The 121961-nt window shown below is 40.1% G+C and overlaps 8 protein-coding genes across 10 annotated transcripts; 5 read left to right on the top strand and 3 right to left on the bottom strand.

Moving 5' to 3' along the window:
• The first annotated feature begins 2796 nt into the window (after positions 1-2796).
• On the top strand, positions 2797-63361 carry vldlr (very low density lipoprotein receptor). 2 transcript variants are annotated; one of them, XM_056403654.1, is made up of 20 exons: positions 2797-3320; positions 15575-15694; positions 18981-19103; positions 29097-29219; positions 31394-31602; positions 33963-34125; positions 34927-35049; positions 35958-36080; positions 38085-38204; positions 40361-40486; positions 42191-42362; positions 43180-43404; positions 43516-43634; positions 45036-45175; positions 46940-47081; positions 47997-48146; positions 55991-56050; positions 60412-60489; positions 61156-61325; positions 62072-63361. In XM_056403654.1, the coding sequence occupies exons 1-20, from the start codon at positions 3248-3250 to the stop codon at positions 62105-62107; spliced, it is 2595 nt and encodes an 864-aa protein (XP_056259629.1). In that variant the 5' UTR covers positions 2797-3247; the 3' UTR covers positions 62108-63361. The 2 variants fall into 2 exon arrangements, with proteins under 2 accessions (XP_056259629.1, XP_056259630.1); XM_056403655.1 differs by lacking the exon at positions 55991-56050.
• Positions 63362-65419: 2058 nt separating this feature from the next.
• kcnv2a (potassium channel, subfamily V, member 2a) lies at positions 65420-71994 on the top strand. The gene is made up of 9 exons (XM_056403951.1): positions 65420-65642; positions 66175-66321; positions 66879-67057; positions 67225-67396; positions 69123-69314; positions 69598-69852; positions 69994-70110; positions 70282-70407; positions 71092-71994. The coding sequence occupies exons 1-9, from the start codon at positions 65508-65510 to the stop codon at positions 71368-71370; spliced, it is 1602 nt and encodes a 533-aa protein (XP_056259926.1). The 5' UTR covers positions 65420-65507; the 3' UTR covers positions 71371-71994.
• A 1430-nt stretch (positions 71995-73424) lies between these two features.
• pum3 (pumilio RNA-binding family member 3) lies at positions 73425-85035 on the bottom strand. The gene is made up of 18 exons (XM_056403668.1): positions 84929-85035; positions 83954-84027; positions 83663-83866; positions 82592-82778; positions 81418-81493; positions 81186-81279; positions 80714-80780; positions 80309-80483; positions 80024-80127; positions 79378-79456; positions 78951-79049; positions 78026-78079; positions 77587-77667; positions 77325-77467; positions 76137-76359; positions 75553-75640; positions 75228-75318; positions 73425-74088 (listed from the first exon to the last, which is right to left on the bottom strand). Coding segments are annotated over exons 1-18 (1971 nt in total). The 5' UTR covers positions 84931-85035; the 3' UTR covers positions 73425-73958.
• A 123-nt stretch (positions 85036-85158) lies between these two features.
• LOC130186497 (cilia- and flagella-associated protein 44) lies at positions 85159-105356 on the top strand. 2 transcript variants are annotated; one of them, XM_056403667.1, is made up of 35 exons: positions 85159-85285; positions 85712-85797; positions 86351-86504; positions 87071-87233; positions 87889-87991; positions 88084-88300; positions 89043-89157; positions 89355-89519; positions 89777-89932; positions 90023-90070; positions 90244-90343; positions 90429-90523; positions 90598-90807; positions 91187-91297; positions 91423-91575; positions 91821-92033; positions 92818-92960; positions 93101-93380; positions 93694-93749; positions 94063-94225; positions 94961-95091; positions 95462-95667; positions 95743-95887; positions 96107-96284; positions 96507-96748; positions 97089-97350; positions 97513-97716; positions 99618-99813; positions 99898-100017; positions 101161-101291; positions 101392-101508; positions 101821-102022; positions 102261-102421; positions 102533-102667; positions 103840-105356. In XM_056403667.1, the coding sequence occupies exons 2-35, from the start codon at positions 85743-85745 to the stop codon at positions 104125-104127; spliced, it is 5418 nt and encodes a 1805-aa protein (XP_056259642.1). In that variant the 5' UTR covers positions 85159-85285; positions 85712-85742; the 3' UTR covers positions 104128-105356. The 2 variants fall into 2 exon arrangements, with proteins under 2 accessions (XP_056259642.1, XP_056259641.1); XM_056403666.1 differs by lacking the exon at positions 85159-85285 and adding an exon at positions 85415-85494.
• Positions 105357-105752: 396 nt separating this feature from the next.
• On the top strand, positions 105753-108635 carry LOC130186499 (tripartite motif-containing protein 16-like). The gene has a single exon (XM_056403670.1). The coding sequence runs from the start codon at positions 106495-106497 to the stop codon at positions 108178-108180; it is 1686 nt and encodes a 561-aa protein (XP_056259645.1). The 5' UTR covers positions 105753-106494; the 3' UTR covers positions 108181-108635.
• Positions 108636-109882: 1247 nt separating this feature from the next.
• Positions 109883-112474, top strand: LOC130186543 (tripartite motif-containing protein 16-like). Its single transcript, XM_056403734.1, has one exon. It carries the CDS (start codon positions 110149-110151, stop codon positions 111817-111819), a length of 1671 nt encoding a protein of 556 aa, XP_056259709.1. The 5' UTR covers positions 109883-110148; the 3' UTR covers positions 111820-112474.
• Positions 112475-114830: 2356 nt separating this feature from the next.
• Positions 114831-117894, bottom strand: brcc3 (BRCA1/BRCA2-containing complex, subunit 3). The gene has a single exon (XM_056403735.1). It carries the CDS (start codon positions 117789-117791, stop codon positions 117009-117011), a length of 783 nt encoding a protein of 260 aa, XP_056259710.1. The 5' UTR covers positions 117792-117894; the 3' UTR covers positions 114831-117008.
• Positions 117895-118124: 230 nt separating this feature from the next.
• On the bottom strand, positions 118125-120921 carry LOC130186542 (E3 ubiquitin/ISG15 ligase TRIM25-like). The gene has a single exon (XM_056403733.1). The coding sequence runs from the start codon at positions 120724-120726 to the stop codon at positions 119050-119052; it is 1677 nt and encodes a 558-aa protein (XP_056259708.1). The 5' UTR covers positions 120727-120921; the 3' UTR covers positions 118125-119049.
• Between the last annotated feature and the right edge of the window lie 1040 nt (positions 120922-121961).

Below are 121961 nucleotides of genomic sequence, written 5' to 3'. Positions count from 1 at the left end.
GACTGTGAGATTTGTTTTCCATCACCTTCCTCTCAAGGGTCAGTTCTTCATTTGCAAAAGGCCTTATACAGACGAATGACGAATGAAAGAAAAAAACAACATGTAGTGTCTTAGTCAGGTGTTGTTCCACCACGTGCCACCAGAACAGCTACAGGAGGGATGAACACTATTGATCCAAAAGATATTCCCTCATGTGGTGTTTTAATGATGATGATGGAGAGCGCCGTCTAACATGTCGGTCCAGACTTTCCCATAGGTGCTCATTTGGGTTGAGATCTGCTGACTGCAAAGGCCACAGCATATGATAGACATTGTTTTCATACGCAGAGCCACCTGAACCTGTGCAGCCTGATATCATTCCTCCGTAGCAAAGAGCTCCATTGTTTAACAAGTTGTTTACCATGAACATGCACACTGCTGTTTATTTTTACACTCTTAAACATACACCATCCTGCTGCCATTAATACTCACTAAAGCGCCAAAAGTGGATTAACCAGCAGCTTGGTCCCAATTCGGTGCACACTTTTCCTCTTGTTTGAGTAACATTTGTGAAATAACTATGGTGGTACAGCCATTTAAAAAAACAATACTGAGCTTTTCTTAAAATAAAACTATATATTTGTAAGCTGTTTTTTTTGTTGTTTTTTTTTAAGATTCATGTCTTCAGTAGAAACCAGTTGGTTTGGGGCTGGATGTCGCAAACAAGGTAGAGAAGTCAGACAGTACTGAGAGATGGATATGAGTCTGACTCTTCCATGCATCATATCCGAGAGCCTGTAGAACACATGACCAAGACAACATCATTAAGGATATACCAAACTTGTATTACTCCCGTTTAACTTTACCTTCAGTATCTGGGTGATGAGGAACTGGCATTACTGGTGAGTGGAGGATCGCTGCTGGTTGGTCTTATCGTCAATTTTAAAATTGTATAAAAAGAATAGAAATAGAGGAATCAGCCTAAAAGATATGGAAAAGAAACGCCTGTTACTTTGTGATAGGAACAGGTTATTTCACTGTTAACCCGTTGATCATCACAGTGGAGAGTAAATGGTTGAATGAACTGACCAGAGTTGTAAAATCCTGTGTGGTGCTTTGGTGTCTGATGAGCCTTCAAACTCCTGGATCTGTTACTCAAACTGGACTGAATGGACTGGATTTCATTATCTCACGGTTACCCTTAGCAACGTATCCAGACCAGCGGAGTGCTGTCTTTGTTCTGAACACTCAACTGATGATAAAAGATTAGCTAGTTTCATTATATCCTGGTATAATATTTTACTGTGTGGGACTGATCAACAACCGCATGGAAAACTGCAAATATATTCTGACCATTCTCTGCCATGGAAAAAGAAAACACTCTGCTTATCGTTCTTTCAAAGCTATAATTTTTTCCACCAATTATAGAGATGGTTGTAAAGTGAAATAAGAAGAGCTGATGGATTTAGTTTTTAGGTTTTTCGGAGTCATCTTTGCTATTGAGGATCCTTCTGGTGAGCCTGCAAATAATGATTTTCCACAGTTGTATTTCATAAGAGACTGGATTTCCAGCCTTTAAATCTCCAATCAGTATGTGTGTGTTAGTGTGTGACGGCAAGAAAGTGATACTGACAGTCAGAGAGAGACAGACAGACTTCCCCATACAGAATTGTACAGTGGTTTGTGTGTATGTTTTTTTCATGGCATGTAAAAATCTGGGACAGAATGGGCCTTGGGGTGTATCAGCAGCCATCAGCCATCACTGAAGATGAGGTTCAATCCTCTGATAAGAACTCTGGGAGCCTGTGAAACCTGGCAGCACGCAGCCCTCTGGAAAATCCAAAGGCCTGGTGATCAAAATGGGGAGAAATAGCATCAGACAGACAGAGCGAAGAAAATGTTGGAGTTGAGGTTGGCTCCAAGATTTGGTATTCACTCTTTGAAAAATGAGACATCTGCTCTTACAAAATGATCAGCAGTAAAACCAAAACTAAACATATGTTGCATCTGAAGTGAAGTGAAGGTACTTTAAGTCTTTAGTTGCCAAAATTATAACACATTTAATTTTCTATTACAATGAATGATGAGCCTCAGGTAACTGTGGCTTTTCTTATTTAGACGCAATGCATAATAAATCTAAACATATTGTTGCTTAGGTAAAAACTGGTGTGCCGTTTGAAAACAATCAAGGCTGTGCTCATATGTCCTGTTTAACTTGCTGTCAGTCATACAGTCAGGCACTCCTTGGAAATGTACAGAAATTAAATGAGCCATTATCCTGTAATTACCACATGTGGCCACAGTGGCCGCTGATCAGCTCAAGTTAAATGTGGATAATTCAATTTAGAAATAAACTCAAGGCATTAAAGAACAGATGTGAAGAGATGCGATGATGATTGTGATAGAAAGCTTAGTCTATCAGCTGATGGAGTTTAATATTAGTACGGTTTATTACAGATGTTTGGTTAAAGTTCACGGTTTTTTTTTATTTAGCAATGCCTGTTTGTGGTGCACTGCAACTGATCTTGAGTAACTGATAAATTAACAGATCTATCCATTTATTTTATACTCAACAAAAAACACTTTATTTCAATCTGTTCCCTGCATAATTGATTTTTTTTAATCGATCTATTGACTGATATTTAACCAGGATATATAGATAGAATTGCTTGACAGTGTCATTAGTCATAATTATTGTAATGTCTTTGTAATTTTTCCTGTAAGTATGTTTAAATAAAATCGAATTTTTATTTCATGCGGATAGTGAAGGGTTAACAACATGCCAAAGACAGACTGAAGGAGGAAAAAAAAATTCCCCTCAGCTGTGACGGGCTCTGTGTAAGTAGAACTGACAAACCGGTCACTGGAGCCGCTCGTTACCTTCAATTTTTAGGAAATGGATTTCAGCTCAAGAGGAGGGAACGGGAGCCCGGACGGCCCGCACGGCGCGTGGTTATAGAGCGAGATCAAAAGGAGCGTGGTCTGTGCGGCGGCCGCCTACGTTTTATTCTCACTGCTGCTCTCTGGACACAGTCCTCTGAAGCGCTGGCGTCGGCAGGAGCGGCCGTTCCCCGTCTTCTGTGACTGTTTGTCCGTGTGTGTGTGTGCGCGTGTGTGTGTGTATGTATGTATGTATGTGTGGTTTGCGCGTGAACCGGCAGCATCAGAGACCAGGCAGGCCAGCGCGAGCCAGCAAGAAAGACAGGCAGGGCAGAGAGAGGCAAACCCGCGAGCGCTCAGCTAGCAACCGTACGTTACACTGCGAGAGATGGTCACGTCCACCCCTGGGATCCTTCTGCTGCCGATGCTAATATGTCTCCAGCACTGCATTAATGTCCACGGTAAGTCTGTAGTCCTCTCTCTCTCTCTCTCTCTCCCTCTCTCTCTCTGTGTTTGTTCGCTTATGTGCTTTTGAGTGTGTTGAGGATTTCGGCTGTGGGAAACGCGCACTGTGTGTAGTGACGTTAGCTAACATTACCGAGCTGTACACCTGTCTTGGCTGATCCTTGAAGGAGTGACCGTGCTTGGCTACACCTTGGGCTAGTCAACCTTGCGCTGCTTCCTCGCAAGGAAAACCGTGAAATAACGTCTTTTGCGGGGTTAGAAGGGTTATTTTCTGCTTTTGTGTTTGCTTTAAATTTATTCATAAGGAGTGTTTTTCTCTTTTACATTAAGCGCTGCTTTAGCTTGGTGTTTTCGCTCAGTATTTGTGTTTCTGGAAATGAATTGAAGAGGGAAAAAATGGGAGGATGGAGAGGCCCGTTTGGTTTGTGTTGCTTTCTGTACAGCAAGTGCTTGTCGCCGCTCATTCGTGGCCAATTAGCCCTGCGGTCAATTAATTTCACCCTGAAAACGCGCAGCTCTTACGAATAAACCCCTGCTTCTTGAACTGTGTTGGCGTCTATGTGTGTCCTGATTTCCCATTCGCTTCCACTGTGGGATTCTCCTCTGCCATCACCACCCCCAGCGAGGTTGGTAATTTATTTATTTATTCCTGAAGTGGAAGCCGACAGAGAGATGGCAGGGAGAAAAAAGGGATTACAGTGGATTGATATGGAGCGGTAAAATTGACAACAGGGATAGTGAACAGCACCGCAGTCTCTGGAGGGTAGCAGCAGCTGAGGGCATGAACTGAGAGGAGTGACCGCGGCCAATTACCGACCGCAGGTGATCCCAATGAAGGCCTAATTATGAGCAGAGTGGCCGAGGTTAAGTTACTATCACCAAATGCTGGTACTTTTCCAATTAACAATGTTACAAAACAGAGAAGGGAATAAACATGTGCTGAAATGATTAGTGTAAAAACTGATTAGTGCTAATTTGATAAGATTGATCTTACTAAATAAATACTAGATATAACTTCTCAAATGTGGTGATTTGGTGCTTTTCCGTTTATTTCACACTTTTTTTCCCTCACTCTGGACTAAATGATTAATTGTAGTTGCAGGCCTATGGCATATCCTCCCATTGGAGAAACTTGAAGCAGTAAATGTTTGGGACTTTGGCTGTGGACTAATTTTTTCAGCATTAATTCATATGTTTATAATTTTTAATACTATACAGACTGCAAAATACAAAATTGTATTTACCTTATATTGCCAATCAGACACCAGCCATTCATGTTGTCAACTCGACCTTATTCAGGACTGTCATATTTAGAACTAAGCAAAAAAGACATGGTTTGTATTGATTGTAAATTGAAAATGCCTTTCTTGGTAAGGTAGGTTAAATTGTCTTTGTACTTGACTAACATAGTTACTCATCTTTTTAGCAACCTCTATGGCAAGATGAGTTACAGTGCATTGAGTTTGTTATTTCCATAACTAATTTCATGAGCTGCTCAGTGACTGCAATGTCGGAGGTCTTGCAGGACCGTGATACGTAGTATGACAGTTTTGGGTCAGGACTAGCTTCTGACATTGTGGAGGTTTCTTTCTGGCCTCAGGTACATGAAATATGTACATAACTTTGGCATAATTTTAGTAATGCAGTTACTAATCATTTAAACAGTAGTTTGCAGGGAGGTTAAATTATAAAACAGCTCAGAGAGGCAGAGAGAGCTGTGCTTGGCTGGTTTTGTCTTGCACTGATTTCAGTCTCTTGAATTCCCACCTACCGTGGAAAATGGCCTTTGGGGGAAACAGTGAATCAAAACTAGTGCTTGAAATGTGCACACACACCCGATAGCATACACCCACTACTGCCACCACCTCGCTCTTATTCTCAGCTCCAAACCAAACGCACATGTACACACACACAGATTGAGATTGTATGAGCCTATTTGAACAAGACGTCACGCAAATTAGATGGCAGCGAGAGCAACAGCATCAGTGCTGGCCTGATTAAAATGGATGTATTTTTCTTCCATGGTTACTGTGATACCATGCTAGACCCAGATCCTCGGCTATATGAGGAGGGGCTGCGTGGGGGTGCGCTTGGTTCTTGAAGTGGGCGGGGTGGTGGACAGGAGGAGGAGGAGGAGTACACTGCAACCATTTCTGTTACTGGGGAAAATTGCATTACCATGACCTCCAGTGTGACAGCATTTATATAACGCACAATGATCTACTATTTTGGGGGGGAGACGGTTAATTTGTAGCTCCACGTCTGTTGGATCTATGGTTTTAAACCCACGGTTACTATGAGTAGGTTGAATGATTGCCATTTAAAATGTGTAATTTCAAACTCATGGCTCAGTTAAGAGCTGTATCAAGATAATTGGCTTTTTAAGTTCATATAGACTTTGAACAACACATGTACGTGCATAACAGGGGCTTAAATTCTACACAGCATACTAGGACCACTGTTGGGTGGAGCAGATCTTTAGATTCCTGGAATTTCATCAAAATATCTTAAGATAAAATCCTAGTTTTATTTGATTATGTATTTCATATAGTCATGAGGAAAAAAATATTTAAAATGTATTATTTTGAGAATTACTCTGTCTTTTCAATAAAAATTAACTTACAGAACTGCACTAGTAGTAGTTATTCTCTCACAAAGGTAGAAATAGTGACATTTGTCTTAACCTTGTGAACCTAATGCAGACAAAGTGGTGAAAGCTTCCTCTGTGGCGGCAGTGAACAATGTGGAAAGTTTAGACTTTAAATGTCAGCTAAAAATTGAGTCTGACACTGCAGGGAAAAGGAGAATACTCCTGCACAGGTAATCCTAACCCTTTAGGTTGCTACAGAAGTCTGTTATTGTGCTGATTGGATCAAAGTGCAGGGTGTGCATTTTTCCAGACAGAAAGTCAATGGGTTTCTGTAGAGACACTGGAGTAGTAACCCAAGAGATTACACCCTTAAAGAAACAAAACACTGGAATATATCATTCCGTGCAACTTGGGTTCTCGGTTCCAGTGGTTTTGCATGTTGCAGCCCATTAACGACATCTCTGGTTAACCTTACACTACAGTAAACCACTTTGCAAACCATGCAGATTTCTAGATGTTTGTCCTACTGTTCTAGGCATCTGTTGGTTTCTGTTCAATTGAGAGGATTTCCTAGCTGGAATTTGCAGCCTAAGTGCCTAAGGAATTTTAAATCATGAAAATGAGAAATGAATAAACTGATTATCAAAATGTCCAGCGGATTTTCTCTAAACAACTTTGGCACTGAATGAAATGTATAACAAACTGTAATGGAATGGTCAGATTTTATTATTTACTTATTCTTTGATCAGAATAAAATCAAAATTTCAAACTTTTAATATTTTGTCGATTTCGGAGTCTATTTTTATTAAGGCAAAGTTTTAGAACGGCTGCTTGTTTTAACAGAGCTTTGCTTTTTTTAGTTAAATTAAAAATGGTTTTTAAAACACATATCTTAAGTTATCAAAGCATATAGGTACCAAAGCAGTGTATTGTATCAAAACTGCCTCAGGCTCTCTCCCTCTCCCTCCCCCAGTTAAACGTACGTCAGCAGTGAGCAGTAGGTCAGGCTGATGTGATGAGTCAGGGCTTCTACTGTTGATGTGAACCGTTTTCCCTCATTCAGCTCATGATGATGACTGGTGTGAGCACTTCTGGCTTACTATTGAATGATCATGTTTGATGCAGGTTGTTGCATTACTGTGGAGGTAATATTGTTGGAATTAAACTTGCAAGGCATAGAAAATCTGATTCTCCACTGGATATAAGGGGTCACACAGGGCCACAATAGAAATTCAGCTTTGCTGGTTTGTTTTCAAGATGTTTAACTTTTTTTTATTGAAGTTTTCTGTTTTTTTAGTTGGTGGGTTGACATGGGCAGCACAATGCAGTAACCAAAGAAGACCCTCCTCCCATGGCACATGTAATGGATTACATCTTAGTCATACACATTCATAGCTGTACAGTGCAATCCAAAATTATACCATGAATTCTACATTTATGAAGCTTATAATGTTCTGTTTTTGTGAGGTATGTTAATTCATCTATGTCATTGTAGTTTCTGTTGATGGGGTGATTGAGTTCCATTCTGCTCCCCTGTTAGTGGCTGAACAGTAACATCCCCCTTATGTATGTAAATTAGATGGAAAAACATTAGCAATTCTTTTCAGTCATCACGAACCAGCTTCCTTACTGGCTGCCAAAAAGACTTTAAAGAAATATTTGTGTATGTGGGATTCTTCCCAGCTTTAATGTGACAAAGGAGCAATCAACCTCTATTCCAAATAGTATTTTCATTATCTCTTTAGTGGTCTCCGTCCACTATGATGAAATTAAAGGACAAGACCACACTGCCTTCTCACCACAGCATGTTGTCCCTGAGAACCCTTTTGTATAAATTTCAATTTTTTTTCAACTTTTTTTTTTTTTTTTTTTTTTTTTTTTCCAAGGCCAGTGATATTAAGTCATTACTGACGGTAAAGCAAATGCATCACATCGCATGGTCTGAGTCTGTTCTGTTAGTTCAAACGTTTTTTCTTGACATACATACCTGGAAAAATTTGAGTCATAACATTTCATTCACATTTTTTGTATGCATGTGTTTTTCTGAATCCATGTCTTTACCCTTTTTAGCCACAGTACAGTACTTAGAATTCCTATCTATGATATTGTACACTGCAAATTTTGTGCACATACACAGTCCAGCCATATACTAGGTTTATACATATTCTTGTTACATATAAAACACAATTTGGACCATACATGTTTTGCCATTTCTGTAAAGGTTGGGTGCGAAATTCAGTTGTTGTTGTTATTGTTATTAATATTTTGCTTAGTTTTTTTACATTTTCATCTTTTTTATTTGACAGTTGGCAGTGAACAGGCAGATGGTAAATGGGGGAGGGAGAGGGGAGCATGATAACAAGAGGGGGCTAATATAATAAAGGTCTCTTGCTGGCAATGAACTGTAGACATTGCAGTAATGTGGCATGTGCTGTAACCATTTGCCTACCAGGCTGCTCCTCTTGGTTCATTCCTTATGCAAGTTAAAAGTGATTGTATCATGTGATCGGGCTGTATGATGCTTTAAATAGATTCTCCACAGTAACTGTTACATTGTAATATAGCATGACTGTACGCGACTGTGTACTTGTCTAGCTTGAGTTACATTCAGGGCACTTCTTTCGCCTTGTTTCGTTACTAAGTAGAAGGCCTTTTTCATGCAATAATTATAGCTTATTTATTCAGTTTAATAGAGTGGCATTTACAGTGGATATGGCTTTGTTAGATGAGTGTCACTGACTTTTTCTTCAGCTTCCTTGTCTTCACTCTACAACTGCTACTTGCATTAACACAGTAATCAAAGCTGACTAGTTATGTGGTCCCATGTGGTACAATTTGCTGGTTTTCTGTTTTATACCGTTGTAAATTGAATGTTTTATTGTAGCCTAGTAGCCCTTGCGTGTAGTTGCAGAGATGCATTACAGCTACGTCACAACCCATTAACACATAATTATGAATACAGCTTTAGTCTGTTAAATAAATTTAAAAAAAAATGAATTCTGTAATGATTAGTAGATTAGTCAATTGACAAAATATTAATCGTCAACTATTTTGGTGATTAATCAATGAGTCATTTATCCAGCAAAAATTCCCAAAATTTGCTGTTTTTTGTCTTCTGTCATTGTAAATTGCTTTGAGTTTTAGACTGTATCAGAGAAGTCACAGATGTCATCTTGAGTTCTGAAAAATTTTTTCATTGTTTTGTGATGTTTTATTAGCCTAAATTACCATTTGATTAATCAAAAATCATCAGACCAATCACTAGTAATCATAGAAGGAAATGTCATTCATCTCTTGGCAACTTGCTGTTTTTATCAACCTGATTTTACCAAAAACTAGATGTTTAAAAAAACAGTTGCACTTGTCATTACTCATTTTACATGTGCTTAAACCCCCTTGAGATTTCTCTATTGTTACTGTGTAAGTGATGGCAGAAAAAGTGTCATACAAACCACCTTGAAAATGTTCCTTTGCCCTTTTGGTTTGTTCTTGGCTTAAATGTATCTTTTATGAATATGTAGCGTTGATTTCTGGAGACTTGCACAACCATTGACGCACAAGAACGCAGGATCCGTGGGGTAGCCATCATGCGCAGACCAAGACAGAGTTAAGGCAGGTATATCTGAGACTTTAACAATCAGCCACATGTACTGCTTGATAAGCAGATTGGATGTTTATAAAAGACTCCAGATAAAAGTTGGCCACCCGCCCAGATAGCTGCCACAGCAGACGCACCTGAAAGCAACAGCCAGACTTTGTCAGGATTGGACTGATAAGTTTATAATGTCTTTTTATAACTATGACCTGGCTGAAGCAAATGAACTGAATGCCTTCTATAAACAGTTTGACAGCTGGGATTTCTCTGGTGAATGTGACCTTGTCCATGACAATATTGCTTTGGATGATGTCGATAGGATTGTGATAGAGTCTAGATCTGTCTTTAAGCAAATCAGTGTCAACAAGGACACAGGCCCCTGGAGTATATCTGCTTCTCTATTTAGAACGTGCAGAGGAATTGACACCGGCCTTGTGTCCCATATTTTAGAGGTCCTTAGATCCCACAGTGTACCAACACTGTGGAAAAGGGCCATCATCACACCTGTTGCTCAGAAACCACGTCCACAGGAGAACAATGATTCAGACCAAACTCTCTAACTTGAGTTGTAATGTGCATGGAGAAGTTGATAGTGAACCAGCAGGAAGTGGATGTAGGCCCTCAACTAGATCCTTATCAGTTTGCCTCCACGTGTTAGAGGCACTGATGACGCAATCAACAGCATGGTCCAACACATGACTGAACAGCTTGACAGTCCAAGGGCCTTTGCTAGAATGTTTGTAGATTCCAGTTCAGCTTTTGACACTTTGCAACCTCATATTCTCCTGAAGACACTGAAGATGAATCTCAGCTCATTTATTAACAAGGGATACCATTCATTTCTGACCCATTGCACCCAACAGGACAGGGTGAACATGACTTTGTCCAACAGTCTTACCATCAGAGGGATGCATCAGCTCACTAGTCCTGTTCACCCTATACAACAATGAATGCACACCGCATGCAGCACTACCCACACACATGAATACATTTTCTGATGACATGACTATCCTGGGTCTCATCTCAGTCAGAACCATATACAAATACAAGATCCAGAAATTTGTACAGTGGTGTGACAAGCACTTCCTTAATGTTAAGAAAATGGAGGACATGGTATTTGACAGCAAATGTGATGGTGACCGCTCACCAGTGGTTATTCATAACTACATAGGCCAGGTTGATTCTTACCTGGGTGTACACATTGACAACAAACTGACGTTCCCAGGTAGACACTGCTCAAGGGTTCAACAGAGATTCTACTTTGTCCGCAGATTGAGTACTTTTGGTGTTAACCAGAAAGCTTTGCTTATTTTCTACCATGGCATAGTTCAGAGCATCATTCTCTATTGAACTGCTTTGGCATACTTGGTGGTGTTTTCTCACCCTTAAAACTATGAAAATCTGGCAGCATCCCACCTCGCAGGATATCTTCAATGAAATAATCACTAGACAGGCCTAGAAGATCATTTCAGTCCCTCCACCCAGTGTACCAGCTTCTCTCCTCAGACAGATGTTTTAATGTGCCTAAGTGCAGACTGAGCGGTTTTAAGAACTCCTCTGTCCCCATGTCCATCAAAGCAGTTTTCAAAGTGTGAGGTTGCAAGAGAACTTCAGGGGAGGCAAAGCATGAGAAAAAATTAACTAGAGAAAAACATTTTTTAGTAACTACAGTTTGAGAATAAACAGTCTGGGGCGAGTAGAAAGCGGAGGTAGTACAGCGCAGCAAAGACGCAGGGCTCTGTCTTACACCTGGTGCAAGCAGAGCAAAATGCAATGCAAGTGTCTTTGCTAGTTTCAGACTGACTCAGTTGTCATTTTCCCATCCAGCACCCATGTTGTTTAAATTGCTAATACACTTGTGCTGTGGTCTGAAGTCAGTGGCGCAGTATTTTTCTGTTATTTTAAGGAGCATTGTCAAGAGAGTAATATGCGCTCACGTAGGCGGGGGCACAACACGTGGACGCTCTGGTTGTTACGCACTTGCAGAGTGAGATGAGAATGAGTTTCATATGTTTGGATAAGTCAGGTGAACATCAGAATACAGCCTCAGAAGGTTGGAGCTTCCTTAAGAGACGCACAGGGCTCTGCAGAGAAGTGTTCTTCCAACTTACAATATATGATCTGGAATTTTGTTCAAAAAGTTTGTTCAAATGTCTAAAAAATAAAGATGATGAAAACGTTGAGAAAAAGATGTTTTTAAAAAATTTAGACATACAGTGGAGTGGGAGTTGGGGCGCACTTTCCCACACTTTGAAAACCCATGCTCTAATTGATAAAGTAGCCAAAGATTAATTTTATTCATTACTTATTTATCTCACAGTTTCTCTTGTCCTTTTGTCAAAGTCTTACACAACAAGCTAGCCAAAAAATTCATTGCTTATCTTAACCTCACACTGTACTTATGTATTCTGGATGAAGATTAATTAGGATACATTGTATGGAGGGACTGTGCAATGGTTTGTGATTGGTGGTTGGTTAATGGTTTTAAAAAAAAAAAAAAAAAAAAAAAGCAGATTATTTTGTCTGATTTATAGGATGAATTGTGGCACATAATTGAAATGTTGATTACTTGTGCAGATCATGGGGCTGGTTAGCTATTGTTTCTGGCACCATGGCATTCGGTTTTTATTCTTCAAAATTACAAGATCTACCAACATACCAAATTTTTAAATTGGCCCATTGTGTCTCAAAAGTCTGTATCATCATAGAATCATAACAAGGTGCTGGAAAAGGCCCAACTTACATCAACAGTGGGATTCATGGATCAAAAGCTTGCAAAACTGTACTTCAATTAATGTCTTGTTTTTGGCAATGATTTTTAAACATCTCAGTTAATTCCCAAAGCTCCTCTGAGCTCAACCCACTGCATGCATGGCAGTGAGTCTCTTGAAGCACTTTATTTAATGAGTTTCTTTTTTGTTTTGATTAAAACAGGAAGGAAGTTTGATGCCATTCCTTGACTCATTTGAGTGTTTCCTCTTTTTCCAGGAAATGTGTTGGTCATGGTCAGATGTTAAACCAGTTTACAAAATGTTGCATTACACTTTGAGAAACAGAAGAAGAAATAAGAATTTTCATACCTCCATGGACTCTATATTTAAACTAGTGTGACCTGATTTTTGATTTCCCTGGCAACCCTCTTTGCTCAGGTCTATGGTAATCGCTGACTCCTCTGTTTAATTTTTTTTGTGGAAACAGTGCTCCCATATTATGATTATTTCCATTTGCAGTGGAGCCCAAAATAATGTTGCCCTTTTGAGATATTTATTTTGCAAGAAATGTTTTGTTTTTATATAGATTGGTTTCATGTGTAGAGATCATGCTGCATCAGGTAATGATGCATTTAGTTCACTTTGTTTACATTCATGAGACATGATGTTTCTAGTCGGTTCCAATTCCTATTGCCTTTCAGATTTATCACTGGACTGATGTATGAGCAACAAGTCATCTAAATGTTGAAACTTTTATTTGATAACAGTGTTGAAAAGGTTGGGTTATTCAATCAGTTGATCAATAGAAAATTGAAATCAAAGTTCCATCTTATTGAGGATTAGCTGCTTTTTTTTCTCTTCACTCACATTGAAAACCAAGAAAAATCAAGCAGTTGGAAGATGGCACTTTGGGCTCTAGGATGTTATAAGCAACTGTCCTCATTTTATTTTCTGACATTTTATTCTGAACAGTCTTTTAACTAATATAAAAAATAATCCAAACAAACAAACAAACATAAAAACCCAATAATTCAAACTGCAGTGTGAATTCCACAGTCCAACAAACAGGTTAGGTTGACTAGCTATTCTACATCACCTGTAGTAGTGACTGAGTGATTGTCCGTTCATACACTTCTGGTCAAAAGTTTTAGAACAACAAAATATTTCCAGTTTTTATTGGAATTAAACAGCCATCATTAGCTGCAGCACTGTTGGCTATTGATGCAGACCAACAGTTGACCTGACCTTACCGGTCAGAGGGTAACATGGTGAGCAGTATGAACTTTCCCTCTTAGAAAGGTTGTGCAGGGCTGTGGATGTACTTGAGCTGTGTTTTCAGTATCCCTCTCCCAATTTCAGTCTGCACATCAGTGGTTATTTGTTGGATGGTTTAATGCGCAGTGCTCCACTTGTTCTGATTTAAAATGCAAGTAGGTAAGCTGTTATCCATTCTGCCTTGATTGTGGTGATTGGAATGGTAATGTGGATAAAAGGTCAGTGTTATCTTTTGTAACATGACTGTGGATTAAGTACAGCTGGTGTAGTCTTGGTTGAATGGAAGTCTGCAGGCTGTTGGCATGGTTAGCTGAGTATCACCACCTCCTGTGCTGTGAAGTTGTATCAGGCATAGAACGCTTTCAAGGACCTTTCCTGTGTGTCTGCGCATTCTTCACTTCTGTTCAGCATCTCTGTTGATTGTTTGTAGAGTCCCCATTGGGCAAACGGACCCAGTTTGAATCCAACATAAAGGCATGATGAACAATATATAGAAAACTGGAATTCATGTTACCATTTACCTTTTGTGAATTACCCTTTTCTTTGATTATTCAGTCTATGAAATGTCAAAACTAATGATGAATCCCATCACAATTTCTCTGAATTAAAGGTGATGTCTTTAAAGCACCTTTGTTTATCAACACAAAACTAAGCAGTCGCTGGGAACCTAATTATTGTGTAAATTGACTGCAAAATACAAAACATTTATTTATATACTGAATATCGGATATCATCCGCTCACATTGTAGCTGTGGCCGGTTAGGAACCTCCAGCATATTAACATGTCTGTGGATTCATTTTAAAATTTCAGTGCAATTTCATTCATGCAGGTCTGAAGTCATATGTTGCTGCCACAGTAGCAGAAGCTCCTCAGGTTCATATCAAATCAGTGGGGGGCGTTTCTCTCCTCAAGGAGCAGCTGACCCACTTAAAATAGTTTCCTTTTATAATGGCATTCAGTGACTAAATGCAGTTTATAGAGGCTTTTTCCATCATGGAAAGAATATAATTTTACAAGACTATGCAATCTGTTTAGCCTGAAACTGTTGTTTTGAATTGATGTTTCCCATTTTGGCACACACCATAAGTTATGAAAAATAGTGACCTTTTCATGGAAAGTAGTTGACCTCTCAGTGGCTCAGCGATTCAGCTGGAACTGCAACCTTTACTGGGCTTCTATCATTTCTCTGTACTCCATTTACCCACCTGGACATGCAGTCCAGACTAAAGTGAGCATCAAGGTCAGACGGTGTTATTTTAAGACCTGGAGTCGTCACTACCTTTACTACAACTGCACACTGTCCTAGAAAGTAGTGCTTGCTGCACAGTCTGGAAATCCAGTTTTTCTTTTGTTGAAGGGGAAATAAATCTTGGGACAGTTTCACTTCCTTCAGCAACAAATCCCATTGTCGTTTTATTTTTTTCACTGTAGTTTCACTTCCTTCAGCAACAAATCCCATTTTCATTGTCATTTTCTACATGTTTGCTGTAAGACAGTTGAGGAGTAAGGATTCAGCATTACATTGCAATTAGCAAATCAATTGGTTGGTGAATAAAACAGCAGAAAATACTCAAAACTGCCCAATGCAAGTTCTCAGAGCCCAGTATGCCGTTTTCAAATGTCTTATTTTGTCCAAACAATAGTTCAGAACCTTAGGCTGTTTACTTCACTTGTTTAATAAATTAAAGCAGGAAATGTGAGTCCAGACATCAGCTGTGGGTGTCTGTGCAAACACGGTATCATTCAAGGAAGGTTTTTCTTTCCTGTTCATTATGTTCATAGAGCTGTATAGGAAATGTGAAATAAGTTGGTGGAGAGAGGAGAAGAAATTAAACTTTCTGCTGGAATCCAACATGTGGAGCTGGCGTGTCTCCACAGTGGCTCAGTGGTGGCTGCTCTCAGTGCCAACTAGCTCTGTTTAAAACAATTTGTTTTGAAATTACAGCTCTGAGGGGAACCCTGCTAGGACGAAACAAAAAACTAATTGCATCGAAACAGTAAATGATGATTATGAAATGATATGGGACTATATTCACTTCAGTCTTCCTCATAGCACATCTGTCTTTCTTCCTCTGTAGGTACAAAGACAGAATGTGAGGCCAGCCAGTTTCAGTGTGGAAACGGTCGCTGCATCCCGTCCGTCTGGCAGTGTGACGGAGACGAGGACTGCACCGATGGCAGCGACGAGAACTCCTGTGGTGAGAAAATAAACACACACTGATGTCACACAGCACACACACACTCTGAACACAAAGAGCTTGAATGTCAGGATTGAGTACTGTCTGTGTTGAGTAAAGCAACATAGTCTGTGAATAATTAGAGGTAGATGGTTTCCAAATGTAGCTTACAGTAACACAGTAATTACAGTCTGAACTTTAGACTGCATGTCTACTGTAAAACACTCAGGTCATCATCTTTCACGTCCACTGAAATGAGGAAATTTCTTTTTCCCTTACAAGATAGTTACAGATAACTTTTGTTATATTTCTGTCACTCTATGGATAAAGGTAGTTATAATTTATCTTTTTCTTAATGTCAATGAGTCTCTTGAAAACATCAAAACAAGCACTAAATGGATCTCCCTAACAAGTATTATGAGTATCTAAAGCCTGACATATCTTATTCCTCTGGGCCATTGAGCTCCATTGACACATCACTGACCCACATTGTCATCAAAATGCCTTTTTCTCAATTGTTAACCTCCTAAAAGTCCTGACAGTCCGTGTTAGTTAGGATGATACTGTCTTTGCTTTTCTCTCTGTAAGTATCAGTTGCCATTTTCATTGCTCCTGTGCAGTATGTGGGCTGTAAATGTACTGTACTTGCACAGTTAATGTAGCCTTTGATGGAGAGTGGGCAGAGGGATGACAATCCATCTTGGTTACAATTAAGTTGTTCTTACTGTTTTAGTGCCAAAGTGAACAATATGTAAATAAAGTTGGAAAAACGGTCTGAGTTGTATCTTGAAAGGTCACACACAGGGTGCCAGATTATCTTTTTACAATGGTAGGACTGGTGCCAGTGGAGTTTTTCCCTCCAGTTACTGACTCTGGTACTAAATTTGGAATTTGCTGTTTGTCATTAAGCTCCCCATCCTTACCACCAGCTTGGCTAAAATTGATGCAAATATCTGTTAAGAATGAAAAAGCTGCAGCAAAAAATTGTGATTCATCCGACTTCAGATCAGTATTGATACACAGGACTCCTACATTTAAGTAAATACTGCTGTAGTTGGCTATGACTTGTTGCAGGACTCCAAATGATGTTATTTGACTGGCAGCTAATCTATTGATTTATTTTTCCTGATTCATTTTGTCTGTACTGCAAGAAGATAAGTTAAACCCATTACAAGTCACAATTGCAAGATGGGGTGTTTTGTTTTTGGTCTGAACAACAGTCCAAAACTCAGATATTCATTTCATGATGACTTGTCTTTGGGTGGATGTCTGCACATTTAATTTCATGTAAAGCACATTCAGTTTACTAACAAATGCATTTTAATTGAAGTATTCACTCTCTTCTTTTCAAAAACGGACTGATTTAGTGAATAAACCACACACTCTGGATGAACTCATACATCTGTGTGCTGTAGGCATGACAATTATCATACTGTACAGTCGTTATACAGACTAGCATATACAGTCAAACACAACATATTGTATGGTTTTCATTTGGTTTCTGTTTCCACAGACACACTACTTCCAATTCACTCACATAGATGTTACATGACAGATGTCACGTTAACTTGGCCCCACCATAAACCTTCCCAGTATCCTTTGGGATAGAATGACCTGGTGATGGGAAGATAGAAGTTACAGCAGAGGCGTGTGCGTGCGTGCGTGCGTGCGTGTGCGTGTGCGTGCGTGTGCGTGTGTGTGTGTGTGTGTGTGTGTGTGTGTGTGTGCGTGTGTGTGTGTGTGTGTGTGAGAAATTACACATCTTCTTTCTCCATTTTCTTTTGTCGCTCATCTATCTGGGTCATATGGTACTGGGAGGGAGAAAAGAACTGAGAGAGAATGAAAGAGGGAAATGGAGAATAAGGTTGAGCGATTGGATATATAAATCGGGTATCAGTGATTGGCTGAGTCCATTGCTGGTTGGGTATTTTCTGATCGATTGGTGGTGAAAAGCAGTACATCATATTTGAGAATAAGACCTAAAACTCGATGTGCAGTTGTGAACCCTGATCGTTTAATAGCATTTGTTTGTTCATTTGTAAGGTGCACTAGAGGTAGCTCCTTCATTTGACACCGTCTGACTTTTTCAGCTGTCCAGCCTGTATTCACAGCTTATTGATTATTAAAGATCTCAAGGTGATTTATTTTATTTAATTGAAGAAGAGTAGCCTACAGGCTATAATCTTTCAGTATTAGATTTTCACATTAAAGACCATGGATGATAGACGATGAGGTGAAGGCAGATTTATTCAGAATACACACGTCTAAGTGAATATATCGGTAATTGCATGTTGTTGGACTGATGGTGGCCGGCCACCGCCCAACCCCAGTAGAATAAAAGAACAGAAGGCGATTGTAAAGTATAAATATAATGGTTCACGTCCACTGAAATGGTTGAGTGACGTGATAAGGATGAGAATCCAAAATTAATTCATAAAAAGGAAGGTTACGGACTTAATGCTGTCGTGGCTTAAACTGGAGTTCCTTGTTTCTCAAGTACATATTTGTATTCTGGTCAGAGGGACTGAGGACAGGCCTCAAGGGTACACTCAAATCCTGAATGGACATGGAGGTAGAGGGCTGTAATTGTGTTATAGATTGTTTAGAAATCTGTTAAAAATCTTGAAACACTCCAGCTTCTATTTTCTTGACAACCCATCAGGACAACTTTCTCAAGTTTGAATTAAACTGTTGCTTCATCCCTCCACGTCTCGTTCTCTTGATTTGAACAAGACCAACAAACCTTTGTAGCGTTTACAAAGTATTGATATTAATAATTCCAAAATTATAACTTACATAATTAACGGTATCTTAATAAGCTGTAGGAGGTGAAAGGTTTAGTTGGAGTTGGATCATTTACTTTGCAGCTTTACTCTGGCACAGGCATACAACGGTGTATTCACTTGTGATTTCACTTCATCCTGAAATGAAATCCCAGAATGTGAAGAAATGTTTTTGTTCTTGCCATCTCCCCCCTTTGATGAAAAATAAATGCAGCAGACAAATCTCCAGAGGATAATTTTAAAAGCAATTTCAATGCAAATGTTGAGTTTGTGCTTTTCTTAATCAGGAGGCAGGAAATTGTAAACTCATGACCATTCCATCTGTGAAAGAAAGAATCTTGGGTTGGGTGTACTGCGATTCATATTCATTAGGTGTCTGAATGTGGCTTTGGTCTTTCTCTTCTTCCCCTCCTATTATTCATGCGTGTTTCTTTAATGTGAGATGTTTCATTAAAGAACATGGAGCCTGTGTGTGTGGCTCTCTCTCCTCTATAATAAATCTTCTCTTTTCTCTCCCACTCCAGTTAAAAAGACTTGTGCAGAGGTGGACTTTGTGTGTCAGAACGGCCAGTGTGTCCCGAAGAGGTGGCACTGTGATGGGGAGCCGGACTGTGAGGACGGGTCAGACGAGAGCTTAGAAATCTGCCGTGAGTAGATGGGTTTCCTCTCTGACGAACTTCCTACTGACGCCAAGTCAGATTTTGTTCCAGGAATGTGTTGATGGAAGTAATGTTAATTTTGTCCACTCTGTATTTATTTATTTATTTTTCTCAATTTAGTCATAGTCTTGGTCCTGTGTCCAATATCCTTGATAGTTTTTATATTATAATTGTATATTATATTATTATTTATATTTAGTCAACTGCAAACCTGGACAATTTAGTCTTATTTTAGTCAAAGAAAACCACAACCATTTTAGTTTATTTTTAATCAATGAAAACATTTTGTCTTCTTTAAGCATCAGATTACAATGAATATTTTTTTTTTCATTTTAGTCAGTTATTTTGCATAGGATTTTAGCTTTTGATTATCTGATGAAAAACACGGATTTAATGAGTAACTACTGCTATGTTACTCAGAGTCCTCACTGTACTCCTCGCTGTGCTCATCGTGAGCTGCTGGCTGGTACAGTCCTAATGTGGTGCGCAACACAGGAAGCAATTATCAATGCATTGGGAAAAAATCTAAGAAATCTAGAGACTAGGAACTTGCCATTCAGCTTTCAAAGGAGAACCTTTTGTAAAGCATGGAACTATCAAAGTATTATTATAGCCTTAATTTCCTTAAGAGATTATTTCCAACTATTTAAGTTTTGAGTGCCAGTGTTTCCCATACTTTGATTTATTTCTGGCAGTCCACCACAATATCAACATTGATAGCCATATATTGATTGATAAATTTATTAATTTTTTTACCATTTCAAATGAGTAAAATCTTATTTCATTGTAGAGATGTGTGCAGCATATTGATTCACTCAGTGGAGTGACCTGTGGCCTTTGAAAAAACTTTTAGCGTCCATGTCTCTCTCTTTACTGGCCCTGTTTGCGTGCCCCTCATTCAGGGTTTGCAAGAGAACATGTCATCCAGTGCTCCAGTGTGGCTCATTGACATGTTTTTAATAGATTAACAATGGACCTCTGACACACACACACACACACACACACACACACACACACACACACATATATATATATATATATTAAGCAATAAACAGCAAGTACAAACTGACCTAAAAACAGTTTATCCAACCTATTTAGGCTCACATCGTTGTGTCACTGATATGTAGTGAATATAATGGTGAGTAAAATGTAGGCTAATTGTTCTGAGTGTGTACTGGTTTTGTATTGGTGACTGCTGCTGTGGGACGATGACAGACTTTAACTTGTACTGCAGCAGTTTTGTAACATTTAACATTTTAAGACACATGGTTAATTACTGTAAGTCTGCTTAACAAACAGCTTTGCAGTTTTGCAAATGTCATTTTGAACTATCAGAGTGCGTTGTAGAAACTGTGCTGTTTTTAACAGTATCTCAAACTGCTGCACAAATTCATTGAGGCACTTAGAAGCAGGGAGGGGGGCTCCCCTGTGAGTGGCCCTGTCAAATAAATAAGTTGTTTAAGTGGAACTAAAGAGAGCTGCTGAGCTTTAAATGGTATAACTGTGATGTGAGGTCTCACTGAGGTGCTTGTTGGAATCAAAGAGATTAAGGATGATAGAAAGTGTTTATACTGAAGTCGCTTTTTAATGAGAATCTCATCTGCGCTGCCTTCACTGTGCCGGCATAAAGACAAATGGACTTTGGCGTCTCCTCAGCTACAGAGATAAACATCAGAGGAAAGACGAAGACGCTTCATCAAACACATGTTGGTTTGATGTTTGCTGTGCTTCCTGAAATCATCCTGAATGTCAATAAAGTCAATGATGAATCCTCAGGTCTATTCCCAGCATCAAGACAGCAAGGTACCATGAAGTGCAGAAACAGGCTTGCTGGAGGGTTGACGAGACATTTAGCACCTCTTTCTTTCCATGTCTTAGCAGTGAACAAACTCCCAGCAGCTGTTTATCAAATCCGATTTTAGTCATAAAGTACTTTTTTCCTTCGGTTCTTAAGCTTTACTGTGAGACTTTGCAACAAGATAGAAATCTTAATCAGCTGGATGAGCTCACAGCAATTTGAAATAAAACAAAGCAACATACTATAATGTCTTCTATTTAAATCATCTTATTTACAGTGACACAAGTAACGGTTTAAATGACTTAAAAAGATAAAAGCTGCGAGGTGAAAGAAGATTGGTCAATTAAAACAAGTATATACAAGTACAACTATTTAGAGATACAGGATACAAATACGAAAGAAAAATTTGTTAAAAGGGGTACAAGCAGAAGCCATATGTTTTGTAATCATGAATTTAAATTGACCAAGGGTTATGAAAGAATACATTTTTAGGATGCTTTGGAAGGCATTTCAGGCAGATTGTCCAAGCTCAGTACAGACTTGAGGGACTTGCAGTAAAGGCCACTCATTACACTGAGTTTGATATGGCCCAGAGCACCAGTCTATTACAGAGCTGATATAAGATGGCAGCTTCCCATTAAGATCCTTGTAGATAAACGAATACATGTTATCATGTCTTTCACACAGAGAAGACCACCTAACTTTTTCATACAGGATGCAATGATGAGGACTATAAACATCACCAGTAATAAACCCAAGGGGCAGTGTGATAAGAAGCATCCAAGGGTTTAAGAGTGGAGACAGAGACATGCCTATAAATTATATCACTGTAATCCTTCACAGAGAGAAATATGACTTTAACAATCCTTTTCCTCCAAAGCAAAGGAAAGTAAATTCTTGACAAGATTGTCTTCAGGATATTTAAATGTGAATTTGTCATCTATCCAAATACTAAGGTATTTATATTCTGTAACTCTTTCAGTACTGAATCCTTGTCCTGTAGAAACATGAAAGATTTTTTTTTTTTTTTACCATAATCTCTAGCTTTAGAGAACAACATAACTTGGTTTCATGTGCATTCAATACACTTGTATTGGATGGAGACCGTGAAAGGAATGTTGCAGGCTTTCCAAGGATACAGTGCATTCAATGTGATATTTCAGTTTTTCATTTTAATTTATAAAGTTTAAAATTCTTTTCAGTTTGTCATTATGTGATATTGAATATAGATTGATGTGGGTGAAAATTTCTTTTTTTTTTTTTTAATTTTAGTAGAAGGCTGCAACATTACAAAAAGTGAAGGGGTCTGCATATTTTCAGTGCACTGTAGCTGAACAGAGTCGACAACACAATATTGTATCATCTGCGCATGGCAGCAGAAATGTTATTGATATAAATTGTAAAAAGAACTGGACCTAGAACTGAACCTTGTGGAGCATGCTTATTTATTGATATAAACTCTGAGCGAATAGTTCCCAAGTTCACTGTCTGCTGCTGATCAGACGGGTTATTCAATGAGTGCATGACCACTCAAACTAAAATCAACATTACCTCAAATATGTAGATGCAAAGAATGATGAACTGTGTGATATGCCTTAGAGAGGACCACAAAGATGGCAGCACAATGTCTTTTTCTCATCCAAGGCATTGGCAATGTCATTCACAACTAAAGTGAAGGCTGGAACATAGGCCTGAACCCAAATTGACGTCAGCTCAGAATAGAGTTTGTGGTATTAAATTCCTTGAGTTGATGATTTAAAGTGACACTAGAGTTTTAGCTAAACAGAACAATATGAATATTGTTTCTATAGTTATTTGGATTACTCCCTTTTGCAAGGGGACAACGTAAGCGGTTTTCCAAGCTCTGGGAGCAAAACCAGTAGAAATAGAAAGGTTAAAAATGCGAGTTATTTGCTCAGCAGTTATAGAGCAGAAAGATGTTGTTTGTTGACAAGAATATGGGTGATAGTTCAGGATTAAACTGTGGGCTCAATCTATTTTTCACTCTGATCCTTTTAAGAGGTGCATGGTCATTCATGACAGAAAGGAATGATTTTGTAAAAACAAATCTAAAGCTTATTCAACATCAAGAATTCTGGATGTAAGATGAATTCACTGTTGGAGGTAAATAATCCCTTATAATTTGTGATGAAGATCTTCAGCTGCGTGTTCCACAATAGGATAATGATCACTAAGTTGAAAACATCACTTGCAATGATTTTGTCACACCTGCTATAAAAATTTGTCAATTAGAGAAGATCTTCAAAGGTTCTTTAGATTAGGCCTGGTGGACTCATTGATCAGTTGAGATAAATTAAGGCTAGAGGAAGCCTCCTTTAAATAATCAGAAGCATTAGTTAATTAATCAGTGTTGAATAACCAGAAGCATTAGTCGCCCAATCAATGTTACAATCTCCCAAGACTATCATTTCCCAGTTAGTATACCTAGAGAGTGACTGCCAAATATTAGTAGACCTAGTTTCAGCTGAAGGAAGTTTATAAATCCCAGTGAATACAATGGAATTATTAGACCCACAAACAGCATGTAGAGGGCAGGGGTGTAAGGAGGGTGGGAGGTGAGGCAAACTGTTTGTAAATGGGGCACTGGAGAAGAAATAGGTGTGACCATTCAGGGAGAGAGAAGACTCGCTGAAAACCTGTTCCTTCTGCCACTGGTCACAACGGGAATGGAATTTGTAACTTACCTGAGTATAGACAATATCTATGGAAAATTATTAATATCCTTAAAGACATTATATAGGTTGATATACTGTACAGTATTAAAAAGTGAAAATTGCTCTTAAAGTACACACAAAGAAAGTTCAAGACTTTTCGTAATCCTGAACAATATTTTGTACATAAGCTCATGACAACAAACTCCTCTAAACACTGACAAAGGATAAGTAGAGGGTCTGGCTCTGAGTAAATCAATGAAGCATTACACAATACTACACAATATATCTATTTAACTATGTTATTCTCGGTCTTCATTTAAACCCTTTGGAATATGGTTTATCCTTTTTATTTATTGCCACTCGTGACAGTTTTTGACTTGACAACTGGACCCACATTTTGTAAATGATACATACTACTAGAGATAACTTTCTTTCTGGAAAATATTGGTGAAGAATATTTACTAATATGAAGGTCTTGGGATTCTGGGAAGGTTCAGTAAGAACTTTGTTTTGTGAAATCTAACATGACTTTCCAGAAAGAGGAGGATAGAATGGAAAAGAATATGAACAAATACAGAAATATTACAACAAACTCTTGAGCCAGACACTGAATATGAAGTAGAGCCTTGGAGTTATCCACACTTCATCTCAGTGTTTGTGAAGTGATATTTGCCAGGGCAGCACAGGTGTGTGTAACGGGGTTAGACTCCAGCTCTGCTTTTTCACAGTGCAGTCCTCTTTGGTTTTTGCTGCAGTGTGTCAACACAGCAGGTTGAAACCTGAAAATAATACAAAAATAAATTCTTTACCTCTGGCAGAAAAGAAAACAACACTACATCTTAGAGTCGGGGCAAATCCCTGCTGCACTCTTGGATGGGGATCTGTGCTGCTCTCTGCCAAAATGAGAGCGATGCTGTTTGGGGAGTTGATGAAACACCAGAGTTATTCAAAGCTGTTAGCTGTGTGGTGTTGCCAAGGCCCTACTGTGTTGTTGCAGTGTAAGAAAGACAAAAGAAAGTGGGTAAGGTGCAAATAAATCTGCTGCCGGATGAGCCTAAACAGTGGGATATTAAAGTAGCATTAGTAGTGAATTACTATTCTGCAACTGTAGTTTCCACTCCAGACAATGAATGGAGCTTTGGTTCAACTTGAAACTTGTGGAAGAATTTCTTCGTATGATCCACAATATGTCACACAGGACTCCCCTGATCCAAGGGGGCAAGGATAGCAAAGGTTGGGTGCATGTTATTATGGATCAGTTCTTTATTTTGTTAAACTGTTACTCTGAATATATCTCTACTAATATTACACCACATAATATGGCCTCACAAATTGGATGAATGCTAAATGGAACTTTTTCCAATATTACAGAGATCATGGTTTAGAGAAGATGATTTAGTTGATTCACTACAGTCCTCAGTAAGACTGAGTTAGAATTTGGCACAAACACAGATGTATGTCTGTTTTTTTTCTTTATAACAGCTTTTGCCAAGAAATATGTCCAGGAGATCCTGCAGGACATGTTGCACATTGAAAAAATAGTCTTCCAAATGCTGTCAAAAAGGTTATTGACCTTGAAGACTTTGTTTTTAAACAAATGTAGTCCAGTTTTAATAGACAGCTAGATGTTTTCACCTGCAAACTGCCAAAACCACAGCTGTGCTGTTATCAGCTGCTTCCAAACTAAAGTTATTTTCGCTTTATTTCACTGCCATCAAATTATTTCATTTTGTTCAATCTAGTATAAAACTGCTGTGTACATCTGATTCCAAGAAATTATGGATTGATGACAGGATGGTTTATGGCTGGTTAGGATTTAATTAGTTCTTAGAAGTTTTACACCCAGACTGTGGAGGACGGACAAAAGTGATTGTTTCCCAAAACCCTCATCTGACCCTTCATCTCATCAACCCGAACGTCTGCACTTTCAGTAATTTTGCTATGGAGCACAAAAAGACAGGAGCCAGTAGATTTGTCTATATTTCAACATGGTGACACCGGAAAGCTGCACATCATCCATTTTACACAACACCAATTTGAAAGGGTCAGAACAGTATATTGTCCATGTGCAATATTGTATTCTAACAATAATCATTTTGATTCTAATGATGGAATAGATTTTTGGTTATAGCTTAAACTGCTAGCATTAACTGATTACAGCCATTATCTAAGAGTTGAACATCTCTGACTCACCACCCCCAGTGGTACAGTAGTATTAAAGAAGACAACATGTGGCTTTTTAGTTAATTATGGCCTCAGCTGAGAAAATGGTAAACTTTTTTCTTAGTTTACCATTTTTACTTTTAACATGTATGTCTTGTTAATGTTATCCTTGGTTTTAATCCACATTTGTCAAATTCTACATGAGTGAAGTTGCCTGCTGAGAACTTGAAGGACTGAAAGTCCTGCTGTGCCATTCGATCTTTCCCTCTTTAGAATTGCCAACTTTGCCACTCCGGGCTGTTCTAATGCAGATTAAATGGTCCAACCTGTGTACATGTTTCCACTTGCACTTGGAAAAGTGTGTCGGGCAACTGAAGGTCTTTAAGGATTCCAGTTTTGTTTGTGTGTGTGTGTGTGTGTGTGTGTGTGTGTGTGTGTGTGTGTGTGTGAGAGAGGGTGTGGGGGGTATGTGTGTGGGGGTTTGTGTGTGTGGTTGTGTTAAGTTCCAGTCATAGCTGTAGTGGTGTACGTGCAGGTCAAGCCAGCTGCTAAAGCTGTTATATCACTGTACTGTTTGACCAGCTGTTACACATGACTTGGCAGAGTGGAATGGAATCTAAAGTGTGTGTGTGTGTGTGTGTGTGCGCACACACTTCTCCTGACAGTTTGTGTGTGAAGGAGATGTGCTGCAGTTGTGTTTACGTCAGTTTTCTTGCGTCAGAGTGTTGGATTAAGGAAGTGAGCTTCAGTTTTTGATCATAGACATTCATAAAAACACCACCAGGATGTCTGAGCCCTCTCTTCATACTCAAGTTAGGACCTGGGTTTTAGCTGACCATCTGTGTTGTGTTTACATAGGCTCACTCTGTTGTTGGAAGAACATCTTTGTCTTCACTGTAACTTTAAAGGGATTTGGTAGCTAAATCCAGTCTGACATATTGGGTCTTAATTTAGACCTAATTTGATGATTTTGTTGTTAGTTAGTCAGAAGGAGCATCCTTATCAATTTCTGTGCCATCTTCAATCAGTGGAATAAACTAGTTATTGAACCTCAATACGTTGAATACAAACTGATGTGTGTTTTGTAAGGAGTGCTGAAAAGCGATGTGTTGAAACTTAACATACATTTTTTTGACAGATTCTTTAGCTGTTTTACTTATTCTTTAATCTGGTATTTCCTGTTCCATATCAGTTAAGTTTTCTAACTTAAGACCATATTTTATATTAGCAATATCATTTAACACTGATGGGTTGGGCAGTTTTTGGGCAATGCATAATTTGTTAAAAGAATTGTTAATTGATAATATCTTATCGATAACAGTGCCATTATCGGTTCTGCTTATCAGCCCGATTCTTTGATTCCCTTGATGATTTCTGATTAAATTTCTGTGAGGAAAATGCAGCAGCCTGCCCCTCCTTTTTTTTTTTTAAATGGTAAAAAGCCAAAACTTTATCAATACACCTGTTCAACCTGCAAAAATGTGAACTTGCTGCCCACTCACTGCTCTGTCTGCGCCCAAGGCCTCTACGCTGGTGAGATCTTTTCGTCTAGTGAGAGGAGTGGAAGGAGGGGGAGAGTCAACTGGCTGAATGCCTGCTGCCAACTAGCAATTGAAGGCTTAAATACAACACAAAACCACTGTCACAAAACCACTGTCACCAAGTAAACTATTGATAAAATAGCGATAAAGTGCTTCAAAGAATTGATACAGTATCACGTCATGAAATATCGCAATATTTTAGTGTATCGATATTTTCTTACACCCCTAGTTCTCAACTGGAACCAGTCCTCAATTCCCATCCCCACTCAAACTAGGACATTAAAGATTTTTTTTGTATTGTTACAGAATCTGTTATTGTATTGGCACCAAGCCAGACGGGTGTACGGAGAAAAGATCATTACAAGATCAATAAAGTTAGAGACAGGATAAGTCTTATACACAGACCCGATTTTGTCATACTTTTAAGTATGAGTTATAGTGATTGTAGCGCTGCTGTTGAAAATTAATTCAGAATCACAGTAGAATATTGTCACCTGACTTATCAACAGGAGTACATCCACGTAGCCAATAATTCATGGGTCTATAGGAGCCACTTCTGAATTCACCTTCAACTACTGCTCCACTGAGCAGCTCTTATCACAGTACAGTCTGGTTTTATGTTCCTCTGCTTGTTATCTTCCTCTGCAGTGGAAGAACACAAGGGGCAAACCAGGTCTTGAAGCTTTCATTTCATGGAAACTACTATAGGGTGAATATGTATGCTGAGTTATAAAGTGGTTCCTAATGATGCAAGAAGAATGTGAGTCACATGTTATGCACCTGGAGTTTAACCCTAAGGTGACTAATATTTATGAACTGTTGGTATGCTCCTTATTTGGACAGAATATCAGATGTTTACCCTTTTATTTTGATTTATTTATTTATTTTTTTAATTGGCAAAGTTATATAATAATAATAATAATAATAATAATAATAATAATTATGATACTAAAACTAATCTTTTTACAATAATAAATGTTAGTAAAATCAAACTCACAACATGAACAAGAAATGTATCTAAACTTATCTACTAATCTTTTAATGTAAATCACTAGATTTACATTAAAATGGGGGGGGGGGCTATTTACACTGTAAACATAAAGGAAACCACAACAGTGTTGTATAAATACAATTTTCCAGAGCTCAGCTGTTGATGTCCCAGCAAACTGGATTAAGTAACCAATTAGAGTTTTCTGGTTGTCAGGATATTGAGTTAACAGAAGTGAGGACTTAATGTTCACGATCATACCTCAGTGAAATCTCTTTCTTGAGATGGGTATCTTCCAGCTCAGCATTAGTGTTACTCTGCCACAAGCTCTTCGCCGTTTCCAGCGCTGAAACAGTCGGTTATCCCGTGTCCTTGTTCTGTCCTCTTGTTATTTTTGGCTCTGCTGTCATGGGGTAAAGGCACTCAAAAGGCAACAAGTAGAGCCACTGCAGCTGTGGGATGACACCATAAATCATTACACTGGTTCATGTTGGTTCAGTTTTTTCTTTTTTTATACTTCCGCATAAGCATCACACATCAACCCACATTAGTAAGGTATGTTTCTCCAGCACATGTAGTTGACATTTACAAGCTTGTATCTGATATTAATCAATAGAAATGAGAAAAAGAAAACCCACAGCTTCACTTTGGCATTAAATCAGAAGTGGTAATAAAAGTTTGATTGTAGTCCTGAAGTCCCAAACATGCAGATGAACTTCAAAAATACAAAAATACAGTAAAACCAACATTGTGAGATAGAACAATAATTTAATCAACACAATACTGATGGTGTGTTTTGTGTTTGTGTCCATGCAGACATGAGGACGTGTCGTGTGAACGAGTTTAGCTGCGGAGCAGGATCCACTCAGTGTATCCCCATCTTCTGGAAATGTGATGGAGAGAAGGACTGTGACAATGGAGAGGACGAGGTCAACTGTGGTAGGTGGACATACACACACCTACTGTACATGGGAGAGATATTTGTCGACATGTGTGCCTCAACAATTACAGTGACAATTTGAACTCTTCAAGGTAAAATTTTGGGCTCATAGAAGGGTCAAAAAGATTTTGAGCTTGTAAAGTGATGTTCACAAATAATTAAGTTTGTAGAAATAAACCTTTTGTAAACCTGTTAAATAAATCTAGATGAGAAATTCAAATTTGTGTATGTGTAGAAAAGATTTATATTTGTAAGCACAAATGCTGTTAAATGACTGACAACACAGTAAATGTAGTATCCATGTCAATAGTAAGGGATCTGTCACTCGTAGTTTATATCCATCTAACGTTGATATGATTAAAGTTAACAAGGTTGCTATCAAGAACAACCAGTGGAGTTTGTCTGGCTCTCATTATTTGCATCCTGCTGTGGCTTTTCACTTGTTCACATCATGTTATGTGTTTTACCAGTGATTAGTGAGCACTTAAAGACACTTGGTGACCGCCGATGTGATGATGAGATACTTTCTGACCTTGAGTTGACAAGGGTTGCCTGAAAGCATGTCGTGCCTATTAGCATTTTTGTTCATTGGATACTGGCAGCTACAAAAAATCTGTTGTGGGCACCTTTATTGGAAATTTGCAGGCTGGCTTCTTAATTCGACTGTAGAAATAGAATTGTTGCAATGACCCAACTTACGTGTAGGCTAGCACCAGATTCACTGAATGAATATCAGATTATATCATTCTGAACTCACACTGCTGCCTCCTTTCAACAGCAGCTGTGCTGTAATGTCTCTCTGCCAGATTCCTATTGTGCAAGGACAGACAATTATTTGCACAAACACACAGGACTGCTGTGGCTTTTAAAGATGCACTTTTACTTTTTTTTTTTGTTTCTTCCAGAAGTGCTGTCCTTATTCAAGCACTGACACATTCATAGATATCTGTATCAATTACTACTAAACTTCCAGCTGTTTATCCTACACACTGCACAACATAAACACATGAACTGTCTTTTCTGTAGAGCATGAAGCTCTGCCTGGACAAACTAAGATAATTGCATCTGACAGAAAACCGTGGAGCAGCCTGTATCATGCTGGTAAATTTTAATGAGGGAAATTTTAACACACAAGAACACACTCCATTTTTAACCATAATAAATCAGGTAATATTTGGCATGATTACTGATTAGCATTGAATTTCCAGAGTTAACATCGATTGGTGGTGACATTAATTCACTTACAACAATCACTTAACTATCAATGAATATGTCAGTTGTTTGATCTAAAACATGCCAATGTTGAATGAGTATTATGAGCTGCATCAGCTCTGTAGATTGTATCTGTGCATCACTATATAGATTTTAAGCAGCACTGCAGCAGCAGAGCACTGTCCCCTCTGGCTAAAGATGCTAATCAGTGACAGCAGCTGCTGAGGGGGAGGAGGAAACATTTGTTAATTGTTTTCTTGTTTGTTCACATAAAATCTGTGCCCCTTCTGTCCTTGAACTGTGTACCAGGATGTTTTACTGCGGTGTAGTGTGATGCATGTTTTCAGGCTGTGACCTAAACACCCCACACAGCTCTTGGTGTGAGCTGCCACAGGCCCATGTAAAACAAAATCTTACAATCTGTCACTTTCCATCGTATACTGTCTGATCCTTCAGTCATGTACGTATCCCACTCCCTCCTCCCAACACTCATGTTGTGTTTTATCAAGTAAAGCAGGGGAGTCCAAACAAGTTACAATCATGGTCTCAATAAATCTAGTATCATAATTACTTGTATAGTGTAACAGGTAATGTTCACGCTTTAAAAAGTATGTGGACTGATGGGCATTGATCTGCTGCTGTAACAGTCTCCATTCTTCTGTCCCCTGATCTTTGCAAAAGCTTCATGGACAAATTGGCCATTATTATACTTGGCCGTTGGTTTACGGTGGGACTGTGTATGTGTTGTATTCAAGGATACAAAGGGACATCTGAGAAGTCAGATGAGCAGTGGGAAATGAAAGTCTGTTGTAAATGTCTCAGGTGACCTGTTTCCCATTTGGAGAGTAACTAACTCTTGAAATTAGATGTGAGAAAACAGTTGATTTTGCAGATTTTGTGACCTTGTGCTTGATGTAATTAAATGCTTTTCTTTTCATCCACTCCTCTTAACTGCCTCCAGGTAACATTACCTGTGCTCCAAATGAGTTCACGTGCGCCAGCGGCCGCTGCATCTCGCGGAACTTTGTGTGTAACAGCGAGGATGACTGTGGTGACGGCTCGGATGAGGTTGAGTGCGCTCCATCCTCCTGCGGCCCCAGTGAATTCCAGTGTGGGAACTCATCGTGCATCCCTGCCAGCTGGGTGTGTGACGACGACGTTGACTGCCAGGTGAAAAACAAATGCCATGAAATGACACATACATGTAGCATCAGACAACAGTGACAGAACCAGGAATTTGTCAAGTCATTTTTAGTTGACCTCGATCTGGTCCTTATGAATCGTAGCCATTTCCTCTTATTTCAGTCATGCAGTGATTAATGGCAGCAGTAGTATGAGAAGCCTGACTGGATGGCTTACAATAACTCCTAATTAAACTAGAGTGAAATGGCAAGAAGATCTGGGAGTGGAAGTCACTGACGAGCAGGGGGAAGGGGCACTTCTCCAGTATACTCTATATTAGACATGAATGGCACCTCTTCAAATTAAAACCTCCCATGATATCCTCAGTAAACTGGCCCATGATTGACAACATCCTCATTAGCTTACATTTTGAAATGGCCTCAACATAGGGGATGAAAGATTATATAGAAGTAATTACCGGTCGGCTAAAATGCAAATTCAGTAAAACAACTCAAGTAAAATCAGGATGAGCTTCTAGGGTCCCCTCCTCTAGTTTCATGAACGGACTCGGCCTGAGGATACACCTTTTTATGTAGAAAGTTTTGCCAAATTTTTTCAAAGTTGTGATCGTGGCTAAGGAGGAACAAATATGATGCATTGCTAAAAGGTATGCTCTAAATATTCTCACTTTGCAGTTTGACTCTAATCTCTGGTGACCTCTGTTTTACCACAAAAACTATATTCAGTGTGGTGCATCATTCAGACTTTTTCATGTGCGTATGTATTTGTGCGTGTGAGAGACAGCAACTTGTCCTGGCTACTCTTCTCCTCTTTCCACTACTTTCTGTGAAATATAAAACCTTCCTTCTGAGTAGAAGAGTTATTTTCAGTAGTTTACAATAAACATGTTGTGAGAGTTGAAGCCAAATTACCATTTGCTCCCTCCTGACCTCAACATCTTTACTTTCCACTACAGTGGTTCAGCATCCACCTGTTAATCTCTGGTTGTCTCTTTCTCGTAATGAGTCCTAGTTATTCAATATTTTAAATCTAGTTACAAAAAATAACAACAAAGGAAAGCAATGTGCAGAATGACTGAGCTTATAAATTACTTACTACAGTTTAATACAGGACTTGTCAAAGATAAATATTATGACATAAAACAAAATTATAAAACTGATCACAAAGTACGTTTTACATGCAGCATACACAAACACACTCTCCCTCGCTTTAGTAGATCTGGCCTCAATATAATGAACTGCCCAGAGTAATATCACTGGACACACACACACACACACACACATTTTCACACATGGCAGAAGAAGTTTCACTGAGTCAGCGTTTCCCTGCATACCTGTTAATTGGAAGTGCGGTTATCACTGTGATGGCCCAGCAGGAAAATGAAACACTGATGCAAACGCTCACACCCACAAGTATTTAAAATGCTGTCTCCAATGAGGAGGTCATTGTTATTCTCTCCCTTGCTCTCACACCCAGCCAGTCCTGCGTCATTGTTAAACAGTAATGGAACTGCAGACACACACACACAACACTTTCACACAGTCCATTAATCTGCTCCCACATGAGCCAGTGACTCTCTGAGATGATGAAAGTGTGAGAAACTCTTCCCACTGCTCCTCTTGATCCCATTCTGTCTGCGTGCCCAGTTTTAATTTTAAATAAAGTGGTAATCATCTGTGAAATCTGAGCGCTAAATGCTCTCTGCTCTGTCATCTGCTCCCTGCACAGCCCCCTGATCACCTGTCAAATGGTGTGGACTGGCTATGATGTGTCTTTGTTTGGATTCTCTGTTAATGATGTCTTCTGTTTTCTTCAGTGGCTGACGTCAGTCCAAATCCTTAAACTCTTGAAATGGCAGATATACAATAAATTTAAAGCTACAGCCATCAGCCCGTTATATCATCATATCATATGTCATCAGCCTGTGCATTAACATTTATAGATTTGTTTTCAAAAATGAAAACACAAGCGTTTACATATGTGCACACACTTGCACTTTGTGAAAGTGTGTGCACATATGAGATAATCCCAGATCCAAACATCTCACCTTCTCTGAATTTGAAGGCTCATTTTCCAAACTAACTAGTGTTAAAAAGTTTTAAGGTAACTGTGAGCTCCCTGCTGGGAAACGGCTACAAGAGAGGAAGTGTTGATGACGGTGAGTGAACAGCAAATGGAACCGCTTTCACACAACGGAAACGGAAAGTTTGCCAAAACCACGGGGAGCATTTACATGTTCATATTCTCTCATGACACTTACAGATACATTACAGATAATATCATTTTCCCCATCAAAAGTCATTTGTGAGCAGTAACTCTTTTTAGGAGATGCTTGATGGAATCTTTTCTCTTTAAAACATCTCTGGTCATCCCTCTCTCTCCTGCAGGACCAGTCAGATGAGTCTCCGACTCGTTGCGGCCGTCACCCGACGCCGCCGGCCAAATGTTCGTCCAGTGAGATGCAATGCCGTTCAGGAGAGTGTATTCACAAGAAGTGGAGGTGTGATGGAGACCCCGACTGCAAGGATGGCAGCGATGAAGCCAACTGTCGTATGTACAGCACAACTGACCAATCACACATTAAACATGTAGCATTTTAATAATCACATTCATTTTAGTTACAGCAGCGGACTGATGGATGTTTTCAGCTGAACCATGTAAATACACGGCTATTGTCCTCAATAAGACATCACAATAACGATCAGTTGATGATGATCAGTCAGATGATTTAAGCAGAATCATTAAACTGATGAAGAGTGATGAGCGGTATAGTTGACACGTAAACCAGTAATGACGTATGTAGACCCAGAATCCTTCTTAACTTGCATTGTAGAGCCACATTACCTCTGTCCCATTAAGAGACCATGAGACACAGAGACACTGGCTGTTTGTTATGGCTGTCTACTTTATCATGTACCTTCACAGCTCTCCTAGAAACAGACCGTGAACTATTGTTTAATAGTAAATGACATGTGAATGACCTGAGTACAGACATTCCCTGAATCAGAGAATACCGACTAACTGAAAGAGAATAGATGTAAATAGGGAAAGTCCCCTCACATCTGTTCAGTTATTTCTAAATTAATCTACTGATAAGGATACAGTCATTAGTCTCATCACCAATTATAAGAACCAAAGCTGATGTCTTGTTTGGTTTTTCAGAACCACAGTGCAAAACAGACAGAAAAGCATCAAGTCCTCACATCTGAGACGTTTGGAAGATTGATTGAATATTAAAAATTGCTGTTTGTTTGACTTTGGTGATCAGCTAATTGATAAATTGTTTCAGCAGAACTTTGTAATTGTGTAACACTGTGTGTGTCTGTGTGTGCACGTGTGCATCCTTGGCAGCTGTACGTACCTGTGGACCAGATCAGTTCAAATGTGATGATGGAAACTGCATCCTGGGCAGCAGACAATGTAACGGTGTCAGAGACTGCACCGACGGGTCAGATGAAGTCAACTGCAAAAACAGTATGTGCTTTGTGTGTGTGTGCAGCTTTACAGATTGCTTTTTTTAATTATCCTGAGGCCATTGTTGGGTGGCAAGGCTTTATTTTTTAATTATATTTTAATTTTTGTTTTTGACATTTGACCTCAGGCTTCCTGTGTGTGTGTGTGTGTGTGTGTGTGTGTGTGTGTTGTCAGTGTAGATGCTGTAGACATAAATGGTCTTTGATTATTTTCTAGTTGTATTTTTACCAGAAAAATACAAATTATAATCCACTTCAGGTTGTGCATTCACAAAGCAATGCAGGGTGTTGTGATTGATTTTTATTTTTGTGCTCATCCAGGATATAAATGTACCAAAAAAAAAAACGGCTGGTTATTTTGTTTCCTTACTTTGTTTTTGCACCAGTAGAACAAAAACATGGGTTTGGAGATTTTAAACATTGATGAGTTTGTGGCAGATTCTCACTCAGACATAAGAGAGAAATTTTCCCTTTTTTAGTTTTTAACACAAACTGAAGGATTAGACTGAGCAGAGCTTTTATTATGTTTCTATAATTATAGCAGCTTGTTTTCTCACACACAAGCCTGTAGATAGTCTACGGTCTCACTTGCTGAAGTCCGTATGGAATTTAAAGATTGTGAAGCTTTAATGAATCTGTCAAGTAATAGTTTGGCATTTCTTAAAATGTGGTTGTTTGCTTTCTTAGCAAGAGTGAGAAGAAAAGATCGATACCACTCAATTGTGTTAAATACGAGGATAGATCCAAGAGGAAATTAGCTTAGCATAAAGACTGGAAACTGCTAGCCTGGCTCTGTACAAGTCAGAACAAAGAAGTTACTGTAGGGAGGTATTACATGTAAATAATAAAGTGTGTGTGTGTAAGCAGTAACGGCTCTTCACAAGTAAAATTCTGTGCATCTCTCCGCAGTGACTCAGTGTCACGGGCCAGAGAAATTCAAGTGTCGCAGCGGTGAGTGTATCGAGATGAGCAAAGTGTGCAACAAGGCCCGAGACTGTCCCGACTGGAGTGATGAGCCCATCAAGGAATGCAGTGAGTAATAAAAAAAAAAAAATTAAAAAAAATCTGCATCCTCCAAAATTTCTTCATGCTAATCTAAAGTAATTTGTCCATTTTTACTTATTTTGAAGACTGTAGATTTTGGTCTGTGAAAAATAGAGCAGATCTTCCCCAAATCTGAACTTGGCAAAGTTTCAGCTTTTTCTGTCAGTTTTATTGATGTTATACAATGTCAAGTTTGTGTGGAGGAAAATTAGCTCATGTTTGAATTGTCCTAAGTTTTCACCAACATCATCACTGAGCTGTAGCCTGCTGATCACAGCAGCAGGCTACAGCTCAAGTGCAGAGTAATGTTAACTCTAAACCAAAGATTGTCCTCAAAGGTAAGACACCTCACTTGGTGATTTTCTGAGCACAATGGCATATTTGTATTGATTATAATGTAACCCCCGATTTTCCTGTTGTACGTACTCGAACTATTTCTTTGGCAAATGTGGGAAATAGTTGAAGAGATGCAGAGTGGTGTGCTTACGCAGGAAAGACGTAGACGACACTTCAGATACTTAAGATATTCACATCTGAGTGGAAGAACACATGAGGATTAATCAGCATGTTTGATTTTTGTGTATTTATGATATTTGCGTTAGAATCAGTGTTAATATGAATTATCTTGTAATATGACCTGGGAATAATCCACAGTATGTGTCTACTGTAATCACTAAATGTCACTTGTTATAAAGTCTTGTAGCGATTCCCCAGCTGGCAGCCCTAAATGTCGGTGACATGTAACTATTTGAGCTAGAAATATTTAAACTGTTTCCACATTTCTGATTCCATATAAAGCAGATGCTTTACACCAAAGCAAAAAAAGAAGAAATAAGCTCCAACACTTAGATTTGTCTAAACAGGTCACGGTTCAGGAGACAATCTCCAATGTGTTGCTCTGAGGGCAGAAAGGTGCCAGAGACAAAAAGGGTCAAACTACATGACATTTCTCTCTCTTTTGCACATTTATGCTGATAATATGTGGATTTTTACATGAATCCCAGCTCATGCAGCTTTAATGTGTCCTGCAGTTCAGTTCTAAATAATTCTCTTTCATGGATCAAAGGACTTGGCCAGAAGTGATGATGCTTTCCACAATCAGAATACTAAACATCCAAGTCCAAACCGGTCTACAGTTCAATCAGAGAAAAAGATTGACATATCTTGACGTATCATGTGAATAATCAATTTAATGGCTGAAAGAACTCCAAAAATCTGAACATTATTCTTTTTATTTTCAAGTGTAATGTTGCCTGTTTTGTTGAATGAAAAGGAGGAGACATTTTCTGTTATCAAAGAACATGGGGAGTAGTGTACTGCACTGTGAAGCTGTGTATCTTTTGTATATTATCCAAAACAACAAACTAACTGCCAGGGTGTCAAAAGGAAAAGGTCTGTTCTTGTTCTTTCTTCATTAGAGGAGACGGAGTCAAATTCTAAACTTTCTATCTTGTATTGGGGAGCTTGCTGTCCAAGTGCAACTTTGAACAGACAACTTTTTTTTATGTACACTCTTTCTACCTCTCACCTGTCTTCGAGGTTCCTGTAATGACTGAAAGAATGAGACGTCTTGTTCAAACAGACTAATTAGTTTCCTTTCAGAGGGTGTCTGGGCAACAGGATAAAGAGCCAAGACATCTGGAGTAAGCTAGACCTTTAAGCAAAATAAAGTAAACTATGCTCCGTACACTGCTGTGGGGAAACTCAATCAAGATAACCCAGTTACACCCATCCTGGTTACCAGTGATGTATTAACCACACTGAATAAGAATAATATTGTCACAATTATGTCACATAATCTCTGCTGTGTGGCTTTATGATCAACACTTGTCAAACCACTTTTTAACTTAACAGTCGATCAGATACATAAAATATCAAAAATGTACCTTTTTCAGTAGTAGAAGATTCATACTGGACCTACCGTACCAGCATCAGTTTATATCCAGGTTGATCTGTGTTTAATCTTTCTCTCTTTTCTTTCATGTGCTGCAGATCTAAACGAGTGTCTCCTGAATAACGGAGGCTGCTCTCACATCTGCAAGGACATGGTAATTGGCTTTGAGTGTGACTGCACACCTGGACTGCAGCTCATTGACCACAAGACCTGTGGAGGTAAGTGGCCTTTACATAAGAGCCATTTTGGATCGCTACAGGCGGCTATAAATGTAAAATTAGATTTTGTGAAAACACACATCATTTTACTAGTTAGCGTTATTTACCAGCAGTTGTATTAAGGCTTTTGTGTCTCTAGATGAATTGTGTCTGATAAATTGCCTCAAGTCCTGCATCGATTTTTGAGGTTGCATGTTTTACAGAGGTGCAATGCTAAATAGGTGGATCACTCTTTTAATTATACATACACGAAAGTCAGAATTTACCTCATACTTCAATAACGGATTTTACGAGATTCACAAACATTAAAATTTTGGACCTTATGTGAAATTGAGCCCCTGAACCCAACAGGGATAAATTAATTTCGGGGAAAAATCCAGAGGATAGCAGTCACAGCCCCCAGCACAGCCCACCTAGACCTGCCGTCCAACCTTGTGGATTTGGTTTCTCCAAGTGTTTGCCTGAAATCTGCTATATATTTATTAAATCTCTATTGAGGACTCTTATTCGTGACTAGACTGGATTCACTAACTCACATGCCAATTATCAAACTGTAGGAAACATCTCAAAGAAACAACATAAGGTAATTGGCATAGACACAGTTGAATTGAAGTAACTGTACATCAGCACTGTAATTATTCAGTCAATTACCAGAGTCATAATGATTTCCTGTGCATCTAAGCAAACAGGAAAGCATGACTAGTATAAGGACATATTTCCAACAAGCTGCTGATTTCTAATAACGATGAGAAAATGATCTTAAGGCTAAAGGCCCAAAGTCTGTATGTGTCCTCTGAGTTCCTAGTAGCTGAGATCCAACCAGAGACCCAATAACATTCAGCCTAATCAGGTCAGGTCCTGTCCCATTTCGAGGTGTGTCAATATGTTCAATACCCAAAGGATCCAAGTGAGTGTACAGGTCTGATCAGCAGCTACAGAAAGAGCTTGTTTGTTCAACCAGATTTTAGATTTAAGGGTTCACTTACTTTCACGTACCAGCACTGTGAATATTAATGGTTGTATTCAAAAAAAGACGTGACTAATTATAAGTATTGTTTGTGTCCTATTAGCTTCAGCACATTTTTTGTCTGTACTTGTAACTTAGATGAAGATCAGATCACATTTTATCACCAATTAATGCAGAATACCATTTAATTCCAAGGGTTCTCATACTTTGCCACTGTATATTGATCTGCTTTATAATCAAGAGACATGGAAGTCTCACTTTCTACAATATGGGAGTTTCTAAACCTCAATCTTGAAAAGTAGATCTGTGAAAATGGTCAGCTTCAGACTTCACAGTTCTCAAAATGAATCCAAAATCAGGTTATTTACTTGCATGGTTTGAAAATAAATGATTGACTTATTTGCTCTTTTACATTCAATTTAATGAGTATGTATGGATTTTTGTTCAACACTCTGAGGGAAGATGCTTCACTATATTTGTCTTTCTAAGAAATCACTAATCCAACAGGCTGGGTCAGACTGGGTCAGACCTCAGTAGGCTGGTTGTGTGAGTTATAGCCAGTACATATGCTTATTGAGCACTTCTGGCCTCTGAAGGGTTTAGTGTGTAATGTGATCGGCTGTGTTGTATTCTTTTTTTTTTCTTTTTTTTTCTAAAAGCTGAAATTCTCTGTTATGTTCAGGAGGCACTGAGCCGACAGTTTTGTTATGGAGCCAATCTTGGCCTCAAACGCTGCTTTGGATATTGGGAAATGTGTATAATCCCATCTAGAATGAACCCCACTGGTCGCACAGTGGTGTTTAATCTACTCCCGGATGTAAAATCACAGCTAAACTCCATGAAAACATCCGAATATTTACTTTTAATTCTGATGAGAGCATTCTGGCAAAACATCAACAGCAATTAAAGCTAGGTTTAATTTTCATTTTGTGTCCCCCAAGCTCACATCAGTTGAGTAAGAATCATAGGATTGTTTCAGAAAAGTAATTGTTTTCAGAAACACAAAGTATAGTATATTTTTTGTGCAGACAGGTTTTCAACCTTTGTTGCAGCAGAGCAGAGTGCAAACATCTGATTACCCAGATTGAAGCATTCAGTAGAGCTGATTAATTAAACATGTCAGATACCAGCTGTTTTCCTCTGCCCCACCCCCTCCTCCTTCTCTTCATCTCCCTCTCTCTGTATGCAGACATCAATGAGTGCCTGAATCCCGGCATCTGCAGTCAGATCTGCATCAACCTGAAGGGAGGATACAAGTGTGAATGCCACAACGGCTACCAGATGGATCCAACCACTGGAGTCTGCAAGGCTGTTGGTGAGTCAACAGCTGGGAACACAGTACAATATCATCACCCCTCAACCTTAAAGATGCACTGTGGTGAACTAGTACTGTTATTTTCTTTCTTTTTGTCTCAGGCATATTCACTTGGTCTCTTCTCAAGAAAACTCAAAATACAGTAGAATCATACTGTGCAAACACGCACTGTATTTTTAAGATTTCCTTAATCATTCAGGAGCACTGCAGTGAGCTTCACTTCACCAAACCACTGTCCAGGCAAGACTTGACTCTAAAGTCTAATAGATTTTTTAGAGAGGTGTTGATTTAGTTGTGTGGTCATTTTGGAGGCTGTAGTTTGTGGTGCTTTTCAACTGTATTGAGTCATACTGATTTCTAATATTTTGTCCCCATTTACCAATGATGGTAGACCAAATGTAAACTAGTTTCCAACAAAACTGAACATTGTGACTTTCATAAATGTAGCATTTATTGCAATGCTGTTGTATTAGACTGCAGTTTTAGATTGGTGAAGTGACTAAACCAATAATTGAGAGTATAATGCAGTTCTTCCATTCATCAACAAATCCTGGAAAATAACAAAACCAAAATTTCTCCTCTTTCTTTAAATGTGTGCTGAATCTTGATTTTGATTTTTTTTAAAAGAACATTTATGAGCCACTTTTCCTGGGCTACCCCCTGGATTTCATTTTTCATATAGACTGTCCTAATTGTTACTTTTTAAATAACACCACAAAAAGAAATGTGTTTTCCAGGCTGTTGAAAATGTTTAAAAGTATTTCTGTAAGAGAGGGGTCCTGCAGAGACAAAATCATGTTCAGCATTTCATTTTCATTTAATAAGAAAATGTCATGGAGAAAAATGTCAATAAATAGACCTTCTTCAAAACATAGCAGAAAAAATACACATGTAACTGATGACATGAAAAAGATCTGTATTCCATTTAAATAAGCTAAATAACAGAGCCATTGTCAATTAAATTTGTTGAGTTCAGTTGAGGACTTCTGTTGCATCTCTCCTCCTCATTTCCTATAATCTCTCTACCTCCACTACCACTATCTAATAATTAATAAGGATAATAAATGCCTTTTTTGACAATCCATCTGACAGGATGAGAGCTACTGGCCTCATACACACTGAAGTTATTGAATTACAATTGTAAATCTGAACAAAAACACTCCACCTCCTCTTTCAGTGACAGCAGCTGGAAAAATAAGAGGCAAATACTAAAATAATCTCAAGATCTAGAAATAGACCTTCTTCAAGAATTTGCCACTAAAAGATAACTCTCTCAAATATGATCAAAAAGGCTCAGGAGTTGTTGCTCAGCTGGAGATGCAGATATCTGTCTCTAGACTGGTGATCATGTGCTATTGTCCCTGCAATGAAAAGACTTTTTGTTGCTCGTTGACAAAGACCATCACTGTATCGTCAAGCATGTTCTTTTTTCCAAATAAATTAGCAACAGATCTTATAAACCCTTCTTTAAATTATAATTCATCTTCTGTCATACCATAACCATATTGATTCCGGGTGAATAATAGAAAAGAGGCCACACACTTTTAACAGCATGTTTTAAACATTTAATAAGGCCAGATCAATCAGAGATTGCAGTGTCCAGCATCAGTAAGTGGCACAGAGAAGCCTGAGCCACATTTTAAAGAGATGAGCTGTCAGATCAACCTTCAGCTCCTCATTTAACAAAGTGTTTTGTGTCTTCAGGTAAAGAGCCCTGCCTGATCTTTACTAACCGCCGTGACATCCGTCGTCTGGGTCTGGAGAGGAAGGAGTACACTCAGATTGTGGAGCAGCAGAGGAACACGGTGGCTCTGGATGCAGACTTTGACCAGCAGATGATCTTCTGGGCTGACCTGGGCCAGAAGGCCATATATAGGTATTTTACACCAAACATACAGCCACACAGAAGCATGCACAGGAACACAGCAGAACAGTTCAGGACTGGAAAAGTTGACAGTTCAATACGATTCCATAGTTACATTCAAGTTTGCTCAAGACTTTGCACAAGACTTTTTTTGTAGCATCACTAGTGCTGTGTCTCTATCCATAACATCATTCCTCATTTAATATTTCACTTCATGGGTCAGTCGTAACTGTCCTTCAAAATTAATGCTAACATAACATGATAATGCTTATACCATGTTCATGATATAAAAAAGGCCATTGCAGCGATGGAAAAATTTCCCTCATGTAATGACCTAAAATACTGTGTATTAACAATAGAGCACTATATCCATTAAGTTTAGAATTAGTTGCAATAAATTTACAATGGATTTGGCTGATGTGAGGCATCCTTATTTGCCTGAAATTATCAGAGACGTCCATGTTGTTAAACACCAAGTTGGATGTTTCAGATCTTTGGACTATTTGAGACGAGATTTGTTGTTAAGACTTTGCCCCACATAGTTCAGTGGAAACTAAAACAGGAAGAATTAATGGAACTAATGTGGTCATGTGATAATTAAATTGATGGATGTTTTACTTGTGGCACTCTTTGGAGAGTATTTGAATATTAGGAGCGGCCCTACATCCAATTTCTTGTGTGGCCAAGGTCTCCCAAGTTTTTTCTATAAAACACCTATTTTATGAATTATCGGCAATGGAGATATTTAAAATTTGAAGTTTAGATTAATATGTTGGACAGTTCAATTTGCATTTAAGTGACATAGTCTCTGTTCTTTACGTCCTCACAGCACCATGCTGGACAAACGAGGGGACGTTGGCACCCACAACAAAGTGATAGACAACGTCCAGACTCCAGTGGGAATCGCCGTGGACTGGATTTATAAGAACATGTACTGGTCTGATCTCAGCACCAAAACCATTTCTGTAGCCAACTTCAACGGAACCAAACAGAAGGTCCTGTTCAGCAGAGGCCTTAAAGAACCGGCGTCCATCGCTGTGGATCCACTGTCTGGGTGCGTGGAAAGCTTGGGTTTTGATGATGTCAGATGAAAGCCTTGTATCGCCTATTGACAATGCATATTTACAAATGTGTGTGTATATACGTGTGTACGTTGGTCCTGTAGGTTTCTGTACTGGTCTGACTGGGGGGAACCTGCCAAGATTGAGAAATCTGGTATGAATGGAGTGGACAGACAGGTTCTGGTGGCAACAGACATTCAGTGGCCTAATGGAATCACTCTCGGTAGGAACATGAACACACACACACACACACACACACACACACACACACACACACACACAAACAAGAGCCTATGAGTCATCATTGTCCATGACGTTGCTGCACATTTTCTCCACTGCCGATCCTTCCCTGGTGGAGTTGTATTTTGCTTCCTTTAACTAACATGTTTCAGCACGTAGAAGACTGTAACTGACACTTTTAGTTGCAGAAAAATTGTTTTAGCAGTGAAAGTAAAATTGTTCCTCTGTTCACTGCTTCTTTTTCAAATGCCACTTGATCCAATTGCAGTGCTTACAATTCTACCTGCACTTCCAATCCTTTCAGCACTTCTCCTTAATCTCACAGTTCAACTCCTTCCAATATATACATTTTATCTGCTACTTACATGTTTGTTCAGTTCTTGCATTTCAACTGTCACTTCAGCTTTTTTTCACTGCTTCACCCTCAACTGACACTTCAAATCCTTCATCCAATTTGACTTCACTTCAACTCCTTTTAGTTCTTACATTTCGTCTGCTGTCCAACTTCTATTCAGTGTTTCTGTTTTCAACTGGCACCTCAACTTGTTTTAGTGCTTAAACTTCATTTATTAATGCCGTTCAAATCCTGTACATTTCTTCAGCTCCAGAGATCCACACTTTTAAGAGATTTAAACAGTTTCATGATTTTAATACATTTTGTGGAAGTGAGCACACAAAATTTTCCTCAAAAAGTGGAGAGTTTTTATTTAGGTAGCATTTTTATCTGCCCATTTCATAAGCTCCATTTGGTAATGAAGCACATACACAAGGCTTCAAATGAAAATGTGACCCAAGTTGAAAATACTGAAAAATGCAGCTTAAGAACTTAATCATTGTTCACCGTGAGGATCAATAAAGCCCCAAAAAATCCATTCTTGTGTTAAGGAGTAGTGAAGTTTAAAAAAATAAAAAATCTGACACTTGACCACATCATATAATCAAATCTTCGTCTTTGTTCAGCCCATTCTCTTCCTGCACTTGCATCCCTTACACTGTAGAAAACCATTGATTTGTCCTTGTTAATGAAATGTTGTATTGATTTTATTTTTTCTCTCTTCTTCTCTCCTCTTATCTCTGTCCTCCATGCCTCATCTGTCTTCTGTACTTTTCTTCTTCATCCTTTCACCCTCCTATTCTCTCCCTGGTCTCATTTCCCCTGTCCAATACACTTTTATTGGTTGTTCATCTGGTTCATCTTCATCCTTGTATCACTCCTTTCTTTCTTACCTTGTGTGATTATTCTTTACCTCCTGGATTTTTTTCCTGCCCTATTTTCTTTCCATTCATATTTCTTCCTCTGTTATTTCTTCCATCATCCTTTCATTTCTCTCCTCTTCTCACCCTCTCCTCTCCTGTTTCTTCATACACGTCATCTTCCTCCCAGATCTGATCAAAGGCAGGTTGTACTGGGTCGACTCTAAGCTCCACATGCTCTGTAGTGTCGACCTGAACGGAGACAACAGGAAGAAAGTACTGCAGTCCTCAGACTACCTGGCTCATCCCTTCGCTCTCACTGTTTTTGAGGTACTGCAGCTCAGTTGTTTTCATACTGTTTAATATGCACTGAAAATAAAGGTCATACACACGCTATGATGGTTGAGCTGATTATAGCTCCTGGTCATCCTGACTGGTTTCACTTGGTTCTGAAAATCAGGAGATAAACTCATAGTGTGCTGTTTAGTCTTTTTTGTCTAATTGTTTGTATGCTGGTCCAGTCGCTGCCCATCATTCTTATTGGGATTATTAGGGGTCCAAGCAGCAAATGCTTGTGCAGCAAAAACTACTGGATAAAAACTGAAAATTTCACCATCCTATCGCAGTTCAGTGTTTTTCTAATGCTTCTTTGACTCTTCTGCAGAGATTGTCACATAAATTGGCAAGACAAACTTTCCTTATGATTGTTTGTGTTGGTTAAGTAACCCACAACAATTTGAGTTTGTGCCTAGCGACGTCACTCTAATCAGTTGGAGTCAAAGTCTATATGTTGTTCAGTGTGAAGTCCTCTGTAATACATGTGCACCTTTCTGACTGTCAATTCCAAAAGAAAATATGTATGTTGGTGGAAATGTGTTTAGTACATTTCAATAATATTGTCACTCTATTTTAAGTATTACTATAATTTTAAGTATTTTATATTAAGTACTAACAGTGATATCTGCTGTTTAAAACCTGCACTCTTCATATGTCAAGCTGTCTGGTTGAATCACAGAACCATGAACATGTGGCTCTCTTGCTGTCTCCCTCACCTACACCCACTCACACAACTGCTATCTCACTCTCACATTCTCTCACATTTATTCACATGCAGGCAATGTGAGATGATCTCTGCTAAACAGTGTACTGTAATACTCCAGTGTATGGAAAGCTTTTTCTGTCTGTTCTCACCGCTTGCAGTCTAGTAGCTACTGAAGGGGGAAAATCCTCTGTGCAAGGAGTTCAGTTTTTTTGGCGGATAAACGTGTGAAGACGGGGGTTAGCCTGACAACACGAGCAGTGAAAGATATTGAAGCTTACAGACTAAGTTAGAGCATCACCTAAATCAATAGAAAATCAAAGAGGAGTGAGTTTCATTTGACAGGTGGTCTCTGCAGAGTGCAGTGCAGGAACACAGATGGTCTTAGCACACAGATGGCTGCATTAGTGATGTAGAAGCTATAGATGGGAACTGATAATATATTATTGCTACCAATGCCATTATTGATTTTATTCTTTATCGATTCCAATAACGATTCCTGAGCAACTAATGGCACTAATGTTGTTATAATGTAGGATATTTAGCTTTGGTTACGGGCGTATTGTTTGTAGAAATCACTTTCTTTAATTCAGATAAGAGAAGAAACTTAGAGAATAGATTGTTGCTGTTAGTGTTAATTGCATGAAGATAAAAATTAATTTTCAAGTTGTGCAGGATAAATTACATTATATCAATATTGGCACCATGGTGAAGGTGTTTATTAAAACTGTGTCAGGGTTCTTCAATCTGCTGCAAGTAACCATGACAACAATACTCATGATTTATGGTTATAAATTCTGATGGCTCAATCAAAGATGCTCATTTATAGCCAAACAAAGATTAACAGTTTTCTGTTGTTTGCCAAGTGGCCTTTGATAAAGCGTGATAAAGCACTCTCGTATATCGTAATCTAGAAAACAATGGGCTGATCATGGCAGCAGTTTGTGCCGTTTCCCGTTTTCTTATATTGAGTCAGGCTCAGCATTATATCTGTTGAAGCTTTCATCTATTACAGTAATAGAGACATGAGCTGTATTTTTGCATCTTCTCTCCAGGATCGAGTGTTTTGGACAGACGGCGAAAATGAAGCCATTTACGGTGCAAACAAGTTCACAGGCTCTGACGTGGTGACGCTGGCCAGCAACCTGAACGACCCCCAGGACATCATAGTCTATCATGAGCTGATCCAGTTATCTGGTAAGAACCTGATGGGAGGGGGTGCGAGGAGGAGAAATGAACACAAAGAGGTGGAACGGAGAGACATTAAGGATCTCTGAGCTGGAAAATCTTCTTATTCATCAGAGTCCTGCAGGCTCGGTGACATCACAGCAACCTCAGGGCTGATGTTGGACTTTTTTGTTACAGTAGCTGCTGCTGTGAGTTAATGAAGGTTAATGAAGAAGTTAATCAGAAATTACTGTAATTACACACGATTCAGGTACAGGGTGTTGTAATGCTAATTATCCCTGTAGCTGTAATCATGCTACCGTAATTGATGCAGGTCTACCAGCTTCTGACATAATTTACTAGAGATTAATGGAGGGAAGGAGCCGATAAGATGTAGCAACATACCAGCTTTGTGCTTCTTGACAAAATATCTCAACTCAGGGTCTGCTCACTAGGTTGTTCAGGAAGCTTTTAATCATGTACATCAAACACATGTACAGTTCCTTAACAACTGAACAAACTCCATCTGTTGATTAAAAACCATGTGATTCGATTGAAAGCTTCTTGAACAAGATGGTAAGTGGGCTTTGAGTTGTAGTGTAGATCAGATCACAAGTCCTGCAACTCCTTCAGACTGCGCAGATCAGATTATAGACTTAATATATTCTTACAAATATTAAAGTAGAACATTTTTGAATACTTTTTGTTAACAAACACACACATATTCTATACATGGCAAATGAAAGAGGGTGTTGAGGCTTCATGCTTATGTCAGTGTTTTCCTGCACTAACTTATGATCTTCTGTGAAGCACCAGCAACAATTTCACATTATGATTCATAAGGATTAATTTTTGTGTTAAAAGGAAAAATATTACTTAATGTAGCTTCAATGTACAGATTTTCTATATGTCTGGCAAACTAATGAGAGCTGTTGACTTTGACAGGAACTAACTGGTGCACAGAAAAAGGTGAAAATGGAGGCTGTAGCTACATGTGTCTGCCTGCACCGCAAATCAACAAACACTCCCCCAAATACACGTGTGTGTGTCCGGAGGGGCAGGAGCTGGCTGCTGACGGCTTACGCTGCAGACCCGGTGAGTCACAACACTACGCTGCAGTCGATTCATTTTTTGGCATTTCATTCATTCATGGTTCCTCCCAAACCTGAAACAATATGGTACAAGGTATAATCTGTAAAATTTAATAATTTCTTCACTCTTCTAATTTCTGACCCTCTTTCTGTAATCAAAACCAATACTATGACTGCAGTAGCACTCACAAATTTATCTGCTGTTTGCTTGCAACAATCATTTGTGTGATCTGCGTACAAGCATGGCTTGCATATTGTTTTTGAGAAACAGGCCGCAGGGCTTGTGAAGATGTCATTCAGTCTGCTTTAATAATTTTAAATCCTGCATGGACACTGTAGAGCTGCATAATGAATCAATTTAAAATCGAAATATTGATTCAGACTCGTCCACAACCTCATGATGATTCTGCTCGCAATACACCAAGTCCAAATTTTTTACGAGTTGCATCACCAAACACACAGACTGTGGGGCAGAACGTAAAACAAATATGTTGTGAGAGATGTCACATGATAAGAAAAGATTTACGAATACAGGAACCAAATTATACAGAATCAAGGAAACCCTGTCACTGATGGTGAGGAAGGAAAATACATTCATCAATTTCTAGATCTGTCAACAATTGATTAGATGAAATATTTTTGATTGCTTTCCTGAAGAATTGCAGTCTCACTTTTGAGTAAGATGATTACAGGTGTCATTTAATCCAGAATTTTTAAAATTTTAAAAATGCATGTAAAAAAAAAAAAAAAAAAAGTTGTTGCTCTTGATATACAACTCCATGTTCATTTGTGGAGTTTATAGAAGCAAAACTGGAATATTTCAAGAAAAGGAAGAATGTTTTAAATAGAAACTGAAGGAACTAAGAGCTAAATATAACCAGTAATCCATCTGACTGATTTGCCACTGTCTTAAGGTCTCGTGTGGGTTGCATCATGGGAAAATACTTTTAATTTTGTGGTTGGGAGAGTATAAATCACATTGCGGTGGTTAAGACAGCAAACATGGTAAACACTACAGTTACTATGCACACAAATGCATGTTTGAAGGTGAACCTGTGCATTCCTCTCTGCTTCATCTTCCCTTTACTGTGCTGCTTGTCTCAAATGTGGCTCTTCTTAAAGAATTGATTAGAAAGAAAAGGCTAAAGGTGGCTAGGCCTTCACAGGGGAACCCCTAAAAAACACAGAATCAGTTGTAAGAAACAGAATGAATTCTGTCTAATTCTCTGCGTTAAACTGGCTTTTATGAAAAAATAGGAGTTTTGTCACTCCCTCCTTTTTTCCTCTCCTTCTCAGACACTCTAGCATGTTTCCTTGATGTGTGTGTTCCCTGTGTGAGTCTTGTCTTCTAACTGTATCCACGCCAGCCACAAACCCAGCTGTCTGTTTGTGTTAGTAGTCTGACAGCTGAACAGTAGCTGAGTCAGTTGGTGTTGTGATCCAGTTTTCAGCGACTCTTTGGCAAGTCTCAACACCGTCCTCCTTCACATCTCAGCTGCAGCTCTGTCTCCTCCTCCTGTGTTTGAAAGTGTCTTTGTTGTCTCGTCCTGACAGCTGAATTCCCGACGTTGATTCCTCTTCCATCTGTTCTTGTCTTCTCGTCGTTTGAGGCCTGGTCTGAGCTGTGTTGAGTTCTCTGGACTTGTTGAGTGTGATATGATTGTGTTAGGGCAATGACAGCGGAATTTATGAGGCACCAATATGTGACTGTTGAACATATCATTCTAAAACCATGGGTATTAATCTGCAGCTGTAACAGCCTCCATTCATCTGGGAAGGCTTTTCACAAGGTTTTTGAAACCTGGCAGCAGGGATTAGCTCCCTGTGGCTGGCCTGACTCGGTCGGCATTCCAGTTCATCCCAGAGGCGCTGGATGGTTGAGGTCAGGGCTCTGAAGGCCAGTCAGGTTCTTTAACACCAAACTGTTGAGACCACATCTTTATGGAAAAAGCTTTGAAAAGTGTCCCTGTCATGTTGAAATTGGAAGGGTCGTTCACAAACTGTTGACAAAGTTAGATGTATGTATGTAGTAGCATTAATATTTCCCTTTCCCTTGGGCCCAGACCAAACAATAAAAACCAGCCCTAGAACATAAATAGGAAATGGGTCGCCTTTATATAGTGCTTCTCTCGTAACAACCTCTCAATGTGCTTTACACATAAAGGTCACATTCACCCATTGACTTGTAAAGGGATGTCATGATACCAGAAATTTTATAGTTGTATCAATACCAATAAAATTCCACCTTTCTCGTTGCTAAGTTTGATACCACAGTAAAAAACAGAGAAAAAGGGTGATGCCCATACAGTATGCTAACCTACCTCCATATACTCAGTGTGCAAGCAGGAGGTTAAATTGACTAACAAGGTGGTATGAAAATGTTACTCAGTTATATTTTGACAGACTGAACAGTGAAGGTGGCAGCCTGCTAATGTTGTGAGCTGTTGCTATGTTAGCCTAAACAAGTTAACATTAGCCTTTGTAAATAATGCGTGTGGAGCGTTGCTACATCAGATGTCAGCTGACACAGTGGACAAACATTTCAAATAACATTTCAAATAACATTTCAGGACATGAACATTTTGATGACTTGTTAATATAAAGTGAAAACAACAGAGATTAACTCACCCTGAATTCTGCGTACAGATCCAGATGATCCTGTATTTGAGCTGTTTAGATAAGTTTGAGGTGTTTCCTCCTCTCATTTGAAATGCTCTATGCACATGCAGGCGTTTGGTCAAATACAAAATATCTCCCTACAACAGTCTTTTTTTTGTTTTTTGTGTCTTGCAAGTCGCGGTGCCCCTGTTTCTCACCCGTATTTGTCGCTGCCATTAGTAGCTGGTACCCAAGAATGAATTTGAGCATTCAAGGCAAAAGTAACAAAGTACTGGTTTGAACATATTACTTCCAGAGTTGGACATGAGATTTACTGTGACAGTATGAATGCTTTCAGAAATGAAAATCAAACTGCAGTCCTGCTCTCCATAACTTTTTCTTTGTTGTGAAAAGGTCGCTGGGAAGCGCTGTCTTCTCTCTCTGATCTGTTCTTCTGCGGTTATTTTGTCTCAAGCCGTCCAGCACCTTTCTTCGCTCCCACAGATTAGCCTTTTCATACTGAAGCAGTGTCAGATAGGAACCTGACAGCTGAATCCACTGCACATACTTTCCTAATTGTGCTCAAACTGTAGCGCGAGACACTGGTGTACACAAAGCACTGGAACATCTCCCTGACAACTGTCAGCTCCTGAATGAAAGTCTGCCTAGTTAAACTCTGAGGTTTTCTTTAGGACTTGTCGTCTTTTCTCTCCTCTATTTCCAAGTGAGAGCTGAGTCTGTTTCCAACATTTCTTGACAATTTTTCTTTCCTATTTTTTCAACTTTTATCTGCAGTTTTACTCCATTTATATTTACTTCATATTTGTCTGTTTCATGTTGTATATCTGGGACTTTGGTTGAATCTTTGGATCTCTGTTCAGTAAATTAACCCTGACCGGTCTCATGCAGGGCAGCATGTATTTACTCAAATGAAGGATTTATTTTTCTCACACCCATATGTCTTCATGTTTTCTAAATTTATATTTGTGGATCCTACCATTTTGGGTTGTTGAAAGGGCACTGCTGTGCTTTTCTTTGCTTTTGCCCTCAAAATTTAGTGCTACTGTTTTTCAAAAGATAATCCAATTATTTTCCTTTTTACCCTAAATCTTTAATCTTTTCTACCAGACAAAAATGCTGTAAATGTAAAACATGTTGTAAGTTGTAGTAGCCAAAGTTTTTAGTCATGCTAGTGGCATGACTCTGTGTATGATAATGTCAGCCAGTCAGTCCATGTGTAGTTTAAAATGAAATGTCTCAATAGCTGTTGGCTGGATTGCCATTAAATTTAGATCAGAGATTCATGTAACCTTCAGGATTATTTTTTTCATCACTTTAGTGATGCTGTTATTTTACCTGTCCAGTACTTTACTTTGACTGATTACTTGCAAAACTGATGTCCAATAGCGTCATGTGTACTTTAACTGCAATTAACATATATTAGCGTGCTATCATACACTACCCTAAGAAAGTAAATACAGTAAACGTTATGCGTGCTTAGCATCAGCATGTAAATATTGTCATTGTGAGCATGTTTGCATGCTAATGTTAGCATTTAGCTCACAGAACCACTGCACTGGAGCACAGCCTCAGACTTTTATCATATTTTATTATAAATTTTGGGCTGCAATGGCTTTACAGCAGCGTTACGTTTAACACTCTTAGTTGGAGTGTGATGTAGGAGCGACATGAACACTGGCACGGCTTTACGGAAGAAATGGGTCATGTAACACAATATCAAATTATATTGATATAAATAGTATTGTCTCATTCTATATCTTATTTCAAAATATACCAAATATGTTTATATACAGCCAAGGGTTAAGTGTCAGTATGCTTGGAAAAGACTAGTTTATATGACATGTCGTCCAACCACATCTGAAGGCAAAAGTGTTTATAGCTGTTTTAATTGGCCACACACAAAGGCGGGGTGTAAAGGCTGCTGTCATAGAAATGGGGATAGATGCAATAACCCTACACACATGGGAATAACAGTGCGCACCATTAAACAGTCTTTCTGCAGACATTCAGTGTTGCCCACAAAAAGTCACTGGTGTAATTGTGGGAAAACTGAAAGAAGAGAGCTCAAACCCTGCTTTGTTTCTCCTGTGTTCATTTGCATAACTGGCCAGTCGCACTTTGATATTGGAAAGGTGAGGGAGAAGGCTGACACCTTTAGGCTGTACCTGTGTTGATTTCACCACAAGGAGAAGATGTCATACAACAGGATGAGATGAACTCTGTGTCAGTCTGCCAGCTCTGCAGCAGGTTTTACAGCCTGCCTGCTCCACAGAAATGTAATGGTCTTCATATAATGAACGTCCGTGCAGCCTGACTCACCTCCTCGGGGGCTGTTTGGGAATCTGGAGCTGCCTCCAGGCTCTTTACAGCCGCTGTGATGACTGAATGTAACACCCAGACTTCCAAGATGTGTTTTTTATGCAGCTTGAGTGCTCGGTGTCATGCATGGTGTTTTTCTTAGCATGTGATTCAATGCAAACTTAATTTTACCCAAACGCATGAGGCGTGTTTGTGTGTGTGTGTGTGTGTGTGTGTGTGTGTGTGTGTATATATATATATATATATATATATATATATGGCTTGTATATACATATATATATATATGTATACATATATACACATGTGAGTTTGGGAGAGTGCGAGTTTTCTTGCATGCTCAGGTTGTTTTGTGAGTGTCTTTATGTGCATGTCTGTTTCTATAACTGTTTACACGCCTGTCTGTGTTTCTGGTACTATTTAACAGTGAGAATAGTGTGGGAGGGGTTAAAGAGGGATGCCTGTCGCTCGCTGAATGCTCCTCCACCTTCCTCCTAGTTGGGCTGCAGCCAAAGGCCTTGTTGCTCTTTACTACACCTCCAGCTAACATATTTATCCCATTTTACAGCCGTTGCAGCTGGACTGAACAGAAACTGTAGAGCATTGTGTGGTTGCAGCTTTGACCGGCTCTAATCTTGTTAGTGAGAGAAGTAATAAGCAATGCTCCTCACTTCAGGGCTGAACCTGAAACTACCACAGAGGGATTCATATAACAGTCTTAAGAGGCGACTGGGGAGTGTTTTCCTTCAGACTGAACAATCTCAGGCTGAAATAGAGGTTTCAGGGATTTTCTGACACTGTTTGGACTCTACTTAGTTCCACAGATTGTTTCCTAAGATATCAATCGTCGTCATCCGTCTATAAAAGTCACTTTTAGATTAAGTGGCTTTGCAATTAAGCTTTGTCAATATTTTATTCATGCTGAATTCTGAATTAAATATGCTAATATAGCCCAAATCCTTCCCAATTCCTTACTCTATGTATTTAGATTTACCTTTCAGCAGCTTTTAAAGTTACCCTGTGATGTAAATAGCTCTGCTAACATTTAGTGTTTCACACCAAAGAGCGCTTTCCACTCGAAGGCATGTCAAAAGTCCTGTCATCCTTGTGCCTGCATCTTGCTGCCTCCCTCATCTTTCTCACAGAATTGTGTGCCTTTCTTTGTGTGTCTTTGTAGACTCAATGTGATAAATTGCACAAATTCTCATAACAGCACTCACTTTGATACTCTCTCCTCAAAGGCATTCATGGTGTTGCATTGTGTTATATACACAAAAATTGACAGAAGTAGGTCATCTGAAGAATGAAAATAGAACTTCAGAGAAGTAGGGTTGGGGATCGTTTCAATTTCTGCTTATCAAATCTGGCTCTTATGAAATCTTACTTCTGATTCCAATAGTTTTTTGTAAAGTAAAAAGATCTAATATTTCAATAAAAAACATTAGTATAATCATGGTTTACTGTAGTCTATAATGTTAGTTATTCTGTCAGCTGTTTCTGATGTGATATGACACAGGAAAACATCAAATAAAGCTAAAATCCATGGATATTGCTTTGAATGACCCATTATCAATGATGCATTTTGCATAACTAATGGAGGAGAATCAGCTGTAACAAAAAAAAAACTCCTTCCACAAATCTTGTCACCTCTCAGTGACATCCTTTCATTTTCTCGTTGCTCATCTTCCCCATGCGCGACACAAAAAAGTCAAAGGACTTTCTGTAATACAGGAGGGTCTCTGGGGATGAACTGGAGGTGGAGGGGTACTCTCTGAACTCTTATCTAAGAAAATGTATATTAGAATAATGTGTAGACATTTATATACCTTTTTATATTAAAATGTCAGTCGTGTTTTTATACCTCTGAGTGAGACATTGCTACTGTTAATGTTAGTTGTATCTATTGTGCCTGGGAGACCGTGTACAGCCTGTGCTCCCACTAGGGAGCTGAGTAAAGTCTTGTTAACTGCTTCAAGTCATGTCACTTGAGTCTGTGATTGAAAAGTTTGGGGGAAAAAAAGCCTGAGTGTGAGGAATTAGAAAGAAGTAAGTTTTCCAGACCTCTGTAGACTGCTGCTCATCTCTCTTTAAGGCTAGGGGCTACTTTGGCTGCTACAAGCATAACGCACCCCAAATTCCATCCTAACTATCGGCGGCTGAGATGCATTGTGGGTAATGTTAAATCAGAGGAGTACTGTGTTTGCCATTTTTGTGTGTAATCATTTTCTGTTGATTAATGAGTTAATCAGTTGTTTCGGCACTAGTATAGTTTACAGTAAGCAATGGCTGTGGAAACTGCTTTAGTCTGTGCTTAATGTTGTTTTGTTTGGCAGTAAGCATGATGTGCATTCATTTCCAACTCCTACACAGCAGACCTAACGGCCCTGTGAATATACAGTAAACACAACAACACTGCTGTGTGTGCTAATCAAGGCTGCATTGATCTGCCTGTAAGGATTTTACTGTTGCTGTTGTCCGTCCTGATTGTAGACGCTGAGTACGACATGCTGATCAATACAGTTTACTGTGCATTGTAGCTTTAAACCTGGAAATTGCTTGTGAATGTTGTCGCCTCACTTTACCACTGTTTGTGTGCATCTCGCTTGTATATGAACTGTCATTATAAAAGCAGGAAAATCATATGTTGTCTTCACTTATAGATGTAAGGCTGCTGCTGTACATTGTAGATGGTGCCATGATTGTTTGTCTTGTCTCTTAGCTTGGTGATGGCTTAGCTTTACTCGCTGAAGAAAAGTGGATCCTGCTTTCATCTGTCGAGCGTATATTAGTTCAGTCTCCTGAGATCTGGTCTATTTTCAAACAAGGCCTATTTACATGTGAGCAGTTTAAAAAAATAAATGAAATAAATAGCTTGTGCTGTCAAAGCATGACTCTTGGCTCTCTCTGTGACAGACCCTTCTACCAAAGGTCCCTCAAAGGATGATGGAAACGTTCTAATACAGCCACCCCCAGGTAAAACCATCAGTCGCCGCCTGTTCTGCTGCTTGTCTCTGCGATGGTGACTTGCATGTTGGGCTTTGTTCAAAAATCAAAAAACAAAGACTGTTCTCCTCCCTTGCATTTTGATTGTTAAACATCTGTTTTCGAAGTGTTTTTGGCTACAGACATAGTTGCAGTTTGTATTGACTTTTTCTTTCCTTGTACACTTGAATCTGCTTTTTTTTTCTTAATCTGCTGCCAACATTAAATGGTTAACTTAATTGCTTTGCACAGTGCTGTGTGGATTTTAGATTAAATGCCTGTCTTGTCTAGCTGTATCTGTAATGAGGGCTTCTGGGTGCGCTTTTGTGTTTGTTGTTGGGTTATGACACACATTCAGATGTGTTTCAGGCCGTGGTGCTTTTCAGATAACTGATTTAAGGCAGTGTATACTTAATTTGTGCCACATGGTCTTGAGGTATTGAAGGGGTAATTCCCAGCGGTGCTTTGTTCTGTCCAGTTTTACTTTGCTGTTATTTAAGACAAATTTCTACCAGTTGGATTTGAGCTATAACAAAATATTTCAGTTGTTGATTTTCAAATATCCAAAAAATAACAATAATCTGACTAATGTACCTGTGAAGTTAGGTTGCTGTTTTATAAACTCTTTCAATCCACTTGATGTAGTTTGCTTGAAAAATTGCACCTGTACCTCTCAGACATCTACACCTACTCTTGTTTTCTGTACATCCATGATGACAGTGCAAACACGAACTGTCAGCAGCCTCATCACTCTTCGTGGTGCAGATTCACCAAAATGAAAAGTAACTTTAGGCTAAATAGAAACTGGGATTAAGATGCAGCCCTCACCATTTTCTCAACATGTCAGAAACCACTCCCTCATTCACTTATTCACAGCGAGTGAGCAGTAAACAGCGATTTCATCATCGTTGACAAGTTTATTATATCTATAAAACACTTTGTGGATTGTTGGCAGAAAGTATACTTTGTTCCACTGTGGGGAAATGCTAAATTTCACTCCCTGAATTCAGACACTTAAATAAAATGGCATTGGGAAAATGTACAGTGCAATGTGACACAAATAGCGAGTGATTTCAGACGCTGCCACCGACTCCATGCCAACATTTTACTTTCTGATTGTGTTATTGAAAAATTATGGGAACTGTAATGCCAAAATCCAGAACATGTTTATCAACCAAACTGAAATAAGAAACACAACACAAATCGATCTGACTAAATGCAAACAGCCTTAATGTCTCAACGCTGCAATTCTTTCCCTGAACACTGACACACTCCTTACAAACTGAAGAGCAGAACCTGAAAATAAATTTATGTAAAAAGAAATATTAAATAGCATAACTATCTCTGACATGTAGTGGCTATATTAGACACATGTAATTTAAAAAGTGGGTCAGAGGGATAGATTTTATTGAGTTTTTTTTTTTTTTTGGTTTCTCACCTTTTCTTGCCTTTTTCTGTTCCTCATTGAATTTTCTGTCTTAAAGTTGCTGCTCAATATTTGGTTTAGTTTGGGGATAAAGTATATATGTGCTTTGTGTCTGTCATAGCTCAGGTTTCTGACTTGACTTCAGCTGGATATGGATTTGGCTGCGTTAAACCCTGTAAACATTTCAGAATTACAAGGTATAACTTGTAATTGGTAAACTTGAGCTTTAATAACTTTATCCTAATCCTCTTAATCCTGAAAAAAGCTCTTGGGGGAATGAGTGAAGATGAAATTTGCTGATGAGTTCCTGTTCGTTTCCAGTTACAGAACTCATGACTTTTATTCAGTTTGTTGAACCCCTTGATTTTGTCTTCAAGCCATAATGTTGTTGAAAGCTGCACATATGATGCTGTAGGGTTCTCTGGATGCATCTGTGCTGGATTTTGTTCAATTTACATGTTCTGCTACTGTGCTAGTGTTGAATTAGCTTCCCAGGAAAGAGTACCTGGACAGTAAACCACAGTTCAACATTAAACTCTGCACAGGCAGATGTTTGCCTGCATGCACAGCTCAGGAGCAGCACCTAGTGGCAGAAACTAGGAAGTGACCCAAAAGAACTAAACCACCAAAACCATTCATAATCTCCAAGTTCCACTTATGGTTTGAGATATTAAAGTGTGACTGCTGTGTTGTAGGAAACTGAGTTGAAAAGAAGCTAGCATCAGTCTTACAGACTCATTCTTTTGTATCTGTTTTCTAATTCTGTGATCTCAGCTTTCTGGAGAGCACAAACCCCCCGACCCTGGGGGTCAAAAAGGTTTGGCTGACAGGGTTGGTTGGTTTTCTTTTTGATTAATGCGTCTGTTTTCTTCTCCTTGTATGGAAACTCTAAATGAAGTATCTTCACAGTGTAATATGAAAAGGTATCAAAATGTGAAAACTTGAAGGATGAAAGTCTGGAGAAACTCTTACTCTGTGCTATTTTTTCTTATTGTCAGCAAATCGGATGAAACGACTGATGCTGATGAGTGACTTGTTCCTTCATACCATGAACACACACACACACACACACACACTGTAGTTTATCACACACTTTTTAGAATCTTCAAGCTCATAGTTTTGGTTCCGCAGAACACTTACTGTATGATTCGGCTCAGCGCCTTCACCAGCCTTGTTTCCAGCAGCAGGCAGCAGTTTTCAGTAAACCCATTGTATCCTACCAAACACCAGCAGACAAAATGAAGCTAAAGGCTGAAGAAAATGGAACATCTAGAAGAAACAGATTTTTGTAGAGATGGTGGGACAAAATCAGAGGCAAAAGGCGAATCATCACTGGAGTTAGATTCATTAGGCAGACAGAAACAAACTCTAAGAGGATGATGAAGTTCCTCTGTATCTGGTGGGTGTGTAAATGGGCAACAGTTTGCTAACATGTCTGTCATAACAAATTTATCTAAAGGTGATGCCATGTCAATGTTGTGCTTTGAGCTAAATGTTAATGTTAGCACACGCACAGTGATCATGTTAATAAGCCAATGTTTAGTGGGTTAGCATTCTAACATTTAGCTCTAAAAACAATGTGCACATGGGGCTGATGGGAATGCCATTTGTTATGCCGATATTTAGCCATAAACCAAAGCACTAGAGAAATTAAACTTTTGACCTAATGATGACGCTACAGCGATTACCCTCATCCCGAGAACGACCTGACTGTGTGCAACAAATGTCATGGCAAGGGCTAATTATAGTTGAGATATTTCAGCCTGGACCACCATGGGGGACAGACCAACAGAACAGCATCACTGTGCCTTTTTAACAGGTTTTAGTATTCATAGTTGACATTGTTGGAGCTGGTGAACCACTGTGTCTCATTCATTTTGCGGCTGAGAGCAGTTGAGGAGGCGTGTCGATGACATCACCGAGCCATTTGGCTGCAGACTGACTGGCAGGGAGAACAGGAGTTTAACTAAACCCTGTTTGTGGTTTCTTTGTCCTGAAGTCTCCGTCACTGCTTTCAGCCGAACTGTTTGCCAGTCATGTCACTCACTCGCTGCTGACACCAAAACACTACGGCTTTCTCCCTGAACACCCTGAGTCTGGATAATGTTGATCTTGGAAACAAAATAAAACTCTTCTTTATAAACGGCAACTAAGTTTTAACTTTTAAACTTTTACCTTTTTAGAAGGTTTAGAGCCAAATTGCCAAATTCACACTTTGACTAAATATTTGCAGGCTGATAATTGTGCACTTTTGCATCCTCATTGCTGGTGTTTTGTTCTCTATTTGAGTGATCATTTTCATAGCAAAATATGTTTGCTAGTTTTTGTGCATTTATCCAATGCAAATAGCAGCAGAGACATTGTTAACGCTACATATTTTTAAAGTCATTACAGCAGATTTTGCCAATATTTTTCTTTGTTCTTAAAGAGGACAGACATATTTATGTTTAAGTGTCGAGTGTGGTTCTGTTCACTGCTGGGAACCCGTTAACACAAAAGCATTACAAAAGTGTCAAGTAATTTTCCATGTGTTGACAATGTCAAGCACAAGTGGAGAAGCAGGGCGTGCCGGCATCTGTTTCCCATTGTGCCCGCATGCATTGTGATCATCTGAGTTGTTTTCACCATATCAGTTCACATAGAAATCTGCTTAGAAGAGATTAACCTGTTAAGTTTTTTTCCACAAAGAGGACGTTTAAACATCAGCTAGACTTGTTCTTCTGATCATGCTGCTCAGTCCAGTAAAAGGTCTGAATCAACAGAACTCATTTCTGACTAAACTCCTTTATTTTTTTCAGCTTGTTAAAATATGTTTTCTCTCAAACTGAACAAGGAGATGACTTAGAAATGCCATCAGTTCATTGTTGTTGGTCACAGTCATTGTTTGGTTAAAATTGTTGATTTATTTATTTTGTTTGTTTTCCAGAAGCCAACGTGAGCACATCGATCCAAGTGAACTCCACAGCCAGAGGGTCGGCTGCTGCCTGGGCCATACTTCCTGTCTGTGAGTAGAAGTCACACAGACACTTGCGCTCAGACACATAAGACGCCTGACAGATGAAAAGGTCATGACTGTACATTCAATTATTTCTGTCTAGAACATGCTAATTATTAATTTGTGCACTCGGTATACTTAAATGTTGACTGACAGTAGTAATTTGTAGGTTTAATTGACAATTAGCCCCAGTTCTATGTTGTGAGGAAACGTTTGATGTCTTAGCAGGAAGTAGAAGTAAAATCACAAGATGACACAGGTGAACATTTGTATTCAGCAGCAGATGATGAAACCTTGTGTTTGGCTGGTTGAGAGACTATCCACGACTCTCCAAGATCAAACTGTAGGTCCACAGTGAGTGTTTTGAGGATTTTGTAAATTCGAAACAGGTGAGAATTCATTCAGGTAATTTGATGGAATGATCAAGGAACCCTGGGGCAAGATTCAGTAACTTAAGGGTCGAAATTGTTATTTGAGAGAACAAAGTTAAAATGCACAAATGACCTGACCTGACGTTTGAGGTGATGATGAAATGACCAATTGTTTATATATCAAAGATTTCCTGCAGATATTTACAGGTTTATTTTAAGAAATACACATACACATGTGGAAACCTTTAACCCCAATACTGAAAGTCATCTGACTGTATTTGTGTCCATTTGTCCCTCTGCTCAGTGCTGCTGGCGATGGCGGCAGCGGGCGGCTACCTGATGTGGAGAAACTGGCAACTGAAGAACCAGAAGAGCATGAACTTTGACAACCCTGTCTACCTGAAGACCACAGAAGAAGATCTCAACATCGACATCACCCGGCATAGCGCCAACGTGGGACACACCTACCCTGCGGTGAGTAAACAACAGAACAGCAACAGAGCAAGGGGCATCATGGGTAAGAGAAGGTCAGGAAACAACCTCACAATCTGGATGTACTGATCCCAAAATGCATGTTCATCTCTTAATCAATTAATGATCTTTTTTCAGTTTGTGAACTGGAACATACAAAATGCTGCACACAGCAGTGTTAGAGCACTGACACCATGTGGCTCTATTATTATTATCCAGGTAACAACAGAATAATCTGGTGGGAAGAGTTTGAGCAGCCGTGCAGCTTAAACAATTTCACCCTGATACAGAGGATGCAGACTGCACGTTAATGACCTCTACTCTCACCCTGACCTTGTGGCCTGCAGTAATCGTAGTGCATTGTTGGCCATCCAGAGAGCACAGATTAAACAGATTAACCTAAACCGTTCAGAGCCACAAGATGGACAAACCTCTGCTGTCACCCTCACAGCTGCAGCAGATGTCTCTGTACGTTCAGATGGACAGAAGCCAAAAGGGTTGAAGTAGTTGCAGCACAATATCTCCCTGAAATAAAACATTATTTCGTATGAATTAAAAAACGGGATGCAGCATGTTTTTTTTAGAGAGGTGTTTACACTTCACGGACAGACCCAGGCTAGCCGTTTCCCCCTGTTTTCAGTCTTAATGCTAAGCTAGGCTAACCATGTCTCAACAGAAGAAATAATGAAATGAAACATTTAATGAAGCCACCTCTTCCCCTCTCCTCCCCTCCCTCTCTCTGTCTCCAGATTTCGATAGTGAGCACAGATGATGATTTGTCCTGATCGTCTTGGGGTTTTTTGTGTTTTTTTTTTTACGGCAACCCGTAGTGTTGCATGGCGCCTCCTCGTTCCCATGCCGACGGTTGTCTGTAGCAGCAGCCCTTACAGTTACGACCACATGCCTTCTGAAGTGCATTATGTCATTATCTGTGGTGAGGATGACCAGAGGAAATGTTACTTATGTGAATACTACAATGAATTATGTGTCATAACTGTTTTCACTCAGTGCGTCCAAAGTGTTAAGGATTTTCTTTCTTTTCTTTTTTTGTTTTTTTTTGTTTTGGTCTTTATTTTTGGGCCTCAAACTTCCTGTCTATTTTGCCCTGCCCTCTTTAAGGAGTCAGACGCCATCTTGTCACAATAAATGAGAGAAACGCTGTGAATTTTCACTATTCGATTGCCTCTTCCAGGAATTTCTGTATTCAGACGGGGCTGGAAAACTGACAAGAGAATTCAGTATTTCTCTCACAAAACAGATCAACTCTGCTGGACAGGAAACTAGATCTGAGCTCTCAGTATCCGACAAGACGCGTGTTTAAAGACGGCGGGAGACTCCAGGGTCAAGAGTCATTTAGGAATGAGGCATTCCAGGGAAAAATTTGGCCCAAACTTTATTTCTTGATCCAACAGGCTCAGATGTGTGAATATTTATATGCGATCACGATTTGGGCAGTAATATCTAGAACTATAGGTTTTCCTTTGTCAATTTTTATGTGATAATTATGTTTCCTTTCCTCCCGTACCTCCAGGAGCTCATTCTTACAAGTCGTTCTCTCAGTGATTATTATTATTGTTGTTGTTATTATTATTATTATTATTATTATTATTATTATTATTGTAGAAGCTGTGTAAGGATCACCATGGTTACAGCATTTGTAAACACTGTACATATTTACCCATCATCCCTCAGAGACATGACCGTCAATCAGGACTCTCTTCAATGCACTTTGATCAAATGTTCCTTGTGTAAATAAGATTGTATACATTTGACTTGAAATCAATTTTTTGCTATGGTTGGGCATCATACCAGGGTTAGAGATGTATTTAACAAGAAAGAAAAAGCTGAAAAAATATGAAAAAAAACACAACTGAATTTGGTAAAACTATTTTGTATGTTTGTGTGCTGTTGCTGTGAACTTTTTCTAGCCTTGTACAGTGAAGGGGAACACTATTAAAACTTAACAGCTCTGTATCTGTGAAGAAACTGATTTGCAAATCACTTCAGAATTAAAACCTAATCTACAACGTTGTTCAAAACACGGCGTCTGGTCTTTTCTATCGTGTGTGTGTGTATGTGTAGATACACTATATGGGCCAAAGTATGTGGACACCCCTACCTACATAACCTTTATTCTTTATCTTTTTTTTCTTTTCTTTTCTTTTTTTTCTTTTTTTTGGTCCTGGGCTGACTTCAACCTCATCCAACAACTGTTGGGGGGAACTGAAAAGCAGACTGTAATCCCACCTTGTCAACATCAGTGTTGAACACATTAATGGCCAAGACTGCCAAGGAAAAGGCAACTGTTAGATGAGGAATTCGAACTGCAAATAAGATGCACCCCGTTCTCAAGTATCTGTTCAAGATGCAGATAGAGGTGGAAAACGAACACAAAAGCTGCTGTGAGAAATTGAACTAATGCAGCTAAAACCTCTCCTCTCTATGCAATCATCTTTAATCTCTGTAAAACATCACTGCTTCTGTCTTGTCTCAGCTGGATCATGGCAGCTGAGGGGAACAACAGGAGGCGGTGCTTTTGTGAAGTAGAGGAAATGGGTCAAGACAGTGGAAGCGCCACAAGTCGTTTTATTTGGAATGAGTCCAGGTCCATCAGATCATTGGTCCTTGCTGTAGTTAAACGGGGATAATCTCCAACTATCTGACTGCTGGAGTTGTAAATTGGACAAAATACGTCAAACACACTTGGATTAAGGCAAGAGATGTTAGATGTGAAGGTCTAAGCTACATTTCAGAGTGGAAAAATGCCTCATTGATTATACATTGAAAAAAGGAGCGAAAAACAAAATTTTGACGACAAATAAAATTCAACCAAATTACACAAACCCAAGAAAACCAACTCTCCCTCTTCCCAAACCCTGACTAGGTCTATGCAATATGCATATTACACAAGATGCCTTTCTAGCTTTTTAGTATTGTTCTGCAAATACAATATATCAGATAATAAATTTTAGGATTAGTTCATGAGTTTTATATCAGTGAACCAATTTGATCTTTGGATATTTCATTCATTTTTTTTATGTTTATAAAGTTTCAAACTTGTGGACTCAACAACAATGGCTTTTACGTCACCAACCATAACTAACTTTACCTGAAGATCCACCAAATGTTTTAATTTAGTGAAAATTAAAATACCTCCAAGCTGGAATTGATGGCTGTGGGAATACTTACTTCTCATAGGTCAGAACTGAAATATCATGACAAAGATTGGATAGATTGCCAGGATCTTGTTTGCTTGCTTATGCTTTACTGATCATAAAATCTTTACTTTTGTTACCTGTCAATATATATATATAACCTATATATATATATATATATATATATATATACAGCAGTAAGAGTCTACAGCCATGCTAGCAGCTCTGTGAGGCTGTATTTATTTTACAGCTGTTTGAGCTAAATGCTAATGTCAGCATGCTAACATGCTTATATTTAGTAGGTATCATGTTTGCCATGTTCATCATCTTGGTGTGCTAACGCTTCATAGGAAACATGAATATACCAAATCCATCCAACAGTTGAAATATTTCACTTAAACCCTAAAGATCCCCAAAGTTTTAAGGGTGCTGTGTCTGGGAACCATGAATGTTTGAACAAAATCTTGCTCCAAACCAAATTGTAGATGAGTTTTCACAGAATATCTCAATTTTAGCATTAGCATTTAACTCAAAGTACTGCTGTGCCAGAAAGGTCAACCAAGGTCGACCAACATTAAAAATGAATTTATATCATGATATTAACTACAAACCCTAGTTTACCAGTTGTACCACGTTGAAGTCGGTGTGAAGAGAGGGAGAGAGATCCAGAGATAGATGGAAGAGGATAATAGTACTTAAAACTTTAAGCACCCGGATCATCTCAGTCAGCTGCATTAGACGATCAGAGTCACTTCCTACCGCATTCCTCTGTGTACGTCTGTGTGTGTGTGTTATCGTTTCTCTCATAGCTGTGTTTGTGTCAGCTGTATGTTTACATGATTTCTCTCTGAATATTCATCATCCTCAAATCCATGTTTATTCATTTGTATGGTTTTCTTGTTTGTGTGATCAAGGTTTTGTGCAGACGTGCAAGATGCCAGCTGTGTATGATGTTGGAGTTGCCAGGATGTCTTTCCATGCGGGTTAATTAATATTTAGATTTCAAACACATACACATTCAGCAGTGATCATGTTGACACATGTGAGAGCCCGTAGCAGGAGTTTGTTCCACAGCTACAAGCCCGGCAGCCAAACTCAAGCCGTCAAAGAACCGTTCGACCATCTGGACTTCACCTACACCTTTAAGCCATGGAACTCCATGCAGGTCAGACACTTTATTCCTGTTTTTTTCATTTGTTAAATTTGCTCAGTTCTTCATAACAAACGGTCCAAAAACTAAAGGAGAAAAATTCTCAGCAAATTCTCACATTTGAGAAACTGGAACCAGACAATGTTTGGTGTTTTTTGCCTAAGTTATCAAAGTAATTGGTGATAGATTTTCTGTCAGTTGTGTAGTCTTGGTGGTCAGATGTTAATAGAAATCAGTCTGGATCAGTTCCAGTTGTACATTTGCTGGATTCAGAGTCTTAAAATTAAATACTGAAATAAAAAGGCTATTTTTGCAACAACTTTGATTATATATGCATCTGCAATATGGGATTTGAATACCTTTAAGTATTTCTGTCACTTTTATTATTTAATTATTATATTTCTTATATTTTTTCATTTTCAGTATTTTAATTATTTTCTGTTTTATTCTGCTTATTTTAATCACTTTGTTACTCTCTCATTCGTGTTGTAGATAAACCTTAAAATGTTTAATTCATCAACATAAAGTTTTTGTTTTATTCGTGAAGGATCTGGGCAGAGACATCTATGATCTTTATGCTGAGTATGAGGATGAGGAGGAGGAGGAGGAGGAGGCTCGATTCTCAGCATCACCCTCCCGCCTGTTGATCTCTCCAACCAAACACTTCATTCTCAACATCAATGTTGGAGGAACGGTAACTTACTCTATTGAAATTCAACCCCAAATACACTGCTTCAGTAGACTGGTAGGTCGACGACCTTTTTGTTACGAGACATGAAGGACCTCATTGAACTAGATTTCATTCGTTCATATTTAGCAGACTGCAGATTCTCCACCAGGAGGAGCTGTTCAGTCATTGTCAGATCAGTTCTTCGCCTGCAAACTGGCACAACCTGCTGCGGAGGTTCTACCGGGAGTCCAACAGGGGCCATTATATATTGAATACTTTTTTGGCTGTTGTACAAAATGAGCAATTTGGCATTTCACCATTCTCTTACATTTTTGTACAATTAACTGAAGAATTAGCGTTATATTAATAGATGATATGATTATATTCTAAAGTGTTAAATAGTTAATGACAGACATCTGAACAGAGACAGCTGTAATCTGCAAAGGTCAATTCTTAAATGTGTGGCTTTCTATTACAACTGCTTTCTCAAAATGGTTCAAATTATATCACTACTATTTTCTTTTTTCTTTTTTACCTGTATTGTATTTTACTTTGTTCTTGCCTCATTTCCCTTCCTCCAGGTTTACCAACTGCCCTACAGATTAGCTGCCAGGTATCCAAAAACACGCATTGGCCGGTTGGCCACGTACACGGACCATAGCAGGAAGTTGGACCTGTGTGATGACTACATCGTCCAGAGCAATGAGTTCTTCTTTGATCGAGATCCTAAAATCTTCCACAACATCTTCAACTTCTACAGGTGAAAATAAAGATTAAACACTGTAAAACAGGGTTACGTGTTAACATGAATTAATTCAGAAGCAGGCCACACATTTATGCAGTCTTGAGTCCACAGTGAGTTTCCCTCTCCTTTATGACCACTTAGAATAACTCTGGACGTTTTCCCGTCTCTGTCCTCTCCATCAGAACTGGAGTGCTGTGGATTAAAGATGAGCTGTGTCCCCGCAATTTCCTGGAGGAGATAAACTACTGGGGCGTCAGAATCAAAAACAGCCAACGATGCTGCCGCATCTCCTTCGAAGAGAGGCAGGATGAGCTGAATGAGCAACTGAAAATACAGAAGCAGCTGATGGCAGAGGTGGGATGGCTGGCTTTTACATTTTTATAAGGGCCGTAGAAAAGCATGTAGCCGAATCTCTGAAGACTTGTAGTAGACAGCCTTGTCCCAGATCTCTCTGTAAATATATCTGTTAGCAAAACATGGCGAAAAGGGGAAACACTTAAGATAATCAGAGCCTCTTTTTTTTTGAGGAAATAAGGTTTGTTAGGTCATCAAGCTGAGACAGATTTGGACATCTTAATCACAGCCAGCAGTTTAATCACTGCCATGTACCACTGATCATACATAAGCTGCAGTAGTGAACAGCCATACGCAGCAGAGGCCCAACAGTCGACCTCAGCAGTTGAGTTTCTCTCCTCAGCTTACAGGAGTTTATCAGTGGGTGGAGTCTGTGGTTGAGAAGAGAACCTGTGGACTGTTGGCTCTCGACCCCTCTGATAGAATAAATGTAAATTAAACTATGGATGATAAAGTCAGTCAGATGGCCAGTCATAAAATTTGGTAAAATTCATGTTCATAGATATGAATAACTTTGGTCATCCCCTTCCACCTGGTGACCTTTATATGAATAAATACTGGCAAAACAAATGACATTCCCATCAGCCTCAGCTGTAATTTGAGTTTAATGCTAGCATGCTAAGCTAAAAAGGTAAATATGGATTAGGGTTTGAGGTTGTATTGTTAATATGGTAAAAAAAAAACAAAAAAAAAAACCGCTAACAGTCACAGTTCAATAAATCCTCTTGATATGTGAGTTAGTCTGGATGAAAGACAACAGACTGGATGGGGACAACACTTGGTTTGTAGCTATTATCTGTTGAGCTTTTTTTCCTACAACGGGACACCTCCTGAAAAACTATTTTCTCTCACTTTACTGTAGTGCTAGCTATCATTGCATATTGGTTTTTTGGATATATTGGTTGAAATTTGTGCCTCCACCTAAATATAACACACGTGAATGGAATTTGATTTGTGGTTCTTACAGCATTGAAAAATGACATTTATAAAATAACTCTTTTCAGAAACCATGTCCCAGTTACTGTGGATAATCCTCAGAACACACTGGAGACAGTTTTCAATGGAATTTAGCATCCCTATGAACTATTGCAGTAATCCGTGTGCACTACTTATTGGTGTTTCCCACCTGCCAGGGACCGGACGTTTTAAAGAATTGCAAAATAAAAAAGGTCAGGAGGTCATCACCTACTAACTTCATTGGTTCTGCAGTTTGGTTTTAATTTTTACCTGAGACATTTTGTCAGTAATCTGCTGGCTGACTCTGAGTCTGTCTGACCTACATTATAAATCGCTGCCGTCTTGACAGATGGAGAGCAGAGAATAAGCTTTGTCTTGGCACAGTTTGTTGCACAGAGGTCCCACTCTGATGCAGTTTGTTGTATCTTCTTGACATTTAGCTTTTGGTTTTAAGCTTGTGATATTCACATTTTAGTTTGTTGTGGTTAGTTTGCTTTGTCCTCATTTTATTAGTTTATTTAATTAATATATTACTGTTTTTTCATCTACATACATCCATACTTTTTATTCACTTTCCCACTCTTTCCCACTCTGATGCAGTGAATTATTATTCACTTTTATTCTTACAACCTTAACGTGTGTTCTGTTTGTTTCTGTGTTACTTCGAAGCATTTATTTGTTGTTTTAAATACTCATTTATAAAAACATTAGCCGCTTCTCGTTTTTTGTTAGTGACAATAAAGTTTCTCCTGTTTCTTTTCTTCTCCAGGTGGAGATGGAGGAGAACGAGGAGTTATTTCACGGCATGGCCTTCGGGCCGACCAGGAGGAACATCTGGAACCTGATGGAGAAGCCGTTCTCCTCCATCACCGCCAAGCTGATGGGGGTCGCCTCCTCGGTCTTCGTGCTGGTCTCTCTGGTCGCCATGACTCTCAACACCGTGGAAGAGTTGCAGTACAAAGTGTGTGTTATATTCTGTGGGTGTGTGGGAACAGTAAGAAGGCAAAATGTATACTCAGCAGATTATTTCAGGCCTGTTTTTAAATCCAGTGGTTGCCATCTGAAGCTAGTAAACTTTGGAGAAAGATGAGTATGGAAGTTGTGATTACTCAGTTAGTTATTAATAGAAATCTCAGTGAAACCTGATTTGTCTAAAGTTTCTCTTACCATCAGCGCTAATGGGGAGTAACGGTTCATCCAGTAAACAGTCAAAAGCGGGATTTCTATTCACTGTCACTCCGCAGACAGCCTCAGGCCAGCTCAGTGGCAGATTCTACGGAGAATACGTAGAGACATTCTGCATCGCCTTCTTCACCCTGGAGTACCTGCTGCGCCTGGTGTCCACCCCTGACCTCAAGTGTTTCGGGCGTAGCGTCCTGAACACAGTCGACCTGATCGCCATCCTGCCGCACTACCTGCAGATGGTCCTGGAGTGTTTCGAGGACAAGGACATGCACCTGCATTCAGGGGACATCGAGACCGTGGCGCGTGTTGGAAAGGTGAAATGGGGCAGATGGAAGAGATTATGATTAGAAATAATAATTCACAAATGATTTAATAATTTAGTTAATGATGAAACAAATGAATTAGATGTGTTTTTCTCACCCATATTGGTTCTCCTGTGTTTTTTTTCTCTGCAGGTGGGTCAGGTTCTGAGGATCATGCGTCTGATGCGAATCTTCAGGATTCTGAAGCTGGCTCGTCACTCGACAGGCCTCAGAGCCTTTGGCTTCACGCTGAGACAGTGCTACCAGCAGGTCAAACTGCAGCTTACAACACATAAACCAGTTAGAGACAACTCGATTCAATTTGTTAGAGGATTGATGAAGAAAGTGTTTTGGAAATGTTCAAAAAGGCCTCACACTTAAGAGCCAAAACATCCATTTAACATATTGAGGAAATGGAAAATAAAGTGTGTTTGTGTGCAGGTGGGCTGTTTGCTTCTCTTCATCGGCATGGGCATCTTCATGTTTTCTGCCATGGTGTACACTGTGGAGCATGACGTCTACAACACGAACTTCACCTCCATGCCACATGCATGGTGGTGGGCCGCTGTGAGTCGCAACTCATGAACATGTTCACGTGCAGTCACTCAGACTGACAAACACTCTGATATATATCTGTTCTCTACCTGTTACCAGACGGTGTATAAAATGATCTTTAATCACTCTACAGCCATCACTCTCTGACTCACAGAAATGACTTCCTGTGTACTTGGTACCTTACTGTTTTGCACAACATAAACATGTGTCTAAACTTGGAGGAGTTTGATATGTTGTTAATCTACACCTCTGATAAAGTGCAGTACACAGCAGCTTCCCTAAGCTTCTCTATGATAAGCATGGAGGACTGTGTCTTACCAAGTGGATCTTATCTAAAGTTTAATTTTGTCAGTTTCATTTTCTGATATTTTAACCTTTTCTACATCTAATTCACATTATTTACTGTATGAAAATTGTGAAAATTATACTTATAAAGCAAAAGGAGCTAATGCGAACCTGAGATTGTAACTTGAGGAGTCCAACCTTTACTATGTGACTTAAATGTTTTTAGAGTGCTGTTATCGAAATCACAGCTTTGAGTTAAAAACGATGTCAGAGGCTTAAAAGCCTCCAGGTGAAAACGATAGGTCCATGTTTGAGTGAGGCTAACATCGGTCACAGTGTCTTTATCCAGTCTTTACATTCAGTATTCTCTTGTTTTTCTCCACCTTCCTCTGTGTCTCTCTGATCCTTCAGGTGAGTATTTCCACGGTGGGCTACGGCGACATGTTCCCAGAGACCAACCTGGGCCGCATCTTTGCCTGCATCTGCATCTCCTTTGGCGTCATCCTCAACGGCATGCCCATCTCGGTCCTCTACAACAAGTTCTCTGACTACTACACCAAGCTCAAGTCCCAGGAGTACACCGCTGTCACCAAGGCCCGCGGGAAGCTGCACTTTACCAGAAGGGCGGCGAAGAAGTTCTCCGAGTGCTGCGAGGAGGCCGTTCAGCCGAAGACTTCCCCGTTGCAGTGAGATTTTCGAAAATCTGGAAAATTTAAATCTTGGGGGAATGGTTTTCGAGAAATCACTGATTCCTGATGAGCACGGATACAGCAAACAGTCCCTTCAGAAGCCTGAGCGTGACATCACAGGATGCTAATGTGTCTCTACAGTCTGCAGATGAAGAATGAACCTGACAAAGCTGTACAATGATCACTTTACCCCCTCAGACCTTGAGTCAGAATTTGAATGCGGGACTCAGTGCGGTTTCAACAGTTTCTGATGTTCCTGAAGGGACTCCTGTATATCTGCATCAGCAGGCACCGAGAGAAAGGGGGAGAAACATCCTCTGTACCGGTGCTGCAAGTTCATAGTAACCTGGAGAACAAAAAAAAGAAATGTTGGGCAGTTTTTTCCTTTTAGTCTGTTTAATCTACATATATCTACGCTAAAGCTGTCCACACCACCATCAGCAGCCTCTTCTCTTCATCCATCAGCCTGTAAAGCTCACATATAATCCAGGACTCAAGAGTGAACGACAACAGGACTGAATTAAATCATAAGTTTAAGACCCAACATCTGGACGATGGATATGAGACCCGTTTATCTCTCCCGTGCGTCTCTCTCTCTTTCTAATAATAAACCTATGTCTCTCTATCTTGTCGTCATAAAACCATGAAGCTCTGTGTGTGTGTGTGTGTGTGTGTGTGTGTGTGTGTGTGTGTGTGTGTGTGTGACCTGTTTAACAGTGAACTCAAGCTGAACTTGAGTGTGACAGTGGAGCTCTCCTCATTGTTCTCGGATCAGCTGTAATGAACAGGACGCTGTTACTTCCTGGTTTAAGGTTTACCAAAAGATCAATGTATTTTTTGACAGGCGGCTACTGAACTAATAAAGTAATAATTGGACATTTTGGGAAACACACTTGGTCACTTAATTGCATAGTAAATGAGTAGATTGATACCAGTCAGGTATCAGGTGATTAAGTTTGTGTAGAATGAAGACTGAAGCATGGGCTATCCTGGCTCTGGCCAAAGATAAAAGGTGTGACAAGGCGACAGCCTAAGCACAGACGAGTCAGGAAGTCACTGGCCAGACCAGGAAGTGGTCCCTGCATCGAACTCCCCATTGAAGCGCAAACTAACTTTTATGTGTTTTTGAATAGATTAAACAAAGATAAACCATGTTCATTTGTTAACTTGTTGGTGTTTTGTTACCTTTAGACAGTCAGCTGTGTCCAGCTTCATTTATCAGACAGATATGAGAGTGAGAAAGTAAATAAGTGTATTTCCCAAAATGACAAACTATTCCTTTAACTTATGTTCATATTGTTGCACTAAAGTGAATGTAACAGTACTGAGCCACTGAGTATTCTATCATCACATCATTATGACCTACAGTCAGTGATGATGAAAATTTGAACTGAACACAATTGAAATCAGCAACTCAGGGGATATGATTGTATATTTCACAGTATTGATGGACCTTTCTCACAGATGTCATGTCACAGCAGGAAAAGCACAGGTGTAAATTTAGTGAGTGATGGCTGAATACCATTTAGCTGCTGGTTCACTGTCATAACTTACTGGAACAGAGCCATCGTTGATGGCGACGGTCAGAGCCGGAGGCATGTCGTTTATGGGTTGTTGTTGAAAGTGAGTGACTGAGCAAGAGTATTAATGCTCTAAATATAGAGCTAAATCATCTTTAATCAGCTAAGTCATAGTATTATGGCTGTAATACATTTTAGTATCTCTATAGAGTATAGCTGGGCATACGAATTTCAGTCTTAGCAGCTCTAAACAACCAAACAAACAAGATCGCCACAAACTGAATTTAGGCTTTTTTTCCTTTTCAATTATCACAAGTGGTTTTTATGCATTTGTAGACATCTTTTCTTAAACTGTCATTTATCATTCTCACACTAATTTAAAAAAATCTATTTCATTATGATTTCATTTAAATATCAGCACCCCTGCACAGAAAAGCACTTTATTTGCTGGGTGAGAGAACAACAGCTCCAGCTTATGTGTTGATTACAATGGAAGCTTTTAATGAATAAAACAGTAGGACATACAGTTAGGTAATAATATCAATCACAATAATCTTTATTTTGCAAACATTCTTTTCCTCTGATACAATTATTGTTCACAAAGTACAAAATATTACAAAAAAAAAAAAGAAACTGAGGATGGCAGTAAGAATCAAAACTGGACAGAAAGTAGTTCCTGCTGTGTGTATTCACCGACAGCCCCTGTGTTCACTAGTCCTTGTTAAAGGGCCTGTTTACCAAATAACCTTTAGGTTCTATCAAGACATGCAGATATTTCTGGTTTTATTTGTCCAGGTTTGAGATATGTTTCTGAATTATTTGAGAATTTGTGTATTTGAACCTGTTTTTCTTGCAGCATCACATTTCATTATTGACACAAACACAATCCATTTTTCCATCAACGACTGAAATGACAGTGTTCCAGGTTGTATCCACTTCCTGAGAACGTTCCCATCCACAGCTACAAACACACTCAGTCCTGTAGGTGTTTGCTGGACAAACACTCACTGCTGCGCGGGAGGTGATGTGTTTAATGTCACCAGTTTGTTTGAATTTTAAAAAAAAGTCTCTACTTGTTCAGATTCTCCAGCAGGATTTCAGCTCCTTTGTTGTTGCTGATACTGCTGAGCTCTGATGTGATGGACTTCAGCGTCTCCTTCACCTCTGTGGCCACAGACTTGTCACAGCTGTTCAGGAGGCTGCACACACAAACACACAAACAGGCAGATTATGAAAATGTGGTTAGAAGACATTGAAACCTTTTCCACCTGGTTTAACTAACAAAAGCAAACAAGACTAAATCAAAACCTAGAATATGGCTGGACCACATCATAGGCTTTTATCACTCTGCCTAGTGTCAGCTGGTTCCAGCTCTTTGTTTGCTTCTCTCCTCCTCACATATACAGTATTTTCATACAGCTGAATTCACAATAAAACTGTTCTCATTTACATGTTTTTCTGTTTCTGCTGTCATGACAACCGAACAGGTTTGAAACAGGTGACTGAAACGTGGCCCATTAAAACTACATGTTAACCAGCAGTCACTTTCAAGCTGCTGCTAAAAGCCTGATTTTATAACCTCGACGTCATCTGACAAAATCCCCAAACACATACATGAAAGACACCAGCTGTGCTGTGATTTCAGCTGTATTTACTGATTTGATCAGTCACAGAGAAACTTAGAAACTTAGAAACTTAAAAATAGCAAAAATTGTCACTGTTTTTCTTTTGTATAATTCATTGAGAATTAAAAAATGAAAATGGCTCCAGCAGCTGTACACCTGTGGCTCCACCACAATGTTGCAGCAGTACAAAACAATTTACCCCCGCTTTCGTGTAAAACATGGGGAATTGCTTTACACGGTCTTTAACAGTAATGTTTGTTGGTAAATGTGAGACGTTCGTATCGCACATCTCTGCAGCTTCACATGCTTCACAACCAGAAACAAGGAAGTGAGTTTTGTGCTCTCAGGAAATTATGATGATCTGTGAAATTTGTGGAAAAGTTGCAGTGATTGGACATAAACACAAGGTCGCCCAGAATTCACTGGGATTGGTTGAATTTGTGTTAATTATTGCGGTTGCGACATTGTGGATGGACTGACTAACGCTGTTGACAATGAGGTTGTAGATTATCCAGAATAAGTCGGACAATGTTTCTGAATTTTTTAGTATAGTGGGCAGCACAGCATCCCCCAGTATCCTGCGGGGGAGGCAGATAAATGAGAAGCTATAGGAGAGAATTTGTTTTCTGTGATGTGGATGACGCTTTAAGTGGCTGCATTGTATTGTGTAACTGCATGTCACTCATGTCATGTGTGTGTGTGTGTGTACTGACCTGCAGAGCACCATGGCTCCTCTGTTGGCTTTCACCCAGCTCTTCAGTTTGTCTGTCCCCACCGTGTCCACCAGTATCCTGCCAAAACGCTCTGAGAGGGCGAGAGAGGTAGACATCAACAGGGAGTCGAAGGTAGAGAGACGGAGGAAACTTTAAACTTTAACCTTTATTGTCCTTCACCAAGGAGGTTGTTTTTGTCTTAACAACTTTACTATTTTTATGTCATTTGGTGGAAAGTTGGTTCAATAGTTTTTGGTGCAGTGAAATTATTTTAGATTTTCACACCAGAAAGCAGCAGTGTGTGTGTGAGTGTGCAGGCGTTTACCTTCCTTGCCTGCCTCTGACAGTGTCATGTCCTGCTCTATGAGCCATTTGAGCACCAGGTGTCCTGCTGGGTGCTCGGCCATGTGAAGCTACAGAGGAATGAAAACAGAGTTCATAAGACGATTCAACCAACAACGAACCGCTTCAGGAAAACCTTTTCTTGGGTTTGTGATGAAAACTGCCCGGTAGCTTCTGTATAATTGTTTTTCCCCGTGGTCATTATAAAATAAAAACTAATCTGAAACATTTGATAATTAACACTAAACAAAAAGAACAGCTGAGCCTGATGGGATTGTCATAAACAGAGAAATTTAATTTGAGTCTGATGATGATGATGATGACCACCAAAGTTTTTACAATCCATTCCTGTGTAACTACATTTAATGAAGTTCCTTCAATCCAATCATTTCAACACAAGTTTTAATAAACGAATCAATAACTTTCTGAATTTCTGCACTAGGTCAGTTTGATGTTGTAAAGTTCTGGTTCAGGGAAAACAAATATCCTGCTGAGTAAAAAAGTTATGAACTCATTGACACACCTCTACAGTGTGTTTCTACATGACACACACACACGCACACACACCTGTCCATTGATCCCTCCCGGCACTAACTCCTGATTGGCCAGCTGAGCCACAGCTGTCATGGCGGGCCGCAGGTCCCCGCAGGCTGACGCCAAGATGTCGCTAACGGTGACGCTGGTGGCCTTGTCCATCACCATGGTGGCAGCGTTGTCACGGAGATACTCGAGCAGCGGGGGGGAGACGACTTCCAGCAGCTCTTTCCTCCGAAGGGCCGCGTCCTTTTTACTGATGGAAACAACAGAGCTCATGTCACTGTGGTTCATCTGCTGATTGTTTCGGTTCATTTACAACAAAATCAACTTTTAAAGACTTTAAACTTGCTGCAGTTAAATAACCCATTACATCCGCCTGTCAGTCATTTTAAATCAATTGACCTACTTAATGTTACCAATGTCACATTTTGTCCGTGTTGCAAATTGTTTTTCTTTCTCTCTACAGATGTGATGCTGCCGGTGTCTCAAACATCCCAACAAACACCTGAACACACACAGCAACGCAACACTGACAACAGTTTGATCTATGACAGTTACTGATCTCTGCTGGTCAGCTGTAAAATCACAACAGGAGCTGATGACAACTGAGGGCTATAGATCATATTTAGAGGAGCACAGTTCACAGAGGTCACTGATTTAAATTGAAAAAAAAAAAGTAAATTATTCCATTAATATATGATTATAAAATAAATAAAATAATAAACCTATAAATTATGAGATGATTTCAGAAAGCATTAAAACAAGAACCTTTTTGTAACTAATCTTATGTCATTTTTATTTTAGTTTTATATTACTCTTGCAACTTTTGTTTTAGGCCACTTTTTACTTCATAATATCACTGGATCAGTGGAGCAGACTAGAGACACCACAGCTGCATCATCCTCACATCACAACACAGTCGAGGTAACTCTGTATTAACCGCTTCACTTTAATGCTGAGAAATAAAACAGGCCCTGATTGGGATTCTTTCCTCGCCTGCACATCCTTTTCATAAGAAAACTATACATCGTTTATTTGTAATGTTTTTTGTGTCTATATAAATAAATCAAATAAAAGAAATAAAAAAAAAACTCACAAAAAGTAAAAGTGTCTGCTGTGAAAAAAGCCTGTGCAGAAGTCTGAGTGGGTGAACTCTTTATTTCTAACAGCAACAGAACTCTTCAAGTCTACCAACACACACTCTGGGAGAGTTGTTACCTGTGTGCGTTTCCGTCTCCTCGCTCCAACACCTTGATGATCTCTGGCAGCAGGTGAGCCGGGTCTCTGGGGCTCAGCAGGTACAGCAGAACCTTCTTCCCGTATTTGTTACTGATGACCTCGTCCAGAGACGACAGGATCTCCTGAACAGGTGGGAAACAGGTGAGACCAGATGTATAGACAATAACTGCATTAATGTAACTGCATACATTGTAACACATGAATTCATGATCAGGATTATCACGAGCATCATCACACTTACTGAGAGCACGGCCTGTTTGACCAGCTTGGTGTCGTCCACACAGTCGAATATGGCCAGAAGAACCAGGTGACCGAACTCCCCCTGCGGACCAATGACAGTCAGTTAAACAGGCTTTAACAGCTGACACATGAATGACAGGAGTTTAGCAGAGACTCTAAGATCTGGTTACCAGGAGTCCAGGTCAGCTAATCAGGCCTGGACTCGATCTTTCTACAACTGTTCTACAGCTGATCTGAACACTGAAAATGTTTATAAACTGGCTCAGTGTGGACGATGTCTTTGACTCTCTCCACCAATAATCTGAGGTGTCACTGCTGGGCAATCATCATTTAGAGGCTGACCTCTTCGAAAATAAGAGCAATAAAATACAAACAGCTTGTTTCTATGAATGAATGAATGAATGAATGAATGAATGAATGGAGGAGCACTGAGAACTCACCGTGGCAAACTTCACCATGTACGTCTTCATAGTTTTGATGATGACTTTTCTGTCCTGAAACATGAAAAACAAAAACTTAACACACTGCGCACTACACTCTTATTCATCTTATTCCTGCAGCCATGGAGATTAAGAGATGAGGTGTGGAGATCACCAGGAGAGAGAGAAGGAGGGGGCTTATGTCTTATCACTGACAGATGAAGTGCTTTCTGTTCTCAGGTGTTATTGACTACGACAGCGGATGTGAAAACAGTTGGATGAGGCCTTTTGTCTCCGGAGGGAGACGTGTGACGTCTGATGAATGTTGGTTTGAGAAGTGTGTGGAGCTACAAAGAAGTGAGTTTACCCACTCCTCATCTCTGCTTGAGGCTAGAGGCTCGAGGTTACATTAGCCACTACTAGCATGGCATAGCATAACACAACCGAATCTCCGGCCAAAATGTTGGAGGTTCAGCTGTATTGTGGGTAATGTAGGCAACAGGTTTTAACACGGACAAAGAATGTGTGGAATAAAAAAAGAAAAGATGATATCTCTGGTTCTGCTGCATCGATTTTGATATTGTTTTTTAAAACCTGACTATTGCATGTTCAACACTGTTCAATGGCAGTTCAATGCTAAATGAACCCTTTAGTGATAATGTACAGTATCTATTACACTTCACACAAACGATGTATGTCCCTGACCCCCTTTGTCTAAGGCACCATCAACACTTCACATGCACTTCATTTCATTTATTTCTGTATGTTTTATATTACTTGAATGTTTTTACTATAGATCCTGTAATCTGTCATAAACTGTAGGAGCACAGCTGTAAACCACACCTGCTTCAAGACAAGAACAAATAAAACCGAGGCTATGATGGTGTGTTGACATTCAGCTTCACTGTATGAATGTGTGTGTGTGTTTGTGTGTGTGTCTACACACCTTGGCTGCCCCGTGCCACAGACAGTGCATTGCCACTCGGGCGCCGTCGTGTGTGTGAGCCATGTAGACGACTGACTCTCTGATGGACTCGATCATCTCCTGCTCCCATCAGAGCAAACACAGACCAATGAGAGGAAACATGTCAGTGGTAAATACAGTGACTACAGTCAGCATCAAACACACAAAAACTTTTCTTCCATTCAGAAATTAGTTTTTGATCTTTTTAGAGCCCGACCGATTTTATATATGTATAGCGGCTGATATAACAATATCGGAATATTTTTGTACTCCTTAATATCGGTATCGGCCCCAAAAATCCAAGTTTCATTTAGTTGTCTCTGAGTGTCTTTTGTAGTATTTAGCTTTATTTTACACAGTGTACCTGTGTTACAAGAGAAATGTACAGCGACACAAATATTAAAATTACCGTTCTCTGTTTGTCAGGTGCGAACAGGAAGAAGTCCAGGAAGACTTTGTGGACCAGAGAGTGTTTGATCACCTGTTCCCTGAAACACAGTAACACAGGCTGTAGTTACATGGGTTAAATACTACGTATTAATAAAATGCAATCAGAGCAAAAGAAAAATGAATTACATATTCACTTAAATTGTAGTACATGCAGAAAAGCGAAAGGATAAAAGTATAAATAAATAATAAAAATAATAATTTGTATATGTTTTTAAACTTTCTTATTACCTGTAACTTTGTAACTAAGAAACCAGGGAAAAGTCAGGTAACTCATCTAACTGACTTAAAACTGACCAAACTGTTTTCCAACCTCAAGCTTTTCAACCTCTCCAGCATTCTGTTTATTTTTCCATCATAAAATTATAATGAAATCATTATCAATCCATTTGAGAAGCTGGAACCAGAGACTGTTAATATTTATGTCATTTATCAAAAACCATGATTGTTTTTCTGTTCTAATCAGAACAACCACACTGACTCCAGTTATCCTTTTAACAAGCTATTGCTACAATATGTGAACTAAAACCGTTTCCCTGCACAGTTTCAACCTTGTACTGATTGTTTAATGTTTCTGACATTGTCTTTTGTCATTTTTGTGGTCTTACTTCTGGGCCATGGGTGTGAGAATCTGCTTCATCTCATCGATGATGTTGTTCAGCTTGTCTGGGTTCATCTCTGCGACTTTCTCTATGGTGTTACACACTGTTGACTGCACACACGGGGGGGGGGGTAATGTTCACAGTCAGTGATGAGACATGTACATTTCAAATCATAAAATCATAAACCCTGGTGTGGAGATGCAAAAAAATACAAATATACCATATCAACATCAAACATCCCTACGCAGCCAACACTATTGCTTTCAGATGTGTGTGTGTGTGTGTGTGTACCTTGCAGATGGTGAAGGTGTTCCCGTACAGCTCCTCAGTGAGCATGAGTCTCTGTGCGAGCACAGCTTTGTCGTTGTAGGCGTACTCGATGATGGACGAGGCGGCGGCGTGGCGAAGCATCGGGCGCACGTGACCTTTAAATGTTTGCATCACAGCCGCCAAGAGCTCCTTGTTCCTGTGGAGGACATGAATACACACGGCTCTTAGAAATAAGACTGTGCATCAGTTGGCAGTTTGTTAGGTACTGTAACTGGACTGAATCACACAGAGAGGTGTTTCTTTTCTTTACTTATTAACCTGCATTAAAAAATAACAGAAACACCTGTCAGTGTAACTCAACACACCGGACGTCCGCTGACAGAGAGAAGAAGAAGAAGAAGAAGAAACCAGTGTGAGCTGACTCACCCGTACATCAGCAGTTTTTTCACCACGTGTTTGCCATACTGGGACTTACACAAACCGATGACGTCATCTGGAGGAAACAACAAAGTGCGGACGGTTAATGCTTGTTAATCAGCTGCTCTACTCGTGTGTCACAAACAGTGAAGCAGGAACTGAACTACAGGTCAGATCCTGATCCTCCTCAGATGCTGCTGATTAGACCTCGATGTAAAAAGGGAAACTCTACAAAAACACATTGCCACAGTGTCATTACATATGAGGCAAATTGCTGGAAACAGTAACATTTCTGTAAAAATTACAGCCCCCACCCCCTAACACAAGTAAAGTTAGCATTAAAAATGTTTTCAAAAATAATCTTTTTTTTTTGTGTGTGTGTTAAAAAAAAGCCCAAAGCTATGTGCAGTGCATACAGGCACACATCACTATGTCCATAAAAAAACATGAATATTATTTATCAGCCAAACTTGGCCCTCACCTTTAAGTTCATCAAACACTTCCTGTCTCTGCTCGTGGTTGCCGAACTGGATGAAACACTGCAGCACTCGCACCGAGTCATGAGCAAACGCCATCTAGAGGCAGAGACGACGGTCCACAAGATTTTTATAAAGACAAAACATAAGAGCAAGAGAAACCACATCCACAGCATTCGTTAACAGCAGGATAACCGAATGTATAGTAAACTGATGAAATCGCAGAGTGAGACTCACCTGTTTGATTTTCCCACGGATCAGATCATGAAGGTCCTTCATAAGTTTCTTCTTCAAGTCGTTGTCACAATTCTTCCTGTTCACACACACACACACACACACACACACACACACACACACAACACACACACACACACACACACACACACACACACACCACACACACACACACACACACACACACACACACACACACACACACACACACACACACACACACACACACACACACACACACACACACACACACACACACACACACACACACACACAATATTACAAAGAAATCTACCAGGAGTGTGAGCTTGTGCATATTAGATGGATGATGGTGTGTTGCAGCAAAAGTGGAGCCAGGTTCAGCTCTTTTACTGGACCATCCTACGTTTTTCTGCCACAGTAAGTTGGTCTGAACATGACGTTAGTCACACAGAAACATAAATTATAAAAAGGAAGAACTCAACGTTTGTGTAGCTTGCTCTGGTATGTTTGACTTCTGCTAACATTCATCCTGTTTTTCAGTCGCACTCCCCTGTCAAACTCTTTGAAGTTCACTTCATAGTTTATTACATTTATTTGCCGTGGGCGACGTACAAAACACATTATTCTCACACAAAGAAAAAGGATTATTGTAACAGATTTTAGCTACTAGCTCATTTCTGTCTGCAGTCTCTGGGCAGGTAGACACACACACTGATATCACTAATGCAACTAATAAGAGTTAAAAAAAAAAAACAGCAAATACTAAAGTCAATCATAGATCTAACACAAATACAGAGTTCTATCATTACAACCAGCACTACGCAATATGTATAAATGCTCTTAGAAACTGTGTCAGTGCCAAATTAATATTGACAAGACTGACTTCCTAAAATCCAATCCAACAGCTGTGAAGCTGCCAGTACCCTCCATCAGAGCTAGATGGCCAAAGCCTCTCCTCCCTCACATTTCCAACACTGGGTCAGATGCGCCTGTGCAACTATCTGACATTAACACCACAATGGACCAGCTGTGCAGAAGCGAGAAAGGAGCCAGTTTTTCAGATGCTCGTCGCCTTCTACCAAGATATTCTGTGACCTCGTTCAGCATTTGTCTATTTGTTTTGTGAGTCTGAATATATAAGGAGGTTAGTTTCGCTGCATAGTTTTGACCTGTGTGTGTGGGTGTGTGTGTGTACCTCCTGAGGTCTCCCCACACTTGTTTGGACTGACAGATGATCTGGAACATGTCCTTCCTCTCCGCCTGCTGTCTGCTCTTCTTCAGGTCCTTCTTCCTCTGCTGCCGGTTCTTATTCAGCTCCTCCTCCGTCAGCTCCTTGTTCTTTGGCTTAAACTCACCTTTCTTCATCCTCTTGGCCCCTGGACCTGTTTTGACATGTCAGTCATAATCATCAAGGTAAGATTCAGGCTGAATCAAGGCAGTGATGCAAAACGAATTAAACTTTAGACACTGTTGCTTTGAGCAGTGAAACAGGCAAAAAAAGGGCAAAGGTAAAGATGAACCTCATGACTTTGTGTCGTAGCTATTTTGATTGATATTACCCCCAAATTCTCAAGACCCAATAATGTGTGCAATTTTTAAAAAATATTTTTTTGAACATTCGTAGTTTGTAGTTGAGAAAAGGAGGAAACTTGAAACTTGAAACAAACTCAAATCAGTTCTTCAGAGCTGAACATGTAGGTTTATTATTCTATTTACTGAAACAGATGTTGCATCCAAGCTGATCTTCTTTCTGTGTTTGATGGAAAATGAGTCTGTTTCATTTATTTAGGATGAAGTACTCAAAGTTTTTCCAGTAGTTATTATTATGCAGCACACGATTTACACCCAAAGCCAATGTTTAGTGCCAACACAGGTAGAAAGTAAAGGTGCAGAGGTCAAGAGCTGACATCCCATCATAGTCCAACTATCAAACTATTAATATTGACAAAGACAAAATATATAAGATGTTCACGCTGTTAAAATCCTTTTTGTTTTCTGTTTTTTTTTAAGTGTATATAGTATTTCAAACTACATTTGTGTTGTATTTACGTACTGTATAATAATTGTAGCCGGGGGGTCCCGTTGGGGGGGCTATAGGTTTAACTGCTTTCGTGTGGCGCTTGGTGAGCGCTAAGAGTGATGAGCTAAGCAGTGCAAATGCTGGTCAAAATGATCAGCAGAAATCTGAGGCAAAAGACACTGACACTGTAATCTGACAGCCTCTGGAAAAAAAAGCGCCACAGACAGATGTTTTTTTTTTTCTCACCTCCACCCTCTTCTTCATCTTGTGGCATTTTCCTCTTCTTCTGCCCCTTCCCGGTTTTGGAGAAAGCAAATTTCTGTTCTTTCTTGCCACCATCTCTTCCCTTCCCCGGTCTGCCCTTCCTCTCTGTGTTGTTATACGGTTTGAAGGGCTTCTTACCGCCTGGCTTTCCACCTGGTTTTCCACCAAGTTTGGTCCCTATGGAATCTGGGCAGAGTGAGACATAAACCAGTAATGACAAGCCTGGTTGAAACTGATGGTGAACATAGCTGGTTGATGTGAAACGTGGCTTACCTTTTCCTTTCTGTGTCAGCTTCTGCTTCTTTCCACCTTTAGGAGAAAATGGTTTTTTGGATTTGGCCTCCATCCTACAGTAGGTCCCAGAGATAAATGTAGATGAGGCCAACAGCAGAAAGACATACAGGCATACAAGTAACCAGCGGCTGAGTAGTGTTTCTACAAATGAAACACTTCTATATAACACATTCCAAGATCAAGTTTTGTTATCTTTAACTGCTGTATCTTCAACTTAAATATTTAGAAAAAGCTTGCAGGAAAGTTTCAGCTGATTTTTTTCTGCATATTGATATGATATGAAACTGGTATCAGGTGCAGCATAGAGATGAACATTAGGTTGGTCTTCAGATTGTATACAAAAAACAGGAATACATAAAAACAAAGCCAATGTAATAGCTTTGAAAGACTGGTATGTAAAACACTGAGGACCTGAAAACACTCTATGAGACGTGTACATATGCAGGTGGAGATTCTACACAACCAAAACACAAAAACACAAACAAGCAATGAGTGCTAAAAGTAATTTTTTATGAAATGTTGACATTTCAGGGGGAATTGTTTTTCTTTTAATCCGCTAGATTTCTGTTAGCTGCCTTAAAATGTTACCTAGAGGCTCTCTTAAGGAGTCAGACCACAAACAACAAGAAAGTTAGCTACTAGCTAACCATTCGGGAACATGTAAGTTAGCACCTTAACAAACTATCTTTCATGATAACTCCTGATAAGTCACTTACTTTTGCATTTTAATGCTGCACATTTACTACTTTGAATAGCTTTGGACTGTACTGTAGCTAGTTTGACCTCGCTATAGGTTTTGGCTTATTTTTCCCACATTGGTCGGTTAATCACATAAACAATGTTTGTCAACACATGTTATTAAACTATCGATACTGCAGCGCACCTCTCATGTTTATCTGTACTGTTAACGTGAACAATTACACAGTTTGAGTCATTTGTATTAGTTTAACTTACATTTCAAATGCACACACACGCTGCCACAGCGCTGTCCCATGCGTTCTGTTACCGACACGGTTTACGGCACAAACCGTCCAATCAGCTTCAACTTTCGCTGCCGTAAAACGTAGAATGTTACGACAAATCTTTATCACCGAAAAGTAGTAGAAGACGAACTTTTACGGTCTGTGTCATCCAATTTAAAGTTTTTAATCGGTTCCGCAGCAATCCAACAGTAAACCGACGACAACCTAGTTCAATATCTGTCAGTAGTTGTTTCCCGCACGACTGTGAAGACGCCATGTTTGTTTGCAAGTGGTATTTAAAGGGACAGCCGGACCTTAAACCTCGTCACTATGGTTACAGCAATCTACGGTATCTACTGCATGTGTATCAGTAGGAGTTCAGAGCCTAAAACAAATTACAACTTTATATTAAGTTAAGATTGGTCCATTTTATTCATCTTTTTATTTAAACTCTCTGCAAGCTGATACATTAACCTGCAGACATTGCAGCAGAGTCACTTTCCTTGTTGCCTAGCAACGCTTCCAAACTAAAGCGGACTTGGTCTGTCGGTTTATCAGGTACAGAGATAAATGTAGAAGGTTGCAGACATTAAATATGAGTCAGACTTAATTTTAAAACGTCAGTAAGTGTTAACCAGATGGGGAAGAACCGAAAATCGAATTGCTTATGCTGCATTTCGCTTTGCTATCACCTTCCCCGTACTTTAAAGCCTGACGTCTGTTTGGTCGAGTTGGAAATGTCTTTGAATAATAAATTCCTCTGTTTGTTTTACAGATAAATGAGACAAAGCAGCAGATAATTTAAAATGGCGGAAGAAGACACAACTTGTGTTGGTGAGAAGGCTAAAGAAAACACTGAAGGTAGAGTCATATCTAGCAAAAGGCCTTCAGATTCTTCTGAAACAGTTAAAATGAGAGTAAAAATAAACCCACTACATGACTGTGAAATGCCAGTAAAAATGGAATATCTGAAATAAGTTGAGGTATCGATTTAAATGTAAGGTCTGAATGGAGTATCAGTAGAAGTGTAGTTAAGCATACATGACAGGTGGAGTGTAATGAAGTCAAATGAACTGATCAGTTAAAGATTGAGAAATGAAGGTGGTGAAAATGTGTGATTTCATTGTGCCAATCAGACAAATTGTCACTTGAAATTAAGAACATTTCCCCGCAAAGCAACTTGTAAAATTAACGGGGAGAAGCAGTTAAACTAAAAGTTTTTGTTTAGCATATTCTCAGTAACCAATTACAGTCTCTTTTATAGTCTCAAGACCCAGACTTTTAAATGCAATGATATCTCATTTTAAAAAAAACATTGGAATAATTATTTTTCTTTCAATGCTCTTTTTTGGGGTAAAATGCACAAGTTACTGCAGGTCTGCTGTAAAATTGCTGTCAATGCTGTCCTTCACAGCATGTGATACTGAGCACTCAGTGATGCAGCAGGAGACTGACGAGGACTCACAAAAGCAGCTCTCTGCAGACACGTACTACAAGTATGAGGATGTTTACTCCAGACCATCCATCACACCCGACTCTGAAATCCCAGAGAACCTCCTGCACCTCTCGTATCCTTCTTTGAAAAAAACATTTCACACCATAGTTCTTCTCAGATTTCCTCCTCATAATTAGAAAATACAGGCAATAGGGAGACTCAATACAGTTTTTTTTCAACTTGCAAGTGTAGCCTTTTCAACTAACTAACACAGTTTCTGCTGCTCAGTTGTGAGAATAAGTCTTAATGCCCTGAAGTTTCTTTGCCAAGACATAATTTCCAGTCCTTGTTTTCTGTTCGTTTGCAGGCTTATTACAAGGCAAGATAAAATAAGATTCTACTTTATTGATCATTATTTATTTCAGTCAAACTATTTTAATGAAAAAATACAAATAAAATAATAAATGATATAAATTAGAGAGGTGACATTACATTGTTATATACAATATACACATTACAATGTAAGAGAACTGTGATATAGGTATAGGTATATAGATATAAGAATGACTAATAAAACAATAATCATGTATGCATTCTTACTATAAAATGTTTTTATTTATACTATGTGTGCCATACACAGATTATAGAGTAATAACATACAGTGAATCTGATCTAATCCTTAATTCATTCTACAACCAGTCACTCCTTTGGATACGACAGTGGGCGCAGGGCGAACCTGCAGGTGCTGGATGACAGAACTCTGATCTTCATAGCAGGTAACCTACTCGTCCTGCTGGACATTTCCACCAAGGAGCAGAGATACCTCCGCTCCTGCAGCGGAGGAGGAATCGGCTCCATCGCGGTAAGATGGCTGACAAACTACTTTATGTTCGAGAGGCTCTAGTCTGTTTGTGACTGACAGCAGGAAACACTGATGAGATGGAAAAACAGATAGATAACTTTACAATTACTCAAGTATAGCTTTAAAGTTGTGGTACTTGAGTAGCTGTTTGAGGATTTACTAGAGTATTAACTAGGTAAAAGAAGGAGCATCACTTACAATGTTAAAGTCCTTCCTACACTACTTTTAAGGATAAGCATCAGTTGATTAACACTTAGTACTATTTCACTAGATACCAGTGCCACAGTACTTATAAATGTAATTACAGAAGTTTGTTTGTTTTAAAGACAACACCTGTGGTTTTGTTTGTTTGAGCCCATTTACCAGAAATCATATATACTTTAATACTTTATACTTTTTGGATCTATTTTGTCCTCGCTGTTCTGGGCAGCCATTGGTTCGTTTAAGTCATTTGTTTGTGCAGACTGACCTGAAAAATCTGAACTACCACAAGATAATGTGTATGTATGTAGACTTGATGTTCACTGTGACTGATAATATGGTGGAACTCTGTAAGTAGTTTTAAATCAAGGCTTTTATGCCTTTTTACCTCTTGAGCTCTCTTAAGTATTTTATTTGTGTGTGTGTGTGTGTGTGTGTGTGTGTGTGTGTAAAGGTACACCCTAGCAAAGACTACTTTGTTTCAGCAGAGAAGGGAAACCAGCCCAACGTCATAATATATGAATATCCCTCGTTACGACCGTACCGCATCCTCAGAGGTAAATAGGACCCAGATTCAAACAGTTATATCTTTTTCACATGATCTATCTTTCATTATTTGATCGTTGTGTTTTAACCTGCCTGCCTTTAGGTGGTACAGAGAAGGCGTACAGCTTTGTGGATTTTAACCGTGACGGGAGCCTGCTGGCCAGTGTGGGCTGCGAGCCTGACTACATGTTGACGCTGTGGAACTGGAGGCAGGAGGAGGTGATGCTGAGCTGCAAGGCTGTTTCTCAGGAGGTCTACAGAGTCAGCTTCTCCCCATACAACCCAGGACTGCTCACGTCATCAGGATCTGGACACATCAAGTAAACAACCTATTGAATCATCCTAAAATCCTGAAACCCTGCTACAGAAACACTGCGATGATCTACATTTTAGGTTCACTCAGTTACTTTTTGTTTTTAACAAATACACATGACATCTAGTTTAGTAGCAGAAAATAGTCCAGGGAGTTTTTGTTTTCTTTCTTTTGATGTTGAGCTACCATGAAAAGACATTAAACTCAGTTAGATAAGGGCAGACTGTGGTGCTTTTAAAGGAACAGTTTTACATTTTGGTAAATATGCTTATTTGCTTTCTTGCGGTTCGTTAGATGAGAAGGTCAATATTACTCTCATGTCTGTATGTTCAATATAAAGCTAGAGCTAGCAGCAGTCATGTTAGCTCAGGACAGTTACTGGGAACAGGGGGAAGCGCTAGTCTGGCTCTATCCAGAGGTAACTAAATCAATTCCTCTTAAGTTCACTAATTCACATGTTATGTCCTGTTTGTACAAAAAAACAAGGGTAAATGCAAAGGTGAGGTTTTACGGTGGGTAATGTGACTATTTCTTGGCCAGGATCAGTGACTTCCTGGTGATGTCATTACTGTGAGATTATCAGATAACCTGAGGAAACTCGAGGAAATCACTACTGTAACTCCCTCATGAAACTGCAACTGTCGGAGAAATGACCTTAGACATCAGAAGTTTAATTATTCCCTTGATACATTGATAGTGAATGTGTTTCATATAAGGTGAAAATACCTTCTCCCCCTCTTTTTTATCAGGTTTTGGAAAATGGCTAGCACATTCACTGGTCTTAAATTGCAAGGACTTATTGGAAATTTTGGAAAAACCGCAGCGACTGATATCGAGGGCTACGTGGAGCTTCCTGATGGAAAGGTCTGTGCTCTGCTGTTCTGACAGGTTGGGTTTAATTGGGGGGGGGGGCTTTGCAGTCAGATTGGTTTTGTCTGTTGCTGTTTGCAAGGTCATGGGTGAACTTCCAAAGATATTTTGGTTTGGAAAAATCCTCTGTAGGAGTCAAGAGAACTAAACGTTACTTCTGACCCTCGCCTCACTTCGTGTCTTCTTGTCAGGTGGTGTCCGGCACAGACTGGGGCAACTTGCTGCTGTGGGATGGAAATGCCATTAAGGTGGAGATTTGTCGAAAGGAGGGGCGGACCTGCCACGCCGGGATGGTTCAGCCGTTTGCCCTTGAGGATGGACAGCTGATGACAATTGGCTCTGATGGAGTAGTCCAGGTAAGATACTTGACTCTGTGTTTAAATATCTTGTGATGGCAGCAGTTTAAATCCCTAAAACATTGTCACATTATATTGACATGTACTGATGCTCTGCACAGAAATTAGATCAACTGTTTTAGATTTTGAAGAGACGGTTGACTCTTCTCCACATCCCTAATAAGACTGATTGAGCAGGGACGATAATCCTGAGTTTCTGTAATCATGTATTTGTACAACCAGTATGATTTTGTAACAACACCCCTCTTCCCCTGCAGGGCTGGGACTTTGAGAGCATCGACTCTGCCGACAGTAGCAGCGACTGCAACAGGTTTGAGATTGAGCCCATGAATGAGATGGTGGTCGGACACAACGTCTGCCTCTCCTCTGTGGTGAAGAGCTCCCTGCCTGACTCTTTCCTCTGGTTTGCTCAGGTCAGAGGAGCAAAAAAAGTCAAAAGTCACTTCAAAACCATTTGAAATGCATGATCCAGTCTCACTCTGCTATGTTGTTTTACACTGAAGGATTCCAGCGGAGCCATCTGGAAACTGGATCTTTCGTTCACCTACACGGCAAGTCACTGTACTACTGCAGCAAGCTGTCATGTGGCTCAGAGCAAAATATGTTTGAGTACCCTTCCAAACAGAACATTAAGCATATCATATTCAATCATCTAATAAATCGTTGTAAAAAACACAGTATGCTCTCGCAGTGTGATGACAGTTGATGTATTTCCTGTGTGCAGACTCCTGATCCAGAGTGCCTGTTTTCCTTCCACGCCGGAGCGATCCAGGGCCTTGATGTGTCGAAGAAATCCCACCTGATGGCCACGACCGCTCTGGACCGTGAGTCACACACATTTCCACACCTGCACGCACACTGACACACACACGCACTATAACAGGTACTGCGTCTCTCCCTGCTCTCCAGGTTCAGTCCGAGTTTTTGATTTCCTGGCGAAAACAGAGCTGACAACCAGCCGCTTCAATCAGGGTGGAACTGCTCTCAGCTGGGCTCCACCTATGGTGAGTGTGCCGGTATGAAAATGAATCATGCTACCACATGTGAAAGAAAACTGACCTCTGGACTTTGTCTTTAGGTGAACCAGGGTGGAGGTTTACTGGTGACGGGTTTTGAGGACGGGGTGGTCCGCTTACTGGAGCTGTACAACCCACAGAGGCTGCATGTGGTCACCGGGCGCAGCCCCAAAGGAGATGCAAAGCTGCGCCTCAAACAGGCCTTCAAACCCCATAATGCCCCTGTAACTGCTGTGGCATATGAGCGAAACGGAGACATCTTAGCCACAGGGGTAAGAGGTTTATCACTGAGAGCCAGCATTAGAAAACTACCAACTTCACAGGAAACAGCAGTTTGTCAAAATGCTTGTTTACTATTATGAAAAACACAACTTGCTTTGTCTGTTTTTTGAAACATGATTTTGGAAATCTTAGATTTTTGAAATAGGCTTAAAGGTTTAATATAAATATGTCACTGATGTGCCACTGATCTTTTGAGTATTTAGGATTTCACTCACATCAGATAAAGTCATAGATGAGACCTCAGTGACTTTATTTATTGTTTTCTACATTGTGTACAACTACATTGTGTACTTTCTACAAAGTGTTTTATTTCCTCATTTTGCTATTCATCTCACCTTTCTGTTCTCTCACCTCGACCTTCCTGCTCAGAGCTCAGACTGCACTGTGTTCTTCTTCATTGTCGGGGAAAAATACAACCCCATCGGCTTTGTCCACGTTCCCGGGCCTGTGCAGGGGCTGGAGTGGTCACCTCATTCCCATGTAAGTCTGGTCTCCGGCCATCGTGGCCGTCAGAAAGGGAAACACTGACCTAACCCACTTTCACCCAAATTTCTCTCTGATGAAACGTTACCATTTTGACCGATTTCTTTTACATTTTTACCCAGAGTGAAAACAGGCTGCTCATCCTGTGTCAGAGTGGTCACGTGACTGAGGTGCAGTGTCCTGATCCGGAGGCCCAGAAGCCAACTAAAACCTTCCAGCTGCCTGAGCTGTCCAGCAGATCCTTCAGGTTCAGCAGCATCAAATCTCGAATCAAGGTCTTTGCTTAGTTTGTCTTAGCTTTCATTTGCTGGATTTTAATTGTACGTCGCTTTTTATGGCTGTATTACGTTAAACTGTATGTTTTGTGTGTAATCTACATTGTAATTACTCGTGATGTCATATCTGTTGCCTTATGTCATTCAAGTATTTTTCTGTCCTTTATTTCCTGCTGTCTTAAACGTTATTTAAAGGACTGATGCCTGATTTTATTGTATTTTTTATTTGTATGTTCGCAATTCAGAGAGAAGAGGAAATCGCAAGACGTCAAGCTGTAAAGGAGAAGAAGAGGAAAGAGAGAGAAAAGAGGTTGAAAGAATCGAAGCATCCAGAAGCAGAGCAAGAGGAAGAAGAAGAGGAGAAAGAGGAAGAGTTACCGCCTATCTACATCCCCGACCCTCCAAGTCCTCTCTACTGTGGTTTCTACTCACAGCCTGGCCAGTTCTGGCTCTCCATGGTACACACACACACATGGTACACGCACACACACATAGACACACACAGTATGTATTTCTTGTCAGTGCGCTATTACGTTTCAACAATCAGGAGATAGTAACAATGGACGATGGAATCAATCACCTGAAATCAACCAAATTTGTCAACTTGTATATCGACCAAATAAAAAAGAGAGGAATTTTTAAATCGTCATACAGGGATTTCAAAGAAATCAAGTCATATGAGTTTTATTTATGTAGCCTAATATCACAAATCACAAATTTACCACAAAAGGCTTTACAATCTCTCTAGCCTTAGACCTTTGATTCAATCTGTAAAAACTTCCCAAAAAAGTCCTTTAACAGGGAAGAAATTGGAAGAAACCTCAAGAAGATCAACAGAGGAGGGATCCCTCTTCCAGAATGAACAGACAGACAGAATAGACCCACAAAGAACAGTTACAGTATGAACAATCAGGACGACAAAATTATAGGTAGATTGTAAACACATGACGAATATGGGGCCAGCAGGATGATTTTTTTAATATGGCTGTGTATTTAACTGTTTAGTACTAAAAGTATTGAAATGTTCAGTCAGATTCATAGCCTTATCACTTATTTTTTGATCCTGATTGCAAACCAAACACATATTGACCAAGGGACTGTTTTCCACCACCCTAGAACTTTACCAGAAGCTGATGAAAGGATGTTTTAACACATACTGTATCTACAAATGACATGATAACACTTCACAGAAAGTAGCCAGGAAAGGGATCTGAGGATGGATCTTTTCTGTCTCTCCTGTAGGGAGGCTTTGACTCCGGTTTCTTGTATCACTGTAAGTTCTCTGAGAAGCAGGATGAGGATCCGGACCAACGGCAGGATGAGCCCTTTGGCTTCCTGCCTGTTGACAACACAGATAACGACCCGGTTCGCTCCATCAACTTTAGGTAAGCTGGAGGGCAAACAAGCAAATCAGTTTTCCTCTACTCTACAGCCTCTTTCACATATGCACCACAACAGTGTTACGTGTTTAACGTGGTAGTTGAAGTGTCCCTACCTTGTTCTTTGTTGTCTTGGTGTGTCATAGCTCCAACAGACAGCTGATGCTCTGCGGCATGCACTCAGGTTCCATCAGGGTTTACCTGCTGCAGCCCGGTGACCACAGCCTCACCTCCATGCAGGCCTACTGGGCTCTCAGTGTTCACGACAACCAGTACGGACAGCTGCGACACATTCGCTGTAGCCATGACGAACACTTTGTGCTGACTGCGGGAGATGATGGGAACATCTTCTCCTTCAGCCTGCTTCCTCCAGAGGAGCTGCAGAAAGGGATCCAGAGAAAGAGGGCCAAGGTTCCTTCTCCGAGGGTCGGTCCACATTTTATTTGTCACATTTTTGTCAAATTTCTTCATATTTTTAAACAAATTAAAATGGAATTTAAAAGGAATCTAACTGTTCCGTCCGGCATTAGGTCAGTTGTTAACAGGTGTCCTGCACTTAAATGACATTTCAACTGTCACAGCTGGCGCATGTTTTTGATTGAGGCCTTCGGCCATATCAGCAATGTGTTTCAAACAGAAATAACGGGACACAAACATTAATGGCATGTAAAAGCAAACAATATAGTGCAGGTTGGCGAACTGGATGACCTGTGTCATGTTGTTCACGTTATTCTAACAGGTGGGTCTTGAAAATGAGGCATTGGCTCAGGACATTGAGGACCCAGCAGCTTACAGGTGCGTGTGAATAAACTGTTTAGGGATAATTTGGTCTTCTTGTTTTTCTCTGTCTCACTTTTCTTGTCTTCCTCTGTGTATCAACCATGTTTCTTTCTTTCTTTCACTCTATTTATTAAGTATCTATTGAGTAGATAACTGTTGTCTGTATTGTATTTCTCATTATTTATACGGATTTCTTGCATTTTTTGAAGATTTTTTTGAAGATGTAGCGCTGATTACACTTGGGGACCTGCTGCTGTTCTTGGGGTCACTCTGAAGCCAGAAAATCATGAACGTTTTCTCTCTTCTAACTTTTTAACTCCCCCCCCAGCATAGAGACAGCTAAACAGAAGCTGGAGAAGGACCGTCTGCAACGGGAGGCCGAGCTGAAGATCACAGAGAAGCGGAAGAAGATGGCTCAGCTCCAGAAGAAGTTTAAAGAGGTGCTGGACATAAACCAGAGTCTGCCGGAGCATGTTCGCCTGAAACCTGAGGTAGAGACACACACACCTGGGTCTTATCCACTGGTCTGACAGTTCATGCTGTTTTCCAATGTAGCAGCTCTGATTTAGTTTTAGAACAATGCTAAGATTCACCAAAATTCACACCACAAGTGAGAAATCAGCGGTGCTGGACAAAAATATTTTTTAAATTGCACGATTATTATTATTATTATCATTATTATTATTATTCCTCACTGACAGAATCTTTATACAGTATGTCTCACAGTATGTCAGACTGATGAATAGCTGTCACCATCATTCAGTTCTTTTCATTCAAGTAATCAGAGGTAGGGAGTCAGAAGACGCCTTTACATTCACTGTGGTAGGCTGGTTACTGTAAATTTGCATAACACGCATGCAGCTGGTCACATTTCCCCACCACCGCAATCTTATTTTGGAAGCATGGCTTACTTATTTGAAGCAACAGAATTAACTGCTTGCTGACTTGTTTAGACTTATAGAGGTGACTTTGTGTTAGTTGTAGCTCCTTATGAAAAACAGGTTTCTTGTTTACATCACATTTAAGAAACCAAGACACAGGAGAAAGCTGACTGTAACTGTTTCTTAAACAAATGTAAACACACTGTTTGGACACTTTTCCATGCAAGATAAGGTCCTCATACCCAAACCATTCAGTTTAGGGTAAAGACCTGGTTTGTGTTTCAGGGAAGGGATAATGCTGTGTCCTCAATTATATGTGGTATGTGTGTGTGTTTCTGTGTGTAGGAGCTGCAGTTGGATCGGCGTTTCAGTGAAGAGGCAGAAAGGGTGAAGTCCCAGCAGGTGATGGAGGTCAGAAAGCAGCTGGCCTGGGAGGAGGAGCGTGCCCACATAGCACTCAGCAAACTACAGGAGTGGTACTGACTGAACACACACACGCACACACACACACACACACACACACACACACACACACACACACACACACATATCTAATGATGATTATTATCTATTAATCATGAATGGATTTTTTTTTCTTTTTAAATGTTCAGATTTAAATGTGAACTTTGGTAAATAGGTTTGATCTAGTTTTCTGCACATGCTTCAGCTTCATGATGCTTTGGATGGTGGATATAAATAAGATTTATATATGAGTTTGAATATTCCTCCTGACATCCTGAGATGTTTTAATTGAATTTGGATTTTGCCCCTAGGTACAAAGTTAGACGGTAAAGGAAACCAGCCTCCAACCAGAATAAAACCCTTCACATACGTGTTTGTTTGCAGGTTCAAGGACTCTCTGGAGGACAAAGTGGTCACTGTGGTCGCCATCTGCACCGACCACAGAGTCTCTACCTACCGTTTGCCAACGCTCACCAAGCCTTCAACCCAGCTCAGACATCAGAGCAAACACAGCCAGCTTGACAGAGATACCGCACCAGAACGCAGGAAATCCAGAGCCGAGCCTGCAAAAGACAGCGGTAACATAGAGGGTAAGAAAGTGTTTGTATGTGTTGGTTTCACTCATCAAAGACATGCTTGACCTATCACCTCTATGTGTGTTCCAGAGGAGGAGGTGGTACGTCCTAAAGTGGCTCGTCCAGCAGGGATTAAGCTGGGAGACCGGCAGGTCGAGAGGCTCAGAAAGGCTGCTGAGAAAGCTGAACAAGCTCGAGCCAAAATAGAGAAAAGGAAGCAGGAATGGGATCAACTGTGAGTTTCATGATCAACATGTTACCTCTGTACTCTGGGCTCTAGTGATATTTAAGTGGTTTTATTGAATGGTCATGGTGTTCCCTGTATTCTTATAGATCAATTTAAAAAAATGTAGTGCCAGATTTACCCATGATGGTGCTCTGGAGCTGTGTAAGTGTAATAAGTGTAACTATTTCAATGATGGGGCAAAACTGTGATGCATTGTTGGTGCCTCAGTTACGCAGAGAAGCCAGACGACAACTGTGAGGATCCTCTGGACGTGCAGGCCATCTGTAAAGCCAGAGAGAACATCGGAGACTTAAAACTGAAATCAGCCAAAGACTTCACGGTGCCCAAACACCTGAGGATGAACACTGAGAGCAAGAGAGCACAGCTGATTGGCCTGGAGGAAAATGTACACACAAACACACACAAACACACATACATATCTTAGCTCATTCACAGCATGAATTTCTTTTAGTAATATATAATAAGTATGCTCATCTCATTGGCTGCGTATCTCATTGAAAACCAAATGTCTTTGGGTCTGAATGATTAAAAAAAACAATAGATTAATGAAAATAACATAAATTGCAGTTATAGAAGATTAATTTAATTACGCCATCCATCCTATCAGATCCGTGAGAAGCAGACTGAGATGAATGGACGTATAGTGGCGTTACGGGACTCCAAGGTTTGCCTGGTGTCTCAGTTGCGCACTCAGGCTCAGAAGCTCCAAAAGGTCCAGCAGCGTCTGGCGGCCCATCTCCATCGCCCTCCACCCGCCCTCCCGACCATGCTACCAGAGGAAACCCCGGAGAAGAGGCTGCAGTACAGCCGCGCCACCCTGGAGCGATACCGTGTTCTGAGGGAACAGAGGTACAGGAGTCAAGACCAAGTCTACACTCTGACCAAAGTTCACAATAAATACTGTACTTTTAGAACATGATTCCTTAGGGGACCAGCAGATCTATAGCAGTCATCAATTATCACTTACTCTTACTGAAAAAAGGTAACAACAGTAGTTATAGTGGTTTAAATTTTAAACAGAAAGTAGTCTGTGGGAGCAAAGCTATAAAAGCTATAAGGGATGAGCAGGCCAAGTAATTTATTTCCATGGGCAATGCTGGTCTTTTGATTAAAAACAAATAGGCAGACAAATAATCTTTTGTTCATCTTCTGATGATAAACAGTATATCTACCTTTTATTTTAAAACAGATTTAAGACCATGCAGCAGGAGGAGCAGGGGGGAACTACAGATTTGTTGGAGCAGCTGGAGAAAGAGATGAAGGGGGAGATGGAGAAAGAGGGAGATGATCAGGAGAGAGGAGAGGAGGGGACTTCCAGCACCCAAAGAAGAACCAGAGAAGAAGAAGACACATCAGAGGAGGAGGGAATGGAGCTGAGCGAGCTTGAGGAGAAGCTCCATAGGGAGAAGGAGATCAGACTGTTGTTTGAGCAAGACTCCCTCCTGGAGCAGGTCTGTGATCATCATTGAATAATGAATAAAAAAAAAAAATCCATTACATTAGATTAAATACTTAATCATCAACAAAATATGGTCTAGAATTAACTGCACATCTGATATTACAGGCGGTAACAGCGTAATATAATCTGCTTATGTGTTTTTTAAAATCATCAGATGGAGAGTTCAGTGTGTCACTTTGACGCAAAGCTCATGCTGCTGCGTCACCAGAAGCTACGTCTGGACTGGCAGCTGAAGATGGCCGACCTGCGTCAGCTGACGCTCTACCAGGAGCTGCTGCTGCTCAAGGAGTTTGACAGGAGGGAGGACAGCCTGCATGAGAAGCTCAACGCACGCGTGAAGGAGGAGAACAACATTGTGGTGGGAGGGAGTTTATGTGCCTTTGTGCCTGTACTTAAGCAATCTGTTTAAAGGACTATGCCAGTGGATTTTTTACATTTTAGCCTATAATTGCTTACTTGCATACTACAATATTGCTAACCAAAGTTTTTCAATATTTGTTTCCTGTCCATCAGGCAGCAATTGGTTTCAATTCAATTGACAGAGTGACAGAGTGAAAATCACCTTTTTGAAAGCTCCTGACTTTTGCGCCCGCTCAGTAGTAGTATCAAAGTGGCAAACAGCGATGCATCAACTGCACAGATTCTCACTAAGATTGTCTTATTTTCCTACGAACAAAAACTTGTGCCATCAGACATTCAGGCACTCAAAATCACATCTGAAAGTTGCTGTACTGGCATAAAAATTTAACACATTGTGACTTAAATTGTTGCGGTTTGCTAAAGTAATGCATATTATGCATACATACATACATATATGTCTTTATATGTATGTCTTTATTGACTCAGGTCCAGACAAGTACATACATAGCGCAAACCATACAGACACTGATGAGCCTTGACATAATGTCCACTCTGACTCTGGTCTGGTCTGTGGCTACGCAGCCTGATAGGCAGCAGGGGGCGATGCACTGTGTGTTGTGACACATTCTTTCCGCAACCATCATTCAAATTTTTTGCAACATGTTCCACTGTAGTCCGTCTGTCACTTCAGACCAGATGAGATCAACTTCATTGGCCTTGTGCAATGTTTACATTCTTGCATTCAAACAAAACAACACTAACTTTGGAGATTCTGCTATTATTGAGCCAGAAGTTAGTTTGTCTGTATTTCTGTTTTTCAGACAATAATTACTTTTACAGCTGAAATTCCTGTTTGAACTCTAAATATAGAGCCCACACTGATTGAAGTTTTGTGCTCACGCTGCCACTTTTTATAAACTGATGTTTCAACTGCTGCTCAACATTTAGAGTCAATGTGATCCCGCTGATGTCTGTGTGAGCCATTGGTAAGACATACCACAGTCATGTACTAGCTGTTATATCTGTCATACCCATAGTGACACAGAAACACCAGAGATATTTGTAAATAAGCAAATACTTGGGTACAAATACTGAGTTTAGTTTTCATAACTGGTGGGAGTAAAATGGCTAGGTGTCAAAAATATCTGATCTAATCCTATTTTCATGATTTTCTAGATTTAGCAGTCTTACATGAGCCATTTTAATGCAGCAATCCAAAGATATTTAAAACAATCTCTAAAGCTTCTCAATTACATACAAACTTAAGTTTGCTAATATCAGCTTTTCTACATCCAAAAACCACAACTTAGGTTTTATCACTCATATCAATTACGTAGGATATCTGATGCTTTCTGCAGCCCTTCTCGTCTCATTGAAGACACAGTTATTACATTGTCCATGTACATCAGTAGCAGAAGCTGAATATAACTGTCTGTCATGGTGTTGTTAAAATGAATAGGCTGGCAGCCAATCTGCAGTGCCTTACTTTGTTCAGTAAAAGAACAATCAAGGGTTTTCTTTTTTAAATGATACAAAGTGAATTACAAGGCAACAATACTCTGACAATAATAAAAAAAAACAGCACCTAGCATCTAACAGCATGTTATTTTTAATTCTGGCAGTTGGGGATCAATTAAAATTTGTTTCTGTAAGTGACTGAATTTAAAAGAAACACAAATTGCTAATTTTTAACTTCCAGCTATCTACACAGACGTGTAATGGCTTGTGTTTTACTTGCATCATACACACGTAAACACAACCTCAGGCATATTTGTGTCATTGTGCCAATGTGTCGCTCACACTATGTCTTCTGTGCAGAAACTGTCACGTTGTTTGTGTGTCAACACATGATTTTCTTCCTCTGATCGCTGTTATATCCTCTTGTCTGTTTCCTGACAGTCAGAGCTGGAGGAATGTAAGGAACAGCTGGAACTGAAGCAGAGAGACATAGTCAAGCTGCAGGAGAGAGAGAAGGCCCTGACCACGACCTTCCAGGCCTCGCTGGGCGAAGACAACAAGTTTGAGGAGTTTCTGACCAGAGTCTTCAAGAAGAAGATCAAACGTGTCAAGAAGAAGGAGCAGACAGGAAGTGAAGGTGCGGGGAAGTAACATGGTGCGTGTGATGCTGTGTGTGTCCATTTGTCCATGTGTCCTTTATCATCCCAATGTGTGTTTGCAGAGGAAGAGGACAGCGATGAAGACTCTGATGAAGATGATGACTGGGATGATGATGACGATGATTTTGACAGTGGCACAGAGGACGGAGTTGCTGCTCTGGATGACAGCGTTTGCCCTCCAGGTCAGTAACTTAATTCTTACAGATGATGCAGTCCGCCACCACGAAATATGATTCAGCAAATATAGCCAAATAATAATTATATAACTTTATAGGCCATTTTTAATTACCTGAATTTGGTGCAGAGTGTTTGTACTGCATCTTTCCTGCCCACTCCCTGTCAAGCCCACAGCAACAGTATACTGATACTCCATAGATCATCCATATGTGATGTAATCTGTCAATCATCACACACACACACGCTGCTTGATCTGTGTAAGTTGATTCTGTTTTACAGTTCTTTAGATCTGGATCTGATCTGAAACACACCTGCCTGCACCTGATAAATTTACAGTAAACTAGAGCCCAAGAAACGGAGGACAGACCTGGAGCCAGATATATCATTTATTTATTCATTTACATTTGAGATGTTACTTCCTCATAAATAATCCTTTAATTGTATCCAGTCTGTTTCAATATAAATTAATCATTTATCATCTGTGTGATGTCAAATAATGATGATTGAGATGTCACTTACGGTGTTCAGGTATATGTGATTAATGACGGCTAATGACTGCTGCTCTAGTGCTGCTGGAGAATCTCGTCGATGCAGCACAATTAGTGAAACTGCACTTCTGCTCAGCTGTTCTTCTCACTGACAGGTCTAATGACTGGTCAAGCAGTCACTAGTGTCACAAACAAGGGAATCAGGGCTGATCTATGTCTATTTATCGTGAACAGTCAGAGTGTTGATGCTCGTGCACATGCTATCAGTTCAAAGTGCACATTGCTGGCTTTGTGCGTACACACAGTTTTAGTCATAAACTTAAATTTTTCTGAATCTGCCCCATGTCTGAAAAGACCCGAGACTAACTGGGCCCAATCCAAAATGCAGACAACCCAAGCAGGCTCAATATGATGAAACTGTCTGCACTCAGGTCCTTGGGCAGATATCTTCTGTAATAGAACCTGAAGTTCCTATTGCTGTTGCAAATAGAGAGCCACTGTTCAAATCCTGCACAGAGTAACTGCGAGACAGAGCAGAGATTTTAGTTTAATAATGGCCCTTGTATTTTCAATAGTGCTTCACTGTGCCTCAAGTTCAACAGGCTTTAGCTTCAGCTTTAAGTATGACTCTGTGTGTGTTCGTATGTGTGTGTGTGTCAGGCTGTGAGCCAGAGTTGTTTGAGAATACACTGCAGCTGCGTGAGCGTCGACTGGACCTGGAGGAACTGCTGGTGGAGGAGAAGAAGAGTGCTGAAGTTCTGAAGAAGGAGTGCGACACCCTCACCAAGAAGGTCAAACTTTGGTTCTCATGGTTCTGTCTGTCAGTGGCATCCTCATGTGTGTGTGTGTGTTTGCGTGTTTCACTTTGCATCTTTCTTCTTTGTTCTGCAGGAGAAAGCGGTGAAGAGCGGTCGGAAGGCAGTAGAGGATGACTTGGAGTTGGTCAACAGAGAGAAGCAAAAGAAAATGAATGAACTGGATGTGGTGGTTCCTCTCAGACTGCACCAGGTGATCACAAATTATGATTTATCTAATTAATTTCAAGTCTAAATTTTGTTTTTTTCTTCAATTTTTCATCAATTTCACATCCAAGTTTATTATCAGTATGGCAGTGTTATGCATTTTCAAATGTGACAATAACTTGGATTTTTAAAGTTTTTAATTTAGTTCATTCTATGTGTCCAGAAATGAAAGATTTGATTAAATTATTTTATTTTAATGTTGGCAGCCCTGTACTTCCATACTAATACTCTGCATCTCTTGCTAAGTCCTTTTGTAAAGCAGAGACCTTTCCTTTCACCTTCTCCATATGTCTCCCAGATTGAGTTTGTTTTTAACGGCTCAGTGCCATCCGATCTGAGCTCGGCTTTGGTGGTGGACAGGACGGAGTTGAGCAGGCTGCAGGAGCGAATCAAACAGCTGCAGGTGGAGAAGAGCCAGCAGAGAGATCTGTACACCCAGGCCCGCCAGCAGCACGTCAGGCTCATCCACGACCGCAGGGACATGGACGCTAAGATACAGGGTAAGGACCCATATTGTGAAGAGATGTAACGTGAAATTCAGATGCCACATGAACACAAACAAGTTACTGGAAAGATACCAACAACTCCACAGTTGTGCTGCAAAGTCTTGTGGTAAAGTTACACCAGGGAGTGGAAGAGCAAAATTCCTTCTCTGGTCATGGTGATAATTCCCAGTGCCAGAGAGTGGCAACATTTTTGGATTGAATCATTTGTTTGTTGATCTGTGTGATGTTGTAGTGCTGGAGAAGCAGTGCGACGAGCTGATGATGATGAAGTATGGGAGACTGCTGGATCTGGAGGCTCTGCAGACGCTGTCAGGGAACAGGGTGCTGGAGGAGCTCAAGCAGGAAAAGCTCATTAAAGAAGCTGCATACGCCAAGGAAATCAAACAGTGGGATGTATGCTGACCTGTGTGTGTGTGTATGTGTGTGTGTACGTGTGTGTGTGCTTTGGTAAGTGTGCAAATTTGCTGTTAACCTCTTCAAACTCAAAATGTTATCTTTATTCAGGCGAAGGTAGAAGAGGCGCGTCAGAATCTGATGGAGGCGACCAAGACTAACACAGAGCGTCTCCTCAGCATGTCAAACCTCTTAGACCACAAGAGGGACCTGGAGCGTAAACTCAATGCCAGGCAGAAAAAAGTGGTAATTTCTGTGCATTAAATTCATTTTATACTTAATATTAATCAAAGCTTGAAGTGTACAGCTAAGTTTGCTGAAAAAAAAACTCAAACTGGCCACAAACTTCTGTAGCATCTCCGCCATCTTTGCTGTGTTTCACACAGACTTTCAGGGTGACAACCGATGTTTTGGCCAATGGGAGGTAGAAGAACTCCAAAATAAACCAATGGACAGAGAGCGCTGACATATGAGAAGTTGTCATGGCTAACACATTTACACATCCAGTAGACACAGAGCAAAATTATCATAGTCATGTTTGTGTCCAATATGTTCAAATTCTCAGTCCCTTCCTAGTTAATAACTTTGACTGTCGGTGGGTTTATCAGAGCTTATTTGAAAACAGCTGGCTACTGTTGGAAACAAGGCTGGTGAGAGGGAATCATTCAAATGTGCTGTGAAGCCAAAACACTGAGCTAAAAGGAGCTTAAAAGCTCTGCAGAGCTGTGGGGTTGGTTATAAGTTCAGCACTGCGAGCGACAGTAGATCTTTAAGAATTCAAGCAGTCAGCATTTCAGCACTAATCAGGGCCAGCGTGATTATTTTAGCCAATTGATTAAAAAATACAGATCAATGAAGGGGTTGATTGCAGTGATGAACCCACAGAGATCCCCAACTCTGCCCTGCTCACTCAGTAGATTTAGTTTTATGGCACATTTCTTGGTTCTTGGCTCTTAGTTCAGCCTCAGCACTCTCACCGACCCAGCAGCAGACAGCTGTTTTCAGATGACCCCTCTCTAACCTACCTGCTAAGCATCAAACAGCACACAGACAAAGTCAGTGATTAGCTGGTGGACATAGTGCATGACGCAGATATTTTTTCCAGAGCTATGTTGCTTGTTGCTTTGTGTCTGCTGGGTGTTAAAGTAGGCAGCTGTTTGCAAACAGGTTAGCCACTTTTTTAGGTGATAATGCTCCACATATATGTATTCAGTTTAATCAGTTAATGCTGCTTTGAATATAGTTTTGGCTCTTCAGCGATAGCCAGTAAGAACCAATGAGTCTAGGTCCTGGGTCAGATTTTAAACCCAGGATGTCATATCAGCCCTTAAGCCTGCTTTCCTCTATTTCTAAATGAGTGTTTATTTATGTATATGTATACTGTATGCGTTGATAGGTGTCTGTTTGTGTGTATCCAGGGCAGGCCGTTCCAGGATTACAGGAGACATGTGGATCAGGAGGAGATCCACAAACTAAAGATCCTGGTGAAAACACAGTCGCAGCAGGCTGAAGTCCTCAGGAGAGAGATTGACCTCCTGTCCCGTAAAGGAGGCCACGTCTTGCCCCCCGGCCAGGCCCCGCTGCCCCCGCTCCCCCCCTTGCCCACCTCCACAGCCCGCACAAAAATCGGCAAACAAGGATCGGGACGTCCTTCCCACCTGCTAACCAGAGTGCAAAACTCACAGAATAGACAGGGAGCTATTTAACACAGGCCAGAAAAACATACCATTATCGTATTGTTAGAGGTCTCTGCTCACTACTACAGCTTTTCTATGAATTATTGCTGTTGTTCTTAAGATTAAAATATTTTTTGCCCCATGTGACCTTTCGTTTAGCATCAGCCTCAGCTAATTATCAATATTTTAAAATGGATCTTGAAAAAAAACAGGCAACCAGATCTCTTTTCATCATTTTTGTTAACCTAACTCTAGAACCAGGATCCTACATAGTGTAACCTCAGACTGATCTATCAGCATTTCACACTCAACGTCTTTGAACTTTTGCCCAGCTGCTAGATGACCTTGCCTCTGTTCTCAGCCCGAGTATAGACAACTGAACAGCAGCTTTTAAGGTTAGTCATTAAATTCCTTTTCTTGTGGACGACATTCAGCTCTATGTTGCCATCAATCTGAATAATCGTTCAGAGCTCTTCAACTTAAGAGTCTTGTGTCGTGGTAAATATAGATGAAACCAAAGTGCAAATTTTAGGCACTAAGACACAAAGATTTCTCTTTTCTGATGCTTCTGTTAATATTTACTCTACATAAGAACTTTTTGGAGTGAAACATTATATCCAGGTCTGTGCTCTGTCTTCTTCACTTTTGCAATATAGGCTTAGACTGTTGTCAGAGTGATGGACAATAAGATTTTAAAACCAGCCTTTAAAACTTCTAGTCAAGACAACTGTAATGTCCTGCCCATTGGTTTGAATGCTCCCATTCTAAAAACCACACTCAGTGCACATTTTAACAAGAACAGCAGATGTAGCCTGGCTTTCTGTCCAGCTTGGGCACAAACTGCTTGTTCCTTATTTACCACATGAAAACTGAGCCGAAAAGGAAATTACAAAATTGATTTTTTTTGTATCATGACCGAAGCTCCACAGTAAACAAGCACACAATGACTGAACACAAGCTGCCTCTTGAAGCAAAGCTGTTCCTCAATACAAACGGGGCTGGACAGTAACTAAGTACATTTACTCAAGTACTGTAATTAAGTACATTTTTCAAGTATCTGTACTTTACTTGAGTATTACCTATTTTTTGGGAAACATATGACTGTTACTCCACCACACTCATGAGACAGATATTGTATTCTGACTGTGACTCACTACATTTCTATGAAGTAGTAGTAGTAATACTATCTCAAATCCATGTTTGAAGTTTTAAAAATAAAGAAAGATTCCTTTCATTTTAAATGTTTGTTGTGTTTACCACGACCAAACTCCATCACTGCTGAAAAAAGAGAAATATGAAATACCATAACTCCTGTTGATTCTAATGTGTTTTTATGGCCATTTCTACACACTGTTGCATATCCAAGCTTTTTACTCTACAGGTTCTACAGTCAGTCAGTCAGTCAGTCAGTCAGTCAGTCACTGAGTAGGTTGTTTCAGAGCAGTGACGTGCAGTCAGGGGAGGCAGGTGAGACACTGTTGGTAGAGGGCGCTAGTGATCCCAGGATCCTTCCTGCGACTCCTCGGCTGCAGAGTAAGTGACAACAACTTGTTGTCACTTATTCTGCAGCCGAGACTTTTAAAACTTAAGAAAGATAAGGAAGACTTCTATAAACAAGTAATCGATGCTTTTGTTCAGAAGGAGCGGCGCATGGACTTCATTTATAAGTAAAGGTAAGACCATAATAACGTTTTTTTTTTTTTTATTAAATGTGCTTTTTTGTGTGCTACAGTTTGTATGTGTTTGAATGCTGGTATGAGCTTTTAAACATAACCCGTTAACTGCAGCCAATCAAATGTTTGTAAATCTGACTGTGATGAAGTCAGTGCCTCACCAGCCATGAATCTCACCGCACGTCACTGTTTCAGGTTTTTAGGTTCTGTAAATGTGGAACAATACAACAAACAACAAATATTTTTATTTTAATTCAATATCAAAAACGCTACAGACGACAGAGCCTGGCCTTGCCCTCGCACATGACTCTTTGTCCCGGTCAGTGATCTCAGGAGCGGGGCAGCGAACTGCCGCGGTGACCGCCGCTCTCACCCCTGAAAGCGCCAGAGCGAATTTCCGAACAGACATTATTTGGATGAACTCCGCACATATTCCAAATCAGAGTTAGTTCCCGGTCTGAAAAATCAAAGTCCCCGCCGTTGCTGCTGTTTGGTGCGAAATGCATTTAGGGATACTTGGCAGTCCCAAGCGGCCACGCCCCCAAACGGGAGGAGAGAGATTACTTTCAGTGTGGGTAGATGTAGTCTTTGAACCGGGATCGATTAGAACAACACTCGTGCTCCACAAGAATATAACACAGAGAACACCGCGGATTAATCACCGTCCCGTTTTCTCTGTCAGTGACACTGTTCAGTCACAGTGCAACTTCCGCTGTCTGTTGAAATGGCGCAGCAAGGAATTCAGCTGAACGAGGAAAAACTCTGCTGTTCGATCTGTTTGGATCTACTGAAGGATCCAGTGACTATTCCCTGTGGACACAACTACTGCAAGAACTGTATCAAAAGCTTCTGGGAAGAAAAGTGTCAGAAGAAAAGACACAGCTGTCCTCAGTGCAGACAGACCTTCAGATCAAGACCTGTCCTGGTGAAAAACACCATGTTAGCAGAGTTAGTGGAGGAAGTGAAGAAGACTGGACTCCAAGCTGCTCCAGCTGATCACTGCTATGCCGGACCTGATGACGTGGCCTGTGATTTCTGCACTGGGAGAAAGCGAAAGGCTGCAAAGTCCTGTCTGCAGTGTCAGCTGTCTTCCTGTGAGCAGCACCTCCAGCCTCACTACGAGGTTGCTCCATTAAAGAAGCACAAGCTGGTAAATCCATCAGCAAATATTCAAGAGAACGTTTGCTCCCGTCACAGTGAGGTAATGAAGATTTTCTGCCGCACTGATCAGCAGTGTATCTGTTATCTCTGCTCCATTAATGAACATAAAGGCCACGACACCGTCTCTGCTGCAGCAGAAACGACTGAGAGGCAAAAGGAACTTGGGGCAAGCTGGCAAAAGATCCAGCAGAGAATCCAGGACAGGGAGAAAGATGTGGTGGCGCTTCAGCAGGAGGTGGAGGCTATCAATCGCTCTGCTGATAAAGCAGTGAGGGACAGTGATGAGATCTTCAATGAACTGGTGCATGTTATCAGGAAAAGAAGCTCTGGAGTGAAGCACCTGATCAAATCTCGACAAAAAAACGAATTGAGTCGAGTCAAAGAGCTTCAGAAGAAGCTCCAGCAGGAGATCACTGAGCTGAGGAGGAAAGATGCTGAGCTGGAGAAACTCTCACAGACAGAGGACCACACTCAGTTATTCCATAATTTCCCATCACTGTCAAATCTCACTGAATCTACAAGCTCACCCAGCATCAACATACGTCCTCCGCGATGCTTTGAGGATGTGACGGCGGCTGTGTCAGAGGTCGGAGATAAACTACAGGACATCCTTAAAGAAGACTGGATGAAGATCTGTATGAACGACAGATCGCTGACAGATACTGATGCGGACGTTTTACTGCCACCAGCAGAACCAAAGACCAGAGCTGAATTCTTACAATATTCAAAACAAATCACACTGGATCCAAACACGGCTCACACAGAGGTGGCACTATCTGAAGGGAACAGAAAAGCAACAAATATGGAAGTGTCTCAGCTGTATTCTCCTCAGCCGGACAGATTCACTGACATGTTTCAGGTCCTGAGCAGAGAGAGTCTGACCAGACGTTGTTACTGGGAGGTGGAGTGGAGTGGAGGAGGAGTTTCAGTAGCAGTCACATACAAGGACATCAGCAGAACAGGAGATGACAGTGGATTTGGAAACAATGATAAGTCGTGGTCGTTAGAGTGTCCCTTCTTTGGTGATTATCAGTCAAAACAAAAGAAGATCAGCGCTGCCGTCTCAGGCCCTCGGTCCTCCAGAGTAGGAGTTTACCTGGATCACAGAGCAGGTGTTCTGTCTTTCTACAGCGTCTCTGAAACCATGACTCTCCTGCACAGAGTCCAGACCACATTCGCTCAGCCTCTCTACGCTGGACTTGGGGTTAACTATTTTGGATCAACAGCTGAGCTGTGTGAGCTCTACTAGACACATGCTACTGAAATGTATTTCCCCCAGGAAACAGATGACATTTCACATCACAGTGACAGAGCAGTTGATGATAGAAATAAACATTTATTCCTATATAAATATATTCTACTGTATGTTGTGTATCACTCTTTCTTTTCCATTACACGGCCGAGACAGAACACCAATAAACATTCATCCTCATGCAAATATCTGCATATGTGCTGTATGTTGCCTAAAACTGATTTTATTGTATTTGCATCGTTGCTATAATATTGTTCGGTCTTTCTTTTCCATCAAACAGCCTTTAATGGAGTAGCACTCTAAATCATTTTCCTCTTGAGTGCTGACTCACCGGTTTAACAGACATTGTGAACTTTGTGATTAAAATTAATATGTAGATTGAGCCAGAGACCTTTACCAGGATTTATATACAGTACGAACAAAGTCACTCAATAAAGTCATTTCTAAGAGTATTTGAAGTATTCTTCGAGTGTTCTTTCAGCAAACTATCGAATCTGATGCAGAAAATGTCAAACTAATATGACAGTGGGCAATAACTTTTACCACTTTTCCCCTAAATCCCAGTTGAGTGAAGCCTTAATGTTGAGAGGTATCTAGGAATATAGGAAAGGCATCACAGAAGAAGCAATATTGTAGAAGATGGAAACACTGAAGAGCTGTGATTGGAGAACATTTGCATGTTTTCTGTTTGAACTTTGTATTTGGTATGAACAGAGCTAAACAAATACTAAAACCACCACCGCAGATGAAGCTACAAGTTCACAGCAGTGGGTAGATTCTGCATCTTTCAACACAGCATCATAAATAACAAAGAGCATAGAAATTAAAATGTATAGTCACAGTCTAACTGTGGACTGCACAACACTGACGACAACCCGCTGGAGACGGTTGTCACAGCGACACTCCCCAAAGATACTCGCAACAACAACAACAGAAACTGTGAGACACGCTTGAGTCACTGAGGTCAAAGAGATGTTCTTCAGTCACCAAGAGGCATAAAACCAAGACACCTCCGAAAACTCAGCAACAAAGTGAAAGAAACTTGAGAAATTAAACAGGTCTAAACACAGATGATCAATTTAGACAAAGACAAAAGTCACCAAGGGGAAACTAAAGCAAGGAGGACACCTGATGGTAAAACACAGACATGACTAAGAAGTCCAACCAAAATGAACAGTAAAGGAAAATGAAAGTATTGAAAATGATTTTAAAAAAAATAGTCCTTACATTTTTTTCTTATAGAAAAAAAGACGTCCGATAGATAGACGTCCATGTTACAGTTCAAAGGAAGACTTTTCAGACAGAAAACCAGGCCGTTTAGGAAAATATTAGAGTTAACAAACCAAGACAGAGATTGTTGTTGCACACCGTTAATGTGTGTGCAGACCCACTCATTCCAATGAGGCCCCGTGCACTGATGCAGCAGGGGTAAAAAGCTGAACCGGGCTTAACCCTTAGTCTTGGTCATTGTTCAGGAACATAACATTCATTAACATTCATTAACATGGAGCTCAACAGAGCCAGGGATAAACACACATTTCTAGAAAAATAGAACAAATTCAATAAAATTATGAAACACGTTAAGTAAAGATGTATTTTGCTGAGATAGTTTATATGTCTCTCCTGTTGTCGTTCACTGAGTATTTGCATCTCTCTGACTGACTCCAGTCTCAATGAGAGCATCATGTGACCAGTCCCATAAAGATTAGGCAAGCTGCACCGCTTTCAATAGAAACGCTCTGACAAAATTTAGTAATCCTCTTCTGGCCTATCAGTGACTTCATAACAAAGTCACCACAGTAACAAGTAAACATAGTAAACAAGGTCCAATGAACATGGACTAACTTGACCAAACCACTCCTCTTTCTGGAATGAAGCTATACCAGGAAACCACTCCCTTTTATATCTTGGCTGTCAGTTTAATATTCAGAGTTTCTATCTTATTCACTATCAGTGAGAGGTGAAATGGCGCAGCAAGGACTTGAGCTTGACCGGGAAAAATTCTGCTGTTCCCTCTGTTTGGATCTACTGGAGGACCCAGTGACTATTCCCTGTGGACACAGCTACTGCAGAAAATGTATTACCAGCCACTGGCGCACAGAGGAAGAGGAGGATGTCTACAGCTGTCCTCAGTGCAGACAGACCTTCCAAACAAGACCTGCCCTGGTGAAAAACACCATGTTGGCAGATTTAGTGAAGGAACTGAAGAAGACAAGACCCTCCACTGAACCAATTGATCATGCTGGAGCTGGAGATGTGGCGTGTGATTTGTGCCCTGGGAGAAAACGGAAAGCCAGAAAGTCCTGTCTGCAGTGTCTGGTCTCTTACTGTGAGCAGCACCTCGAACCTCACTATAAAGTGGTTCCATTAAAAAAACACAAGCTAATTGAAGCTTCTGCAAATCTCCAGGAGAATACCTGCTCTCGTCACAGTGAGGTGATGAAGATTTTCTGCCGCACTGATCAGCAGTGTATCTGTTATCTCTGCGCCATCAGTGAGCATAAAGGCCACGACACCGTCTCTGCTGCAGCAGAAATGACAAAGAAGCAGAGAGAGCTCGGCCCGAGTCGGCAAGAAATCCAAAGAAGAATCCAGGCCCAAGAGAATCATGTGAAGATGCTTCAGCAGGAGGTGGAGTATATAAATCGCTCTGCAGATAAAGCAGTGATAAAAAATGAAAATTTGTCCACTGAGCTGGTCAATCTCATCATGAGAGAAAGCTCTGCTGTCAAGAGTAAGATCAGATCCCAGCAGGATATTGAAGTGAGTCGGGCCAAAGAGCTTCAGGCGAAGCTGAAGCAGGAGCTTGTTGAGCTGAAGAGGAAAGACACTGAGCTGGGAAAGCTCACACACACACAGGATCAAATCCACTTTCTGCACAGGTACATCTCGTTGTCACCTCTCAATAAACTTCCTGTCTTACCTACCTTTAATCCTCAACCTCTGCAGTATTTTGATAATGTGACAACAGCTGTGTCAGAGACCAGAGATAAACTGCTGAGAAACTACATTGGGGAATGGAGGAGGATCTCACTGACAGTAACGGAAGTGGATGTTTTACTGCCGCAAAACCCAAAGACCAAAGCTGAATTTTCACAATATGCAGTTCACAAGAATCAGCTCATGCTGAATCCAAACACGGCAAACACACAACTGACATTATCAGAAGATAAGAGAAAAGCAATCTCAGTGAAAACTGCACAGTCATATGGTCAACACCCAGAAAGATTCATGCACAAGTCTCAGGTTCTAAGTAGACAACATCTAACCGGACGTTGTTACTGGGAAGTACACTGGACTGGACTGGGAGTTTCAATAGCAGTCGCATACAAGGATATTGCCAGAACAGGAACAGAAAGTGTGTTTGGAAACGATGGCAAGTCTTGGGTATTAGAGTGTTCCTCCAATGGCAACTACACTTTCAAACATAAAGGCAACAAAGTCAACTTTGCAGGCCGTCAGTCCTCCACAATAGGAGTGTTCATGGATCACAAGGCAGGTATTCTGTCTTTCTATGAAGTATCTAAAACTATCACTCTCCTCCACAAAGTCCAGACCACATTCACTCAACCACTCCATGTTGGACTCGGTGTTTGTTATTTTGGATCCACTGCAGAGTTTTGTGAAGTCAAGTAAATGAATTACAGTTGATTTCACCAGCAAACATCAGTTGTTTAGAACAGCAAATAGAAATGAAGATTTCACAAATGAGATTACGTTTGATTCACTGTTACGCATTTAGTGATGAAAGCTGAATCGACAAATATCATATGAACATGTAACCCTCTCTGTGGTCTATATATAACATTTCCTCCTCTGTCTGTTCCAATTCTCCTGCCTGAGTTAAGTAAGTGAGTTAAGTTTCATTTTTAATCACAGCTGAATAATGTGTCTTCTACCAGTTGTTCTGTTAGTGAGTTATGTTTTAATCATTATTTTTGATTCATCAGTAGGACAATGGCTGATTTTCCATACGTGTGTAACATGCTGTTTGTGTGTATAAAGTGAATGTAAATGGAATGACCAAAACCGATTCTTCAGTAGTTCTCCTGTTCATTGTATATTTGCATTAATGTTGTAATATTTTGGAATTATCTACCACTGTATGACCCTCAATATAGAATATAGCGTACAAATATGTGATATGTTTGTTTTATTCCTGTCATTTTATAAATGTGTTTGACTGCAGTAAAAATGTAATCGATATTTTCAATAATCAGGTAGTAACAGGCTGACTGAATGAAATAGCGCATCTGTTGACAAAACGATTGCTGTACTGATTGGATGTGTGAACTCAGTCAATCAATAAAGTTGATTTGTTTTCCATAAATTTAAGTGAATGAAATGAAGTTAATGCACGTTTCCTCTTATTTAATATAGTAAAGAGCTAAAAGACTATTAACTTTTAATGTCACAGTCATACTGGAACTTAGTGTTAGTGTTAGTACTATTAACAATTAGAAACTGACTAAGACCTAACTTTTTCTTTTCCTCCAGTCTTTCTTCCTTTCCTTCCTTCACTTGTCTTCCTTATTTCCTCATTTCCTTCTCTTTACATTTCCACTTAATTTCTCACTCCCCTCGCTTCAGTTTTTACTCCCTTAATCTTTCTTTCCCACTCTCTTCTCCTTCCTGTCCAGTCTTTAATAATAAAAAGTACACCATTAGATAAAATATTTTGGTTCACAGATTTCCATTTCTCGTCTCATTTCCGTATTTAACTGTTTAGAATAATAAATGGGCAGCCTACATTTGGGCTTGCCTACAGTGACCCCACACACAATGCCAGAAATAAGGGTACAGTAGGAGTTCATTTCTGTCCATCAAGGTACAATCTACACCAATATTTCCTTCCTAGGGCCAATCATTGAACATCAAAGTGACTGTGTACTTTTTTGAGGGCTAAAAAGGTACACGTGTTCCTAAGAAATACAAAAGGAAAGATAGGCTAATCAGGAGCCAGTCAGACAATTGAGCTTGTGACCAGCTCAAGCTGGATTTTCCTATGTATAACCCTAACCCTAACCCTCAGCCCGGCTGAGATCTAAGATAAGATTGCCTGCTGTGATGCTGGTACATGCAAATAAAGGAAATTCAAATATTCTGCCTGAAGCGTGTCCTGGATTCACTGATAAGGTGACAGTGGAAAAAGTTAAAAAAAAAAAAAAAAAACTGTATAATGGGGTCCATGTGGTAAAGGCGAAGCCAGTATGACTTAATTATACAGGTGCTGAGAAGAGCCCTTTCTGTGCCTATTAGCTGCACATAATGACAGTGTTGCCATCTTGCCCCATGTGAAAGATTTGTCTGTAGTTTCTTACTTAGTTACTACTCACTGTGAATAGCTCTAGCCTCACTAAGAAGTGCTTCCTTTAAAGAAACGTGTCTATTAACTACCAGTTTCACAGATGTATGGCAGGTGATGAGTGAAGATCAGATCCCAACAGAAAATTGAAGTGAGTCAAGTCAAAAAGCTTCAGAGGAGGCTGGAGCAGGAAACCACGTTCCGGAGGCTGAATAATAATAACTAATAGAGGTCAAAGGTCTTCAAACAACAAACAGACAATGGTTTAAACTGAATTAAAACGACTCTAGAGAAACACTGCAGGTCAACAACAAGACACAAAATTGAAAAAACAGAGGTGAAAAAACGGTAGAACTGGGAAACAGGTCTAAACACATGAGAACACCAATCAACACAGATGAAGAAGATACCTGACACCAAGGGGAAAACTAAGCCAAGGGGGACACCTGGTGGTAAAACTCAGACACGACCAAGAAGTCCAAACAAATAAACAGTGAAGGAGCCAGAACAAAATAATGCACTGAACTGCAGCAGGGAGAATTTTGGAGGACACTATATCATGGACACAAATGTAGTGCACTGTAAAGTAAATGGAGTGATTTCAGACACCAAGCATGAAATGGATGCTGGGTCTCAGTAGCTGAACTGGAGGAACAAATATTCTTCATCCAGCAGGAGCAGTCGGCTGTGTGCACAGATAGAAACTGTAGCATCACAAGCTTCAGAGGCACAGATTTATTAGACTTTGTTTTATTTATGTCTGCATACATGGAGAAATGTGTGTCTCCGAGTAAATCAAAGTCATACAGCGGGAAATGTCTGACTATTGTAACTTAACTGACATTATTGACTCGTTAAGTCAAATGTTACTGGCATGGCCTTTTGTAATATGAGGTATGTTGTGTTTTTTTTTGTCCAGTGTAAATCAAGTTTCAGATCTGATTATGTCAGCAAGTTAACTTTAGTAGGAGTTACTATAATAATTAACACCTGACAGTCACTGTGTGTTGATATTTAGTAACAACAAATCTCGACATAAAGACTAGTTTGTGAGGTGCAGCCTGTACTGATTAAGCCGTGTGTTAGACTCCGCCTTAGTTATAGCGCTAACGAAGCCTCGGTTTGAACTTACTCACAGCTGGTGCCACTGGAAACCACATACACATGTACAGCGTACATGTCAGTCCTGTTCGAAAAGCTGTCCTCTGCTAATATTCATCAGTTCTGCTTTACTTTAAATACCTGAAACGATTACCTAATATTTGAAAGTGAACAGTAAGTTTTATTACCCCATTGTTTCAGAACTGAAGTGCAGTGACAGTGAAGTCTGTGTATCTTTGGGTCCCAGTGTAGTAACAAAATATGTTTTATTTTACAGATGCTCACATTCAGTGAAGAACACACATCAGGGTTTGAATCTGTGATGAGACAAGACAGAGCAAAAAAAAGGCAAAGCGTATAAACAGTGAACGGGTGAAGAAAAGTCAAATGGCATTGATGGTATGCAACCACCCACACATACTTTACATCTCATGACCTTCATATACATTTTACAGTATCTACAATAATCACTTTCATTAGTCTAAAGGCACATTGTCTTTGTCACTCGCCCATCAACAGGCTCGGTCAGCTCTGACTGAGAGCGATAACTCTAGTTTTGAGTGTTTTTACCCATTTACCATAAATTGCTTAATGTTTTCCACCATCATTTCCTTCTAATTTACCATTTGTTTCTATGGTTAACATTTTCCATCCAGCTACAACCAGGTAAGAACATCTTATTTTTGGAAGAATTGAATACCTGACTAATTAAGGTACAATTGGATACCTAAAGATTACAGCCATACGTGATAGTTAAACATGTCACCCTAAACCCATGACCATTCATCTGCTGCTATAACAGCCACTCCTCTGGTTCCAGGCTTTCCACAAGATTTTAGAACCTGACTGCAGGAATTTTCTCCCAGTGAGCCAGAGGAGCATTAGCGAGGTCGTGCACTGAAGCTGGGTGATAAAGTCTAGCTCTTAAGTCTCATGTTCCAGTTCATCCCAACGCTACTGGATGGGGTTGAGGTCAGGAGTTCTTTTACAGCAAAAAGGGAAGCTATCTCTTTATGAACCAGGCTTTGTGCACACGGCCACCTGCCATGGTGAAACAGGAAAGGATCACAACACAAACTGCTGTGTTTGTCGGGAGCGCAGTATTGTCTAATATATAACTGCACTATGTGGCATCAAACTTTCCCTTTGTAGAAACTAACAGGTCGAGGTCAAAGCACACTAACAAATGTGGACTGTGGTGACCATTTACTTTTGGCCAGGTAGTGTAATTGATCAGATAAATTCTATAAATCCAATATTACCTGATCATTTGCAGCGCTGTCCCCCTAAGCACAGACGCAGTATTAAAAGAGTAAGTGACACAGTCTGAAACCTGAAATCAATGGAAACCAGCAGCAGCCTGGAAGAAGCGCTGGACATGATGTGAAACTGTTCATTATTGTGTGCACAAGTTATGAAAGGATGAATTTATTTCTAAAGCAATAAGGTCAAACATCATCATCATCATCATCATCATCATAGTTTTTAGCTTCCAGTTGTGGTGACTTGCTGCTGTTCTTCATCTCATGTGAGAGAACATTAAATATCACAAGGTCTTTGGGTTTTGGATTGTTTGTCAGACACAACCAGCTAATGCGGAGGTCACACTGGGCTTTAGGATATTGTGAAGAGCATTTTTTTATATATTTTACAGACCAAGCAATAATCAGATAATTGAGAAAAGAAATTGGCAGATTAATCTATAATTAAATGCCAATACCTTTTGATACCTCAGTTAGACAAATCTTTTTCTTTCAACGAAACCTCTTTGTCTCATCTCAAAAAGAGCGTTACAAGAACTTTACCACAGTAAGATACAAACAGGTTTTCAAAGTAATTATTTAAATCAGCAACTATCTGATCAAAAGATAATACTAAGCAAACTACAGCAAAGACACATCTGACCAGACATTAGTTACCAGCTGTAAGGATGACAAAATTGTAACAGTGAATCGTCAATTAAAAAAGTAATCTGCAACCATTTTGATTATGGATTAATAAGAGAAAATGATTTTCCAAACTGCCAGTAGTGTTCTGGTTGCAGCCTCTCAGGTGTGAGGATTTAAAGCTGTTTGAGAGCATTTGTACACTGAACATCTTTGAGTTCTGGACTCATCACCACACAAAACAAGACATGTTCTGGGCTCCGGGAGTTTCTGATGGAAACTTTTCACTCATAGATCAAAGAATAAATGAATTAATCAAGAAAACAGTCAGCAGATTAATCGATCATGGAAATACCTGTCATGTCAAGGCTTTTTGTAAGGTACCAAAAAAGAATCGATGTTCAATAAGGTGAGAAAGTAGTAACGAAGGTAAAACAAGTAAACCAGTGGGTCATTTCCCTCTCTCGAACAACACACAAAGACCTGATAGCGGTCTCTGGACTGTCCTCCTCCACCCTCCGTGTCCTGCCGGCTCACAGAGCAGCCAGCTCCTGCAGCAGCTTCTCCTTCTCCTGCTGCAGCTCCACGATGCTCTGCTTGTTCTGCTCCAGCCGGTCCTCCAGCCACTGCAGCAGCGGCCCGCTCACCGCAGACATCTGGCTGCACAGGTTCTTGGTGAACACAGAGCCGTTGTGGATCTTGGTGACCGGGTCCAGGTGCGCCAGGCTGTGGATCTTGCGGTACGTGTCCTGCTCTTCCTGGCAGAGGATCCGCGGCAGCTCTACGGCCGACTCCAGGCACACCTTGCCGATGGCTTCGCGGGGCACGACGTGGATCGGGATCTCCACCCGCTCGTACTCGGAGCCCTTCTGCGCCTGCACGGACTGGAAGCAGGTGTACAGCACCCGGCCCGTCTTGGTGTTCTTATCCTCGATGAAGCAGGAGAAGATGAGGCCCACGAAGCACTGATCCAGCATCTGGTACATGGCCTGGGTCCGCACGTCGACGTGGGAGGGCCACACTGTGATGTGCGGGTGGGAGTGGTACCAGCCGACCACCCGCATAGGCCTGCCCGTCATGTCGGCCAGCCTCTCCGCCTCCGTGGAGGCCGCTGACAGCTGCTCCGGGGAGATCTCCACCCGGTCCTTCCTCTTGTCCGAGCGGCGGAGGATGATGACGGAGTGGATGTGGACGATCCGGCTGATTTCCACCTCTCCGATGCACAAACCCATCACCTCTTCTTTCTCTGTGCTCAGCGCGTGATTCATGCACACGAGGAAGGCGTCTGACTCCAGGTGGACGGCGCTCACGGCCATGGTTTTAGTCAGATTGTATTGACGATCCGGGCGAGGGCGAAAACATAAACACAAACAGGCGCAGCGCTTCACTTCCGTGTTCTCAAGTGCTACACCAAAACATTCCGGTCTCCTACATCAACAAAGGTTCCACTTACCTTTTGAACGTCGTATTTTTTTTAAAAACAAAATGAGCACGTCAAACCTTCTGTGTTACCATGTTACGTACATTTCATCACATTTATCATGAGACCATCTTGATAACATAGGTTATTTGTCATATATGATAAATAAATAAATACATAAATCAGTAAAAAAAAATTATACTATAATAAAAGGGCAATACATTCAAAAGGCAAATTGTACTTAAATATCAAAAGTTAATTATAATATTGTATTGATTGCAAATACTGTTGGGTATTAAACAATGCATCACACTCCTTTTTTATGCAGAATCTAAAGCTGTCAGATAAATGTTTCTAAAAGCATGTTTGTCTCTGAATGCAGTCAAGAATATAAGAGTATAAGTTGAATAAAATGAAAGTACCCAAATAATGTACAAGTTCATCAAAACTGTACAACAAACCGTAAACTCACGATTTTAAGGCAGCTGTTTGCTTTAAGTTGTCTGTGTTTTGTATGAAGTGCAATCCAGAGTGAACATCATGATCAAGAGGCCAAACTGTCAATATTAAGTTTATTTGTTAATTGTGATAACTGTACACAATCCAATCAGATTTATATTTAAAAAATCACATTAAATCTTACTTTAATCCACAATGAAAGTGCAAATGTTCATTTGATCTGTGCAATAATTGCACTATGGCTTTGCTATGCTGAAAGTGCCCTTCAAGTTCCGAGTTTATACCTGAAACCAATACTTTGTAGTAGGAAAGAGTTTATTAGTGTGACAGAAGCAACTCTGAACTTTCATCAATCCAGTATAATACGTTTTTTTTAACGATTATTAAAAAAAAAAAATCATAATATTCTTTCCAAAGAAAGAGGAACAGCTGCAGTATCCAAACAATGCAAAAACCCCTGAAGTACTTCATGAGCCAAAACCATAGTAATGTCTGCTGACAGATGCATTTGCATGGCTTTATGTTTAGGCAATAGTTATGCAGTTGTGGTTCATATTTCCTGAATTTAATGATAAATGACATAAATCAAAGTAAAAGAAAAAGCAATAACTGTAATTAAATCAAATCAACAATTAGTGAATCATGAAGCAAGTTGAATCTCTGACCCACGCCCCTCACTGCCTTTAAACTTCTGTCTACTCAAACTTGCAGAGCTCAGCAGCAGATCCATCCCCATTGAAACCAAAAACGCCAAGTCCCTGATGGAGAGGCTGAGTGAATGTGGTCTGGACTCTGTGGAGGAGAGTCGTGGTTTCAGAGACGCTGTAGAAGGACAGAACACCTGCTCTGTGATCCAGGTACACTCCTACTCTGGAGGACTGAGGGCCTGAGATAAAAGTAATAATACTGTTATGTCTGAATTCATAGCTGTTGTTAAAACACTCTAAAGCCCACGACTTATCATCATTTCCAAATCCACTTTCATATCCTGTTCTGCTGATGTCCTTGTATGTGACTGCTATCGAAACTTCGTATCTGCTTCTCTCCACCTCCCAGTAATGACGTCCACTCAGGCTCTCTCTGCTCAGGACCTGAAACATGTCAGTGAATCTGTCTTGGTGACTAGAATACGTCTGTTTGTCACTCATCACTGTTGCTTTTCTGTTCCCCTCAGATAATAGCAGCCGTGTATTTGCCGTGTTTGGATCCAGTGTGATTTGTTGTGAATATCTTAAGAATTCAGCTCTGGCCTTGGGCTCTGCTGGTGGCAGTAAAACATCCACTTCATTCTCTGTCAGTGAGATTTTGGTCCATACATCACTAAGAATGTCCTGTAGTTTATATTTGACCTCTGACACAGCTGCCATCACATCCTCAAAGTATCGCAGTGGACAGATGTTGATGCTGGCTGCGTTTGTAGATTTATTGAGACATGACAATGAGGGGTAATTATGTAGAAACTGAATGTGGTCCTCTGTGTGTAAGAGCCGCTCCAGCTCAGTGTCTCTCCTCCTCAGCTCAACAAGCTCCTTCTGCAGCTTCTCCTGAAGCTCTTTGGCCCGACTGACTTCTGATTTCTGCCGGGATCTGATCTGCTGCTTCACATCAGAGCTTCTATTCTTCAGAAGACGGACCAGCTGAGTGAAGATCTTCTCTGTGTTCTTCACTGCTTTATCAGCAGAGCGATTGGTAGCCTCCACCTCCTGCTGAAGCACCTTCACATCTTTCTCCCTGTCCTGGATCCTCTGCTGGATCTTCTGTCGACTCATTACAAGCTCCCCCTGCCTCTCACACCGCTCTGCTGAGGCCAAGACTGTGTTGTGGTCTTTATGTTCATCCATGGAGCAGAGATAACAGATACACTGCTGATCAGAACGGCAGAAAATCTTCATCGCTATACCATGGCGAGTACAGATGTTCTCCTGGAGCTTCCTTGAGGGGTTGACCAGCTTGTGTTTTTCAAAGGCAGGAGATTCATAGTGAGGCTGGAGGTGCTGCTCACAGTAAGAGACCAGACACTGCAGACAGGACCTGAGAGCTTTCAGCTTTCTCCCAGTGCAGAAATCACAGGCCACATCTTCAGGTCCGGCATAGCAGTGATCAGCTGGAGCAGCTTGGAGTCCAGTCTTCTTCAGTTCCTCCACTAAATCTGCTAACATGGTGTTTTTCACCAGGACAGGTCTCGGTCGGAAGGTCTGTCTGCACTGAGGACAGCTGTGGATTTCTTTCTGATCCTCTTCGTCCCAGTGGCTGTTAATACAGTTCTTACAGTAGTTGTGTCCACAGGGAATAGTCACTGGATCCTTCAGTAGATCCAAACATATCGAGCAGCAAAGTTTCTTCCGATCCATCAGGTTTTGTTGCTGCGCCATTTCAACTCAGAGAGACAGTGGATGTAAAATAGTTTCACTTTCACATACAAGATAAGAAATGTGAACTGATCCAAACTGTAGCTTAGTTCCCTTTCTTCATGTTCATTTGCTGATCTGCAGTGAATGGGGCTTCCCTTTGCATCATGTTGATTACACCCATCTGTACACGGGCAGATCTGCGAAAGAGGCGGGAAGCAGGAAACATCTGGACTGAATGGGACTGTCTGTTTCGGAAAGCAGGGAGATGTGGGAGGGGCTATCATGTTCTGATCCATTCCAGGAAGAGGAGGGATTTCAGAGAGGCACCATGTGTTTACAGCTCCTGTTTACATCATGAAGAGTGTGAGGCATAAAACCGGAAAAGTTCAACATAACAACACCCATCCCTTACAGTACACAACTAAAAGTTATGTGACTGATATATTGAGCCAGTCCTCTCAGTTTTTACTAGTTTTCCCTGTTTGGAGCAGCTCAGTTCAAATTCCCCATGGCTGTGTCCTCAGGCAGAACCTTGTCACATCAGCCTATAGTGGAGACAATGATCATATTCTAAATAATCACAATATTATGAAATGTGTTCTACACACTTTATTTATATTTTATGAATAATGAACAGTGTCTTTATATTCTCATGTAGAAAAAAAAGTTTTGTAATAGATTCTTTGACAGTACTTGTATGACAGATATGGTATATAAAACTGATATTATACTTTATTTAAATCCTTAGCAGGATATAAAATAACTCATTTTTAGACTCCTTGTCCATTATAATGTTTGTTGCTTTTGCTTTAGTGACTTATTTACTCATTAGAGTGGAAAGGTCCTTTACTTTGGTTCTTTTGTTTGTTTCATGATTTTCCTTGCAGCCTGTAAACCAAAGAGCAAATGTAAGAGCTTTCAACTGTTCCTCTCCACCTCAGTTTGGTTTGGCTTCCTTGTCATATCTGTAATTCACCACCACATGTCCCCCTTGGCATATTTTTCATTTAGTGGCGATTATAGTCCTCACATGTTTAATTTCTTCAGTTTGTTTAGTTCATTGGTTTGTCAGCTCTGTTTCTGCTTTTGTTATATCTCCTGTTTGTTTTGCTCATGTATTACTTTACCTGGACAAAAGATAAGCTAACAGGATACAGAGATATTCAAACCTCAAAGCTAAGCTATTGGCTTTCCAACATTAGCCAACATCTAGACAGATAAAGCTAACATTAGCTCTAGTGTTAGCTTTCAGCTAA

This window comes from Seriola aureovittata, chromosome 18 (genome assembly GCF_021018895.1).
Source record: "Seriola aureovittata isolate HTS-2021-v1 ecotype China chromosome 18, ASM2101889v1, whole genome shotgun sequence".
NCBI lineage: Eukaryota > Metazoa > Chordata > Actinopteri > Carangiformes > Carangidae > Seriola > Seriola aureovittata.
Note: the sequence above shows the minus strand (reverse complement) of the source record. Positions and strands in the feature narration are given on the sequence as shown.

Coding starts and splice junctions, on each gene's coding strand:
- vldlr (XM_056403654.1), top strand. CDS start 3,248: ATGGTCACGTCCACCCCTGGGATCCTTCTGCTGCCGATGCTAATATGT. Junction 31,603..33,962: donor ACGACGACGTTGACTGCCAG/GTGAAAAACAAA, acceptor TCTCTCCTGCAG/GACCAGTCAGATGAGTCTCC. Junction 61,326..62,071: donor TGGGACACACCTACCCTGCG/GTGAGTAAACAA, acceptor CTCTGTCTCCAG/ATTTCGATAGTGAGCACAGA.
- kcnv2a (XM_056403951.1), top strand. CDS start 65,508: ATGTTGACACATGTGAGAGCCCGTAGCAGGAGTTTGTTCCACAGCTAC. Junction 70,111..70,281: donor TGAGACAGTGCTACCAGCAG/GTCAAACTGCAG, acceptor GTTTGTGTGCAG/GTGGGCTGTTTGCTTCTCTT. Junction 70,408..71,091: donor ATGCATGGTGGTGGGCCGCT/GTGAGTCGCAAC, acceptor CTGATCCTTCAG/GTGAGTATTTCCACGGTGGG.
- pum3 (XM_056403668.1), bottom strand. Junction 82,779..83,662: donor AGATGAAGAAGAGGGTGGAG/GTGAGAAAAAAA, acceptor ATGTCAAAACAG/GTCCAGGGGCCAAGAGGATG. Junction 75,641..76,136: donor CGGGAGGGATCAATGGACAG/GTGTGTGTGCGT, acceptor ATTCCTCTGTAG/CTTCACATGGCCGAGCACCC.
- LOC130186497 (XM_056403667.1), top strand. CDS start 85,743: ATGGCGGAAGAAGACACAACTTGTGTTGGTGAGAAGGCTAAAGAAAAC. Junction 89,158..89,354: donor TGGAGCTTCCTGATGGAAAG/GTCTGTGCTCTG, acceptor TCTTCTTGTCAG/GTGGTGTCCGGCACAGACTG. Junction 96,285..96,506: donor TGATTGGCCTGGAGGAAAAT/GTACACACAAAC, acceptor CCATCCTATCAG/ATCCGTGAGAAGCAGACTGA.
- LOC130186499 (XM_056403670.1), top strand. CDS start 106,495: ATGGCGCAGCAAGGAATTCAGCTGAACGAGGAAAAACTCTGCTGTTCG.
- LOC130186543 (XM_056403734.1), top strand. CDS start 110,149: ATGGCGCAGCAAGGACTTGAGCTTGACCGGGAAAAATTCTGCTGTTCC.
- brcc3 (XM_056403735.1), bottom strand. CDS start 117,791: ATGGCCGTGAGCGCCGTCCACCTGGAGTCAGACGCCTTCCTCGTGTGC.
- LOC130186542 (XM_056403733.1), bottom strand. CDS start 120,726: ATGGCGCAGCAACAAAACCTGATGGATCGGAAGAAACTTTGCTGCTCG.